This window comes from Sceloporus occidentalis, unplaced genomic scaffold (genome assembly GCF_023333645.1).
Source record: "Sceloporus occidentalis isolate IW3139 unplaced genomic scaffold, rSceOcc1.0.p SCAF_14, whole genome shotgun sequence".
Taxonomy (NCBI): Eukaryota; Metazoa; Chordata; class Lepidosauria; order Squamata; family Phrynosomatidae; genus Sceloporus; species Sceloporus occidentalis.
This window is the reverse complement of record NW_028316994.1, coordinates 7,907,424-8,022,297: the sequence shown is the minus strand read 5'-3', so window position 1 is coordinate 8,022,297 and position 114,874 is coordinate 7,907,424. Positions and strand designations below refer to the sequence as shown.

The following is a 114,874-nucleotide window of genomic DNA, read 5'->3' as shown; positions in this document are numbered from 1 at the left end:
GAAGCGTAACTTGCCCAAAGTCACCCAGCAAGTTATATTCCATGGCTGAGCCGATATTTGAACCCTGGGCTCCCTGTGTCATGCAGTCTTTCTCTGTCACACACACACACACACATGGAGTTGTGCGTGTGTGTGTATCTATATAGTTGTGTGCCTTTAAGTCCTTTCTTTACTTCTGGCGACCATATCAAGGGGCTTTCTTGGTAAGTTTCTTCAGAGGGGGTTTACCATTGCCATCCTCTGAGGCTGAGAGTGTGATTTGCCCAAGGTCACCCATAAGGTTTAGGCTTGCATAGCCAAGCCAGAATTTGAACCCTGGTCTCCAGAATCAGAGTTCAAAGCTCAGACCACTATGCCACGCTGGCACACACACAAACATACACCACCCATACATATATACACTGATATACATACATGCCTATTCACACATGTGTATGTATATATATATAGTTTATAAAATAAATTGAACTGCCATATTTAACCGTGTCCCTGTTAGTGCTCTTGGACATCTCTGCGGCCTTCGATACCATCGACCATGGTATCCTTCTGGATCGCCTGGGGGAGTTGGGCATCGGAGGCACTGCTTTGCAGTGGTTCCGTTCCTACCTCTCAGGCAGATTCCAGATGGTGGAGCTGGGGGACTGTCGCTCCGATAGGAGGGCCCTTACATCTGGGGTCCCTCAGGGAGCGATTTTGTCCCCTATGCTATTTAACATTTACATGAAGCCACTGGGAGAGATCATCCGGAGACACGGGGCGCGATGTTATCAATACGCTGATGACACCCAAATAGTCTTCTCTATGTCTCCGACTGATGCAGTGACTAAGGATGGCATCTCTCAGCTCAATGCCTGTCTGGAGTCGGTCATGGGCTGGATGAGGGAAAACAGACTCAGCCTGAATCCAGAGAAAACGGAAGTACTTGTGATAGGTTCTCCTGGTCCTGGGAAGGAGGTTTGTCCACCAGTCCTGAATGGGGTCACGCTCCCTGTGAAGGACTCAGTTCGCAGTTTGGGGGTGCTTCTTGACTCCTTCCTTCACCTGACTCCTCAGGTGGATGCGACAGTTAGGAGCACCTGTTATCAGCTTCGGCTGATACGCCAGCTGCGTCCCTACCTGGACCGGGGGGACCTTGAAACAGTAGTACACGCACTGGTAACCTCTCGACTCGATTTCTGTAATGCGCTCTACATGGGGCAACCCTTGTACCAAACTCGGAAGCTGCAGTTGGTTCAAAATATGGCTGCCAGACTGGTCACTGGTAGCTCCAGGGCCAGCCACATAACACCTGTACTAGCAGATCTGCACTGGCTGCCAATTCGCTTCCGGGCACAATACAAGGTGTTGGTTGTTACCTATAAAGCCCTAAATGGCTTGGGCCCAGAGTACTTGAAGGACCGACTCTCCCCATACAATCAGCCCCGCACTCTCAGATCTCGTGGGGAAAAACTTTTGAGTGTTCCCAAGACAAGATACGCAGCGACTGCGCAAAGGGCTTTTTCTGTGGTGGCCCCGTAGTCTTGGAACGCTCTCCCTGAGGAGCTCCGCTTAGCCCCCTCCCTGGAGTCATTTAAGAGAAACCTTAAGACTCATTTATTTCGTCAAGCCTTCCCTCACATGTCCTGACTGTTTTGCTCCTGCATACTATTTATTGTATTTTTATATTGTTTTATTATTTTGATTGATTAATGATGGATTTTAATGATATATAGTAGTATACGATTTTTTTTTTATGAAGGAGTTTAGCTGTTAATTTTGATTTTTAAACTCTGATTTTTATTGTATTATATTTATAACCTGTATCGTATTGTATCTTATTCTGTTTGTAAACCGCCGTGATCATAGGAACGGCGGTATATAAATAAATAAAATAAAATTTCAATATTTCACAAGGGCAAAGGTCGTCTCTGATTTATACAAGGAAGTCTGAGGAGGCGGTTGTCTTTTTGGTTTTATTCACATAATTTTTATTTTAAAAAATTCAGGCAGGAAATAGACTGGGAAAAGATAGTTTCTTATGTGTCTAGGGAGGAATGCCATATATCATTAGTAAGATCAAAAAGCCATGGGAACAAAGAGAGGATTGACGGTTTTGGAACTTTTTTTTTTCAAGCACCTCTTTAAAAAATTAAGGTAGAAGTGGTAGCATTTCTACATCACCTATAGGTTTTTAAACTCTGCTTTCTGGGAAGGGCTGTTAAGTATTTGTTCTAAGATACAGAAAGTCAACAGGTGGTTAGCAAAAAAACTTTAGTGGGGGAATCTTTTTTAAAACACATGGCTTTAAGCGCAGTTTCCACTTTGCTGGTAATCTGTTCTCAGGGGCTCTACTAAAAATCAACGTTTGCACTCACATGCTTCAGTCGGAATTGGAGGTCTGCATTATACAGTTGGCCCTCCATATCCACAGATTTTTTAAATCATAGATTCAAACAGCCACAGCTTGAAAATATTCCAAAAAAATTTTTTTTTCAAAAGCAAAGTTTGACTTTTGCCATTTTATAAACAGGACACCATTTCACTACACCACTGCTTTTAATGGGACTTGAGCATCCACAGATTTTGGTACCCACTTAGGGTCCTAAAACCCATTCCCCAGTGGATGCCAAGGGCCCACTGTAATCTCTTTGTTCTTCTTTTCACTGGATTTTAATATAACATTTGGTGTATAATTGGAGAGCTGTGTGTTGGTCCTATACCCCAAAATGCAGGACTTTTGGTGTCCTGTGTAATGCTCACCCAGCTTATAAATAAGGGACATCCTTTACAATAATGGGCACCTTAGGAGCTTTCAAGCTCCTAAATAAACTTGGCAACCCCACTCTCCATTGGCCGACTACTACCATATTGTAAGTGGGTTATTATAACTAACCATCTTAGATTATGTACTCCTGACAAGCAGAAATTAAAATTCATATTCAGCATGTTTTCCTGAGTGTGAGGATGTGACTGCCTTTCAGCCATTCATTTATATATCCTTATATATTTTTATATTTTTTTAAAGGTTAGCTGTGATTTTTCCATATTTTGATAATCTTTAAAAAGGGGAGGGTTGTATTTTACATACTAGAAAGGCTCTTCGATCTTTGCTGTAACCTCAAAAATCATAAACTGGAGCACATGTGTGTACGTGTGGCAGAAACTAAAAACTGACCTATGCAGCAGATGACAACACAAATCACATCTTCCAAAATTTTCTCTTCCACCCCATTCTTTGAAAAGTACAGGAGTTGTGATTTCTTACTGCTTCTGATCACCTTACACATGAAGGAATTGGGTTGCACATTTGGATCAAAGATTAAAAGAAATTAAGAGGCAGTATTAAAGTCTCCTTATATATCAGCTGGGAAGAATGCGGCCTATGAGGTGTGGGGCTGAATCAAGAGACAACTAGATTAAGTTTATGATATCCTGGAGCAACAATAAATGGAAAATAAGGCAGTATAACTCTGTTCAGGGAGCCACGGTCTCCATTTATAAAATATCAATTTCCTTTTGCATCCTGTTGCTTCCCCTTCAAAAACACATGACTAGCCCTTTCATTTTGTAACAAAACAAAGTTTATTGATGCAAAAGAACATGAAGATTCTGTCTGCATTCAGGAATGATCATTTAATCCCACTTTTAAAGATATAACTATTTTCCCTACAGTCAGCAGTGCAACTTGTTCTCTAAGAGGTAACATGCATTTTTCAAAAACATTGTAAAGTATTAACACAGATCAAGGGTTTCCAAGGGTTTCAATGACTGCATGTTTAGTAATACTATGCACATGCTTTCCCATCTTAGAAAAAGTACGTTTCAATGAGACACTGAATATTTGTGCATCCCCAGACCATTAAAAAGAAAAGGAAAATTCTAAACCACAGGTGCCCAGTACACCAAGGAGTTACCATAGATATAATTTGAAGGTAGAAAAGTTTTGAAAACCCCCCCTCCCCCCCCAATTTCCTGCGTCCACTCCCTTGTTCTTGTTACTGAATATTTGGTCCTTAGGTTTTGTGAGAAATCGTGCTGTGTTGTAAAAAAAATGTTGGCCAAAGTCTTTTAAAACAAAGATCCTCAGCTCTCATTACTGTCCAAGCCAATTCTTCACAGTATTTAGGATTTCACGAGCTAAGAGCAACACATCCTGCTCTTTGCACACTTGGAAGGCCTCATTGGGAATGGTTGGCAAATCATGAAAGCTGGGGTACTGGGTTGTCTTGTCATCTACACCAAGCTTTTGGAGCTCAGCTATCTGGTCAGGGAGCTGTGCTAGCTCAGCACCCCAGGATGCTGCCTTTCTAGCCAGCATTGCAAGAGACTGGCTCTTGTCAAAGTGTCCTCCCTCACTGTATACAACTGCTGTCAGGGCTTTCTCCACTGCCCTGTATGTCATGTAGAACAGCCATTCGGTGCTGCCATTCCCAGCTATACCAGCTGCTGCCCGCAGATCACACTCGGCTTGCCGTAGCCAGCGCTTGGCTTCTTCTCCACAAAGGCGTCTTGACTGATACTTTGAATAATTTGTTCCCCTCTGATGGAATGACCAGAAGTCATAGTTGCAGTGTCCTCCTCCTCCTCCTCCTCCTCCTCTTCTTCCCCATCTCTGCCTGGTGAATTCCTGACGTCTGTGGTGATGGCTATGAGCTTGTTCATCCCATTCAGCCCAAAATTTTGAAAAGTTCCAGTTGTTTTTCTTGTAGGAATTACTACTACTACTTAGCTTACCCTTGTTCTCCATCTCCTGGATCCTTTCCTTAAGATATTTGAATATTTCATTGGCCAAATCCTCCTGACCTATATTTTTGTCAGGGTGGTAGCAGAGATAGAGTCTTCTTACAGCCTTCTTCCTCTCTTCCTCTGACAGACACCAAATTTCAGCTAGATGGGCATCCACCTCTTTTTTCACCTCCATCAAAGGCCGTTGGTACCAATCACTACATGCAGATGGGCTTGCAGAGCTGTCAGCACTAGGGGAAATTTCTGCCAAGACCAAAGATTTATTCAATTCAGCAACTCGGCCGTTCCTTCGGAAATGATAAAGGTCGTGGGCACTGACATCTGCTTTCCTCCCTCCTCCCAAATCAACACGGTACATGGAGACTTGGCCACCACCGCTCTGCTGTGGACCAAGAGCTTCAAGGACCACAGCATACAGGTAACACTCTTTCAGCTGGGAAGAGTCTAGATAACCCACATAATCTCCTGGCACAAAGATATGGAGGATGTTCATGTCCAAGCTGTCATGCCATTCCTCAGGGATTTCCTCTCCAGCAGGTGGCAGGCTATAAGCATTTCGGTGGGTGGGCTGATGCAAAGGCACTTGGTTTCTCTTCAGCACTCCAGCAATCTTCTGAGGCCCCTGGCAAACCAGAATTTGCATGAGGATCATCATAGCATCCTGATGGAGTCTTTCTCCCAGACGCCTATTCACTTCTTTGGCTAGGATGCCAGAGACATGCACAGCCTCATCTTGATCCATTTTCTCCTGGTGTGCAAGATAAACCTGACACTTGTCACCTGGTAGCATCGCAACATGCACCAGCTTGGCACGCTGAGTTCCCTCAAGAGGCTGTGAGTTGTGCACTGTTATGGTGCACACCTTTTCATAACAAACCACCTCTAGTCGCTCTGGTGAGAAGAATTCATCCCATATGCGCTCCATCTTCTCTGTTTCTACTGGCTTCGCTGTGTCCTGCCATTTCAGCAGTGCAATAAAGGCCCACTGGAACTCAAGAGAAATGAGAAGTTCTTTCAGGCAGTTTCGGGACTCACAGTGTTCCCTATAGGGACAAAGTTTCAGGGAAGTCTCCTCTAGCTGCTCTTGAGTGATGTCAGAAAAGTTCTTGGGGCGCAATGCCTCAGGGAGCCGACGCAAAAGCCTCCACTGCTCATTCTTGTCATGGGCTAAAGAGCATTCAGAAAGATCCAGAAGAAAGTGAAAAGTCCTCTGCAAGTTCTCGGACTCTTTTCCAGACCAGTCGCAACTGAAGACGAGGGTGTTTGATGGGTACAGCTTCCCATCAATACAAGGCAGGTGCAGTTCTTTCAGCGCTGAGAAATCCACTGGCTTCTCTGCTTCTTCTAAGAGCTGGAAGAGGAATTGAGTAGCCCTAAGCACTGTTTTAGTGAGATTGGGATGCAGCTGGTTTCGTTCTACCGTCTCCTCATGAATTTGGGCCAGAACACTGGCATAATGACAGATGCTTGGCTCGGTCTGAACACCAAATTTCTCCAGGAGATCCAGATAGGCAGTCAGCTTTGCAGGCAGCTTGTAAAGGTAAGGCCGGAAGTCATGTGGGTATTTTAATGAGACCACCACCTTTTGGGCCTCGGCTATTTCTTTGTTATCCACCAGTATCACAGGGAGTCCCTTTAGACAGGTGGTGTCTATTTCTTTCTGTTCAGACAAGAATACATACATCCGCGTTAGGACTTGTGCCCGAGTTTCTGTGGCTTTAGGGGTAACACATGACGCCTGACATACATTGCTCAGATTTTTCAAGACCAACTGGACAGGCAATGTGGACAACACCCCAAGTCGTTTCAGAATGTCAATTCTACCTATAATAATATAGACAGGACAAGACAGAGCAGCTGCTGAAGTCCAGAACAATTCTACACTGTCTGAAAGGCACAGAGAACCTCGGGGTGCCAGTGGGGCATTGCAGGGGACATAGGGTGGGTGCAGGCAACACAGTTCATCGGAGATGGAACGTTGCCTTAGGAAACGGATCTTGGACACTTTTTCCATAAAAGCATCTGACAGAGTGTCTTTTGGTGTGGAAAGTAAATGGTTCAAAAGTGCTGTCCTTTTTCGGGGTAGCTCATGGAATATGGGATCATACGTCAGTGCATCCCTTTCAATTTGGGCAGCACACTTCAGTAAGTCATCTTCAGAGATTACCTTCTGCAAGCCCACATCACATAAGAAATGTTTCACCCTCCATTTATCACCTGTTGACACTGATTCGTAGAATTCGTTTGGTACAAACCGAGAACTCATTCCCAGCTCCAAGAAAAGTGGTTCATCTTCATCATAGAAGTAGGATGCATGACGCAACTCATTCTCCTTGTCCCGGATAAAAGCAAAAGACTGAAACTTTGATACTATGACTTTTTTCTTAGCCTCATACTCTTGAGGATAATGTGCCGTGATGGTGAGGAGTAACTTCACAGCCTCTAGAACACGGGCCTCAGGAAGCCTGGGCAACAGAGGCAGAAGCTGCTGTACGAACTGCTGCAAATCATTCATGACACCAATACCCAAGCATTTACTGAGATGGCGGTTAATCCAACTGTCCCTCAGCAAAACAGTCTTCTTATCTACTTCGTAAAGCTCCTTGAAGTTTATGGACTCCTTTGAAATCTTTGACTCCAGGCAATATACAATTTCAAAGAAAGCTAGTGAAACACGCTTTTTTTGATGAGTCTCAAATACAGGCAAGGCTTTCAACTTGTTAAGTAATTCATAGTCTCTTTCTAACTCCTTCAGATTGCTGCTCAGGAATTCCAAGAGTCTGTCAAATCTGAATGGTTGTAACTTATCCCAAGAAAGGCTACTACTAGCAGACAATTGTGCCAGCACAACAGCAGGATTCTTTACTTCTAATAGACGTGGCTGGATACAGTATACAGTGAGTTGTGGAGGTAGCAGGGAGGAATTTAGCATGGCAAAACCCAGTTTCTGAAGGATTTCAGAAACTTCACTTGAGTCATCATATAGAATAGTATTGAGGCCTTCAAGGGGAATGAGGGACGTACTACAGCCACGCACTGGAAGTAAAGCACAGCCTTTGAAGAGGGTAACTAGCACTGCAAATGCCTGGTTCATTTTGTCTTTATCCACAGACTTGCAGATTTCTGTCTCAAAATATTCCCACATCTTACGCAGCCATTTCTGGCACTCAACATCACTGGCCCAGTTGTCCAGTTTCAGCATTTCCTGGATGTAGTGCACCGATTCAGAGAGAGTGAAATCCTTCAAGAACCCCATCTTTACTAACTTCTGCGTGGCCTTTACACTGAGGTAGGCAGAGAAGTGATCCTGGTGGTGTGGGAAAAGATGGGAAACCCTACTCTGGTATACAGGCTTCTCCTGATTGAAGCACCTCAGCATGTCATCCTGTGTCACCAGTAAAGGGAGACCTTCCACAAAGCTACCCTCCTCAGGAAGAAGCCCACTGAGGCAGAAATTCAGGAGAGTAGAGCAATTGTAACTTGTCTTCATCAGTGTTTGTTTAAGGGGGTATGGCAAAGAGAAGTCAGGTAGATTCTTCAGGAAGTGGCAGAGGGAAGGAGGATCAAGGGTTAGGACATCAATTTTTGCCTTGAGAAATTCATTGTGGATTTTCTGCAGACTCAGGAAGGCAGGGACTAAATGCATGCCCAGATTCTGGAGAGCCTTCTCAAGGAAATAATCTTCTATCTCAGACTGCAAAAAATAGGGATCTCTGGTTGGGTTGCCCAGTTTGGGCATACTCCAGTACACACTCACTACTTCTGTTCTAGCTGGATGCACATCATTAATCTGCTTTTGGTATAGTGGTACCAATGGAAGCTTCTTCCCATATGCAAATTCATACACATGGGACACCAGCTCTTGCCAGAGTGGGGGGACATCTTTGGTTACACATGGAAAATACCTCAAATAGCTGGAATCAAGATGTTGCTGACATGCCCGTAGGGAGTGAAATGTCAAGGGCACTTTCCCCAATGCCCGCCGCAGCTCCTCAAGCAGCTGGCAATACAAAGGAGCTACAAGAAACCGCATCAGGAAGCAATTCCATGCCACATTGACATTGTCTTTGCCATCATCCTTCCTCAAGTCACGTCGAGACGAATCTACTGCAAAGTTGCCATTGATGTGGATTGGGAGTCCCGTATTCACTGGCAGAGGAAGTGTACAGAAGGCCCTACCCGATGGTTGTCCATTAAGACAAGCAGCCACACCACCATGTGGCAGCAACATGCCCTCTACGATGTCTGTGTTCTCCACACCAATCTGCCTACCAACCAACCAGTTGCTAGAAGCACCGGAGAAACTATTATCCACCTTCATTTTGTAAAAGACCCTTTTGGGCCTGCCCTCTTCTGTGCCTCCTGCTGCAGCTACCTGCTGCAGATGTTTTTGGTACTCCAGCCTTTCATCTTCACCACCTTCTGTCTTTACCCATAGCACTTTCTTCGGTTCCATTCCTGTCTTGCTTATCACAGAGAACACCACAGAGCGAACATGGTTCAGGAACATCACAAGGCATTCTGCTTCTTCTCTGAGAGCCAACACCATATTTTCCATGTCTTCTTCAGACACAGGGGTCTTCCAGATGGGAGAGGTGACAGCATCAGCAGGAGTGCGCAGGGGTAACCTGAAAACCGTGCCACATTCCAGGTCAAACACATCAGGCAAAAAGGCATTATAAACATCTCGAAAGGCATCTTTAAAATCTTTAGTGAGGCTATACTTTCCACCAGGGGAGATATCATCCGAGTCAGGGAGGTAGCGTAACGTAGGGTCGAAGACACAGAGAGCACTGTCCCCCGTTATAAAAGCAGGGCAGTCAGTCAAGTGGAAAACCGTGTTGAAGCCTAGCCCATATTTGCCTGTAGCATCCCGCCTTTCCCCTTTCCCCCCAGAGCCTAAGCGTTGGATCCCTTCAATGTCACTGATCTGGAAGGTGCGATCATTATAGATGCAAAGTGCCGGGCCTTGAAGAACATTCCACTCATCACTGAAGGTGCGCTCAGTCAGGTGCTGACGCTGGTCCCAAAGGAAGTGGACAACACTTGCACCAGCATCATCTGCATTCTGCAGCAACTCCTTCAACACATCTCGGGAAGAAGAGTAGTCACAGAGGATGTTGGTCAAACGAGTGCAGAGATCTTCTTTGGCCCCAAAATCTGTGACCCAGCGAGAGAGACCCTGGATCCGCCGGCGTGACAAGATGCAGTGCTTTGTGGTAGGGACACCACACCGTGTGGCAATATCTCGTGGAATCCTGGTATGGCAGAGCAGTATCCCGTTCTCACGTGGCAGCCATGGCGTATCATCAAAGTGCAGCTTGGGCAGTGGATGTAGGACTTTCTTTTGGTCTGGGAAAAAGATGCTTTGGGCCTGATAAGAATCTAGCTGTTGACCCTCTGGCAAGGCTTCCACTAACCCTACAGTGATCAATCTAAACACGAGATCCAGTTGCTCTTTGGGAAGAGACTGTCCACCTGCATTCTTGGCCAAGGTTTGTAGCACAGTAGCATAGTCCTCCACTTGAAAAACATTCTTCAGCCCCACACACTTCCACAGCTGCTTTTGCTGCTGGTACTCCTCAGGCAGACGGAAGAGATATGGAGCACCATCAAAGCTCAGGTTGCAGGCCACCCTACACACAGATACAAAATCAGCACCCACCAGGACAAAGGGGAATGTTTGTGCCTTTTGAGACACCTCTATCTGGCATGAGGGGTTTTCTTCAATTGCTTTGTTCAGGAATGCATAGCAGTATTTTGCTGTCCTGCTTAGCATGGCTCTGGGGAGTGCATTAGAGCAAAGTGATGCGGTCTCCAGTTGTCTTAGCACTGTAGCTACTGGTGGCTGGCGATTTAGTCCTAAGAACTCCTTTAGCTCACTCAAGAACTTAAAATCTTTATCAAGAGCCTCCTTGTCCAGGACTGGTTCAGTCAAGCCCACCACTGGATGCAGTTTGTGATGGTAAATCTCTCTGGGACAGCAGAGTTTGTGGCAGTTACCAGGAAGTACTGCTGGCAAGAAGGGAATTTCTCTAAAAATGACCTGAGTTGTATTGCTGCAGCTTTCCTGGAGGTGGTCATTAAGGAGGTTCAAGATACTGTGAACTCGCCTACGGGCCTTGTGTTGGTCATGATGCCACAAGGATGCCACAGTTCTGGCTCGATCTATCAGTTCCTCAATAGCCACCCTGTGTTTGATCATACCAAGACGTTCCAAGCGCAACAGTCTATGTGGCTCCAGAAACTTTTCACCCATGGGGAAACAGCCATCTTCCAGGGTGTAAAGAGGTGCCACACGGCCCTTTGGGTGTACAAGTTCCTTAATATTTTTCAGCAGTGCTTTGGGAGTGGTGGGAATGCAAGGCAGGGAGATCAGTATCTTATCCACAGTGGCATCATTCATATCCAGGGCATGAACAATCAGGGCATCACGATCTGACACTTCTATCTGAGCAAGGTTGGGTAAAACAAGCTCCCGGAGGAATCGTGCCCAGTTGTAAGTGTTTGACAAGAGGACATCTGCTTGGGTGCATGCTTTCAAATTCATCTCCACCCAGTCTGGAAGAGTCACTGCCATCTGAGGTTGTGGCAACAGTGAAGAGAAGTTCCTGGCAGCTATAGGACTCAATTGCTTCTCAGAGATGATGTCAGCAGCCAGAATACAGGCATGCCGGGCTGGGCACCATTTCTGCCCATCAGAAAACAGAACTGGCTGCTCCCCATCAACACCATTAACTAAGGCTTGGTAGAAGGCCTTGGCTGTTTCACTGAAAGGATGCTTGGCACTGCGGACATCAGGCCAGAAGATGTAGTACTTGTAGTCCTCCAGCAATCCTTCTTTGTTCATATCCCGGAGTTGAGACAATGCCCCGAGCCAGGCACCCACCACTGAATCCCGCAAGAGTGCTCTGTTCCATTTGCCCTTCTCTGTGGCATCCCAGAGTCCTTTGCGATTGCTAAGTACAGCGAAGGCTGCTGTGAGGTGCAGTGGGAGCCCACTTTCAATAGGAAGAGGGAGAAAACAGAAGACACGGCCCTTAAAGCCATGCAAACCTGGGACCCATCGTCCAGCTGCAGTGGCAGGGCAGAGAGGCAAGGCCACAGCAGCAACAGGAGGTGAGAAATGGAGTCCCTTTTTTTCTCCCTGTTCAAAGAGCTCTTGGGCTTCTCCCTTAGCTGAACAAAAGTGTAACAAGTAATGGCTAATAATCACATCTGACCCCCATGTTGCTGTCAATAGCACAATATTGGGAGTTCCTACATCATGAAGCCCTTCCTTCTTCACTGTGGCCAGTGGCTGGGCAAATTCTGGAGAACTGAAACCATCAGGGAGGTAAGTCAATGACACCTCCTGCACTTTGTGCAGGAAAATCAGGAGGTACTGGTACATCTCCTGAAAGCCAGCTTGCAGTGCTCTTATTTGACTGGGTCCAAAGGGCTCAGGGCAGATCTGAGAATCTTTTGCCTCCTGCTCAGTGCGGAAGGGGAGGCGGATGAGTGTGCCTGGGTAATCCTCCCCAACTTTGCAGCCAAAGATGCCTATGAAGGGCCGAAATTGTTCAGGGAACATTGTGACAACATGAGGGGTCAAAGTCAAACGAATGCCTGGATTAGCAGGGCTGTGGATATGCTTCCGAAGGTGGGTGACATTAGGGTCAAAGATGAGCATGGTATGACCACTGAGGAGAGAAGGGACATCTGTCATGTGGTAGACCGTGCAGAAGCCTAGCCCAAAGCGGCCGATTTTGTCATCCTGGCTTTCCTTGGTGGCAGCACCTAATCGGATGATGTTGGTAAAGTCTTCATTGCTGAACAATGCATCGTTGTGGGCCCAAAGTGCTGGGCCCTGGCAGACAGCCATGCCAGGGTCCAGGAGTCCACCTGTGGTGCCATTATGTTGACGGAGATCCATTAAGAAGTGGCAAGTCTGGGCACCAGCATCTTCCGCATTCTGCAAGAGTTCTTGGAAAACATCAGCATCCTGGCTGTACTCGCGAAGGATGTTACGGATCCGGAGGGTGACGGGCTCTGAAGGACCCCAGGCTTCAAACAACTCTAAGCCCGACAACCGTGTACTTAGCATCTCTAAGCCCAGGAAAGCAGCTGTGGCGGAGGAGACCAGCTCGTGCACCAAAACAGGTGGGTCGCCATCCAGTTCAGCAAGCCGAGCCCGATTCATATCACAGTACAGCACTGAACTAGCAGGACGAAGAGCAAAAACAGCCAGTCCTGGAATCCGAACTGGCACAGGCATTTCTTGCTCTCCCTGGTGACCACAACCACAGAGCCAATCCAAGACAGCTGTCACAAGGAGTAGTTCAGCTTGTGTGCCCCCTTGTGGTCGGAAATTGATCTGATCAGCCAAGTCAAGCAGAGCCTGGCATACATCTTCTGATGTGGGTGACTGATGGACCCCCCACATCACAAATAACTGGCTGTACTGCTGAAAGTCCTGCGGTACTCGTGCTATCAAAGTTGTGAGGTCCAAGTCATCGGGGTAGGAAAGCACTACTTCCTTGGGCAATGAAAAACCCTTGCCATTCCACACTGTGGGGCCCGCAGGTGGCTTCTTGAAATCATTCAGGTGCTGCTGCATATGCCGATAGATGCTGTGCAATGTTGCTGTTAACTCTTGAGTATTTTGGGGGCAATAGGCTTGGGTGAGGCAAGCTAGATTCTCCATCACTTTCTCAGGTGGAGGCAGGTGCTCCAGACCCAATTTTGATGCAGCTTGTGAGCCAAAAGCATTTGTCAGTCCCATGACCAGCCCAACAAGAGAAGAATATTTATCTGAGCAGAGCAATTTAGGTGCCCAGAAGTATCCAGCTGGCACAAGCCTGGAGGAGTTGGTGGCTGGCACCCAAGCCAGAGACTGCAGCTGCTTCAGCTCCTGAGAAGACAAACGTGATAGCAGAGTGGTCTCATTGCAGATCTGAATCAGTGCCTGTGATTTGGCATTGGCAACTGCTTCCTCTTGCAGCTGATTCACTTCCTTTGCAGCTACTAATGCATCAGCTGGAGAGACAGCACTGAGATCAGATTTCAGTCCCAGGGTACGAAGGGTTCGTAATACTTCTGGCTCCTGAAAAGGTCCTGTGGGGAACTGGCAAGGTCTTAATAAGGCCCGCAAAGTGGGGTTCTGAGGATCATAAAGATCAATTGGCCGACTCAACTCTCCTGATTTGCAATCCAGAAAGGGAAGGTCACGACATAAAGCTTGTAGTTCTCGACTCTGGCTGAAGAGAGAGTCCCCATTCTGTAGCACCCACAGCATGAGCCTCTTGGCATCCTGTGCCCGATTGACATATGCCCCCTTCCCCATCGCTTTGACACATAACAAACATAGTTCTGGTGTTCCCAGCAGACTACCTCGAATTTGAATGAGCAGTCGGCGTTCAGCTTCATTACAACACAATAGCACGGGCTCTGGTGTCAACAAATCTATGGGTACTGATGGGACCAGGTGTTTTTCTAAAGCCAAGTAGCACTGGGCTGGCACCAAGCCAGGAGAGGAAGGTGGAAGGAGGGAAGGCATCTTGAAAAACAGGGGCAATTCCATTAGGATTTCCATTTCTTTTTGGGAGAGCATTGCAGCGGTTGCAAGAAAAACAGTCAGGCTCTGAATCTGCCATTCAGGGAGGGATGCCAAATGGCTGGCTGCAGATGCCATCCCCAAATGGGCAAAAACCTGCAGGACACTGCCAGGCGTGGGTTCTAGGATGTATTCTCTCAGCTGGTGGTGGCACCAGTCTGGCTCCCAGCTCTTGATCAGAGTGCATCCCAGTGTCTCCAAGATCCCAGACACGTCATCTGGCAAGCAGTGCCCATTGTGACTCTGAAACAGTAGAGTAGTTTTAGGCAAAAGCCGTGCCAGCTTGACAGCATTGAGGGAACTGTGCACAGGAGTCAGTGGTATCAGCGGGCACCCCCTGAAGGGTGCCAGGGAAGGTGCATGGCGATTCAGGAAAGTCCAGAAAGCAGTAAGCCACTCCAGAGGGGGTTGTTGTGGATATTTCTTTGGGCACCAGTTTACTGGAACTGATGTGCTGTTGAACCAGTGTTTGGGAAGAGAATCATGAAAGTTCTGTTCAATGATATTTTGATTTAAAAACAGCAGGTTCTTGAATAACCCTGGAGATGTGAGATATAGAGAAAAAGAAAGAGGGAGGGAGAAAATTAGATCAGGAAATAGTTGGAAGTTTTGACTGTAGAACAATGTCCACTGCAAAACATTCTGATAATACAGCATATCTGGTACAACAAAATCAAATACTACTGACACACTTACTACAGGGCCAGATTAAGACTTTTAGAGGCCCTAAGCACTTAAAAGTTTTTGGTGGCCCCATATATATCTAATTCCAAACATAAACAATAAACTCTAAAATAAAAAATTATTTTTTCCAAATGAACCAAAACCTACAGTAAAATGTAAAATATTGTTTATTTTTATATACTTCCACTTTATTTATATTTGAAAAGTTTTCTCCTATTTTTTCTAATTGCAAAGTCTTTGATCAGATCCTAAAAACTAATTTTATGTAACACATCTGCTCCTATACTTAGTAGAGATAAGGCATCCAGCCTGCCTTGTTGCATCATTGTTCTGTTCTGATTTTAAATATACTTTAACAGAAAATGAATGCTCAGTTGAGCAATTCGTGACCATGGATGATAAAAAAATATATATGATAGTGAATGTCTACATTTGGAAAGGCACACTCAATATTATATTGTACAATTATTTTTTAAAGTTCAGCATGTCTCGTTTTTTCATTTTTCTGTGGTGCCTCCATTCCCTTGATGCCTTAAATTCATGTGTTTGTTTTGTTTTGTTTAATGATTAATCTAGCCCTGACTTATTCACACATGACAAAGGAATCACAAAGAAGTTCAGAAATGAAAGAAACCCAGAAGTTACTGGTTAAAATGCACCGTCAATGACTGATGCCTTTAGGAATTTGCAGTAGATTTTTCGGGCTGCTATGGCAGAAGGTGGAAACCTCGAGTATAAGTGATTAAGAATGATATGCCAAAAGGTCACAGATAATGCCATGCTATATCCATCTTGCTCTTGCTCTCAAGAGGTCTCCCAATAAACTCATATTGGGGGGGGGGGGTGATTTTATCATGGTCATAGTAATAAATAATGAACTTTGTCTTCCATCTCCCAGAGTCACAAATACATAGCCTCTTGGTATGGGGAAATCCTTGCATACCTTGCCTTCAAGGGAGCAGATGGCATTGTTTAAAAATGTTGGGTTGTGAAGGCTTTTCTAAGGGCAACAAAGGTTAAATCTTGGAAATTCTGCTGAAAATATTGTTCTGTCTATAAAAGACCGCACCGAGGCAAAAACACTTGCTTATATCAGCAACTATATAGAAATAGAAATAGAAATGCTTATAGAAATAATTCTTTGCCTGGCAATAAAGGCTGATTCCTATACATGTGTATAGCAACTTCAATATGTACAGCAAAGCTTGGAAAAGGTACTTTTTAGACAATGGCCAGAACCTAGGAGACTTCCCAAGCAATGGTATATAGTTGTGAATGTGTGACACTCCAGTATTGCTGCAAGAAAGTGAGCCTACATCCAAGCCAATCAGAGCACTAACTAAATATAGTGGTTAGAGCAGCTTTTAACAACTTGGTGCTCCTCAAGTGGCCATGCTGGCTAGAAATGATGGGAGTTGCAGTTCCATACATGGAAGGTACCAGGTTGGAGAAGTCTGGGCTAATGGAGACTATGGTTCAAATTACCACTTGATTATGAAGCTTACCTGTTGACTCTGGGCAAGGCTTTCTTGAGTTACAGTTACTGTCTTTCAACCTAACTTAATTCACAGGGTTGTTGGGAAGATAACATGGAGTATGTGCATGGGAAGAACTATGGACAAGATAAAACAAGACAGGGGCACTATACCTCTCGCCTCTCCAGGTTTTTCCTTTATCTTCTTCCTTTCCTGTTGCCCCAGTCTGAACCCTAAGTCGGTACCAGTTCTGGGGTAGTCTTGACCAGCATTCAACACACACAGCAAACAATCAAGACTCACCTTTTTTTGCAATTGCCTCTAGGTGATCCAGCAATTCTGGATTTAGATTCTCAGGGAGAAACTGATGAGCCAGACCAGGTAACAGGATCCTTCAAAAAATAAGAAAACACTAATAAGCAAGGAAAGACACAGCAGGACAATAAAGAAATGAGGCACATGACAGGACCACTTCACCTTTAAGGCAACAGCTTCCTTTATGGGGCTAAACATATTAAGGAGACAAAGAAGAAATACATGGGCTCTTTAGACCAGTGTCTGCCAATATAGTGCCCATTCATATATATCGTCCCATCATCTCAGCCACCAAAGTTTGCTGGCTGGGTAAGATGAGAGTCATATTTCAACATAACAGATAGCAAAGGAAAGCCTGTTGTCTCCCAGTATTTCTCAAAGTGTAAAACTTGCCTTCTTAAAAAAAACATAAGCTATTACTAGGAGACCAGGTCAGACTGTGTATTACTGACAAAAGCTTCATGAAAGTATCTGGTTCTTCTCTTTTGAATAGCACCTACACTAGAAGGATAGGAGAGAAAATGGATCAGGATCATAGGGTAGGGGAAGGGAATTAATTCTCCTTCATGCAGTTTTCCTGACCACACCCCATGGCTGTTATTTTAAGAAATTTGAAATGGCATCTATCTATCTATCTGTGTGTGTGTGTGCGCGCGCATGAATTTCTTTTTTAACTCCTAACTTGGCCTGCTAGAGAGCAACAGCTGTCTGAGTCCTTTTAGCTCAAAATGCCACATAGCTTATAAAGGGTTACAGTTACTGCTTAAAACACACCTTGGCATTTACAGTTCAGGCTTAGTCTCCAGCAGTAAAGTCCCATTGTAAACTACAGTCAGCCCTCCACGTTTGGCTTTTGTGGATTTGACTATTTACGGATTTAATTATTATGTTCTCTCTAGGAATCTCTAGGTCCTCCAGTGCAACTCTGCTGAAAGTTAAATTGCTCTGGAGGACCTAAAGATTACTAGAGAAAACACTTCTCTACCCGTTTGTAGGTCCTCCAGTCTGATTCTATGGTCAACAGAGTTGTGCTGGAAGACCTAGAGATTCCTAGAGAGGTGTTCTCTCAGGTTAAAAAAAAGAGTGATCTTCTCTTTTATTTGCAGGTTTCCCACATTTACGGAGATCTTGTGCCCCCAACCCCAACGAACATGGAGGGCCCACTGTACTCAGCAAACTGAGTTAGTGAAGTTTGATGGGAACAAGGGAGAGGGCCAAGTTTTTGGAACTCCCTCCCTGGAAAAGTTAGAATAGTTTCCTCCTTGCTGTCCTTCCACTGACAAGTGAAAAATTGCCTGACAGTCTTTTAGGAACTGACTGCAATGAGGTTTTAATGATGGGCTGCTTTATTGGTTTTTATAATCTGTCTTTAATGTATTTTAAATGGTTTTGATTTTACAAGTTTGCTCAATTCTTTTTAAAAATAATGTTCATGTGTATTTTACTAACATTTTTGTATGGTTTTAATCTGTATTGGTATTTTTATTTTGCAAGTTGCTTTGTGTTCCAGTATTCAGGGAAAGGCAGGATATAAATGAAGAGAGCAAAGACTAAACATTAAATAAATAAAGTCCCAATGTAAATCAAATAGATTGTTATTAGACTCTGGAGAGTGAAAAACAAAGCCTGGAAAAGTATTGCTGGCTGTAGGATTCTAGGAACGGTAGGTCAAAAAAGGATTTTTTTCCCCCCAAACCTCAATTGGGACAATGCTGAATCAGCTTGAGGTTCCATTATGGGAAAGCTGCTCACCTAGGGAAACTCTGGTTCTCAACAAAGACAGTGTCTCCAGAATCTCCAAAGCAGGTGAAATGCCCATTGGCCATTGGCAGCAGTGGCAGATCCTTCAGCTCCTGGTAGCACCCATCTCCAGCCACATACTCCAACAGCAGCTGTTTCTCTGACAGGGAGAGCCCACTCCAGATGTTGGTCACCCTTCGCAGAGTCTCTCTCACAAACTTTGTGGTGGCTTCCTGTACTGTTGGCCCACTTCCAGCACCCAAGGCAAGGGCTCGGCGGACATGGAAAGGAACATCTGCCAGCAACGTTCCTGCCAAAGTGAGGGCCTTCTCCAGTGCCAGCCCCACTGGCTTCTCTCTCACCTTCTCTGGCAAGATGACAGCTTCACGGGGATAGAGAAGGCAAGGACTTCCACCTCCAACCCGCACCAACAGTTTCAGGTCCATCAACCTCTGGCAGATTTGAGCTATCAAAGGCTTGTAGCGGAGTTGCTGACTTTGGTCTGGATCTGGCCATGCCCCATAGGGGTCACTGGAATGGCCAGAGGCCAGCAACACCATTTGGCAACAAGAGACAGGCAACATCTCTTCCATAAGCAAGTGGTTCCAACGGCCGTCAGCTCCTCGTGCCTGGGATCCCTCTTCAGACCACTGTACATGCCTCCGGTCATCTGTCAACTGGAAAGGGCCACTGATGTGCAGTGGCAAACCTGTCAGGTTTTCCTCTGTGGCAGGAAGTGGTAAGACACAACTGAGTCGCCCAGTACACCCGCCTTGCAAACAGTAAGCCAAAGACAATGTTGGCCTAGAACTCACATTGTCAGCAAGAACCCACAACTCTGGGAAGGCATCCTTTTTGGCTTCAGCTGTCAACACCAGCCACTCATAGCTGGTAGCTTGTCCTCCAATTGTAGTACCACCAAGAGCAAGCTTTCTGATGTGGGCAGCAGTGTCCAATTTGGCATTGGTGGCATCTTCAATATGGCCTGGTCCATTGAGTGGGCATGTGGTGGCCTCAGCTCTCAGTAGCTCACTGATGGCACCATCTGACCCAACTAGGCCCAATGTCACTTTCCGGACGTTCCTGAGGAAAAGCAAGCTAATGGGAGCATCATTCAAGAAAGCAAGAAGCAGCTCCCGCACCCGTTCTGTACTGTACAAATTTTCTGATATCTTTGAAGGACTGTATCGCAGTGGAAAGCGGAAAAGGGTCCCAGGGAAGTAGCCCTCAGCAGTTGGGCAAGGCTTGCCAAGCGATGCCAGTGCTGCCCAGAATGGCTGGAACTGGTCAGATGCCTCTTCCCATTCATCCACTTCCCAGCGTTCACCACCATCTTCTAACGCTATATTTTGTGTGTCCAGCACAAGCAAATACTGACCAGACAATATAGATGGAAAGTCTAGGAGGGAAAAAGAAAATAATTTCACTTTTTTGGATACTTTTCTGTTTTTGGTAGTGTGAGAGATGTAGTAAGCACTGTCATTCTTTAAAAGATGGAATTCTTCAGAGGAACTTTTTCCATCATTGTGCATATCTCCTTCCCACAACATATCTTTTTTCCAGTTTACTGTGGGCTTCTGTCAGTTTCCAGTTCCTGAGCATCCAGGCCTCATTGCTACTTGTATTGTTTTAGTCACAGCCAGGTCTTGGAATTGTTTTTCCCTCATCATATTCTCACAGGAAATGTACGTTCAAAGAGCACTAGAACATTCTGGGCACTAGGCCTCAGCTAGAACCATCATGGTTGCTACAGATTATGGACAAAAAAGGAGAATTAGCCCCTTGCTTATTTGCCCCAGCTTTTGCTTCATGCTTTCATAGCATGTGTATCTTGATAGCATTAGGCTCACCTTAATGTTGAGAATTTTGTATTCCATTTATGTTTTTGTTCCTATCCTCCATCCTATGTAGTGAGAAGATTCTGATATATCTATAGTTAGCTTAGTTCTACTATTGTTCATTTTGTTCTGCTCTCTTATACATCTCACAGAGTTACTCTGATATATATTGCTAACACATCCACCAACCTACTCCTACCACTTAGGACCTTATCACATGTGAAATTGGAACTTCAATACAAAACCATTCCAAAGGGAAAAGGAAGCAGAGTGAATTCAAATCCAAGGTAATTCAAGCGATTATCTCACATGAAGAACGAAATTGTGGTCATTCCTGAGGCAAAGCGGAGCGAGTGCAAAATAAATTACCACACCAGATGGATTCAACAATTCGAATTGGCACCCTTGCGCATGCTCAGTGGGGCTCTGAACGCTGCCATCCTTCCCTGCTTCTTCCATTTGCCCCCTCCTTAGCTGTCAATCCTTCCTTGCTTCCTCTGCTTGCCCCCTCCTTAGCACCAGGATGCAGGGGGCCAGTAGAGGCAAGATCGGGGTGAAGGAGGAGGAAGAGGTGGTGGAAGCAAAGTAGTCTTCCGTGCCAGACCAATTCGGATTGTTACCGAATTCTGGAGTGACCTTGGATTGATTTAGGATTGGCCTCGGAATGACCCCCCATAGAAAGCAATCATGTGTGATAATCCATCACATTATAACGTGAATTTGCATGGTTGGACCCAGAGTGGCTTCGGATTGGAGTTGCAAAACCCGACGTGTGATAAGGGTCTTAGAAACAAAGTTAACTCCTTAAATTACTTGTGTATGCCTTACTCGTTTTGGGTTGGGATTTTTTTTTTGGGGGGGGGGTCACATTCATTGAAGGTTTTTCAAATTTATTTTATTACAGTTCAGGAATTGTATAAATTCTCAACATATAAAAATAGCAATGATGGTCTAACAATTATTAATAGCAAAATAACAAATCAATAACAATATGGATATAATGTAGCATATGTCTTACTTTTGAGCTTGCCAAGTTGGCAATGAATCCAAGTCCTGATCTCTTACGTCCAAGATACACTGCAGAAATAACAGTTTGAGACTACCCTGGCTCAGTGCTATGCAATCCTGGGAATTGCAGTTTATTGTGGCACCTGATCTCTTTGATAGAGAAGGCTAAATGTCTCACAAAACTACATGTCCCAGAAGTCTGCAGCACTGAGTCAAGGCCTTTAAAGAGATTTCAAACTGGGATTTTTTCTGCAATGTGTTTTGGACTGTGGTTACTGTTTTTGTTTAAATGGTTTCACCTCATCCTCTAGATCTGAGAGGTTTGCTGACCTCCTTGGCTCTCAGTCTCTTAAGCATATCCAGAAATGTTTGGCTTCCTACTGACCCAGTTGACTGCAATGGGGTGGTGTCAGATCCTACCCTGCTTGGCTGGTGTTGGCCCAGAATTCTGGAGGGTTTGTCCCCTTGCTCACCTGCTCAGTGTGCCTTCTGACTTTGAAGAGGAGCTATCTCCTAAATCAAGACATGCTGAGCTTCTCACCTGTCATGTGGTAGACTGAATTGAAGCCCAAACCAAAGCGTCCAACAGTAGTGGGGTCTTTCTTCTTGTGACTGATGCCTGGGCTTTCAATCCCTTTCCAGTCAGCCTCAGAAAATACACCATTATTATAAGCCAGAAGTGCAGGGCCTAAGAGAGAAAAATGTAAGCCTGTAAGACGACTCTGTTTAGGAGGCAACATTCTTTTTCACATTTGTTTGCCTTTCTCAATAAAAATTATCAGTTGCATTTCAATAAAAGTGAACAATTTGCCTTTCTCAATAAATGTGAACAGCTGACAGAACTAGGACTTAGGAAAGTAATGTACTGTACCCAAATTTCCCAAAGCTCTTAATGGTTTTGTGCCGTGTTTCAGGAACTGTAGTCCAAACAACACTTTTTCCAAGCCATAATTCAAAGAAAGAAAGAAAGAAAGAAAGAAAGAAGCTTTTCCCCCAGCCACATGAAATGCAACCTTTCATCTTTGAATTATTTGCATTGCTCTCTTGGAACTAAAGCAAAAGATTCAACAGATTTGACAAGCTGAAGCTACACTTACTTGCTCAGAAGCAAACCAAAAGTTAGTTTAGTGGTGCTTACTCGCAAACAAGTATACATAGGATGTCAGTCTTATACTCCCAGTGAACAAATAAAAACAATTGGAAGCTCTGAGTATTTAATAATACAGCTGATTTCTTTCATCTGCTGGTCTCAAGAAGTAACTACTCTAACTTGGAAAATTTACCATCTTGGACTACAACTCTCAGCATCTCCCAGCCAACATGACCAAAATCCACACTAGTCACAGAAGTCCAAAAAGTATTCTATGCTCTACTACAACTTTTTTTTAAAGATAAGCATCTCAGCAAAGGCATATATGGACAATCTGTCCTCTTGCTTCCAAAAATGTAGAGCCAATATTGGTGGGTATAATAATGTTCAACTGTGTTTGAAGAGATTCAGTTTCAAGTCCACACTGAAAACATCCATGACCCTCACTGGGTGATGTTGGGCCAAGGCACTCCCTATCATCTTGACCAACATCACACATGGTTGCTGTGACGATAAAGGCATGCACACCAACACTCCACAGAGGAAAACTGGGATACGTGTGGCCAAACAACACTGGAGTATGGTCATGATGGCAAATGATTAATGAGGAAGAACACAAGTTAGGAGAGTTTGTTTTTGTCTGAGTCTACTGGGAAAGGCACATCCTCTCCTCCTGCTCAGTTAACTTAGTTCAAACTACTATTGTACTTTGAACTCAAGTTTGCATCAGCTGAAGATGAGGACAAAGGAAAAGAGGAGGCAAGAGAAACTGGGACATTTTAAAGGCAGCTGAGAAAGTGGGACAACAGGGGATTCACTGGGACTCTTTCTGCCAAATCAGAACACTGGGAGAGTATGTAAATAGGGAAGAATTCATTGGAGGAAAAGACAAGGCTATGGATGTACTGTAATTCAGAATAACATCCTAGCAAAAGCCAGAAGTGGAACATGGAAGCAATTGTGCAGACTGCAAAGGCCCATAAACCATCTCTGTGGACCAGCTAGAGTACAGAGAAACTGAGGGATAGACAGAGAGAAGTGCTGTTCGGTTGGCTTTACTTTGCGCTGGCCTGCACAACTTGTCTTTAATGCAAGCATTCCCAGGAAATCCAAATGTTCCAGCTCCTTGACACCAAGGCTGCACTAACTGGCTAGGCCACATTTCCCCCCTTCAGGAAACTCATCCTTCTGGTGCAGTGCAAAGACTGTGTTTGGGAGACAAGTTCCATCCTCACTCAGTCATGAACAACTTAGAATTTTCTGCTGGAAAGCTGTAATGCAGTGGTTCTCATTTGGTCCACCAGATGTTTTGGACTTCACTTTCCAGAATCCCTGACCAAGCTGGATGGACTTCTGGGAGTTGGAATCCAAAACACCTCAAGACCAAATATAACCACAGCTCTGGAGCACTTCCCTCAACTGCAGCTCCAGAGTTTTCTAGGAGAGTATTTGAAGGACCTCACCAAAGTACAAAGTACAAAGCCCAGAAATGCATAAGCTGGAGCTAAGCCATGACATTTAAAGTGATATCAAACTACTACAGCGGTGTAGAGTTGGCACTCTCAGTGAAACAGGAACCAGAGCCCTCCCTATACCTAACATCAACTCATGAATTACCAATACAAGACCAACAGGATTCAGCTGTATGGTCAGAAGACAATTTCATATGTATGCCCACACCAACCAAAAATGTCCTTTTGTGGCCTATATGAGACAAATAAGCTGGACATACACTGTATGCACAGCAGTATTCAGAAACCCTTGGAAAGAACAATTCAGTCTTTGGGGACTAGACTTGCTACACTGAATGAGCTGCTACTGTGAAAAGTTCCACCTTTTCCCCAGACTAGGAGCTACAGAGGTTGTTGTGAATTGTCCTGAGAACAGGATGCTGAACCTGGCCCATTTTATGGACCTGTGGTCAGAAACAGGGTCGAAGGTGGCATGGCTGCTGTATTGCCCACACCAAGGCCAGGCAAAACCACCTACTTGACCAGTGTTTCCTAGTCTAGGACGCCAAAGTGAACCAGAGAGGGAGAGTGTTCTTGGTTAAGTGATGGCCAAAGATGGCTAGGAAGTGAAAACATTACTTTTTAAAACTACAATTCCCAACCAGCACGGCCAGTGACAAGAGAAAGAGCAGGCAAAAATAACCAGGACAATGGCCAGCCCTAAATGATCAGTTCCTATCAATGGCATTCTGTTCGCTAATGCCAGGCATCATCTTCCTTGAGGAAAGGAACTCTTTTAAAGAGAGATTCCAGAACCAAATACAATTCATCAGCATGTTTATTTAAGACTCAGAATCAAAATACTTCATCTCACCTAGTGGTATTACACTGGCATTGTAAAGCAAGGAGATGGCTGAGACTCGCTAGAAGATTGTGGGAAGTTGTTGCCTGAGTAGGTCATTTTACTGAGCTCTGAGATTCATTAACATCTTATAAAAATGCCAGCCAATTTCACATGACACAACAAGTTAAGGAAATGAGGGAACTCTGGTTTGACTCATGCCCAGGCCACTTGCAATGGGAGCTTCTAAACAAACTATAAATATTTGCTCTGTGGTTTCATTTACAGAGTCTTCTGGATGTGTGTTCTCTCTCATCTCTGGCTTATTTGTTCTCCCAACAAACGAGAAAAACAAACTTAAAGCAAACCCTGTGTTCTTTTTCTGGTTGGTTGGCAGAGAAACAAACCAGAAAAGAGTGTGTGCAAAAATTCCTCTGAATGCTTGTAACCAATAAGCCAGGTTTATCCTGTTGGCCGAACTAGCCTACTGTTGGCTCACACTGTGAACCTCCATTTTTTCAATTAAAAGGTAGCCTATGGTTATTAGTGGCAGGATTTCGCATATTAAGTGATACAATACAGGCTTCTTACAATCACCCCCACAACTACCATTTATGTGGAGAGTCCAACAGTCTCTGCACTTTGACAATGTCTGCTCTGTACCTTGGGTGCTCTCCAGCCCCTCGGAAAAAAGGGTCTGCGTTCCAAAACTCCGCTCATCATAGAGTAAGATCACTTCCTCTGCCCCTGCGTCATCTGCATTTTGGATCAGCTCCTTTGGGAAGACATAGGATGAGTAAGTAAGAATCCAAAGCAACTCTCCGCAAAAAAATAAAAAATCCACTTCACAGAATCCTGTTTCCCTTGCTATACACTGTTAGACATCATTTCCCCATTTGATTCATCCTGGAAAGAGAGATGAAGGAGTTACTCTTCTAGAACCCCCTACCCAGCCTGACGACTGGAGGATCATGGGAAAGGTTGTAAAAAAAAAACCTTTCACACCTCTGTCTTCATCCAAAGAGCCTGCTGCTCTTTCAGAAACCCAAAACACAAAAACACTTAAGTACCCTTACCTTTAAGATCTGGCCCCCATCTGGGTATTTGCGAAGGATACCCTGCAAGTATTCAAGGACAGGCGGTGATCTCTGTCGAAAGCTCTTCCTGCAAAAAAGGAAAGAGGGAGAAAACCTAATGGTTGCACAGGTGTGCCCAAGAAACAAGGAGCATTAAAAATCCTCACTTCGACAGTTAGATTTTTGGCTTGTGTCTGCTGTCCTTTGCAGTGAGTTAGTGAACTGCATGGGCCAGTATCTTCCTGCCCTTGGCAGTCTAGTACAGGCATACTTCTGTTAACAAAGCTTCTGACAAATAAACCTTTTTTTAAACAAAGTCTTTTTATGCCACCCCAGAGCTTTTCTTCTTTGTCCTCTACTTGTTTGTGTGTGTGTGTATGCTAATATCAAAAATTAGAGTAATGCTAAAGAAGAACACTAAATCAACCATTGTGCTAACATACAACCTGAAGAACATCCCTGTAGAATTTAAAAATAATATAAAAATAGATGTGCACTATGAAGCCTAATTGACCAGGAGCCAGAAAATTCTAGACTGAAACCAGAAACATTAGTCCAAAACACACTGCAGAAATAACCCAGTTTAAGACCGCTTTAACTCCCTGGCTCAGTGCTAGGGAATCCTGGGAATTAGAGTTTATTGTGGTACCAGAGCTCTCTGGCAGAGGAAGTAAAATGTCTCACAAAACTACAGTTCCCAGAATTCTCTACCATTGAGCCAGGGCAGTTAAAGCAGTTGCAAACTGGGTTATTTCTGCAGTTTGTTTTGAACCACTGTTAAGGTGGAATGCAAAAAGACACTATGTGCAGACTCAGGCCCCATTCCCACTGGCCCAGTTAACGTGGGTGAAACTGGGTAGATCCGGATGCCCCTCCCCCCCCATATCTCCGTGAGTGAGTGCCCACTATGATTGAGGGGCATTTTAACCCGAATGCCTTATCGGGTTTAACTTGAGGGCGGCTGCTGTCAATCAAGCAATCATCATAGGTGACCTTTGCAGGGGCATTGGAAGTGTGCTTCCCCCCTCCTTTTTTTAAAAGATCCATGCACAAAATGCCCCAAAGTGCGCACATTTGTCAAAATTTAAAACCTCTTTTGTGTGTGTGTGTGTGTGGGCGCAGGGTATGATCTGCCCTTGGCCCCATTTTCAGCCCCAAAATGCAAGTTAATGCATCCTGTATCCCCCACTCCTTGCCACCCCAGAATGCCTCTTACACATGTAATAATAATAACAATAATAATAATAAATTCCTCACCTCAGAAATGCCAGAAAAGGATGTGATTGCCATGCATTCTTTTTTGCTTTTAAAAGTAATTCAGGGCTGCCCCTGAATTCCTTGCAAAAGCATGTATCGTTTTGCCAATTGCCTAATTGACAAGAGCAACAAATGTAACATTCGCATTTTTGGATTGATTCGCAAAGGAAAAAAGTCTAGCCTATTTGCAACATTTCCCCTTTGCTGGAAGCCAGCAAATGAAAGGGAAAGGGAACAAGCTGCCAGCCACGTTCTATCTATCTATCTATCTATCTATCTATCTATCTATCTATCTATCTGCCTCAAGAAAAAGCAAAACAAAATATGCGCACATTTTGTCAAAATTAATTTTAAAAAAATAACAAAGGGAGGAAAGTGCCTGATGGGAGCTCCATTCGTGCCCTGTCTTTGACCTCACCTGACCCCTTTCCTCTTGCTTACACTTTGCCATTGCCTTCCACTGAGGCTGAGAGAGAGTGACCTGTCAGTTCCAACTGACCCATGGAATCAATTAGGAATAAAAGGGAAATGCAGTGCAGGCATTCTGACTGTAGCATCTGCATATAACACAAATAATAATAATCCAGGAGCAAGAGGAAATGAAAGTAGAACAAGCAAACACCCAAAAAATCATGTGCATGAATTGTCAAGAGACTGTTTCTGCTGCATCCATTTCCCTACATCCCCCAGCTTGGCCCCACAGCCCTATTTCCCTGGGCAATCCTCCTCCTCCTCCTCCTCCTCCTCCTCCTCCCTTCCGACCCTCACCTCCCTCTGAGCTGCCCTAGCTCCCTCACCCTCCTCCTCCTGCTCCATTATAGGATGCCCTCCATGGCTCTCTTCTTCCCACGGCTCCTTCCTCCTCCTCCATCATCACTTTCTCCATCTCCCCCCCCCCCCGCCAGCCCTTTGCAGCCCTCGTCACCCTGATTTCCCCTTTTGCCTCCTGTCACCCTTTGCATCCAGATTCCCCTTTTTCCTTCGGCTCTTTCCTCCTCCCCCTCCCCTCCGATGAGAGGAAGGAATGCTCTGACCTCTGCCTGCCCTCTGACCTTAAACCCTCATGATCGAGGGCAAGTTCACATTTAGCAGAACCCGGGTCTTTTGAGAAAAGACGGATTTTAGCCCGATTTTGGATACACCGGGGTAAGGGGCATTTCCTTGTGCAAGCCTCGACATGGATTGTGACAGAATCGGGCCCAATATGAACTTCACGTGGAAGAATCAATTTCAAAACCAGTGTAAAAGGTAATGTGACTGGCCCCAAAAAGAAAGAGAAGCCTCGATGGACAACAGATAAAATGCTTAAAGCAGTTAAAGACTGATCAGAAGAAAAGGGAGACAGAAATACAGGACAGAATCCTGAATGCAACTGTTTAGTGATTTGTGTGCAGGGACAAGGAGAACTAGTATAATAGTCAATGCAGAGAAATAGAAGATATCAAAACAACAACAACAACAAAAAGAATAGACCTTTCCCACAAGATCTGAGAAATCAAAGGGAAATTCAAACCAAGAGTGGAGATGCTATATGAGCAGCGAGTAAACACATTACATGACCTAGAACAAATAAAAAGATGAAACAATATACTGAAGAACTATATAAAAGAGATGAAAGGATAACAGATTAATTGAAGGAAGAACCATTTGAAGATGAACCTACAATTTTAGAAAGTGAAGTGGAAGCTACACTCAGAGCAAATATATAGTAAACAAAATGTTATTAAACCTCAGATTGTTTTGGTCAGCACATCATTTCACTAATACTTTGTCACCCTTCACAATCTCATTTTTGGCTTCTCCTACCCAGCCACACCCAGTCCTTACCTCTTCTTCTTCCCTTGAGACATTCTCAAACCTGCAAAAAGGGAGAGATAATTACAGAAAATTAAAAGGGAGGAAAAAAGAAATTCAATATGTAAGTATACCAATATAATTTGCACATGATATGATTTCCTTATTGTATACTAGGCAACTTAGCCTGGAGACAAACATTAATTTTTAAGAAAAGTGTAAGTGGTTTGAAAGAAGGCATTACTTCCTAGGGAGCGTAGGCACATGTTTGTTTGTTTTAGTTTAACAATGCCTCTGGTCAAAGAGGGTATGTGGGAACAAAACCACAAAGCCCTGCTACACCTGCATATGAGCAATGAAACATATACCACAACAAGGAATGAGTCACCTTTCAAACCACTACTCAAAGAAAATGGTTATCTGCCTCCAGCAGCTCTGCAAATTATGGTCCAAAACACACTGCAGAAATAATCCAGTTCAAGGCCACTTTAACTGCCCTGGCTCAGTACTAGGGAATGCCGGGAACTGTAGTTGTGCCACCAGAGCTGACAGAGAAGGCTAAATGTTTCACAAAATCCAGTCCCCAAAATCCCCTAGCATTGAGCCAGGGCAGTTAAAGTGGTCTCAAGATGGATTATTTTTGAAGTGTGATTTGGACCTATGTTATTGTTTGGCATTTGCACACCGCTGGGTGCTTCTCTGACACCCCTGGTCTCTATTAGTCACTAATGGCCATAGAAAGATGTTTCCTGCAGCTAAACCATAGAGTTTGGGGAGAATTTTGGTCCATTGCACAAAGTTGGTAGAGAATTCTAGCCTCTGCAATGGCTAAAAACTTACGATAGCTACCACAGATTCTGCTTTCCCTCTTTTCTCCCAGCTGAATGGACTAGACAGAATATTTGTAATGTCTTTTAGTTTTACAAAGAAGGGAGTTCAAGAATCTTGTAAGTTTTAGTCATGTTGGCAAAAAGAGAACCATAAGCAAGGAAAGGAAAGGAAAATATCATTTTCAAGGGGAAATTACACAGAAATACATAAACAGATACAAAAAAAAAAACTCTTAATAAGAAGCAGAGCCCTCCCTCCAGTCCATCTGCCTTGGTCCAGGCCTCAGAGGGAGAGAAGAAATGCTGGACCTGATCCATTTCCCCACCACCATTCCCTTTTCCTTTTATGTCCTAGTCTTTTTAGATTGTAAGCCTGAGAGAAGGGAACCGTCTTATTAAAAAGATTCTATGTACAGCGCTATGTACATTTACAGCGCTATATAAATAATGCTGAATAATAATAATAATGCTTTGACTTGCAACCAGAATTTGAAAACAGTTCAGGTTGTCTGAGTGAAAACTAGAGAAGGCACACAATTGTTAAAAATTCTGCATAAAATTACCTTCAAGTTATGTGTATAAATGAAGTACTATCTCAAGGATGTAAACACAGACATTCTGAAACACAGACACCCCAGTCTAAAATCCAAAATACTTCTTACCCCAAACATTTTGGATAAGGGAAACTAAACTTGTATTTCAAGTGCTGTCAGAGGAATTGTCTGTCTATTATTCATTTTTGTACACTTGCTGCAATATTTTTTAGCCATACTCAACCATGAGAATGATCAAGTTTTAGTTAATCAGATCTAGGAGGCCCAGGTTGCGGCATACGACAAGCAAGCTAACAGCAGCATCAACAAAACATTCATCTGACTAACGTTTTTCCATTTCCAGTTAGAAAAAAAATCATTTCGAATATCTTTTCCATGTACAGAAGATCCTAGATTGGGACAGGAGATCTGCAGTGACATAAATTATATTTCATTCAGCACAATTTAGTCTAAACATCAGGACTATTGGTGTTAGAATCAAAAACAATTTGGATTGATTCCAACTTCAGCTGCAGCATAAACATCTACTGTATAACATTATAACAATATATGGCCAACATATCATTTTGTACTTAATATTTTGTACTCTCAGTCTAAGTAGACAGATAATTCACGTGGTGGCGATGAAATGCCTTGGTACTACCATTTTACTACAGTGTATCAGTTGTTACTAATTAGTCTACATTTGCCATTTATGAAGAAGTTGGAGTCAGAGTCTGACAGCAGAAAAAGAGAGGAGCTGGGAATTGAAGGTTTGGCGTGCCAGCTCCACGGCCCAGCTAAACATATCTGGGGTCCAAAACACACACTGCAGAAATAATCCAGTTTGAGACTGCTTTACCTTCAGTGCTAGGGAATTCTGGGAATTGGAGTTTATTGTGGCACCAGAGCTCTCTGACACAGAATGTTCAATGTTTCACAAAATTACAGTTTCCAGAATTGCCTAGCATTGAGACAGAGCAGTTAAAATGGTCTCAGACTGGATTATTTCAGCAGTGTGTTTTGGCCCTGAGACCTGCAGATTTCTCATCCTAAACTTGGTCAACACTAGTAGCAGAAGGGGGTTAATGATTTTTTAATTGTACCACTCTGGACTGCAAATTCAGGGAGAACTTAGAATCATAGAATAACAGAGTTGGAAGAGACTCCTCTACTTTGTAAAAACAAAAGTTCCCTACACTTACAAAACAAGACGAACTGCAGGAAAGTGTCCAGATCAGACCAGAGCCAAGTTCTTCTTAAAGGCATTGAAGCCTTTAAGGCATTCAGGTGGTGAAAGTGATCCAGGATGAATCTGGGTTGAATCTCTGTTGTTCAAATGCATCCTGAATGAACCAGATTAAATTATGGGTGGGGCAGGATGGAAAAAAAGAAATAATCCACTTAACCCAGAATAATTGACGTTTCGCATCGTCGGCAGTATGAATAACCGAAAAGACCGAGGATAATTCGGGATTAAACTCTGCATGCCTTGAATGCTGTTCAAATACATTGTTGGCTCCATGTTTATTTGAGGGCTGGCATGTATGAGCAACCAGACTCCCAGAGATGTGCAGAGATGTGGTTCCAAAGTGTGAACGACAAACTCAAAATGCATGGATGAGGTTATTTATGCCGGCCATGAAAGCTTTCGACTTCACCTTGAAGGAAAGAAGTTGGCAGCAGGAGCTTTCGTGTAGACTTCAGTCCACTTCCTCAGATGCATTTGGACCGATGCATCCAAAGGCATGGGAGGAAGTAGACCGAAGTCTAGCAAAGCCCCTGCTGCACAACTTCTTTCTTTCAGTGAGTCTCAAAGGTGCTCCAAGAGCTCTCTACAAATGCTTTGGAAAAGGAGTTTCCCAAAGTTCTAGTTCAACATCTGGGAAAGCCTCAAGTTCTCCTCCCAAAGGGTCTAGGAATATTAGACTCCCTTGTGTTTCTACATGGGAGAAATAACCCGGTTTGCCACCGCTTTTGACTGTTTGTCTGACTCATGGCTATGGAATTCTGGGAGCTGGAGTTTGTTGTGGGGTCCAAAAGCCTCCCTTCCAAAAGACCCCTGATCAGTGAGGATCCCCATCCTTTTATTAGTACACTACTCACTGGCTCTGGAAGCTCCCTGCTTTTCTTCTTACTCCCAGCAGAACGAAAGGACAGACTGGAGGAGAGCTCCAGATGTTGCAGCTGTTTCCTCGCTCGCTTCTGGAAGCAAAGACTGGAGGCGAGCTGCTCCTTCCGCTGGCCTTTTATAGAGTCTGTTCGGCTCATTCATCCCTCTTTGGGAGAAATGGAAAGCGAAAGTGATTTTATGGGGGCGACTAAAAGCTAGGAAGGAGAGCCAGAAACGAAACTTATCGAGACAGGAAAGTGGGGGAGAGGCCCCATTATACACACACACACACTGTATATACACACATATAGAGAGGAAACAGCTGGAACATCTGGAGCTCTCCAGTGTGTGTATATATATGTGTATACCCACACACACACATATAAGATTAGATAGATAGATAGATAGATAGATAGATAGATATAAAACATGTTACTTACACATTGTAAACTGCTTAGGGAATGCTTAAGTGCACTAATAAGGAGTACAGAAATGTACTTGCTATTCCTACGGTTATATATATATATATATATATATATATATCACATATCTATATATCTATATATAGATATATATAAATATGCATACACAGACACACACACACACACACATATAACATTACATGTGTGTGTGTGTGTGTGTGTGTATAATGTAATGTATTTATTTATATTTATATTTCGTTTTTTATGCTGCCATTCTCCCAAAAAGGGACCCAGTGTAGCTCACAAGGCAAAAACACTTTTAAAAACAATTTTAAAAAACCACAATTAAGATAACCCAGTTAAAACAGTATAAAATTGAGATTAAAAACAGACACATCATCAGAAACACCCACCCCATATAAAAGCCAATAAATAAATATAAATAAACAGACTCTTTATATAATTTCTTTATTCTTATAAGCAGGGCTCACAATTCCAAACTAGCTTCTGCTCAAAGGATGACACTAGATCCAGTGTATAGCACAGAAGACTTCTTGTGCTTGGATGACATTGGACTAGCTTTCTTGTGGGTCAAAACAGGGTTGGGGTGTGGGGGATCCAAGAATTGCAGGGTCAAACCTCCATCATTTATTGTTTAGCAGGGACTGTGGCATTGTTTGCTACCTCCACTGGAAATGGTGAGCAATGTCTTTTATATATACAAACTGACACCACAATATGGGATTCTCCCTGTGGGTGACTATCATTATGAGACTCTCCATACTACAAGGTTCCGTCCTGGGCAAAGTGCTATTCAAAATCTTTATCAACAACTTGAATCAAAGAATAGGAGGGATGCTTATCAAATTTGCAGATGACAGCAAATTAGGAGGAGTAGCAAATACCCCAGAAGAGAGGATCAAAATTCAAAATGACCTTAAAAAATGAAAAAGCTGGACCAAAACTAACAAAATGAATTTCAACATGGAGAAATGTAAAACACTGCACTGTCTTAGACAGAAAAAATGAAATGCATAAATATAGGATGGGGGAGGAACACTTGACTTAACAAGATTACATGTAGAAGGGTTCTAGGAGTCCTAGTAGACCAAAGTTGAACATGAGTCAACAGTGTGATGTGGCAGGTAAGAAGGCCAATGCGATTCTAGGCTGCATCAATAGGAGTTTAGTGTCTAGATCAAGGGAAGTATTAGGGTCACTCTATTCTGCTTTGGTCAGGACTTGCCTGTAATACTGTGTCCAGTTTTGGGCACCACAATTCAAAAAGGATGTTGACAAGTTGCAGCGTGTCCAGGGGAGAGTGAGTAAAATGGTGAAGGGTCGGTCTACAAACCATGCCTTATGAGGAAAGATTTAGGGAGCTGGGTATGTTTAGCCTGCAGAAGAGATGGTTAAGAGATGATATGATAGCCTACTTTAAATATTTGAAGGAATGTCATATTGAGGAGGGAGCAAGCTTGTTTTCTGCTGCTCCAGAGAATAGGACACGGAACAATGGATGCGAGCTACAGGAAAAGAGATTCCACCTCAACATTAGGAGGAGGGCTGTTCACAGTAGAAGACACAGTGTGGTGGAGTCTCCTTCCTTGGAGGTCTTTAAACAGAGGCTGGATGGCCATCTGTTGGGGATGCTTTGATTGAGAGTTCCTGCATGGCAGGGGTTGGACTGGATGGCCCTTGTGGTCTCTTCCAACTCTATTATTCTATGATCTCAAAATGCACTGCTACACCACAAGTAAATTGTCCTTGTTCTTTCTCTGGGTGTGTGTTGCCAGCTTCCAGTGCTCTCCGGAATGTTTGACTACAACTCCCACCATCCCCAGATGGTTTTCTCACACATCCCAGGCTGTATTACACACTTTCCAAGCCTCTCAGCACTGCAAACCCTATCTCAGTTCCACTTAGTAACACTGATAATTTGCTCAAGTTCTAGGACTCACAAAAAGTCTTCCCTGAAACTATTAAGGATTGCCTCCTCACTCAATAAAAGTACACCAAAGCCCTCATTTTGTTCATTATCTTAGAGTTTTGTTCTTTATCTTAGAGTATCTTTAATGTACTTTTTTCTATGTTTTTAATTATACTATTTTTAATGTTGTGAAGCTGCTCTGAGTCCTAATTCTGGGGAAAGAGCAGGATACAAATAAATATAATATTAATTAATTAATTAATTAATTAGAGTATTGAAGAAAGAATGTGACCCTGGAATGGCAGTGAGTTTGTGTAATTTCCCCTGAATCTTTTTGTTTGTGGGCTATTGCAGGAAAAGAAACTTTTCTTTTTAAGCATTTAGCAGTTTTGCGTCTCATCTTAATTTCAGGAAACAGAAACCTGAGAGCACTGTTAGCTTCGCAGGGGAAAAGGTCTGGCAGAGACACTGTCTGTGAGGCCAGAGGTTGGGTAGATTTGAAAAAAAGAAAACAGAGAATCAATCCAAGATGAATTGGGAAATGTTTAGGATCATGCATTTTGCTTTTCCTCTTATATCTTCCAAACTGAGTGCTGCTGCTCCTGGTTTTAAATAGATTTGTAGCTCACTTTTCAGAGCACAGTACAAACCCTCTAACTGGATTATAATACATAGCCAGACCCAAATAATGCATACTCTCCAATATTTCATAGAAATGGACAAGTATGACCAAGCAATACCAGAGTGTGGTCAAGATGGCCAAACTTACTAATGTGGAAGAGGAGAGGCTGCAGCAGCCTGAGCTGACTGGGAAGGGCAAGTTTCCACCCCTCCTCCCCCCCCCCCCGCCCCATGGAGATGATTCAATGCAAATTGTTTTTGCACTTTGATCTCAATTTGCAGCAACCGAGGAGAGACAAACTGGGACTTTTTAAAAGCAGCTGAAAAAGTGAGACAGCAGGGGATTACTTGAGGCTGTCCCTGCCAAATCGGGACATTTGGAGAGCACGATAAATATATTAAATAGGGACATCATGAAAATAAAGCAATAACATATAAGAGCAAAGATAAACAATGTGCTAAAGTTAGAAATGTACATGCATTGTATTCCCATTATACAGATGTGAGAGCTAGACATGAAAATGAATGAAAAGAAAATACATTTATTAGAGATGTGGTGCAGGAAAAGAGTGCTGAGGATACCATTGACATCCAAGAAAACAAACAAATGGGTCCTATAACAGATGAAGTCTGAAATCTCGCTGGAAGCCAAGGTGACCAAATTGAGGCCATCGTACTTTGGTCACAAAATGCATGACTTATTGGAAACGACAATAATGCTAGGAAAGATAGAGGGATGTAGAAAGAAAGGAAGAACCCATGCTAGATTGATGGTCACTATTAAGGAGGTCACGGATATGAATCTGCAGGAACTAAACAGGGCAGTGGAGGACAGGGTCGCCATGAGTCAACATCAACTTAAGGTGGTTAACTGCAACAACAAACATATACTGATAAGATATAGCAAATAAAAGGGAAGCACTAATTATTTAAAATTAACTAACCCAAAGGCAGACTGTAATAAACACATCTCTAAAAGCCTCCTAAATTACAGGAAAGAGTTATATATGCGGCCTAAAGGAAGGCATGCCAAAGATGTGGACCCACTGCAGAAAGGGCCCTGTCCCTTGCTGAGAGTAGAAAAAATATTTTTTTGGACTGCTGCTTGGATCCAAGCTGTTAAGGGACTGCACTGTCACATACAAGCCTTTCTGGGCTTTGTGCCAGGACACAATATGGATTTACAGAACATCGGTAAGAGGGTTCAGCAAAACTGCATTTTATGTTATTCTGGAGTTTATCAGACAAGAGAAATTGGAAGTATAATCCAATGGCAATCCGAACACAATCATAGGGTTTAACGTTATTGTGTGATAACCCAGTACACACAAATTCAGGCAATGGGAAGTCAGTCAGAGCGCAATCATGGGGTTTCACGTTATTGCATGATAGACTGCCACATGCAAATTTGGGCAATGGCATGCATGCTATTTTTGAGCAATGAGGAGCCAGTTTGAATGCAATGAGCATTCACTTAATTTCGCTAAACTAACGACTTTATGTGAATGCGTTCTGGCCCCACTTTCTTTTCATTCGAAATTAAGAGAAATTCCTCCTGTGTGATAAACTCCTCTGTCTGTTTCTATCTGCATTTCTATCTGTTTATATGGAGAAAACATCTTACTGAAAGCCAGGGTAGACTCAGAGTAAGCAGCATGAAAATTGGGGAAGAGAAAAATATCAAGAATTTATATATGCAGATGATACTTGCAGATGTGATGCTGGAGAATTGTTCTGTGGATGCTATGGACTGCTAAAATGACAAATAAATGGGTCTAGAGCAAATCAGACTTGAACTCTCACTACAAGGAAAGATGATGAAACTGAGACTGTCGTACTTTGAATATATCATGAAACAAGAATGTGATTCACTGAAAAGATGATAACGCTTGGTAAAGTGGAAGGCAGTAAGAAAAGAGGGAGACCACAGTACAGATGGAGTGATTAAATCAAATAAGGCTGAATCTGCAAGCCTTGAGCAGGGCAGTTGACAATCAGAGATCTCTCTCATTTATAGGGCCACCATAAATTGAACTGTACTTGATGGCAAATAACAACGATCAACAGAAGAACCCCATTGAGCTAGGATATACCGTATATATTTTCTGCCATTCTCCCCATCAATATTAGGAAATGGAGACAAGGATATTTTTAAAGCTTGAGAAGGTGTTGTGCTGAAATTAGATCTGGTGTGCAGCCCCATAAAGTTTGCATCAAACAGAACCTCTCATCTGCAGTCAGAGTTTTGCATGTAATGGAAGCTCTTGTTTGTAGGCTGGCAAAGTTTGGATTGCCTGAAAGTTGTTGCACTGTGGAAACATACAAGATTTATGTCTTAACCTGCCCATGTTGCTTTGGCCTAGCTTTAAACTTGCCCATTACTGGAATTAGTCCCTGGGCCCTTTCCCAAATTGAACTTTGGCCCCTGGAAGGCATTCCCTTCCCCCAGTCCAAAATACAAGGACGACCCTGCTGCATCTTCCTAACTTCTGTTAATCCCTCATCCAATAGAAAAGAGAAACATATCCAAAGGGAGCACCAGGCATAAGGACCTTGTGAAAGAGGGCCAGAGGGGCACTTGTCCAAAAAAGTACTGTCCATGAAAAAAGGGGTTTAGGAAGTTTGTCCACAACACTAACCCACAAAGTATTCTTGGGATATTTCCTTGGCATCATTATTTGATGCTGCTAATTCAAAAGATAAAGGGGAATATTTCCCAGTTCATAACATGTGTATGCACAAGTGCAAGGGGGTTCACCCTTTTGCTACTGTCTGGGGAAAAAAGCCTACTTAAACCAGTCCGGGGGCGGGGGGGGGGAGACTAGGGGTTACAGTACAAGGCCTATAGCAAGAAAAGATGCTCAGCAGGAGTGGGGTGCCTTCAACAGCTCTACAACTCCAGACATCTTGGATTGCATTAATGATCTTGTCTGGGAGTGGAGAATGTGTGGCACTGGATGTTCTTGTATTGCAATTTCCTGCAGCTCCAACCAGCATAGCCAGTGGTAAGGATTATGGGAGTTAAAGTCCAACAACATTTGAAGAGTCACTTGTTCCCCACTCCTGATACAGAATAATTTCAGCAAGAGTTTCAGTCCAGGTTCACTACTAGGATCACCTTAGCTGCTCTTCTGGATGACCAGCACTGCTGGAAAGGCAGGACAATGAGAGTAAGTTCCCGTCAGTTTCCCTCGATTGCCTAGAAGCTGATGATATCACCGGCTGCGTTCACTTACTCTGGACTGATTGGCTGGACAAGATGTGAGCTGCAGCCACTATGCTTTTTTGCAAAATTATTTTATTTTATTATTTATTCCCAGAAGGTGGTGCTGGAGGACTTCTGTTCAATCCCTTGATGCTTGTGTTGAATGTCTTCATTCTGTTGTCACTCCCTATATTATTCTTTCTCCTCTTCACAATTTTTGTGTTGTTCAAGGCAGCCAGTGTAGTGCGTGGTTTGAGGATTGGGATGAGATTCTGAGAGACCAGGGTTCGAATCCCCACTCAACCATGGAAAGCCACTAGGTGACCTTGGGCAACTCGCATAGTCTCAGCCTCCTCTTGCCAAGAAAACCTTATGATAGGTCACTATCATTCAGTCAACTAAAGACACATAAAGACAGGTTTTTTTCAAAGCCTTGATGGCATCACTTGAATTATACAGCTCAACCAATGATATGTGGTAAATTGTTCTCAGTACACTGATGTTATCCAATTAGCTTTCCTATTTCATGAAACTCAGATGAAGTGCTAGAGTGGATACATTATCTGAGGCCTATCTTTGCTATTAGAGTTCCTGGCAAAAGTGTTTAATTTTGGCAGGACAGAGGGAAGGACCTGTCTCTAGCATCTTAAAACCTACAAAGGCTCAGGAGAAGTTAACAGAATAAAAACTGGAGGGGGCTCCTGCACCATTAATGGTTGTGTAGAAAAATGAATTTCAGCAGGTGTTACTGGTCATGCAAAACTACAAATTCCAGCTTTCTGTAGGCTGGAGCCATGGCAGTTAAAGTGCATTATCAAATTGCATTACTTCTACAGTGTAGATGCAAGAAGTGTCTCAAAGGTAGTGTAGGATCCCTGTTTATATCATCAGTTTAGTAATTTGGACTTCTAGGGAGATCTCTGGCTTGGTTTGCTCTAGAGCCCATTCATACAGTGTATGACTGTCATACCTCAGCGGCCAGCAATGAGAAGAAAATCTGTGAATGACAATAAAGAGTCTTGTGGTATCTTAAAGTCCATAAAATTTATTGGGGCATAAGCCTCCATGGGCTCAGTGACTTTGGGCAAGTCAGACCCTCTGAACCTCCTTTAAAGAAACTAGTCAAGAAAACCCTATTATAAATTCCCCTTAGGGTCACCATAAGTAAAAAATGGCTTGCAGGCACACAACAATAAACAGCAAAGATTTCATGGACTAGAGCTCACACCTGATCAGATTGGTGAATGATCATGGCCCCATACAGACTGCCAAAATAAAGCTGCTTTTGGTCACTTTGGAGGTATGCTGTTTAAATTATGCATGCATCCTAAGAGTCCGGAAGCTGCGTCAAAGCTGCGCTCCAGTCCTTAGGACTGGATCGTGACTGTTGTGTGGCTTCTGGACTCTTAGGACGCATGTATCAATTAAACAGCATACCTCCAAAGTGACCCAAAGCAGCTTTATTTTGACCTGTCTGTACAGGGCCCATGTTATTCAGAAAAAGGACGGTAACTACTGATGGTGGTTCCTGTGTGTTCCAAGTCATTGTTGACATACAGCCAAAGGGTTTTCTTGGCAAGTTTCTTCAGAGGGAATTTGCCATTGCTATCCTCTGAGGCCAAGAGAGTGTGATTCTTGTTCTTAACTGCTCTTGAGTTGACTCATGACAACCCTGTGAATGAAAAATCTCCAAGATCCTCTGTCCTCTAATGGTCTGCTCAGGTCCTGCAGGTTCAGGCCCATAGCCTGACTTAGTCTAGCCATCTGGCTTTATGTCTTCTCTTTCTTCAGCCTTTCCAGCATCATTGTCTTTTCTAGTGAGCCGTGCCTTTTCATCATATGACCAAAGTACAAGAGCCTCAATTTGATCATCTTTGCTTCCAAGGAGAGTTCTGTCTTGATCTATTCTAGGACCCATTTGTTTGTCTTTTTGGTCATTCATGGTATTTCACTCTTCTCCAGCACTACATCGCCAAACAAGCTGATTTTCTTTCTATCAGTTTTCTTGACTGTCCAGGCCTCACATCTGTACATGATCATGGGGAATACAGTGGCTTGGACTATGCCGTCTCTTCTCTGGTGCCACAACAATTCCCAGAATGCCATAATATTGAGCCATGGCTGTTAAAGCAGTGTCAACCCGGATTATTTCTACTGTGTAGATGGACTCTCTGACTGTATTCACACTACAGAAATAACCTAGTTTGACACCACTTTAACTACCATGGCTCAGTGGTATAGAATTTTGGGAATTGTAGTTTGTTGTGGAACTAGGATTGCCATAAGTCAGGACCTCCAAACCAGGACAAATGTAGGACAAAATTTTCAAATGTAGGACACTTTTATTAAAAATGGAGGACACAAAAATTGCTGGATTTTTAAAAAATATATAGGGTTAGATAGAAGGGGGGTTCAATAAGGGGGTTTGAGAAAGAGGGGCTATAGAAGGAGGGCTAGATGGGGTACCTAGAGGGGGTTAGGGTTAGATAAAGAGGAGTAAGATAGAGAGGGGTTAGAGGGGGGCTTAGAAGAGACTTAAATAAGGGAGTTAGGGGGTTAGAGAGGGCTTAGACAGAGGGGGGTTAGATGGGCTTAAATTCTAAAGCACCAGAGTTTTTCTCTCTGCAGGGCTCTCAGACTACATACACACTGCAGAAATAACCCAGTCTGACAGTACTTTAACTGCCCTGGCTCAATGCTATGGAATTCTGGGAAATGTAGTTCAAGCTCTGCTTGTTCAGTGCCAGGAGCTGATCTGCCTGTGTAGTTTGGCTATCTGTGAATTTCACAAACCGCTCGGATTCCCAGTGATTGGGCAGTATATAAATAAATCCTATTATTATTATTATTATTAAATAAGGGGGTTAGAGCAGTGGTTCCCAAACTGTGTCCTTTAAGAGATTTTGGACTTCAACTCCCAGAAGCCTCAGACATGTTACTCAATAGTCTAAGATTCTGGGAGCTGAAGTCCAAAATTACTTAAAGAGCACAGTTTGGGGATCACTGGGTTAGAGAGAGGGGGGAGTAGATAGAGAGGGGTTGGAGGGGGGTTGAGATGGAGAGAAGGAGGTAGATAGAAGGGGGTTAGAGAGGGCTCAGTTAAAGTGGGGTAACAGGGGGAGAGGGAGTCCGAGAGAGGGTTAGAAAGGAGAGGGGTGTGTGTTTGGGGGGCCTTGGGGAGGGGGCTTCCAATGTCCGATGGGGGCGATCCTGGGGGGAGCCTGGGGCCCAGGAGGGGGCTGGAAGGTGCCCTCTTGCCTCTCCCAGGTGCCAGCCCCTTCCTCCTCTTCTGAGCCTTGCCGAGGCTCTTCCTCTCCGACAGCTGGGTCCTTGAGGCGCCCCTCCCCTTTAGTGAGGCAGCTCTCCCGGTGCTTCAGAGCCCCTTCCTTGCAAGAGCAGGAGGAGGAGGAGGAGGGCTGGGGGGCAGGGGTTCCAGGAAAGGGCCCTTTCCTCCCCTCTCCCAGCGGCCTGCCTGGATGGGCAGGGTCCACTACTGCTGCCTGCCTGGCCCTGCTCCTCCTCGTGGCGCCTTGTTGCCCTGCCTGACTAAGCCTGCACCTTGGGAGGGCTGGCCAAGAGGGGCAAGGCAGAGCAGCAGAGCCCTCCCCTCCCCTGCCAGCTCCAGCCCTGGCTCTTACGCTCATCACAAGATAGGGATGCAGCAGGGCCAGGAGCCGTGCAGCCACCTGAGGGCGTGAGGGGACCGGGAATGCCCCCTAGAAAGCGGGGGAGTCACGCCTCCCACCGGTTATGGCAACCCTATGTGGAACCAGACTTCTCTGACAGAGAAGGCTTCATGTCCCACAAAACTACCATTCCTAGAATGCCATTGCATTGAGCCATGGCAGCAGTGGTATCACTTGGGGGGGGGGGGTGCGGACTACACCAAGTGGCATTACTGCCCCTCAAACATCTGCCTTTTGGCAGAAAGGAGCTGTGGCATTTGCCTGTATCACTTTAAAATGCTGAAACGATGGTGTCAGTTGAGTGAGGCTCAGGGGCAGGAAAAAGGAGAGGCCCTAGTGCTTTTTTGTTTTTTTAAAATAAAGTTTCAAATTTCCAAATTAATTTTAAAAATTATTTTTAATTTTAAAAAAGGAAAAAATTATTTAAAAACATGACACTTTACCAAACTTTCACCTTCAGTGATAGATGAGAATTACGATTTATGAGTAACACACACATATATACACATACACACACACACACACACACACACTTGTTCCTCCATATTAAGACCCCTGTGAATATGGAAAAATTGCCAATAACAAACCCACCATGTTTTTAGCTGAGAGGACACCTCTCTAGGAATCTAGGCCTTTCAGTGCCACCTTTAGTTAAAGTTGACCATAGAGTTCCACTGAAGGACCTAAATATTCCTAGAGAGAACATATTAATCCAATCCATGAATAATCCACAAATATCAAAGCTGCAAATATGGAGGAATGAGTGTGTGTGTGTGTGTGTGTGAATATATATACAGTGGTACCCCGGGATACGAATTGATCGCGTTACGAAATTTCCGGGGTACGAAAAAGTTAGATTGGAAAAAACTGTTCCGGGTAACGAAAGATTTTTCGGGTTACGAAATTCATTTCAGCGCGTTTCAGCGCGAAATTCAAATGCGAAGCGCGGCTAGCGGCTTTCCAGCGCTAACGGAAAGCCTTTTCGGGTTGCGAAATGTATCGGGTTACGAACGGCACCGCGGAATGAATTAATTTCGTAACCCGAGGTAGCACTGTATATATATATACACACCCACACACCCACACACACATTACGAAGGATTCTGTGGCATGGAAGGAGGTCAATTGGGGGGAGGTGTGTGTGACACCATGAGTAAGCACTCCAGGTGACACCAATGGTGTCAATAAGGGGATATGGAGGGTGCGGACCATACCAGCTGACATCCTAAGGGGGGGGGGTTTACATCACTGTTCTTCAAACAGATACCTTTTGGCAGAAATGGCCTGTGGCATTCACCTGCTTCCTTTTAAATGCTTTAAGAGATGGTGGGAGTGGTGCAGGTGAAGCTCAGTGGGAGCAGAAAGGAGAGGCCTCAGGATTTTTTTAAATTAAAATTTCAAATTTCAAAATTTTAATTTTACCAAAAAAATTATTTTAAAAAAAATCCAATTTAAACTCACTGTTCACTATGTATATGTGAATACATTTAGGTTGTGTGCATATGATGGAAATTACCCTTAACCTTCCATCAGTTCAATTTAAAGCAATTGTATTCTGCACCAGAGCTGCCAAATCCAGCTCTTTTTGCACTTTTCTAAACAAACAAAAACTATGAAGTACAACAGCATCCACTACTGGAAATGTTTGGTGGCTGTGTCTAGAAATGAAAGGCGAGAGACACATTAAAATATCCCAAGCAACTGGAATTGGGGAAAGAGACTAACTCCATCACCATCAATTAAAAAAAAGACCTTTTAACCAAATGTGCACTATGTATATGTAATTACATTAAGGTTGTACATATGATATTGTAATTTGAAGATATCTTTTTAAATTTTGCTAGGTGCTTATGTCACAACTAGTAGTATGACATTCAGCGGTACATGTGGGAATTATGATTTATGAGTAACATTAGTGTGTATACAGTATACACTTGGCCCTCCACATTTGCGGCTTTGGCTTTTGTGGCTTTGATTATTCACAGATTTTATTAATATGTTCTCTCTAGGAATATCTAGACCCGTGTGAATATGGAAAAGCCGCAAATAATAAAAACACCATGTTTTTACTGAGAGGACACCTCTCTAGAAATCGCTAGGTCCTCCAGCGATCAACATCCGACAGACACTGACCATAGAACTGCACTGGAGAAGCTACAAATGGCTAGTAGAGTATTCTCTCTAGGATTCTCTAGGTCTTTCAGTGCAACTTTTAGTTAAAGCTGACCATAGAGTTGCACTGGAAGACCTAGATATTCCTAGAGAGAACATATTAACAAAATTCATGAATAATCAAATTTGCAAATATCAAAGCCACGTGTGTGTGTATATATATATATATATATGTAGTCAACCCTTCTCATATACGGATTTCTTATACACGGATTCAAGCATCCACGGTTTGAAAATGGTCAAAAAAAGTATACATTTCAAATATCAAAACTTGATTTTCCATTTTTTATAAGGGACACCATTTTGCTTTGTCATTATATTTAATGGGACTTGAGCATCCATGGATTTTGTTATACATGGGGGAACTTGGAACCAGACCCCAGTGGATAAGAAGGGTCCACTGTGTGTGTGTGTGTGTGTATATACACACACACACACAAAGTATATACAGCAGGGGTAGGCAACTTTTTTGAGCCGGGGGCCGGGTTGCTGTCCCTCAGACAACTGGGGGACCGAAACCAAAAAATAAATAATTAAATATTTTTTAAAAAATTTAAATAAATAAATAAACCGGGACAAATGTAGGACAACATTTTCAAATTGTGGACACTTTTTTAAAAAAAATAGAGGACACGCAAAAAAAATTGCTGATTTTTTAAAAAAATGTTAATATAAATGCATGTTTCTGAGGCGTCTATAGACAATTGCTCCCCTTGCTCGCCCCTGCGCGCGAGAGGCCAAAGGCCACGGCAGCAATCGGTGGCAGGACCGGGCTGGGGCTGGTCCCAAGGCCTCGCCGGGCCGCAGGTTGCCTACCCCTGATATACAGTACAGTATATATATATACTAAGTGTGTGTGTGTGTGATATATATATACACATACATACACACTATATATATATATATATATATATATACACACACACACACATATATATATACACACACACACACACACATATACACACTATATATACACACACACACACACAGATACATAAACACACTAAGGATTCTGTGGCATGGGAGGTCAATGGGGTCTGTTTGTGTGACACCCTGAGTTACCACTCCAGGTGACACCATCCCTAGGGACGCCGCCGCTGCGTGACAGTCTAAAGCGGTGTCAACGCGGATGCTTCCTGCAGTGTGGATGGCCTCTCTGCCTGGGAGCCCCGGCGCTAGGACCCCGGAGGCGCTCCTGCCGGTCGGGAGGTCCATCTGCTGGGTCCGAGCGCCTCCCTCTAGATGCCCAGCTCAGACCAGGCGAGCTCTTTTGTTCTGCAGCGGCGGCGGCAGCGGGCGAGCAAGGGTTCCCCATCCTCGGAACAGGCTCCTTCCCATTCCTCTCCCCAGCCAGCCTCCGCCGGACCCCATTGAAACCCTGGGCTGCAGCAGATCACGATGCAAAACAGGTAATGCCAGCTGCTGCCTCTCTCTCTCTCTGTCTGCCTTCTGCCTTGGGTGGGTAGCCTGCCTCCCTTCCTCGCCTCCCCTGCCTCCACCGCTTCCAGGGCAGCCTGGGGCAGGAATGGGGTCCAGTCTGGGATGCTGATCCCTAGCTAGGCTGGGGAGGCTGCTCCAATGGGAGAGAAGGAAGGAGAAGGAGGAATGGCATTGCTTTGGATGCTCAAAGCCTTCCTTCTTCAGCTGCCTGCCTTGAAAGGAGGCTAGATCAAGCCAGGCAGTTTGGAAGGCTCCCAAGCAAATTGGTCACTATATATATAGTGACCAATTATATATAGTGACCTATAGTGACCAGTTTGCCTGGGTGCCTTCCAAACTGCCTGGCTTGATCTAGTCTCCTTCCAAGGCAGGCAGCTGAAGAAGGCTAGTATAACTGCCTGAGAAGGATCCAGGTTGCCTAGAAAACCTTTTTGCTTTTGCAAAAGCAAAGCTGTTTGTCCCATTTGGAGATGGCCAGGGCCCTCCATGGCTTGAGAGGAAGGGAGGGCACTCAGCACATGCCCAGAGGTGCCCCTCTCCTGCTGTCACCGAAGGAAAATGGGTCCCCAACCCAAGCCTCTGGAGAAGCCTCCAGATATTTCTAGAAGCTGTCACTTCATCCTGGGGGGTTGCCTTGGCCCAGCACTGCCCAGGTCTCCCCTCAGATCCAGCCCAGAGATGTGACAGGGAGCTGGTCACATGGATTTCAGCTGGGCTGCAAGCCCTGGGTGCATTTGCCTCCATTCCTCTTCCCCCCCCCCCCCCAACTCTTGGAAACATGCAGCACTGTTAGATTGTGGAACTGAAAATGAATTTGGTGGTGCCAGACTTAGTCTCTTTCCCCAATTCCAGTTGCTTGGGATATTTTAATGTGTCTCTCGCCTTTCATATCTAGACACAGCCACCAACATTTCTAGTAGTGGATGCTGTTGTACTTCATAGTTTTTGTTTGTTTAGAAAAGTGCAAAAAGAGCTGGATCTGGCAGCTCTGGTGCAGAATACAATTGCTTTAAATTGAACTGATGGAAGGTTAAGGTTAAGGGCAATTTTGTGGTTGTTTATAAGTATCTCTCACGGCGAATTTTCAACCGTGACTTTTGAAAATGTTCAGGGTTCAACTATAAATTCAATAGACCGTCACCATATTTCAAATGTATGCATAATTCAGTTGCAGTTGTGGTTGGTTCTGTTCTGTATCTCAGCATATTGTGGTAGGACTGGAATAACAGAGTTTGGAGAAAATACTTGTAGAGGATGGCAGACCATTCTTTATCAAGAGATACCAGTAAAAACATGATAATACTGAGCTTGGCATTTTCTAGGGCTATTTCAAAATGGGTTCCAGAGGAGAACCTATTCTCATTTTAAGCCCTACATTCTAACCCTTCACTCTGGTACCTAGATGTACCTACTATGTTTGTTTCTAAGGAGATGCAAATTATTTCTAAGCTGGCAGTATGAAATCTTTAGCTCTGCAGATGTTTAAACTATGATTCCCATACCCCTTTACCATTGGCGAAAACATCTGCACACTTAAATCCAGAACTTCAGAAGGGCCCAATGTTGCCCACAGCTTTTCTAAGGAATGCCAAGAGCTACTTTTCAACTGATAATAAGCAAATGGATTTTTGTTTGTGAGATCCTATGTACTTTGGGATAGATGGTAATCCCCAAGGAACCCTGGGAAATAAGAGTTTTTGAGAATTATGTTGAAGATGCATATTGAAATGCCCAAGTCTTTTTTCCTTGACATTTATAAATGATGCAGCTCTAATTCCAAAGGTGCGATAAATATTCCAGAATTGTTTTTAGTGTAAAAGATGTATGTTAGGGTAACACACACACAATTGTTTTATCTTCCCCCCCCCCCTTTGAATCAGTGTTGCACTCGCGATGCACAATCCAGCCTGTACTTCCTCTCACTTAATCTGGAATAAATATCAATTCAGTCTCCTTACTGACAATTGCTAAGACTATTCAGGATCTTAACTTCAGTGAAAAATTAATTGAAAGTTAGAGAAATATATTGAACATACCTGATGTTGAGTTGGTAGAATACTTCATCTAGGTCATAAGTAGATGCAAACTCTCTTGTGGATGTAGACCGCATCACATATTTGTTAATATGCTCCCATGTGAAAATATTATGTACATGTTGCATGCACAGTGTGCTATTTATATATGGATGTTTCTGCTCTCAATTTTGTTGCAAAAAGATGGGTGCATGTGTATCTGCATCCACATCGGAAGATATATGCATGAATTGCTAAGACAAAATTGCACAAGAGTAACTGAGCACAGTTCCATTTTCATGGGGGCATAAGCACACCTACAGTTCAGTGTATATTTTAAAACTAAGTGTACACACAGGGAGAGATTCAAACATCTCTGTGGTTTTCTGCACACACACACACACACACACACACACACACTTCTGAACTTGCTTTGAAGTAAATATTAAACAGAAAATGCGGGAGAATTGAATTTTATGATTTTACTATATACAGCCAAGGCCTGCACATATTTACTTGAAAGTCAGCCCCAGTGCCTTCAGCAGGACTTGCTTCCAAGTAAATGTCCCACCCTCAGTCTCTAAGGTGCCTCTATGCTTTTTGCTACTGTAATTCAAATAAGCAACTCTCCCATAATGAATACTTGCCATGTATTCACATGGCTTTACAGCCAAATATCATAGTGGTTATATGCTCAAGGTGACAGGATGAGTTTCTGGGGTGGGAATACTTCCTAGTGGATTGCTCTGAGCTTGTCACTGTTCTCCCGTCTCCACAGCGATGTCCCTGTAGCTGAACGCACTCTTGTTCCTGGTGCCCAATGGAGCCATCTCACAGGTGGCATGTCGACAGGGGTGATGGGCATCCAGCGGAGCTTCAGGCAAAGGCCCGGGTGCTGGTGCCAGGCGGGAGTGATTGGTCAAGAGCGGACAACCATGGCAGCATCGGGTTTGAGGACCAGGTGATAGAAACCGGCCCCCCAGTTCCTTGGTCCCACTATATGCATCAGCCACTGACCAATGATATCCCCCCGAACCATATGGCTATAGAAGACAGGCCTTCACACCCAGAGATCTACAGCATTGCCCTGTGGGGCCCAAAGTTGCATTCAGCACTGACCAGAAACAGAGGAGGAAGATCCAATGCGCAGGCCTCCACCCCTAACTCCAAGCAACGTGGTCAGCAGGGAGAAGGAGATGCCAATGACGAGGGGTCCCTAGTATTGATTGATGCTGAAGGGGTGCCCCACACAGTCTCCAAACAGGAGGCAGAGCTGGCTGGGCAGATGCAATCCTCAGAGCCAGAGCTTCTAGCATCAGCCCCACCACCGCGACAGCTATACTTCTGTCCCATTTGCCTACGGACGTTCCTATACCAGTCAGACTTGGAGCGCCATAGCATCACCCACTCAGAGAGCAAGCCGTATGTGTGCCGTGAGTGCGGCAAGGCTTTCAAGCGCTCCTCACACCTGCAGCGGCACAAGCACATCCACACTGGTGAACGGCCCTTCAGCTGCCCGGTCTGCCGCAAAGGCTTCCGGGAATCGGGTGAGCTCTTGCGCCACCAGCGAGTCCACACAGGGGAGAAGCCCTACCAGTGCCAGATCTGCCGGTTGCGTTTCACAGAACGCAACACCCTCCGCCGGCACGCCAAGCGGAAGCACGCCCGTGAGACCTACTACCAACGCTCAGTCGAGGAAGGAGGTGGCAGCTGGACTACCACAGGGGACTGGGAATCAGAAATGATGTCTGGAGGTGGTGACTGGGGGACAGAGGACCTTGGGAGTGGCTGGACCAATGAAGCATCAGAGGACTGTGTTGAAGATGGAAACCAGTGGGGGGGAGCTATAGAAAGTGGGACAGGAAGCAGTCCTATAACCATCTCACCCTTATCTGAGGTGGAACTCATTAAGGACAAAGACAAACCTGGGATACAACCCTCATAAATACACAAAGCCCAGGGGCACCAGGGATGAAAGTGAACTGGGACCTGGAAGTTTGCCATGCAATTTGTCTAAAAGGACTTAAACCTTTGCAATGGCATGGAGACTTTATCCCCCAAGTATGGACATGAAAGTAAGAATGCAATTCTAACTTCCAAGACTGTTCTAAAACAGTATATGTCTTGAAATATCAATGCTTTAGCATTGCCAAAGACTGGAAAATGCTGTTGGTGGACAGGGCAATCGTGTCTGTCCATTCCTGTGAACAAATATATCATGATATCAGAGCTGTTGCTCGGTTGGAGGAAGAGCCTCCTGTATTAACTCCTGTACAGGGTGGACAAAACGGAACAGGGAATTTTGTTCTGTTAAGTATCTTGTGATTTTCCAGAAGAATAAGTGCTGGGAGAGTTATGTTCCTCCCATAATTGTACCAAACAAAATGTTGATATTTGGTAATCTTCTGCAAGATAATTTGTCCCCTTCCAAGTTGTGTTTTTTTTTTAAGTTTGCCTTTTAAGATCAGCCTCCATGGAATGGGGCATTTTAAGTTTGCATACATTTCAATGAAATAATATATGCAAAAGAAAAATAGTCTTGGGGTATTGTTGTCTTTTGGGTTTTTTTTCCTCCCCCCACAACCACATTAAGGAAAGGTGATCAAAAATCAGGAAATATTATTCCTTCACTCCTTGCAATATTTTAGTTCAATGGTTTTAGAGGACAAGGGAGTGGGAAAGCGTGGGTAAGTGGGGGTTGTTGTCATGTGCCTTTAAGTCAAATATCACTTATGGCGAACATATTGTAGCAAGATTTATTCAGATAAGGTTTGCCATTGCTTTCTCCTTAGGCTGAGATAATGTGACTAGCCCAAAGTTACCCAGTGGATTTGTTTGGGGTGCTGCAAACCCTACCCTTTCAGAGTTCTAATCCAACACTGAAACCACTACAACATGGTGTATAAACGGATAATGTACCATTTTTGTGATTCTTAATGCATGTCTTGTGAAAAAGTGAAGGGAATGCAAGTTGCAGGAGAACATAAATCTGGCTTTCCCTTCTTGACTGTTCACAGGCCTCTCAGCAGTAGGAGCAAAGGTGAGGTGGCACCTCAGTCCTAAGTGCACAGACTTAAAACTAAGTTCCATACAGATCAGACAGAATGACTTATAAATAAATGTGCTAAGGGTTGATGTGTTAGGCCATCCTGTGACCAGGGTACCAAATCTGCTGCAAGACAAGATTGTGACAAAAGATGAACAAGGTAGTTGTGCCAACATTATAGCTGCATGACAAATCTTAGCTGTTTAGGCTTCTCTTGAGGACCTTTGGACAGACATTTGGCTGCACAGAAACATCTCACTTTTTCACAGAACATTATTTCCCAGGGTTCTTTGCACATTTAGTTAATTTTGTAGTAAGTGTGTACTCCATTAGCCAAGGAATTCTTTAAATTTGTAACAGTCATTTGAGGAAATAATTGTGCATTTCTCGCCATAATTTCCTGCCAACAGAAAATTTGGCTTCTAATCTACACTCTCACTGTAAAGCAAATCATTAAAAAAAAGCGGGGAAAGTTATTTTCATGGGGCCCTGGCATTCTCTTAAGATTAAGAGCCCAAAGCTGTGGGGAAAGTGCATGTTTTCATCAGCTACTGCTGATGCATGAATGTTGTTCCTCTGATTCTTGGACCAATCATGATGTATTGGGAGGGAAAAGAAGAAGGAACAAGTCTTGCCAGTGCCAGTTTACAGAATCCTAGCTCACGTTGTGAACGCTGCTTCTCTGACCATAGGGAAAGCATTCTTCACAATAAAAGGGCACATTAAGAGATCCAGTATGTGTCTCAGATGGAGGGAGACATAGAAGCTGGGCTTTGCTGACATGCAAGGCAAGGAGAAAGTGTTGTTGGATTCTTCGTTGCCTTTGTTAAAATGTGCATTTTAGACTTTTGATACAAGAAATAGTTGTAGAGTACAATAAGAGCAGTTTCTGCAAAACTGAGGAGAAAAAATAAAATACACTGTGAGTCAGGTTTGCACAATCAGTTTACACCTATTTGATAAACAATGAATATGATCTGCATCTGTTTTGTCAAATAGGGTTTTCTGTTTCCCTTTCTGCTCTTGCATTTGATGTGTGCTCAACTCAGCCCTGATGCACAGTTGCACAGCAAACATTCAGTGACCTATATTCAAGGTCAAATTCTTGTACTCTTGGTTAGTGCTCCTTTGCTTCTTCCCAATCGTAGCTGCTTCATTTCTGCCATGAATGTGTGTTTAAAAGGCTAATTTCTTGAGGTTCTTTTCTGAACCACAGTTCTTTAACACGAACAATGAGCAAGTAGTAGCAGCTTGAAATCAAACCTGGCTGTTTGGTGTTGCAATTCATGCATTGTGACTTTCTCTATGGATGTACCACTACCAAGTGTTTTTCCCATGGCATCACAGAACATTCTAGCTGATGCCTTGTAGCAGTTTAGAACAAATAGGGTGGCAGTCTGGTGTATATGGTGGGCCACTGTTCACAGATGGCTTTGGACCTAGAGCAGCTGCCACATGGATTTAGGTAGAAGTGCAGTAGTCTATTTAAAATAGGCCCAAGCTGATAGCAGTGGAGGAATATATATGGATGTCTTCACAGCATTGCAAGAAAAGAAGGTTGATTGCAATTGTTCTGTGTCCCTGATTGCAAGAGCAGATCATGGCATCAGATAAATGTAGGTGGAAAACCTCACACACATTTTTTCCAAACTATGTGTGGTTTTATGAACCATTCAGTCTGCCTGAGGAAAAGAGCTATGTGATCACTCTTGAAACCTCTTTCCTTGTTGTAGCCGGTTTCTTGCCACTCTAAAATTGCTCCTGGAGCCTGGTCTATCCAAAGTTACGCCACTTCTTGTATCAAAAGCCTAAGACACCAAATCCAAAAAAGCTTTGGCACAGTTGTGCCCTTTGTTGATGTGACTGAAGAAATATATGCATGAATGTTTGCATGAATGAGTGTGAGGAAGTGCCAGTGTTCAGCAGTCTGGCAAATTAAAATGGGCTGTAAGGCACCAATACGTATATGCACACACCAAGTCTTCTCCTTGCACTGTTAGTCATGAGGGCTTAAATCATGCCTGAAATGGGAGGCCAAGGTTTTCAGTTCTGCTTATGTCAGCTGTTCCTACCAATTGCTGTTATCAAGGCCATTTCTCATCTGTCTGTAGGATAGCAGTGTAGAGGAACTGTGTGCAAATGACTCCTATGAAAAACCACGCCCGCTTTCTCGCAGTAGGAGTTTATCACACAGAAGGCTAAGTGCCTAAATCCCGTGCAAAAACGGGATTTAAATCCAAGAAAAATCCTGCAAAAGCGGGATCATTTTCACACTTATGAGGGGCATTGAGCATTAACACAAAAATAAACCGCACAAAAAGTGGACAAAATTGGCCATTTTTTACTTTCAGGAGAATCTGGAAAATAAAAAGCAGCCAATTTTGTCCACTTTCTGTGCGGTTTATTTTTGTGTTAATGCTCAATGCCCACTACATCGTGTGTAAACGATCTTGCTTTTCCATGATTTTTTCACTTTCTGTACGTATTAATGCGTCATGTCGTGTGAAAATGATCCCACTTTTGCGGGATTTCCGTTTTAAATCCCGTTTCTGCACAGGAAAAATCCTGTGTGATGAACTCCGTAGTGGAGTGCTGTACCACTGGGATTGGCAGATAGCTTAGGTCCAAAACACACTGCAGAAATAATCTGGTTTGAGATTGCTTTAACTGCCCTGGCACAAAACTAGGGAATCCTGGGAATTGTAGTTTTGTGAGAGATTTAGTCTTCTCTGCCAGAGAGCTCTGGTGCCACGATAAAGTACAAATCCCAGGATTCCCTAACACTGCATTATGGCAGTTAAAGCAGTCTTAAACTGGATTATTTCTACAGTGTGTTTTGGACCAATGTCTGGTTTCAGTCCAGAATTATGGCTGCTGGTCAATTATGCTTAATAGTGCAAATCTATCTTTTACATTTTCTTTAGGGATGTTCTTCAGGTTGTATGCTGGCACAATGATTGATTTAGTGTTCTTCTTTAGCATTACTCTGTTTTTTGATATTAGCACACACACAAACATGTAGAGGACACATGCATGTGCAGACCCCTTGAAGCCCTTTCTCCCACTTGGCAAAAGAAAGGAAAATAATGCATTCCCCTCGACAAGGAAGCCTGGCTCTCGTGGCACAACATGGAGGCCTGTTTCACAGAAGCCATGTTGTCCACCCTGGCATTACTGCGGCTCTTTTTTCTACCAAAGGAGCTTCCTTCCTTCCTTTCCCTCAGCAGCAGACAGGCTAAGAGTGGGAGGGATGGAGCCAGGCTTTTTGCCTTGAACTACCTCCAGGGCTTCTCTTGTGCGCCCAGGCCTCCAAGTTATCTTTGTTGCCATGGAGACCACCTTGAGCGCACAGTTGGCTTGTTACAAGCAGAATCTTTGTTAAGAAGGGCCTCAAGGCCTTGGCTGCCGCGAAGGCTGCGGCCGGATTAAGCCAAAGCCCAAACGATCCACATCTCTTGCCTTTGTTTCTCCTGGAGCCACAGGGATGCCAACCTCTGGAAATCAGTAAATAAGCCAATTATTGACACTAAGTTCTGAGGTCGTCCAAAACGTATGGCAGAATTTAACTGCCTTTGTTCAGTGCTAGGGAATCCTGGGAATTATAGTTTTTATTATGGCACCAGAGCTCTCTGGCTAAGGACATTTTCACACTGCCAAAAGTGACAGGAGCATAGCAAGACGCTGCCGTCACTATCGTGCAATTGCGCAAAGATTATCAGCCGACGTCACTGGACGTCAGCATTATTTATTTATTTATTTATTTATTTATTTATTTATACAGCACTGTACATACAAATAATAAAATTGATAAAAATGAAACCTGCCACACCTGGCGTACATTTTACAAAATACATATAAAACAATAGGTAATAATACAGGATAGAATTAGATAAAATAAGCAGGCTACAATTAAAAACATCAAATCAAATATCAGATAAATAATCATTATCCAGCAATTGCATCATTATCCCTTCACTTGTCACTATCACACAATTGCGCAAAGAATATCAGACGACGGTGCCATAATTGCGTTATTTCCCCACATAATAAAGAGTAATTCTAGCACCGCTTTTCATTCACAGGACTTTCCAGTGAATGAAAACTGGCGCTAGTGTGATCGTTATTAGCGGGAAAATGACGCAATTATGGTGACGTCATCTAATAAAAATTTGCTCAATTGTGCAATAATGAAGAGAGCATCCTGATATACTCCAGTCACTTTTGGTTGTGTGAAAATCTCCAAAGAAGGCTAAATGTCTCACAAAGTTACAGCTCCCAGAATCTTTTAGTACTAAGCCAGGACAGTTAAAGCCGTCTCAAACTGGATTATTTCTGCAACGTGTTTTGGATCTGAGATGGTTTTAATACTCCATTAAGGTTCAAAACACACTGCAGCAATAATCCAGTTTGAGACTGATTTAATTGCCCTGGCTCAGTGCTAAGGAATGCTGGGAACTGTAGTTTATTTTGGCACTAAAGTTCTCTGACAGAGAGGGCTAAATGTCTCACAAAAGAACACTTCCAAGAATTCCCCATTGAGTCAGGGCAGTTAAAGCAGTCTCAAATGGAATTGTTTCTGTAGTGTGTTTTGTACCGATGTGTAATGCTTTTGCCAGCTAGATTTTGTTTCCCCTTCAAGAAAGATGGTCCCGAAGATCGGTTAAGCAGCTGGTCTCAAGTGATGGCTGCTGGTTTGGGATCTTTTAGCTTTGCTGGAGGAAAACAGGATTTCCAGGGTGTAAAATGGACAACGGTTCTTGGTTTCTAACAATTGTGTAGAAGAGGGAATTTCGGCAGGTTGCGGGACAACACCTGCCAACAAACCCTCTTCTATACAACCATTAAAGGTACAGAAGTCTTATCCAGTATTCAGTCTGGAAACCCTAAGAAGGTGGTCAATGTCATTTAAACAGTTACAAATGATTCCATGAAATTGATAGTACTGTCAGAACTGACACAACTGTTCCTGCAAACCTGTCTTTAAAATGGCAGGCTAGAGTACAGTGGGCCCTTGGTATCCACTGGGATTTGGTTTCAGGACCCCCAATGGATATCAAAATCTGTGGATATACAAGTCACATTGTATACAATGGCATAGTAAATTGGTGTCCCTTATACAAAATGGAAAAAATCAAGGTTTGCTTTTTGGAACTGATATATTTTGGGAATATTTTCAACCTGTTGATAGTTGAATAGGTGGATAAAGAATGTGTGGATATGGAGGGCCAACTGTACTTATTGGAAGAAAAGACCTGCGTGGGTAGTTGAGAAAGAGATCTCATGAACCATACTCCCCACCCTGCTATCAATTCCTGAATGGCATTGTATCTGAGGTGAAATAATACGGAAATCCATAGTGTTTGGTTAGTGAGGGGAACAAAGTCACTACTCCAGTCATCCATTGGTGACATGTACGTAAGACCTAGCCACTCAGAAAACAAGTAGAATTTCATAGATCTGATGGTAAAGTCTTTAACTCTATCTTCTCTTATCCTCAAGCATAACAAACCCCAAAGATAAATGGAGAGATTAGATCTGCTTAAAGCCTATGGAGTCTTTTCTGTCCCTGTATAATACAGTTATAACTAAATCAAACTGCTAATCCCAAGCAGAGGAGTTGCTAAATGATAAAAGTACTCAATATATATAACTGCTTCTATGGCTCCAACTTAGTTAGAACTAACAATAGGACTGAGGAATTACAATAATTTTATTCTGTAATCTTTATTTATTAAATTAAGTAAAATGACCCAAAGGTCCAATCTTCAGGCTAAAACGTAGATTAAAATAATTTTAAAATAAAATCCCTCCCAAGTTTATGGGCTGCCATATAAAACCTTTTTTTTAATTCCCCCTTTTTCATGGTGCTATGGTCTCTTCCTAGATGTCAGTTCATTGGATCTTATGGTTTACTGGCAGACAGGATTTCACTTGGCCATGTAAAATTACATCTTAATTGTTAACTCCCAGAAGCTGACAATGCGAACCTATAATTCAGCTCTATCTATCTGTGTTTCCTCTGTTTTATCTACTTTTTAAAAAGATATATTTTCAACAAGGAAGCCATTCTTCCATGTACTGATTTTTAACATTACTCTTGTCAGTTTCCACATGTTCATGTCCATGGGGACAGAATTTCTGGCCACAAAAACTGCCATACTTTCTGACTGTGTATAATGGTAACAACTGAGTAAGCAGTTATGATTTAAGGAGCAGTGATTAACCAAACTGAGAGTTATTAGTGGTTGGATGGGTAATAACATAGGAAGAGCCATGTTGATCAGACCAAAGGACACTTCGTCCAACACTGTGATCATAAAAAAGTGCACCCAGAATAAAGAACATTGCAAAAGCACCCATTCTGATGTCTCCATCCTATGTGGTGCTTAATCAATATGCAGCACATTAATATAAGACCCAGGAGCCTTTCCAGACCTCTGGAATAAAAATCCACCCCGCAGCAACCTTACTATGGTCTACAGAGTCACATCCAGGAATATGGATACCAATTCATTTCACAGAGCTAAGTGTAAACATGCCACCATCTCAGGCTTTTCCCATCGCTTTCTAGTTTACAGTTCACAGTAGCAAGTTCTGAGATAAAGCAGAATGAACTTTGCAGTTTATATGTATCTGTGTCCATACTTTGGCTTGTCTGGAGAGATGGGCACTTTGCCCCTCTTAAGGCTGTTCTTAGCAATTTGCAGTTCACATTAGCCAGTACATAGCGAGCATCAGGACTGGGTGCTTGGAGAACTGATGCTCATATAAAATAGGTGGAGTTAATGTTTTGGATGGAATGTGCATATTAGAAATAAATTAGTTTTGCATTCCTGGTATACACGTTTGGATTCATTGTGAAACACCTTGCATCTTTCCTATATTGTATCAAATGGTCATAGCAGTTTATTGTGTAATTATGAACTCCTGCAATGATGTCTGAAATCGATTTCAGGTGGTCTATATGGAGGAAACGTGTGTAGACATCAAGCATATAGCAACTTTTACTTTAGAGCCAGTCCTACATAGTCTCACATCTTTCTGTTGGTGTGATAATTGTAGGGTGTATCCACACTGCAGAATAAAAGCAGTTTGATACCACTTTCACTGCCATGACACTGTTCTACAGAATCCTGGGATTGGTAGTTTGGTGAAGTATTCAGCCTGGTCTGTCAAAGAGCTCTAGTGCTTCACCAAACTACCAATCCCAGGATTCTGCAGGACAGAGGCATGACAGTTAAAGTGGTATCAAACTGCTTTAATTCTGCAGTGTGAATCACGGATCTAGCAATCTGATTAAAGCTATAGACCATTCCCTAGAAAAATGCACTTAAAATACAATTTTCAAAATAACAGAGAGGAAATGAAAAGTGGGGGTCATTTGTACACCTGGTTCTCATGAAGCCCATCCATTGATAACTGGGGGGAGATGTTTCACGGGCCACAGGTTAAGAACCCCAATCCCTGTGTTAAATGCAAAGAAGGTAACTGACTGGGCTGCTGCAATGCCGAGAAGAGTCAGCTGTCTGTATCCATGGATTCAGCCATCCACAGTTTGAAAATATTAAATATATGTATGCAAATTCCAAACAGCAAACCTTGATTTTGCCTTTTTATATAAGTGGCACCATTTCTATGCCACTGTATTTAATAGGACTAGAGCATCCACTGCTTTTGTTATCCACAGGGGCAGGAGGGTTCTGGAACCAGGGTCTTCAAGTGTCCTAACTGCAAAGGAGGACAAGGCACTGCAAAATGAAGGACATTACAAAATAACAGCTAAAAATACTATTATAAATATACATTCATTTCCTATTGTTTATTTACTTTACAGCTATATTACATATACTATATTAAGTACTCAATCATATTTTTCTGATGAATTTATCTGCCTTAAAATACCTTGTTGGCCTGCAATCTACTTATAGAACTCTTATCAAGACAAAAGCTTGAAATTGTACTTTACTAGCAATTATCCCTTGACTGAATCTACATTTAAACTATTCCTTCATTTGTCAGTTGTGCCGAAATTAAGGAAGAAACCCTTTTAGCATTTGCATTGTGTCCCCAAGCAGACCATGGCCTGACACTTTGCTATCCTTTTCCCCTCTAAATCACTTTGCTCGGGGACTGTAGCTCCTCAAAAACGGAGCTTAATTGTGGCATCCCTCAGGACGCCATCCTGTCCCCAATGCTATTCAATATTTATATGAAGCCGCTGGGGGAAATAATCTGTAAACATGGGGCAGGGTGTTATCAGTATGCTGATGACACCCAAATATATTTTTCCATGTTTCAGTCAGCAGTCATGACGACGGATGGCATTTCTCCCCTCAATCAATGTCTTGAAGTGGTAATGGACTGGGTGAGGAAAAAACGATTCAAGCTGAATTCGGACAAAACGGAAGTACTTACAGTAGGGATCCCCAAACCAGGTATTGGGTTGCAACCTCCAGTCCTGGATGGGGTCATGCTTTCCTTTAAGGACTGTGTTCGCAGTCTGGGGGTGCTCCTAGACCCGTCAGTTCACATGATAAATCAGGTGAATGCGACAGTCAGGAGTGCCTGTTATCAGCTCCGGCTAATATGCCAGCTAAGCCCTTTCCTGGAAGCAAGGGACCTAGACACTGTAGTGCATGCGCTAGTAACCTCACAACTCCATTTCTGCAATGCACTCTACGCAGGGCTACTTAGTCCGGAAACTACAGTTAGTACAAAACATGGCAGCCAGGCTGATCACTGGTAAAACTAGAAGTGATCATATTACACCTATTCTGAAATCACTTCACTGGCTCCCTATTGGTTTCTGGATGCAGTACAAGGTGTTTGTGATTACCTTTAAAGCCCTACATGGCTTGGGTCCAACCTATATAAGGGATCGCCTACTTCCATACAATCCACCCTGCACCCTCAGGTCCTCTGGAAAGAATTTATTGCAACCCATAAAAACCAGACTAACGGCAAGCTCCCAGAGGATGTTCTCTGCCGCCGCTCCCAGACTATGGAACGCCTTGCTGCCGGAGGAGATCCGTCAAATAATCAAGCTGTCGAGACGGATCTCTTCTGACAGATCTTCCCAGAATAGTTCAATCTAATTTCTGTACCCTCCCTACTTTATGTAACCACTGCCTCTATTAGAAAATTGCTGTCATTTTAACAGGTTGAATTTTTAAACTGTAGTGTATTTAATCCTGTTTTAAAAGAAGGGGGGGGGTGTCAGTATGTATTATTCCAATATATTCTAGTCATGTAAGCCGCCTTGATTGCTGCAGTAGAAAGGCAGGGTATAAGAATAAAGTTTCTTTCTTTCTTTCTTTAGTATTTATTAAGAACCCTGAACTCTGGGCGCGAGTCTTGCCTGCTGCTGCTCCTAGGAAATAAAGTTAGAAAGATCCATCCTTTCCCTCTTTGTGCAACTACAACTTTCGTATTGTATCTTATTCTGTTTGTAAACCGCCGTGATCATAGGAACGGCGGTATATAAATAAAATTTCAATCAATCAATCAATCAAAAAAGTAGACAGACTTCTCAAAGGGGAACAGCAAACATAGTGTTACTCAATGGGCTCAAAATAGAGGGTATTTTCACATTCTTGCTGGACAGAAGGTTGAAATGTAGAACAAGTCCTGGAAAAGGAGGACATATGGTATCCTGCCAGGAACCAAACCCAGCAGCTGATACATGGATCAGTTGACTCAGAGTCAAGTCACACTTAAGTCGCTTGAACGACTTGACTTGAGACTTGTATATTTTCAGTGACTGACTTGCTGGTGCCATTCACTTTGAGCAGCAGCCAAGACTCAACCCCAAAGTGCTCAGAGGGGAACAGCAAATCTATTAGGCCAGTTGTTCTCAAACCTTGGTCCTCCTCCAGATGTTTTGGACTTCATTTCCCATTACTGCCGACTGCTGGCTGCGCTGGCCAGGGCTTCTGGGGAGCTGAAGCCCAAAATACCTGGAGGACCAAAGTTCGGGAATCGTTGTGTTAGCAATGGGTTTGAGGTGCAAGGATCCTCCTTTCTTTCAAATAGCCCCTGGGAGAGATCCCATCCACGAGGAATATTATAGGACAGTTAACAATAAAGGCAGCCTCCATCGTGGTTATTTTCTTCGCAAGTTTCTTGACAGGGGTAGAATTCAAAGACATAGCCGTGTTAGTCTCTAGAACCAGTTTGCAGAGAGGCCTTGTAGCACCTTCGAAAAGAAAGAAAGTGGCAGCATGAGCTTTCCAATCCTAAAGTCTAATGCAGTGGTCCTCCCCAAACTCTGCCCTTTAAGAGACTTTGGACTTCAGCTCCCAGAATCCCAGACTATTGGCCATCATGGCTGAGGCTTCTGGGAACTGAAGTCCAAAATCTCTTAAAGGGCACAGTTTGGGGGAAGCCATTGCTCTCCAATACTGATCCTTCAGGCAAAGGTTTTGCTTCCTCTGAGTGGACAGAGGTGGGATTCGAACCCGGGTCTCCAGAGCCAAGGCTCCAACCGCGGCGCCACTCTGGCTCTCTCTCTCTCTGTTTCCTCGCGGCTGGCACGAACTATACTGGGTTAAACGCATGGATTGCGAGGGAGGGGGCAAACACGTGACCCAGGAGAGGAGGAGGAGGAACAGCAGCAGCCACTGCCGCAAAGGCCCATGGGTAATGGGCGAGGCTAGTAGCCGCCGCGCAAAGGACTCTGGGAAAGAAGAGGCTTCTGGGCGCGAAGTGGGGAGGGCCGGAAGCGGGGAGGGAGGCTGGCTTCCGGTTCCGGCCGGGCCTGTGCGAATTGCAGCCTGGCGGTGGCCCCTTACAGAGAGCCCTCTTCCTCATCGGAGAGGGACCAGGGTCGGCCCCCGGGGGCTTCGGGAAGGTCCTCCAGGGGGCTTCGGGGGCTTCCCCCTCACACCCATCTCGCCAGGCAAGGACCAGCCCTGACCGGGGCGCGGAGGAGGCTGGGGCAGCGCCAACCACCGGTGAGTCCCGCCCCGAAGGCTAGAGAAGGGGGGGACCTCCCCGAATCTCCCTTTCTTTGGACGGGAGGAATAACCCGGTTTGGCAGCGCTTTCACGCTTTGTCTGGCTCTTTGCTATGGAATTCTGGGAGTTGGAGTTTGGTTACAGCGGAGCGGAGCCCTGGTCCGATCAGTTCAGGAACACGTTTGTTTGTCTCCTTAGCTATTTAGTCATTATATTGATTTATCTCCCTCCCTTTACATCCCAGGAGCGGGACTCAGGGCAGCTTACAGCGTTACAAACAATGCAATTGGAAAGATAGGAAAATAATACATTGGAATAATATTAAACTACTGCAGTAAAATAAAAAAAGATAAAACCGTTTTATGTATTTGGAGGGATGTCAGATTGAGGAGGGAGCAAGCTTGTTTTCTGCTGCTCCAGAGACTAGAACACAGAACAATGGATGCAAGGCCCAGGAAGAGAGATTCCAGCTCAGCCTGAGGAGGAACTTCCTGACAGGAAAGTGATGGAGTCTCCTCCTTCGGAGGTCTTCAAGCAGAGGCTGGATGGCCATCTGTTGGGAATGCTTGGATTGTGATTTCCTGCCTGGCAGAGAGGGTTGGACTGGATGCCTTTGGGGTCTCTTTCAACTCTGTGGCTCTGTGAAAATGTCTAAAATACATTAAAACAATATAGAGGCGTTATTTAAAGGTTTTCTGTTTAGAAGCTTGTTTGAAAAGGAAGGTTTAGGGGCAGCCACAGAAAAGGCCCTTTCTTGTGTCCCCCCAACTGTGCTTCTGATGGTGGCGGGACGGAGAGAAGGGCCTCCCCTGCAGATCTCAGAATCCCAGCCAGCGCATAGAGGCCGATACGGTCTGCCAAATATCCTGGACCTGAACCATACAGAGCATTAAAGGTCATCACCAGCACTTTGAATTGTGCCCAGAAACAAAGTGGCAGCCAGTGGAGCTGTATGATCTCTAACCTGCCCCTGTAAGCAGCCTGGCTGCAGCCCTTTAAACCAGCTGAAGTTTCCGAACACTCTTCAAAGGCTTCCCCAAGTAGAGTGCATTATAGCAGTCCAAACGGGACGTAACCAAGACATGTGTCACTGTGTCAGAGATCTGATGTCTCAAGGACATCCATACATTGTAATTGGGAATACAGTGGCCTGAACAATTCCGACTAAATGACAGACCCCAGAATGCCACAGAAGGCAGCCATAGCAGTTAAAAGTGGCATAACAGAGCTATAACTTTATAGTATGGTGATTCTCAAACTCTGACCTTTTGGTTTTTTGGACTTCAACTCCCAGAATCCCAGACCACTGGCCAAAATGGCTGAGGCTTCTGTGAGCTGAAGTCCAAAACAGCTAGAGATGAGATGTTGGTGTTTGGGAGTCACTGGTGCAGTGTGGTAATCTCCATCTGACCGTAGGCAGTCAGAGGCCTGGATGAGGTAACTCTGCTTACTCCCTCCCCCAATTATTTAACCTGCACATCCCCTCCAAGTCCCCCCAAATCTGCCTGTTATTGTTGTGAAAGAACCACTGGAGATAAAATCCTAAAATGCAAAGATATGCAGCTGAACACTAAAGTTAGCATTGTTCAACCCATTGTATTCCCTGTTACTACGTATGTGATGGGAAAGCTGGACAGTGAAGAAAGCTGATAGGAAGATTAATTTGTTTGAGATGTGATGCTGGAGAAGAGGGCTGAGGTTACCATGGACAGCCAAAAAGACAAATGCGTCCTTGAACAGACCAAGCCTCTCTCCTGTCACTGAATCTCGGCTCTTCCCACACAAGTTTAAGGTTCTCCCCATTCATATTTCAGCTAAAGCTGAATTTGTGAAATACATTCAGCTAAAGCTGAAATGTGCCACTGCTCCCTCTCTCATTTGATGCTTAGAGTTATGTATCTCTCTAAGCTCATTAGCCCTAATAATGCCCATTTAGTGGGCCTGCAGGTGTTAGACAACGTCATTCTCTGTCCTGGTACCTCATATCTGTCTGTTACAGGAGATGATATAACATTATGTTAAATCTCCATAGACAGATGTGTATTTATTCATTTATAAATGTATTTCACAAATTCCTACATCTTTGGGCCTCTAAGAATTAAACAGAAAGTATTAGTGCATGCTTTTTATTTTGGCTCACTATTTTCTGCTTGTCATGAGGAGGATAGATAAGGAACTGAACAATGTATTGCATTCTTAACCTCTACATTTTTCCCCATCTTCTCTTTGGTTACTGATTCATGAATGGGTATTACCTGTTTGCTGGACAGTTTCCCCCTGATATGCGTGTTTCCAAAGCAATTTTTATCTGGGACTACTGCCAGTCAAGTACTTTTCCCCTGCCTCTCCTATCCCCATCCCAAAACTCTGAGGTGTTTACATTCCTGCAGCATGGCTTCATTGCCTCTGTTACGTATTTTTGAATTCACCTTTATTAGAAATTTAGTGAGTAATTTTCTGACTGAGAAAGGTGTATGCTGGAAAGATAAAAGGCAGCCTCTGTGTGTTTGTGTTTATAGGTATAACTGGTGCTTCTTAAAGGTATCCTCCCTGGGTAGAGCTTTCTGGACATTCCTGCCCATGAATGAAGTATAGCATCAGGCATAACAGGGAGATAACAAAGCACATTGCTTCATTGCCGGTTTTCAATACATATGCACAAATGTGCAGTCTGAGGGGTAAAATCAAGAACTCCTGTCTTGCAAGCTCTGTCCTTGCATTAATTCAAAAGATATGAGGAACTCTTCTTTAAAGACTTCTCACCCATAGTGCTACTCTCCTTGGGTCCTTATCCTGCTCTGTCCCACCACCATTCCCCATCTAGGCTCCCTCAGCCTTTTTCTATACTAATGGGCCTGTTACAGACTGCCAAAATAAAGCTGCTTTGGGTCTCTTTGGAGGCATGCTGTTTAAATGATGCATACATCCTAAGAATTCGGAAGCTGCACCAAAGCTGCACTCCGGTGCTTAGGAATGGAGTGTGGCTTTGGTGCGATCTCTGGACTCTTAGGACCCATCCATCATTTAAATAGCATACCTCCAAAGAGACCCGAAGCAGCTTTATTTTTGCAGTCTGTAACAGGTCATGGTTCTCAAGATTTTGTCCTCTGGGTTTTTGTACTTCAGCTCCCAGAAGCTACAGCCAATATGGTCAGTGTTCAGGGATTCTGGGAGCTGCAGTTCAAAACATCTGGAGAGGCAAAGCTTGAGAACTGCTGTTGTAGATCAGCCTGGTCTAAACTCATTGGCATCTCACATTTACTCAGAATCATCTAATGCAGATTTTATTTTTTTCTAGTAAGGCCCTATGCTATTTGCAGTATCTTGTATTTTTTCCATATGCCTATAGTTAGGCATTTTGCCACTTCTATGGTCCCTACATTTCCTAGCATGTGGTTAGCATTAAGTAAAAGAATCTGTAGTAGATGAATGCAAACCTTTCAGAAAATCTTGCTTCCACGATTCTTACTAGAATAGATTCTACTCTTCTCTGTCTAAGAAACCTGAATGCCTGATTCCCAAGCCATCACCTATTGTATTACGGTATAACCAAGCACATTTTAATTTGTTGAATTAGGGCAAAATTATTGGCATAATTTGTAGAATTAGGGAGGGAATATTTGTAATCACAAGACCTCATTAAAGTCACTTAGGAAAAATGTTGATGTCAAAGTAGTGTTGACAGTAACTTCAGCAAGGGAAGTGAATTAATTTTTTTTAACACCCAGTCTTCTCCAAGCTACAAATCTCAATTGTAATCTGCCTCTGTTATATTGCTGACTTCTGACCCTCCCCTTTTTTGGTAAGGGTCTCCAATCTAACAATCACCTGAGGTTTTTCTTGTGTAGAAAGCACTTTGGTATCCCAGTGAAGCACACATGCAGATTATTGCATGCAATGACCATGTTATTCAAATGCAGCATCTCATTGGATGCACATGAATGAAACACAAGTGTAGGTCATCATTACAGTAGAGTTTATGAAGTCTGGATACGTGCATATGGATGTTCAATTAACATACACTATGCGTGGCTTGATCTCAGCAGTCCTGAGAGGCCAACAGCTTTTCTATATCTCTTTGTTATTCCTAGCTTCGACAGAGGGGAATATGGATGATGATGGTTTACCACATAGTAACTTAACTGCAGTGGGTGTGGTGTCCATCTGTAGCATCCGCCCACATGGTGAGGCAAGTCTTTCATGACACATCTGTGCTGGATCAAAAATGCAGGAAAAATGGTAAAATATTCTTCTGAGTATGGGTGAATGCTGCAGAGCACTAGCTCCCATCCCTACCCAAGCTCTGATGTGACACCACTTGGTAAAATGGTAGTTTGCATCTCTCATAAATGTGCTTTCACATTTCCCTACTATGCACTGTGCTATACCATTATGAAACTCCCTTCCCTTATATTCTTACCAGGGCCCTAAGATTAGCCTACATTGAAAACTCTGCAAGACTTTTTTGTTTGGCAGATTGCAGTGAGGCAATACAATGCTTTATTGTCAGTAAATACTGATACCTAACAGAAGAGGCTGGCATTAGGACTGGAAAAAGCTACAGTTTAAAGCAGGGGTAGGCAACCTGCGGCCCGTGGGCCGAATCCGGCCCGGCAAGGCCTTGGGGCCGGCCCCAGCCCGGTCCTGCCACCGATTGCCACCGGAGCCTTTGGGAGGCAATTGTCTATAGAAGCCCCAGAAACATGTATTTATATTAACATTTTTTAAAAGATCAGCAAATTTTTTCACATGTCCTCCATGGTTTTAAACAAAGTGTCCTCCATTTGAAAATTTGTCCTACATTTGTCCCAGTTTATTTATATATTTAATTTTTTAAAAAAATTATTTAATTATTTATTTTTTGACTTCAGCCCCCATGTTGTCTGAGGGACAGCAACCTGGCCCCCGGCTCAAAAATGTTGCCTACCCCTGGTTTAAAGAAACATGATACAGCAACCTTGCTGAAGCTAAGGAAGCCTAGATCCAGTTAGTGCTTGAATGAAAGACCTCTTGGAGACCCCTGCATTCCTGATGTATGAGTTGAGTGTTGTTGAAAAGACATGAGGGCATAAATAAAATAAATAAGTAATATATGTGCAAATAAGTTGAATTAATTAAGCTGTGGGTGGGAAACACACAGTCTTCCAGATGTTGGAACCACGCCTTTCATCATTCCTCACCATTGGGGCTCCTGGGAATTGTTCTTATCTCCTGGTTTAAGGCATTGTGGCCACATAGCATGCATTGCTTTCTTCACTTTTCCAGGAACCTCAAAGAGGCAAACTATGTTACTTTGCCTGAGTTTCTTCAAGACTACCATAGTCTCATATTGTTATAGGTTAACTTTCTCCCAACTTATTCTTTGATCCGTTTCTGTCCTTATACATTTCATTATGTTAGGCAGGAGCCAGACAAATCTTGGCCAAATCCTCTCTGGAAAGTTCTTGGTACTGTTGAAGTGGTCAGTGCTATTGAAGGGAGGCCCAAACATTTCTAAAGAGACATGCTGGTGCTGAATGTCTTTGGTCCAGTACAGACAGGCCCTTTGCGGCGCACCCATGATGTGCTAGGGTTGCACATGCCCTGCAACCCTAGCACGTCATGGGTGTGCCGCAGCTGCGCGCTACCATCCAGATGGTGCGCGTAGCGATGACGTGCCAGTAGTGCAACGTCCAAACGGGGCTGCGCCGCTGGCACATCATCGCCCGTTGCTGGTGCTTTGCCATGCTTCTTTCTTGCTGCGCAGCAGCGCTGCACAATTTGGTTGCTATGACGCTGCTGCGGAGCAAGGAAAGGCGCCTCCCCGGTGCCTCTTTTTGGCACTTGGTACCGCGCCTTAGTCCTGATTATAGTTTTCAGTGTAGCTTTGGCTTTCATCTGATGCAGACTGCCCCTAAGGGGCGGCCTGTAGCTGCCTTCAGTTGCGCTGGATCGAGGCTACAACAACCAGACACAACATCCCCAATCTGGCCTTTCCAGGGTGCAAAAACGATCTGCAAAAAGTGGCTCCTTTTTGCGCCCTGGAAAGGGCACAATAGCCATGGTGCTGTGGCTTTAAGGCGCTCCTCTGGTGCTGTGTTGTGTGGACGCAGCGCCAGAGGAGCACACCATGTGGAGCAGCATCCCGGCACCCTAGGGACAGAGTTGGATGTGTGTCATATGGACGCCACACCCGACTCTGCCCCCAGGCTGGCCTTAATGGCCGGTCTGCACAGGGTGTTAAAAATCTATAACTTTACACCAGGAATCAGGATTCAGTGGCCAGCCAAGTATGACTAGACCCAGGGATGCTAGAAGTTGTAGTCCTACAGAATCGGGATGGCCATATGCTCTAGTCTGTTTACCCCTACCTGCCCTCTCCATCCAAGGCTTCTCTAGATTCCAAGTTGCCTTAGTGATGTGGAAAACAGAGCTTGGAAACACTACTCTTTTGCACTGCAGCTTCCAGAATCCCACATCTATCATGTCTAGCAGCCATGCTGGCAGGTTTTTTTTAAAAGCCATAGGTTTTTAAAAAACTTTTCTAAGCTCTGATCAAAGCTTTGTTAAGGATGAGAAAATACTTCTGATGTCTCTGATTTTTCTAATGTTGGAAAATATGTGGAAAGTCTTACCATCTTAATGTAAAAAACAAACACTTGGCTTGTTCTAACAGATCCCTCTAGCACAGGGGTAGGCAATCTTTTTGAGCCAGGGGCCGGGTTGCTGTCCCTCAGACAACTGGGGGGCCGAAGCCAAAAAATAAAAAATTAAATAATTTTTTTTAAAAATTTAAATAAATAAATAAACCGGAACAAATGTAGGACAAAATTTTCAAATAGTGGACACTTTTTTAAAAAAAGTGGAGGACACGCAAAAAAAATTTGCTGATTTTTTAAAAAATGTTAATATAAATGCATGTTTCTGAGGCTTCTATAGACAATTGCCCCTGCGCGCGAGAGGCCAAAGGCCCTGGTGGCAATCTGCGGCAGGACCGGGCTGGGGCCAGTCCCAAGGCCTCACCGGGCCGCATCCGGCCCGCGGGCCGGAGGTTGCCTACCCCTGCTCTAGCATTAGCCAGCAAGTAACATGCAAGCAAGACATAATGGCAGCTAGCTATCATCTATTGTTTCCCTCAAGTGTCTGGGAACTGGAGAGATACTGCCATAGAACATGAGACAAAGAATCTTGTGGTACTGTGAGTTTTATTTAGGCACCAGCTTTTGTGCATAGCTACCCATATGCTTTTAGGAAGTAGTATGCAGTCCACAAAAGCTTGTGTCAGGTTTGTTCTTGTTGTGTGCCTACAAGTCATTTTCAACTTATGGCAATCTTAAGGTGAGCCTAACACAGGGCTTTCTTGGCAGATTTCTTCAGAGACGGGTTGCCATTGCCATCCTCTGAGGCTGAGAGTGTGTGACTTGCTCTAGGTCACTTAATGGGTTTCCATGGCTTAGCTGGGGTTCAGATCCTGGTTTTCCTGTGTCCTAGTCCAGTGCTCAAACCAGTACACCATGCTGGCCCTTAAGATAAAACATGTTAATCTTTAAAGTACTGCTAGACTTTAGGATTTGCTGCAACAAACTAACATGGCTACATCCCTGAAAATTTCAGAATATACTGGTCCAGAAAATACTGTGGCTGATAGCCTTGTAGAAACACTGAGAGCTTTGCTCATCCCTTAGTAATATAGCAAACAGGGCAGCTTCACATGTTACAGCAAAAACAGTGACAGAAAGTGTGCAATTGGCTGTGCTGCCTTGTATTGTCTTTACATTGTAATTGTAAGGTAGGCAACCTGATGCTCTCCAGATATTTTGGATTACAATTCCCATAAATCTCAGCCAGCATCGCCAATGGACATGAATAATGGAATTTGTAGTTGAGAATACCTGGAGTGTGCCAGGTAGCCTACCCTAGCTGAACTTTATGCAAAGAAATTGTACACAGCTCACTCAGATCTCGAAGTGCACTTCTGGTAAACCATGATAAGAGTGCAACACAACTGAGAGTTCACAGTAGGGCCTCCATAGGAATTCCAGTGTGTGTGTGTGAGTTTCGAACTGTGCAATAGTTATTATAATGGTTAATCAATCTAATCAAAACAGAACAGTGTCCTGCAAAATAAAATAGATACAACCAGATTAATTCACATAATTGATTCCAGCTTCAGGATTCAATGTTTCTGGGTACAGAAAGCTGGGGTAAATGGAGTGCAGGATAATTTTGATTGTATTAAAACTCATACTGTTCTATTGAAATCTAGAAGAAATAGAACATATAATGTATAGGTCTACATCATTTTATAATGGCCCCATAAGGTGGATTAGACTAAGAGAAACCAGCTTTCTTCAGGCATTGAGAAAGTTTTATAAATGAATACAGAGTTGAACTGAAGCTTTCTGTGTTTGTACCCAACATCCTTTTGGTTTATTTACTTACATTGATATTTAGCAAGCTACAGGGGACTACATACATAAGTGTCAAGCATGGTCTTCTGAACTGCCTGAAATGTACCTGGTTTCAAATTGCTTGTACCAAGGACATCTAATTCATAATTTAGGCTTTCATCCCTTAAATATCTCCATTATAACTATTTCTAGAACTTCATAGAATGAGTGCTGTGAATTAAGAGTGCCCAATTAGTACAGAGCCAATATGAATATTTTCTGACAATCCAAAAGCAGGGTTTGCAAGTCTCAGTAACACAAGGAGAACGAATCATATACACTTATATAGACAGGAGGGCCTGTCAATTAGTGGTAGAGCAAAATGCTTTGCATGAAGAAGGTTCCATGGTCAACCCCAGATATTTCTGGTTAAAGGGCTCAGGTAACAACTCTGCTAAATGTAAAAATAAGATCTCTGAGAAAAGCAAGTCCTGTATTACTTTGCACAGCACATAGTTAAACTATGTAATTCAGCATCATAGGATTCAGTGATTACCACTAACTTCAAAAATATTAGGAAGGGGTTAGATAAATTCATGTCTCAATGTCTGATCCCAACTATTGATGGTCATTAACCATGATTATTGTCTGTTACCTCTGTTATCAGAGGCTGTATTCCTCTGCATATCCTTTGCAAGGGATGGTCTTGCAGTTGTGCCCTACAGGTGGGCTTCTCAGAGGCATCTGAGTAGCAATTGTTGAAACTCTCTATTCGAACAGATAGGCCTTGTGATCTAGCGTAGTTTTCTCTTTGTTCTTAGAACTAGAAAACTACTTGCTGCCACTCTAAGTAGAGTGTACAGGCCTAGATGGACAGACAACCTGATATGATAGCTTCCTGCTGACCTTAGAGAAAGAGAAGTTTTTCAAGCAAATCTTAACTCCTTGCCTACAACCTTTTAATTTCATATTTAAATGATTTTGATTATTTTAAGATCACCTAATTTATGGATAGAATAGGATTGTGTATACATTTTCCCCATGGAGTGGGGGGGGGGGAACCCTACAGGTATTCTGTTTGGCAATCTGATTCTTATCTCATTCTTGCCTTAAAATTAGGACATTTATAATAAAAATAATAAATTAAACTTTTATTTCTACCCCACTTTTCTGTAATAAAACAATGAAAGCAGCTAACAATTAAAATATCCTCACACAAAATTATATCAATATTACAAGATCCTGCCCTTAAAAAGAATTAAACATATTACAATTAAAATTTAGAGTTTTAAATCTCTAATTAAAATGAACAGAACATGGACAGCATGACAGTATAGTACCTGGTGAGAGGGGGTAATCATTCTGTGGCTGAGCAGATTTATTCAGGAAAGTCCTGACAGAAGAGATCCATCTTGACAGCTTTTTTAAAGCTGTCTAAGCTGGTAATTTGATTGATCTCGTCCGGCAGGCCATTCCATAGTCTGGGAGTAGTAGAAGAATAAGGAGCAGTAGCAGAATGTTTGTCCCTCAGTGTCTGATCCCAAAGCTGCAACCTGAGAGAGCCTGTGTTTAGTAAAAGCAAGAATTAAACAAGAAAATTCCGAGCCTGTTCATTTATTGAGCATAGATATTGATGCTGATCTGAGTGCTGATGTATTTGATATATGCAGGGCATATACATTGCTATCCTATTTCTCCCCTTTCTCTAGGCAGTGCCCCCTCCCGGGCGGAGATGGAAGCCAATGCAGCAAGCGACGAGGGTGTGCATTTCCAGAGCTACCCCTTCGACTTCTTGGAGTTCCTGAACCACCAACGCTTTGAACCTATGGAGGCCTACAACCACGAGCACGCCAAAGCAGTTGCCGCCCTACCCTGTCCACAGCCACAGTACGACTACACCCAGCAGCCAACAGCTGCTCCACCTGCCCACTTTGACCGTGTCCCCACAGCCCTTGGCACATCAAAGCCCAAAGTTGAGGCCTCTTCTTCCTCTACATCTGTTTCCTCAGCTAACATCCAAGTCAAGAAGGTTGAACCAGGAGGCCCTGCACCCGCACCTCCTCCTCCACAGCAGCAACAACAGCAGCAGCAGCCACAACAACAACAACCTTACAGCACTCCAGCAGTGGTACCTGCAACCAGTCAGCCTCTCTTTGATAGCACAGCTGCCGCTGCTGCTGCCGCAGCTGCTTACAACACTCCTCAGTGGGGCATTGTGGATCTCTCCGGCCATCAGCACCTCTTCAGCAGCCTAAAACGTGGCCAGGCTCCACCCCCAGCCACTTCTGCCGGTGTTGTAGGTGCCGACAGCCAGGCAGGCAAGGACGACAAGAACTACTTCCGGCGTTTGAAATACTTCATTGACCGGCGCTTCCCTTGTGGGGTGTGCCAGAAATCTTTCAAGCAATCATCTCATCTGGTGCAACACATGTTGGTCCATACAGGTGAGAGGCCCTATGAGTGCACCACCTGTGGGCGCACCTACAACCACATTTCCAGTCTCATCCGACACCGCCGCTGTCATAAGGACACAGAGGATGCAACGGCGGCTGCCAATGCAGCAGCTGCTAATGCAGCTGCAGCAGTGGCAGCAGCAGCTGTTGCTGCTGCCAACACAGCTACTGCTCCAGGTGCTGAAGGAACTGCCCAGCCTCCTGCCCAAAGTGGCAACCCTCAAGTGGTACCCGCGCCAGCTGGGGGGACAGCGACATCTGCTCTCAGTGTTGCCATAGCTCAGGCTGAAGGCCCCTTCACTTGTTCTCTTTGCTGGAAGGTGTTCAAAAAGCCAAGCCACCTGCACCAACATCAGATTATCCACACAGGTGAAAAGCCATTCTCATGCTCTGTCTGCCAGAAGAGCTTCAACCGCCGGGAGAGCTTGAAGCGGCATGTGAGGACCCACTCAGACTTGTTGCGAGTGCAGTGTGGCGTCTGCGGCAAGGAATTCCGAGATGCTTCGTACTTGCTTAAGCACCAAGCAACCCATGCACCTCCTGGCACCTTACCACCACGTCCTGAGTACAAGTGTGACATCTGTGGCAAGGGCTATGTGGCACCCCAGAACCTACTGCGCCATCGGCAGCTACAACACGAGGGAGCCCAACTGCCCAAGGATGGCACAGGTGCCCTGTCCTATCTGCCTCCAGGGGCCTACCTCCTTCCGCAAGACCCACAGGCCACCAGTTCTGATGGTGATACCAAGCCAGCATCGTATGGGCTTTTGGGTGCTCATCCATTGCTGGTGGGAACAGCAGCTGGTAAGAATTTCTGTTGTGGAATCTGTGGCCGTGGTTTTGGGCGCCGGGAGACACTCAAGCGACATGAACGAATCCACACGGGTGAAAAGCCTCACCAGTGTGCCGTATGTGGGAAGCGTTTCCGTGAATCTTTCCACCTCAGCAAACACCATGTAGTGCACACACGGGAGAGACCCTACAAGTGTGAGATATGCGGGAAAGTTTTTGGTTACCCACAAAGCTTAACCCGTCACAAACAAATCCACCGGCTGCAACTGCCTTGCTCTTTGCCACCAATGGGGCCCTCCTTGACGCCCATGGGGCCTTCATTACCTCCGCCTCCAGAGGGACTAACTTACGGCTGCTCGGACTGTGGAGAACGCTTTCCTGACCTCTTTCATGTCATGAGCCACAAGGAGGTCCATGTGGCTGAGAAGCCATACCCATGTGATGTCTGTGGCAAGTGTTTTGGCTTCATTGAGAACCTCATGTGGCACAAGCTGGTCCACCAGGCTGCTCCTGAGCGGCTCTTGCCACCAGATGAAACAGCAGCGGCAGTCGCCCCTCTGGAGAATGGAATGGCTAGTGGCGACAACTTGACATCTTTTGAGGATCACCACCCCACCTTGCCAAGTGGCGAGCGTTTTTCATGCTCCATTTGTGGCCAAACTTTCAAGCATTTCCTGGGGCTTGTGACCCATAAGTATGTGCACCTGGTGCGCCGCACATTGGCCTGTTCAGTCTGTGGGCAGAGTTTTGCAGGCGCCTATGACTTACTGCTGCATCGTCGTACCCACCTGCAGAAACGCCATTTCTCTTGCCCAGTCTGTGGCAAGCGTTTCTGGGAGGCTGCCCTTCTCATGCGCCACCAGCGCTGCCACACAGAGGAGCGCCCTTACCGCTGTGCTGTCTGTGGGCGTGGCTTTTTACGCTCATGGTACCTACGTCAACATAAAGTGGTGCACACTGGTGAGCGGGCCTACAAGTGTGCCCTCTGCAACAAGCGGTTTGCCCAGTCATCCAGCCTGGCTGAACATCAGCGCCTTCATGTTGTTGCTCGACCCCAGCGTTGCCCTACTTGTGGTAAGACCTTTCGCTACCGCAGCAACCTTCTAGAGCACCAGCGAGTGCACTTGGGTGAGAAGGTCTACCGCTGTGACCGTTGCTCCAAGAGTTTCTTCTACCTGTCATCTATCTTGCGCCACCAGCGCTCCCACGATGCAAAGCGTGAGTTACGATGTGGAGCCTGCCTCAAGCTCTTCAAAGACCCCAAGTATTTCAGCAAACACCTCCAGGCCCACCAGGGTGGGCGGCCATTCAAGTGCAGCACCTGTGGAGAAGCTTTCTCCAACACCTATGGCCTCAAGAAGCACCGCCACATTCACAAGATGGAGCGCTTTGCTGCTATGGGGGCTCACAAGGAACAACAAGCATAGGGCTGGGGCGATGACAGGAGAGATGGATGGTCCTTACTCTGGTACTTTAGGGTGGAAGATGAGGCTAATTCCTGGCTGTTGTGAACCTTGACAACTGGAGATTTCCAGATATAATAGACAAGATAGCCAAGCTTGTTGACATTTGAGGAGACTCATACAATCACAAAGGCACAGGTGTGACAAGCCAGGTAGAACCAGGGATTAAATGCTGGAGGGTCTTCAGTAGCAAGAGTTAGCTGCCTGGTAACAACAAATTGATATTATCCTGTCCTCCCCTGGATTCCCCAGTCTACATGTGCAGGGAGAGATGGTTGACACGGCTTGGATGCAGTGTTGGGAATGGACGTTTTTGGCTTTCTTTACAAGCAGTGAGAACCAATTTACAGAATGTTTTTGATGTAATCGCAGCATTTCTGATGGACGATACCGAAATAGAACAGAAACCACTCTGGGTTCCCACTTGCAGGAAGAGATGGTGTTTCCTGTACTCCCTTTTTCCCTGAATGGAATATTAAGAGCTAATTCACACACTGAAGACAGGACAGGAAAGAACATGGAATGTTTCTTCAAGAATGCTCGCCCCACTTTTGTGAGGACCTAGTCAGCTGCTCTATGCCATACGAGCCTTGCTTCTTTTCAGGGGGGAATATATTAATTTGTGTGCTTTCTTCACATTTATAAAAACAGTAGATTAGTTGTCATCTTTAAAGCCCTTGGGAACTAGTGGGATGTGGCTGCTAACTGATTACAGTTTAACATATGGCCTAAATAGCAAATTAGAGAAGTCTTTATGAATTATGATCTGACATATGGTGCCATATGGCATAGATGCCTCTGCACCATCAAATCTCTACCTAATGTTCTGTCTCCAAAGACAATACAGGTTCACAGTGCAGTTGGGAATCAAAAAATTGAATGTTTCTTCAGAGGAAAAAAGATAAGAAAACTCTCCCTGCTCATAGAGAGGAAGCAACTCTGGAGGTCTGGTTCCAGCCTTGCTTTCTTGCTGACATACCACTTTCCCACATAGAGGAGTATTGAATATGGGGAGAGCTTTGTGAGATGCCATTCTCCCATACACATTCTAAAGTGGTACACTCACAGGAGAATTGTAGCTTGTGCTGTTAGTAACTAAATGAATTGGCCCTAAGGTGGTAGGCAGGAAGTACAAAAGTATATTGCCTGCTCTCTGTCTTGGGTTGATGCATGGTGGGTGTGTTGTTTTTTTTGCCCCAGAATGCTACTATTCTTGCATAACCCAGGACATCATGACACCTCACGTAAATAAGGACCCTTCTGTATACGCATATCTTCTCTTGAGCTAGGAGTGGAGTGGTTTTGGGAAGGATTTCCATTTGCTTGTCTTGTTGCTTTGTCTCCTTCATTTTTTGTGAAGTTGAGAAAGACAACAGAAAACCCAACTAGTGATTTTGCAGGCCAGGCCTGTGTGTTGCATTGGGTACCCAGCACACCTAGCAAGTATTCTTTCATTTGAGCCCTGAGGTCATTCCCCTTCTTTGCAAGACATGTGATACTCTTTCACTACATTAAGTGGTGATTGACTGATGCTAGAATACCCTATGGTAGCATTCTCATCTGCAGCCTTATGTTGAGGCCCTCTACCACAACCTCTCCAAGTGGAAAGGAAGTGAATGGATAATGCATGGGCACAAGATCCTTGTAGACCTTCTAGCTTCCCTGTGTGCATCTCCCCTCCCTACCCCTTCATCACGTTGCATAGAATACTATGCAAATCTAAAGAGGCAGGAGAGGAAGGTGGCAACCAAAGAGTTCTGAAGGTATTCCCTCTTCTGGACACCATGCAGCTGACTCTCTGCCTCACATGCATGGCGATTGAAGTTAACCTTCTGAAGAAAGTTATGTCGGAGATGTTGCTTTTCCATTTTGGCAAAGGCAGAGCATGCTGATTTCTTCCAGGTGGCAGTACCAAAGGTGTCTCCCTGCTGTTCCTGATCTAGCATACCCAGGTCCCCCCATCCATGGTTCCTGCCTTGGTGAGAGCCAGCCAAGGATATAAGGAGACTAAGATGCATTTTGATTCCAGTGTGTTTGCCTATCCACTCCAGTGCCTCGAAAAGGAGAGAAAGGAAGGGGGATGTTGCCAAAGCTGCAGGATGGTTTGTGGGAGAGACAATTGTGATAGAAATGGACTCCAATAGATCAGGGTATTCCTTAAAAGAAACCTTACAGAATTTGGTTAGAAAATATACTGACTAAATATGTAATGAACCGAGTGAAGAACAGAAAAGAAATGGGAAGGGGGCTATATATAAAGCCTTCCGGCCTTCATTTAATCACAGTTCTTCTGTTGGGTCAACTCTAGGACAACTCAATATGCTCACGTTGAGTCAGGCCCAATTAGACTAATGTCTCTGACTGAAATACTACTGACTATTTCTTGCTTCCAAAAGTGGCTGATACTGGATATTCCTTTTCTTGTTTTATCTTGATACAAAAGTTTAAAATTCTGAACCTGTAGCTGAAATTCAGTGGATTCTTCCTGTAGTGGTGGCTGTACCTCTGCCTGCCTTATATGGAAGCTGGAGATTTTTCCGGATAGAATATTCCCTTCCTGACTTTGTAATTTGATATTAGATTCCTTTGCCCATTATGAATACATCACACTTTGTTTATACAACTTGCTTTGTAGTGTCAGCTGCTTCTACATTTAGTTGAGCATCACTTCCTCAAAAAAACCCTACTGAAAAGTGGGAGCCTCAGAACTAGTAATCTGTTCCTACACAAAATAATATTGTTTATGCTATCCACCTTTTTACCTTGAGGAGAAAATGTGATCACAACAACTAACCCAATATATGGTGTGTCTGTTGAATTGCTTAACTGTAGCTTCCCAAATGGACAATGAAACACAAGAGAGTGGAGAAAAAAAGTTTCTTCTTTCTCAGGTGGCCTAAGAAAAAACATTAAATTCCAAAACAACAGAATGCCTGCCTTTGGTACAGACAGGAGGGGTTGCAAAGGATGCTTTTAAAGAACAAATTCCTGGAGTTTGGGAGATTCATTTTGTGATTGGTTATAACTCTGAAACAACTGTTTCAACTGCAAAACTGACACTCAGCCAGGCCTTCTCAGTTCAGAATGGTGACCTGTTTCCAATAGATGAGAAATATGGTATGATTCTCCTCCTTTTTTCTTTTTTTTTTTAATTTCTCAGACCTCACTTAAGATGAATTATTTAGCTATCACTTTGAACTTAGCTTTCTTTACTCCAAACTAAGATGTTTAGAAAGTGGCAAAACAGGAGATCCCTCTCATTCATAAATACTCCTCAGTAAATACTTGCAGATTAAGAGTTGTGAATAAAAAATGGCTACCTTTTCTAGTAAAATATTTAATGGAAGAGAACAGACATAGTGTTTACTAGGCATAGGCTTATCTGATCATTAGTACTTGTTGAATAACAGCTTCTTATGTGAAGTTTTTACCCACTCCTTATTAGGAGCAGTTTAGTTTATCAAAGTACACTTTTTCTGTCCTCTGTTATGGTTGGGCTTTGCTAGCTGGTGTGATGTGAAATTACCATGCACCCAACAAAACATAACATGGTCATGTGGAAGATACTGGAAAAGAAGCAAATTAGGACATCCATTCCCATTTATCTGAGGGAGTCTAATGGATTTGAGAAAAAGAGGTAAAGGGAGGAAGCATTATTTGACTTGAGCTCTATGGGAAGGATATGTAGAAGATAAGTGGGTTGAAGCGATGGTCTGGTTTTTAATGCTGGTTGGTCAGTTCTTTGGAAGACCCAGTTGGTTTGGAAATTGCAACCAGGAGCTAACAACCATCCTTCCCATTAAACTACCCTGCCTTCTGTACTTTTGGATAGTTTTTCACCCCTGAAGTGTGCATGACTGAAACGCTGGATGTCCCATAGATCCTCATCAATTCCAAATGCCTTGTGTGCTGTGCAATGGGACTTCATGCAGGCTGGGAACGTTATATTTTCCTAGCATCAGAACTTTTTAAGATGGCTCAAGATGCACAACCATATTTGAGGATTTCTTCAGCCCTCCAGTTCTTTGGAAAATATGGATTCTCTGGTTCTAACTGCAAGTGATGTTTGCCTTGATTCTCTTAACCCCAGACTGGGAGATCGGCATTTTGAGAGAGGACTCAGACCAGTGACCATTGTATAACCTCTGAAGGAAGAGTCATGCCACTAATAGGACCCAACCCATTGCGATCATGTTAGCAGATGACTTTTTATATTAATATAGATATATACATACATTTATATATAAATACTTCTTTTCTAACTACCCTTTCCTCCCATTGGCCACAGAGTGCAGGAAGTGCAGTTCTTTTGTGCCAAGATTCAAGTCCCTACAATAATGTGTACTAAACTATGTATAGGACCCTGTCATTGTCCATGCAGTTAATGGGCCTGGACCGATAACCTGTCCCCCTCCTACTTCGTTGTACCCCTCGGGAATTGTACAGCGTGTGTTTTTCTCAATCGGGTGGGGGAATGGGAGTGTGTTTGTGTTTTAAACCAAGCAATTGTTTTAAAAGTGTTTGATTTATGATGTACAGACTAAACAAACATTAAAAAGAATTGGAGAACATATGTGCCATGCTTTGAAAGGGAGCCAGGTTTTCCTATTTCTTTCAATGATGGAGTAAGAGAGCATTTCCATTTAAAGAATTCAAATGGCTGGAATGGCTGAACAAGGCTTCTTGAGGAGTTAAGACCATGTGGGTTTACTGACAGGTTGGTAACTAGCCACAAACACAGGAAGGGGTGTGATTCTTCGCTGAAAAAGTGCAGGAATCTTTTGAGTGCCTTCCAAGTTGTTTCTAACATATTGTGACTAAGACTAACCTATCACATGGTTTTGTTGGCAAGATTTGTTCAGAGGGGTTTTGCCACTGCCTTGAGGCTTGGAGAGGCCCAAGGCCACCCAGTGGCCTTTCATGGGTTAAGTAGAGATCTGAACCCTTGTCTCAGCCTCGGAGGAAGGAAAAGGCAAACCTCTTCTGAAGAAACTTGCCAAGAAAACCCTGTGTTAAGGTTGCCATAAGTCGCAAATGACTTGAAGGCAACCAATACATACACAATCCCAGTGTCAGTCCAACACAGTCAACCACACCTTACTGGATCTTAGGGGAAACATGTCCCCATGATAATAGATAGGGTATCTGAGTAGAAAGTTTTGCATCCTGCTGGTCTGTCTAGAAGAAAAAAAGGCTCCAACACTTAGTCTTGAAGAAGACCAAGGTGGGTCTAGTAAAAATCTACTGCTGTTCAGTGAGAAGAGAGTATTTATTGGTCGCCCAAAGCCCTGCCTTTCTTCAGGCAGTCAGCAGTCAGAACACGGGCATTTGGTTTAAAGTACTTTAAACACTTGTACAATTCACTGCCCAGCTCAAGAGGCTCTGGTGGGCCTGGTTGGACTATCCTGACCAGGTAGATATGAAGAAGTGAAAAGGTTGGAGGAGACATGGGAGAATATTTCTACTCTTTTTGGAGAAGGAAAATCTGTGTGCAACCATGAGGAAATATATTACAATCCAGTTTCAATTCACACAAAATGTTGACATTTTGAGGAAATGGAATAAGACTTGTCTTTCCATGGAATATGTTGGTGTTTTTTTGCCATTTAGGAAAAAAGGGAAGCATGAACACAATCCAGTAGCATCTATACATTTGATGAATTTAAAGTAAATTGGGATGTAAATAAATGCAATGTCAAGTTAGGCACATTTGTGTGATAAATCTGATTCTTCCTCCACAGACATAGGGGTTTACTATATACCAGGCCTGGTTATTTTTCTGTCTAGCTGAATATTGTCTACCTGACTGGCAGGACTTCCTTGACATCCCTTTAACTGGAGATGCCTGGGATAGAAATTGGGACTTTCTACATGTAAAGCATGCATTCTTGTCACTGAGCCATTTTTTCCTCTGGGGTTCTTCCTGGCAGTTGAAGATGTAAGATTACATCATGCAGAACAGTTGCATTTGGCGTTCTCTTAACTTGTTCAAGTCCCTTCTCTGTGTGAAGGCATGATTAATACCTAGAAAATTTACATGACGTAGTAAGAGTTCCTTTACGCTTACACATTTTTAGCCCTTATAAACATCTCTTAATTTTGAGGGAATTGCCTTTTTAAAAATGTGCATGATCTTTCTTTACAGACCATAAGTACAGATAATAAAGTACTCTTTGGGGGGGGAGGGAGTTCAGTGTACAGGTTGAAACTAGAGATGTGGAATTCTGGGTAGGTTATGAATAATGAGACCAGTGAAACGCACACAGCTCTGCTAATACTATCAATTTGTTTTGCATATTGCAAAAAGGCCATAAAAGGCCAATCTTAGAAAAGACCACAGAGATCTTGAAGGGCTTATATTTCATGATGAGGAAAGGAGAAATTGGAATGTAAATATCTTTCAAAAACATGTAGTATAATAGCAAGTAGTGTAAGAAATGTTTTGGATGGCCCATGCCATGCTCCTCCTACCTATTTTTTCCATTAGGATTATATGAAAATTTACCAGCATTTGGCATGAAACTTTAAAAAAAATATTTGGGTTTGAAAGACACAATGTCAAGAATCATTTGCTCGTAAACAGTGAATTTTGAAAACATTTTATTTCTGACTTTGGATATTTGCTGCAAATATTTACAAGATTCTCTGAAGCCTCTTTTCTGTAGTCCTTTCCTTTTAACTTGCTCTATTGCTAACATAACATTAACACTTTTTCTTTACTTGCTTCTTTCATCAAATACATTTTTAAAATATCAGGTTAAATTTATCCTCCTGAGGGTGGGGCCATGTTTAAAAACTTATGTATATTGGTTGCTATGAGTCAAACCATCTGTATTCTGTTTTTTGTTGGGGATGTGTGTGTTAAGACTTAATTGTCTGCCAACACAGGCAAAAGTTGGTGTCAATAGCACAATCTTATACATGTCCAACCAACTAATTCCTACTCGGTTCAGTAGGCATGTAACCTCATTCATGTTAGAGTACAATCCACCTAAATTACACACATTAAGCAAATTTGCCCATGAAATTCATTTCATATATTTTTCTTCTGCTAGCGATGGGAAGGGGGCACATACCCATACAAGGCACTGACTACTAGAAAGTCTGCACAGCTTCTCCATCTGCTGCAGAAATCTCACCAGGCATTAGCCACACAGCTGCAGTCTTCCCTTTATTGACTCTGTCCAGTTCTAACACCTACCCAGAAGAAAGAGATTTGGTTCAGCGATAACTCTAAAGCAACATCCTAGCAACCATAAACCATAACTCAGTCCAGAACATAATGCCAAGCCATGGTTTAGTGTTACATAAATGGTTGAGGTTTACATATTCCCTCATCTCACTGCCTGTTGCCAATGTCTCCTATATTTCCTGGTTCTTTGCAAAGTATGGTTTGGACAAACCTTTGTTTATTCGCCAACTATAATTTGAAATAATGGTTTGATTGCTGTCTCCAGGGATGGTTTTTCAAATAATCTCCCATTTGCCAAGAATGAAGAAATGCTGAGGGACTGTAATGTCTCTTTAAAACCAATTTTTATTACAGCTGTAGTGTATTTAGCTGTAGAGAGTATTCACTATGCTCTTACTGGTATTTGTGAAGCAGTACATTTATCATCTTGAGCCTTATCAGCACATGATTCTGCTTTATAGTAACCTTCACAACTGGCATTACAGGAAGGAGCGCACAAGCCTATGGTTTGCTCATGAAATGCCAAACCATAGCTTGGCATTACATCAAAACCACACCATAGGAGTTAGCAACTAACTCTTTTCAAAAATGAGAAATATTGTCAGGATACTGATATTGTCAGCAGTAGTAACAGAAGTACCCCCAGTTGCACTGTTCCATTTCCCAATGGAAGACTTGTTCCTTTGAAAATATCAGTGTGGCTTGGCGCTCCATAGATCTTTCACTATTGCTTTATTACTGTGTCTTGTACCCTCCTGCCCATGAAGCCGGCGATGCTTGGCAAAATTAGAAGAATTATTGAAACGTCTGAAGCAAACAGCACACTCAAAGGGTTTCTCTCCAGTGTGCAGTCGCCTGTGAGTAACCAGGGCTGAGCTCTGAGTGAACCGCTTGCCACAGACACTGCAACCGAAAGGCCGTTCGCCTGTGTGCACCCGAAGATGCTCTTTCAGATCTGTGGCCCGACGAAACTGCTTGGGGCATGCAAAGCACATGAAGGGTTTGGAATCTAATGCTGACATGGAGTGCTGATCATAGGTCTCAGGGTCTTGAAAAGGAAAGCTAGGGGCTGAACCATCTTCCCAATGCTGAAAGGTGCTTCTAAACTGGTGGTGTGAATGGTTACTGGGGGATATAGAAATATTGCATGGCAAGGAATATGGTTCGGGGCTGTCAGGTTGCCAGGGAGATGTGGTGATAGGTATGTCTAAGGCAGAACATTCCTCAAATTCATCCTTTTCTTTCATTATCCTAATATTTGGTTCTTCCCAGGCCAAAACATTGCTCCCAGTGGGGCAAGTCCAGGAAGACACTTTTGGTATGTCAGCATTAATCTTCCCTGGGCTGCCTACTTGGAAGTCCATCCATTTCTCTTTGTTGGTGCCACCACCTTGTGTTAGCTCTCCAGACTGACCAGGTTTTTTTTGTTTTCGGCCATTGGCAGCATCTCCACAACTGCCATTTTGCCTCATCTCCAAGATACTGACATCCCTGTTTGGATTCGGTCCACTGAGATGGCTCTCCTGTGTACCATTTTGCCTCAGGTTTGCACTAATACCCTCTCCTCTGCTATGCTTCAGTCCTTTGAGGTAGCCTCCATTTGGCCTCCTTACTAAATAGCCCCTGATTTGGCTTTCTTGACCCTGTTTGTCGCCATCAACTAACAAAAGTCCATTTCCCCAACTGCTACCATGTAGCTGTAATTTATCATTGTAGCTCTCGGCTAGTTGCTTCTGTTCTCCTTGAGTGTGGCTTCCACCTGCTTTATTTTGCCTCATGACTTTAGTGTGATTTTCACTACTAACGTCCCTCAGTGGTTGGAAGCTGTGGCCATTTTCAGTCACCCCTGAGCCAGGGCTACAGTTCCCATTTTCTCCCAGGCAACTAACATGCCTTTTGCCATCTCCTGTCTGACTCAGACTCTTAAAACCAATACATTCATAGTTATTTTGCCTCATTTGATGGCTACTATCATCTTGCTTTAGTCCTATTCCTTTGAAATGGCCCACACTGTCATTAGGTTGCCTTAAGCCACTACCACAGCTGCTATTTGGGCTTATCCTGTTATTGCAATGACTATCTTGCCTCCCCTTGGGGTCTTGTTTCCTCTTGTTCTCACTATGCCTCACTTCTTTGACCATCTGACAGCCATTTTGTCCTTCCACCAGCTGGCTCTGCTTCTTCCCAAGAAGGAGGTCACGATCTTTCTCATCATCCCCTTTATTATTGTAACCAAACAGTTGGCCGTGGATGCGCTGATGCTTCCGGAAGTTAGAGCCATTGTTGAAAGACTTGAAGCAGACACCACAGCAGAAGGGCCGCTCGCCAGTGTGAATGCGCATGTGGCCAGAAAGCACTGAGCTCTGAGTAAAACGTTTGCCACAAATGCCACATCCATACGGCCTTTCACCTGTATGGACGCGCTCATGGTCACGCCGGTCTGAGGCCCTCTTGAAGCGCTTGGGGCAGAAGGAGCAGCTGTAGGGCCTCTCTGCGGGGAGGGCCAGGACCTCTGGGGTGCCAAGCAACCAACTCCGAGGCTCTAAAACAAAGCTTTTGCACCCTTGGCATTGTGGAAGTTGTCCCTTGGATTCAGTAAGGGTTGGCAAGTCCTCCTGGCAAAAGGGGCAGACGGAAGGTATTATTGGCCCTGTCTCTTCTTTCACTTTAACCAGTTCTATCTCCATCAGTAGGTCCACACCAGCAAGGTGCAACCTCGCAGTATCTGCCCCTGGAGAAAACAGAAAAAAGAAACATGTAAATAGAGGGGGAAAGGGTGGATTTAATAGAACAAAATCCAGTAAGCAGTGCTCCAGTTATAGAGGGAATCAGGAAGCCACAAACCTCTCTTACATAGTAGTTTTGCAAGGCACCTTTGAGACTAACTAAAAAAAAGAAACTCATAGCATGAGCTTTTGTAGACTTCATTGTTACAAGAGTCCGAGATTCCGCCTTCAGAGTCTGAGAGCTCTGGTGCCACAACAAACTACAAATCCCAGGATGCCATAAAATGGAACCATGACAGTTAAAGTGGTGTCAAACTGGATTATTTCTGCAGTGCGGATGCAGTCTTGGTGAAAGAGACGTCATAGGATAAATTTTCATAGACTTGGTCTATTTCCTCCGATGCATGGATGTGGTACCTGGCATCTAAGGGCCAAAACACATTGCAGAAATAATCCAATTTGACACCACTTTAACTGCCCTGGCTCAATGCTAGGGAATTCTGGGAACTGCAGTTTTGTGAGACATTTAGCCTTCTCTGTCACGCAAAGTGGGAAGACACTGAACTCTTATGGAATCAGAGGGTATCAAAGAGATTCCACCTGAACATTAGGAGGAACTTCCTGACAGTAAGGGCTGTTCGACAGTGGAATGCACTTCCTCGGAAGGTGATAGAGTCTCCTTCCTTGGAGGTCTTTAAACAGAGGCTGGATGGCCATCTGTCAGGGATGCTTTGATTTGGATTTCCTGCATGGCAGGGGGTTGGACTGGATGGCCCTAGTGGTCTCTTCCAACTCTACGATTCTATGATTCTATGATTCTATGGTGATATGTGAATTTTAGGTCATTTGCCCTCCCATAATTCAAGTACCCATGTTGTTTTTAAAGCATTTCTATTGAATTATATCATGCCTTTCCATCCAAAAACAACCAAGGTGGCCAACAGTAAAACACAAGAACAATATCACTTTAGCCAAATTGCTAGGGTCGGTCAAGAACAACCCCCAGAAGGGAAACGCAGCAGTTAAGATCAGTCAGGCAAATGCTTGGTGGAACAGGTATGTCTTTAAGCCGGTATATGCCTTTTCTGACCCAGTAGTTCCGATTCACCTTAGGGATAGCATAAGAAATGGCTGGAAGGCACACAACAACAAACTTCTATCCAGTGCCAATAACAACACTGGGGGTTAGGGGACTGTTTCCAGTGGTGAAGGATGTGGAGGGATGAAATCAAACTAGATCGATAAAACATCTGAATGAAATTGCCACAGACAGGATCACAGTTGCACCATTACAAAAAGTAACACTCTTAGAATATGTATGTCACCTGGTTATACACCACTGATATCTAATTGCTGGATATAAAATGAATTACTAATGGCTCGCAATTCTAATCAGTAACACTTGGTTAAACTTGAGATAATTATAGCAGCTATTGCTACCTAAATTGTTATAGAGGATCACAATAGCAAAACTATATTAAAAAAGTCTCACATTATCATACCACATTCATGGACAGATTCCTAGATTCTTACACAGAATTCAAATCACTGAGGAGGTCAAAACTCCTGTCAGAAACATCCACTAAACTGGAAAGCCATCAATAATAGCTACTACCATCTAGACTTTGCCAACTTGCTCCCCAGGCAATCCAAACTAACCGAGCTTCCAGTCACAGAAGCAGTATATATTAAAATGTGACTCAGGACAAAATACAAGCTAAGGACCATCATCCTAAAGCCTGGGGTAGAATTCAGATACATAACCATGTTAGTCTGGAATATCAGTATGCAGGAAAGGGATGTTGTGGCACCTTTGGCTGCATTGTGTTGCACAGAGAGGCGGGATATAAATAATAATAATAATAATAATAATAATAATTATTATTATTATTATTATTATTATTATTATCTGCACTGCAGAAATAATCCAATTTGACACCAAATGTGAAGTTGAAGGCTTTCACGGCCGGCATCCATAGTTTTTTGTGGGTTTCTCAGGCTTTGTGGCCATGTTCTAGAAGAGTTTATTCCTGATGTTTCGCCAACATCTGTGGCTGGCATCTTTAGAGAATTTCTCTGAAGATGCCAGCCACAGATGTCGGCGAAATGTCAGGAATAAACTCTTCTAGAACATGGCCACAAAGCCTGACACCAAATGTTTAGCTTTAACTGACATGGCTCAATGCTATGGAATTCTGGGATTTGTAGTTTTATGAGACATTTCACTTTCAATGTCCAAGAGCTCTGGTGTCAGAACAAACTACAGATCCCAGGATACCATAAGATGGAATCATGACAGTTAAGATGTGTCAAACTGGATTATTTCTGCAGTGTGGATGCAGCCTCAGTGAGAGACAGAAGTTGCAGCATAAGCATTCACAGACTTGGGTTTATTTCCTCAGATGCTTGGTTTGAATTGGTACCTGACATCTAAGGAAGTAGACCAAGTCTACAAAAGCTTATGTTACAACGTCTTTCACTCATTTAGGAGATTATTGCACTGCCCTTTTTCATCCTTCCCTCCTGACCTACCCATGGGCTGAAACCTCTTAACCACAGGTTTTATTGCACACCTCTGTGCCTGGGTCAGAGGTGCTCCTTACCCGATCTGGATTTCTCTGGCACTTTTTGAAAGAACAGGAATTTCCTGTTCTTTGAAAAGTACAGGAGAAGTCTGGATCAGGTACAGGGTGCCATGATTGGGTACAGGATGCCTGTGAACAGCATCCACTTGTCTAGATGGGTTTTCTGTATGGTCCAGCAAGGCTATACCCACTCTTCTGCCTTATATCAGGCCTCACCTTTGAGCCGTCCCTCCCACTAAGAGATCACTGGTCCACCAGTCCCTTAGTCTACTCCATCTAAGCTCTGCATACTGGTTTTTCAGTTCCCATCGCAAGTTCCTAAACGCCTCCCCATAACCTAGCCAGCTCCCAACTCTGCATACCCTGACTTCATTGGGGACCCTCCCTTCCCTCTATGGGCATCAAAGATTTGAACCCTGTTTCCTTCCACCAAACAACTGGCCCAGTTTATCAATCCCAGGGGCATCACTAGAGCGTGTGTGAACCACACCAGGTGACACCACTGTTCCCAATGGAAACAGGCTGTAGCATTCACCTGTGTCCCTTTAAAACGCTGGAGCTTAGCAGAAAAGTCGTTGTGAGTGGGGCAAGGCTCAGTGGAAGGAGAAAGAAGAGAGAGACCTTGGGTTGTTTTTGTTTTAATTTTAAATTAAAATTAATGTTTACATTTTAATTTTTTAAATATTAAAAATTGTTATACAATTTTCTTTTAAAACGCCATGCCTTACCAAATTTTCACTTCAACCACATGAAACTATGTACACATAAATACATTTAGACTGTACAGTTGATATGGTAGTCGAAAGGTCTAATTTTAATTTTGCTAGCTGTTTATGTCACAACTATTACCACTACATTCAGAAACATAAGGGAATAATGATTTATGTAGGGGCATCACTAGGAGGGTGCAATGGATGCAGAACACACCAGGTGAAACCCTAAGGAGGGGGGATGACACCACTGCTCCCCAGAACACTTACCTTTTGGCAGCAATGGACTATGGCGTTCACCTGCATTCACTGGATGGCTCTTGTGGTCTCTTCCAACTCTATGATTTTAAGAGATGGTATGAGTGGGGGAAATGCTCAGTGGGAGGAGAAAGGAGAGGCCCCGGGTTTTTTTTAATTAAAATTTAATTTAAAAAAAATTAAAACTTTTTCCAGCATAGAGTAGTGGTTTGAGCATTGGACTATGACTGGAAACTAGGGCTTGAATCCCACCTCGGCCATGTAAACCCACTGGGTGACCCTGGGCAAGTCATACTCTCTCAGCCTCAAAGGATGGCAATGGCAAACCCCCTCTGAAGAAACTTATCAAGAAAACCCCATGATAAGTTAGCCTTAGGTTTGTCATATGTCAGAAGTGACTTGAAGGCATACAACAACAACAATTCAAAACTCTTTTAAATTTTTCTTTAAAAACCTTACCTCTTACCAAATTTTCACTATCATTACACGAAATCACGCACACATAAATACATTTAGGCTGTGCATGAAACCCACTGGTTGGCTTTGGACAAGTCACACTCTCTCAACCTCAGAGGATGGCAATGGGAAACCCTCTCTGAAAGAACGTGCCAAGAATACCCCATGATAGGTTCACCTTAGGGTCGGAAATGGCATGAAGGCACACAGCAACAATAGGGTAGTTTAAAGGTCTAATTCTAACGGTGCCAGTGCTTTATGTCACAACAATTGCCCCGACATTCAGTGATATAAGGGAATTATGATTTATAGGAGTGAATACAAAAAAGACATGATGGGAGGAGGATGTAGGGATGAAACCATGAATTATTCCACCAGGTGACACCAACCCTAGTGATGCCACAGATCAATCCCACAAAGATCTGCTTGTCCTGCCCAGAATCCAGGGTGACCAGATGTCCTCACCACCAAGGAACACAAGGCGCCTCAAAATGTAGGGCATCCCAGACAAAATGGAGGACACTACCATATTAAAGCCAGAAACACTCATATAAATGTAAATCCATGCTTCTTCGACCTGCTCTGAATGGGAGAGCCTTTTGGAATCCCTCCTGGACAGAAGGCTGAAATGGAGGACATGTCCTGGAAACAGTCCAGAAAAAATGTAGAGCACTGCAATATAAAAGCCCAAGATACTCAGGTCCAAAACACATTGCAGAAATAACCCAGTCTGGAGATTACTTGAGCCTCCCTGGCTCAATGGGAATTCTGGCAACTGTAGCTTTGTGAGCCATTGAGCCTTCCTGGCCAGAGAGCCCTGGGGCCACAATACAATTCCCAGGATTCCCTAGCAGTACTGAGCCAGGGCAAGGATTCTTGCTGCAGTGTGTTTTGGACTTCATATAAATGTGAATCCCTGCTTCTCAGTTCAAAATGGGAGGACCTTTGGGCATTCCTCCTGGGCAGAAGGCTGCAATGGAGGCCAGGTCCTGGAAAAGGAGGACGTGTCTGGCCACCCTGAGCAGAGGGAGAACAATAGCCCGAAGCCAGGCAAGCCTTGCAAAACGAGAAAGCTCTAGCCTGGGAGCAAAAGAAAAAGCACTGGAGAGGGAGGGATGGGTGGTCTCCTTCTATTTGGGATCCCCAATGCAAGCCCAGCCAATGCTGCTCCTGATCCACTTCTCTTTGTTGCCTTGTCCGTCACCCTTGCCATGCGAGCCCCTGGTTCAATGCACTGCACCCAACCCTTCTCCCTTTCCCCAGATCCTCATCCCGAGTGGATCCCCACCTGGATCTGTTCCTGGATCCAGTCCGGCACCGAGATCTCCTCCTTTCCAACTTCCTTCAAAGGGAGACGATGCAGTTGGAGCAAACTCCCTTCCTCCTCCTCCTCTCCATTCTCCTCCCTGATGCCAGCCTCCCCTTTAAGTGCATCCCAAAAAGGGCATTAAAGGCAACCGAGAAGCGGCTGCCTCTCTCCTGTTTTTGTCTGCCGTCAAAAAGGCGAGCTAAACAACTTTTCTTCCCCCCCCCCCCCCAGATTAAAGATACAGCCAGCCCTGTAAAGTTGGGAAAGTCAAAGAGAAACAAGGGGGGTTGGATGCCAGAGAGGAGGATGCTGTGATTGAATTGAGTTGAAATGGTTTTTAGTGGAGCAATCCATCAGGATAAGTGAGATCAAAAGAATGCTTTCTGCAGTTCAAAAAAGAGCTAAAGGGAAGGCTGGTTTGATTTTTTAAAATGGTACTTGCATCAGTATCCCTAAAGACCTGTTTCTGTCTCATCTATCTATCTAGACTTGTATCTATCTCATCTATTTACCTATCTATCTGGACCTGTATCTATCTATTATCTATCTAGAACAGTATGTATCACTCATCTATGTATCTTTCTAGACCTGCATCTATCTCATCTATTTATCTATCTAGACCTGTATATGTCTCACATCTCTCTCTCTCTCTCTCTCTCATCTACCTAATCTCATCTCATCTGAGTGTATTTTAATGGCTTTATAGTATTGTACTGTAACTGTTGGTTTTATGTCTTTTCTTGTTGAATTGTGTTTTGTTTTTTAACATGTTGTACCCTGCCTTGAGGAGAGGCAGTAAAGAACTAAAAATTAATTATTATTATTATTATTATTATTATTATTATTATCATCATCATTATTATTTTGTCCTTGAATGGAGTGTTCTTTTTAAGGATATCATTTCCATCTTTGCTGCACATTGTGTGTGCGTTGTGTGCTTTCAAGTTGTTTCTGACTTACAGCAAGCCTAAGACAAAATTCTTACAAGGTTTCCTTTCAGAGGGGGCTTGCCCTTGCCTTGTTCTGAAGCTGAGAGTGTGTGACTCACCCAGTGGGTTTTCATAGCCAAGTGGGGATTCATACACTGCTCTCCAGAGCCATAGTCTAATGTTCAAACTGCTGGTTCTCACAGTGCCACCATCTAAAGTTGATGGCTGTTGTGCCTAAGTAGCTGAGGAAGTGGCTATACAGTCAGCACTCCATATCCAGGATGTCTTATCCATGGATTTAAGCATCCATGGCTTAAACATATTTTTAAAAATATAAATTCCAAAAAGCAAACCTTGATTTTGCCATTTTATATAATGGACACCATTTTACTATGCCAGGGTATCTAATGGGACTTGAGCATCCACAGATTTTGTTATCCATGGCGGGTCCTGGAAACAAACCCCAGTGGATACCAAAGGCCCACTGTAGATGCTAAATAGGGGTATTTTGCTGAAGAATGGAAAACAACCTATAAGGGAGAAAAATTGCAACAACAACATTTTTATGCACTGAGTAGTTCTCATTCTATGAACATACAGAATAAAGATTCCAATTTTGCACCTGTCAGAATAATGACAGCAATGGAGACAATATGCTTTTAAAAAAGGCAGGGCTTGGAAAGTTATTTTTTTAAGTAATTAAATCATGTTACATATGAATGTGCTTGAAAAGTTACTCACTGTGGCACTGAAACCCACAGCAATGAATCTCAGTTGATGTCCCTACACCAATTGATCTTTCCTAACTTATCCTACTTCGCAGGGTTTTTCTGAAGATAAAATGGAGAGAAGAACCCAGAGCTCCTTGGCAAACAGAAAGGGATTTTTTAAAAAGTAAGACACAAGTTAAATCAAACACTCTGTTCTTTCTCCTTCTATTATTGTTGTTGTTTACCAAATGAGAGGGGAGGATTTATTTCCTCCCCTTGACTGATCCTCAAACTGAAAAAAATCAGGGTGATTGTAGGTACCTTTATTCAGCTGTGTCCCAAATGTGCTCAATAAAGCTTCTTCCATGCTCAGCGTGGTTAGGATTGCAGTCACCAATTTCCCGTTTTATCAATATGGAGAAAACAATGAAAAGAGGCAAAAACAGGTCTTTTGAATTTTCTCTGCAATTAAATGCTTAAAAAGAGTGGTGCGGGAGAGCTGTACAATGCCATCCACTCGCCTTCGTTTGAATACTCATTTTCCAAGGTTCATAGGTTGTCGTCAAATTTTAAGTTTTATTCTGTAAAAATTAAATAATGAGAAATATATGTAATAACAGTAAAATTATCAGTTTCAATAAAAATATCCCCCCCCCCAAAAAAAAAAACCAAATTTAAAAGAATAAGTACAACTTGATCAAAATTACTCTCTTCCACAAGAGAGAGTAACAACCCAAACTTCCCAGGTAAAATAAGGAACTAGGGCTCTCATTTTATGTTCCTGGAAAATGTTCCCTGTCGTCACCAGATGCACAGAGTGACTTGGTTAGTGATCAAAAGGAAAGCAGATCCTAGGTTCAGAGGTCCTGCCTTTAGTCATCTTGCAGAGGAATTAACAAGATGAAATTCATGAGGCCACTCAAGAACAGTTCCATGCGTTATGCAGCAGGTACCACATGTCCTCAAGCACCAATATATATGCCAGAATTTCATCTGTGTATATACCAAAAGACCCCCTCCCACCTGCTAGAGCAAGGTCATAAATCCATTAACATTTAACCCATTAGATTAAAATGCTTTAGATTACATAAAGCCCATCTATTGGCAATACTGGCTAGGATTCAAGGGAGCTGTAGTTCAAAGCATCTCAAAGGCAACAGGTTGCCTATCCCACAGTCGCATCTGTAATCATTTGTCTCTCTGGAATAGAGAAGCATGGTGTCTTTTGACTCAACAGCTGTATGCAGTTTTTGACTCAACAATGTATGCAGTTTTTCAAGAGGCAGAATCTAGCAATTCCAAAACTGTCGGCATTCATCCCAACAACTCATCCCCAGATGTTTCTAGACCTCAGGGTTGAACAGTTGTTTACAAACGTATAAGCAGATCTTGGGGCGTAGGGAACCATGGTCAGATCTATGATCTGTATAACCTTCCTAAATGCTCCACTTGTGTTGATGTACCGCTACAACCTTGTGGATTGTTCTACCCCATGTTAAAAAAATAAAAATACATTATTATTTTCCCCCCTAAAAATCTGTATGTTAGGCTTCAGCAAAGGGCATGTGACTGATAGTGCTGATGCAAAATTAATGCAATACACATACATTGCTAATGTGCATGTTTTGACTGTTAAATAATCTGATACTGTATATATCTGTCTGGATTATTCTGGTGCATAAAAGTAATTTAATCGATGTCCTTAACTTTTTCCTTCAATGACGCCTTTCTGTAGGAAGCTACATTATACCAGGCCATACCATTGATTCATACCACTGTATATTATCAACACTCATTGGCTCTGTCTCCATAGTTTCAGGTAGGAGTGTTTCACAGACTTAATCTGGGACATACAGAATTCAAACTGTGACCTTTTATCACTGAGCTTCAACTCTTCTTTTTTCCTTTTTCCTCCCAATAATCAAAGCAATCAATTGACATCCAGTATCTACTGTAAAGTCCTTGCACCCTCCAACTGTCCAGATTTGTCAGGGAGGGGACCACTTAATCCTTTGCCATCCCATTTTCAGCTGCTTTTAAAACTTTCTCTCTCCTCCTATCACATTCCCCTTTGTTATCAGCTTACTTCAGTTGCTGCAAACTGAGTTCAAAGTGCAAAAGTGGTTTGCACTCAGTTAACTCAGGAGGGGGAAAGGAGGGGATGGAATAAAATCTTGCTCTTCTCAAATAGGCTCAGGCAGAAGCAAACTGCTGCAGCCTCTCCTAGCTTGTGTGTTTTTCCTCAGTATTGTTTGCCATCTTGACAACACTCTGATGTTGCTTGGTCCTACGTGTCCCAGTTTTAATCTGTGAAAAGTTGGAAGGGTATACCCATGCTGCATATTTTAGATACTCAAAAGACTGTTCTCAGTGCAAAGAACTCACTTTGAATCAATGGCTTTCCATCCTCTCAAGAGATCTACAAGATGGCAGTAACACAGCATCACTTTATTTGTGTAGTACACAAAGATGAACCAAATCTCCAGAGAATGGTTTTTAGTTTAAAAAAGAAAAAGAAGATTCACATAGATCAGCGTCCGCACTAAATATGAAGTAGAGGAAACATGATCCTGGGATCTCCCTAGCAAGCTTTGGAGGTACCAGTCTATCTGGCCCCTTGGAACACATGCCTGTATATCAGTTTCTCCTGCTTCTTTTCCTTCATCCAACCCATTATTTCCCAGCTGTAAACAGAGACATCTGATGCTTGTTCAATATTGTAGGAAACCACATTGTCCCATCATCTATTTTACTCCCATAGCTAAAAGGGAGGGATGAAGGCAAAGGTATTTGAGGGTGGTTTGGTTTGGTTTGCAATAGAGCTGAGGTTTTAATACTCCTCCTCCCTATTCCCCTTTGTTCTCTCACAAGCACACAGATGATGGCCAACAATTACTTGGAAAGCTGTCTGAATAAACAAGACCTGATAACAAGACAGATGCACCTAGGTACAGATCTTGTTTGGAGACTGGAGTAGCGTCAGAGGTAGCAGCAGCATCTTTCTGAAGGAATGTAGAATCACATTTTTTTCACTGGAAAAGTAAATGATTTCAAATTAAGACAGTTAAGATCTAAGAGTTGGGAAATATCCCTATCCCATCTTTAAGTGCCCCCACTCTTCACCCAATAATTTATGTTTTTTAATCAGGAAAAGGTGCTAAACCACAGATACAAATCAGCTATAACCAGCATAACCAATTGTGTGGAATGCCATGAATTACAGACCATGAACACTGGGGTGAGGAGGACAGTACATCCCACCCCATCATATATTTCAGCCAATATATTTCATGTAGCCTTTATATTACCACTTTTGCAAAAGGCTGTCACGTTGTTTATTTTACAGAGACAATAATTTAGGGACAAACTATTGCTGAGGTGGGATCAGTGGATTTAAAGTTGGAGGTCCCATTCTGTATCAGGCTAGCATACTCAGCGCTACCAACTAAGACAACTGCAGCACACGGAAAATGATGGATCAATATCTGCCAAATCCAGTTGGGAATTTTAAATAAAATACTATGCCAAAATAAAGAGAGTCATCCTCATTTTCCCCCCAGTGTAATAACCCTTTGCCTCCGAATCAACTGCAACATAATCCATAGAGCACATTTTTCTACAATGGGTACACTCAAGTTTTCTATCAAGCCAATGTCCCCCATGCTGTGTTTGTGGGTCAGTGTGTATATGAAAGAAATGGAAGCTTCTAGATAGATATCAAAGCTAGGTCTACCAATGAGAAAGAGGGTTATTAATAACAGGCAGTGGAGGAGTATGTCCATGCCATACATGCCGGGTCTAGGCAAGGTCTGTTGGATTCTCCCTACCAATCATCATGAAACGAGACAAGAGGTTTCCCCCAGTATATTGTGGCAAAGTTAGATGCTAGTAGGTTCTGCTCTCTGGGAAATGATGGGAAATGACAGGCCAATGTATTCATGCTAGATCTGTGTGGCCTTCAGGGGTAGTGATAACAGGGGACAAAGCAGGAGGGAACAGATCTTCCTACCAGGCAATGAGGAGCATAGGCAGGCAGGATAGACTAAGCATTTCTATAAAAGGGTGGTAAACCAGTCTTCATGCCAGGTTCAACTTGGCATGAGAAGACAAGAGGTGTCCATGTTAGGACATAGCAAGCTGGCCCTTGCATGGCAGATATTTTGTGGTATAGCTGGGTGTGAGTTTCTCCATTCCACATTTTGTTTTTCATGGAACCTGTCAATCACTGGTCTGAGAGATGTGGGAGTATCAGATTCATTAGTGACGGGCAGAAACATGAAGGCTAGGATTACCGCAGAATGCATGCATGTTAGCAGGGCCTGGACAGCAGATTTCTATGGCCTGGGTAGGTTTTTACACCAGTTTTTTGTAGCACAAGTTATGTCCCGCAAAAGATCAGTCTCTATGCTGTGGGAAGCAGCTGCAGGCGGTGCTTCCGGCGAATGTGCCTCTGGAGGGTGTTGCGTTCGCCAAAGCGCATGTGGCATGCCTCACACTGGTAAGGCCTCTCGCCTGTGTGGACCCGTTGGTGATGCGAGAGCTCCCCAGAATCCCGGAAGCTGCGTTGGCAGATAGGGCACTGGTGGGGCTTCCGGCCCGAATGGGTATACTTGTGGCGCTCCAGGTGGGACGTGCGCTTGAAGGCTTTGCCACATGCCCGACAGACGTGGGGCTTACTTTCCGAGTGAGTGATGCTGTGTCGCTGCAGATAAGACAGGTATTCAAATGTCCGCGAACACACAGGGCAGCTGTACACCTTCCGCAAGGAGCTCCCACTCCCTCCTTCATTGCCTCCTGCCGCTCCCACCCCCTCTTCCACCAGCACAGTGTAGGGAAGCCCTTGACTGTCAATCAACAAGTAGCGCCCCAGTCGAGAGGATTCTCCTTGTTCCACCCCCACCGACCCTCCAGAAATGTGGGCTCTCTTGCCTGCTCCTGGCAGCCCATTCAAACCCTGAATGAGGGCACTTCCAGGAGAAGGAACTGGTGGGCGAGAGAGTTTAGGAGGCAACATTTGGACATCCTCTCCTTCATCTCCTATCTCCAACTTGATGGGCTGACCCACATCGCTAGCAGGTTCTTGCAGACAGGGGCGTCCCACAGTTTCTGGTGTTCTATGTAGATCTCCGACAGACTTGGAATGTCTCTGCAGCTCCATGAGTTTCTTCTTATTCCCTCAGGGTGGAATCCTGAGTCTGCAATTTGAACACAAAGTACATTCGTTGGCCAGAAGAAAACAACAGTTCAGTAGGTATATCCAGACAAACTTTTAAAGCCATAATTAAGTTGGGCTCCCAGCTAATTAAAGAACTATATCTAATTAATCACCTGCTTTTTAATCATTCAGTTAATCAGTGTAAGAAAAATTAGCATTTTACCAACACCCAACATAATTGGCCTTTTGAGGTGTTGAAGATAGTCCTAACATAACTTGTAATTAAATGCAGGAAAGCTAACACTTCTTATGAGAAGGAAAGTAATTTTGAATATTTTCTTGTTTTAGTAATACATAAGTGGCAAAACGTGTGTCTTCAAGTCATTTATGACTTATGCTGACCCTATCACAGGGTTTTCTGGGACTGAGAGTATGTGATTCACCCAAGATTACCCAGTAATTTTCCATGGCTGAGCAGGGAATTGAACCCTGATCTCCAAAGTTGTAGTCCAATGCTCAAACCACTGCACCACGTGGCAAAATGTGTGTATTGTGTCCATTCAAATAGTTTCCCATTTATGGTGACCCTAAGGCAAATCTATCATGGGGTTTTCTTGGCAAGATTTGTTCAGAGTAGGTTTGCCACTGCCTTCCCCAGAGAACAGCATGTGACTTGTCCAAGATCACCCAGAATCAAACTCTGACCCACACAATATAAACAGCTGAATCCCTGTCTGTCAACTCTACCAATTATGAATGGCTCCACTGATGTATCAAGAGGCAGTGTGATCTTATGCCTTTTTGCTTGAAAGTAAGACCTGCTCTTTTCAATTTAGTTTTCTAAACACACTTATTTGGCAATGATTGATATTTTTTGAAAAATCAATTACTTTTCTACCCTACCTCTTCTCCAGTGAGTTCTAGATAGTGTACATGGCTGTCCTTCTTCCACTTTAACCTAATAAAGTAGATTAGGTTATGAAAGAATTACTGACTCCAGGGATCCCTGTAAATGAGTTCCATCACTCAATGTGGACTAGAACCTGGATTGCCCAAATTACAGTTCAACACTCTAACCAAAATCCAACTGAGCAATCATAGGACTGGTCTGCAAAAATGTAGCTGATTAATTTACAAATGCAGCTAATTTGCAGTCTCAAATTAGCTGCAGTTCTCGGCTCAGTTAATAAAGAACAGGCCCTGTTGGACACAGTAGAATTGACTTCTGAGTCAGCACACACTGCTTTAGAAATAATGTACGTTACCTAAACGTGGAGAATTCACACATGGTGAGCTCCAGATAAGAAAGTATCTCAACCACCATGAAATTATCAATTTGCCCTTGTTCCCCTTCCTTTTGCAGTGTGGTTCAGCAGAACTCTGAGAATGGTTCAGTAACTGCAGGAAATGCAGCACTCAGCAGTTAAGTTGCTGAGTGGGATGGTTTAACAAGTGCATCTTATAGGCTTGCTGAAAGGACTGCAGTTGCTACCAGGCCAGGTTTGAGAAAAGGCTATTAATATATAAGATCCTTTGCAACCTGGAACCTGATTCTCGGAAGGGACATTTTCTCTGCTATAAACCTGCCTGTTCACTGTAATGTATAGGTTAACTGGACATGCAGATTTGGTGGCCACCAGGGCAAGGGCCTTCTATGTTGTAACATCTTACCTTTGGAATTCAGTAAGATATGTACCAGTCCTGATGTTGTTTTAGCACCTGTTAAGTTTTTATTTGTTTAATCAAACATTTGCTGATTTTAATATCTAGATCAGTGAGATACTCATTTTTATTGTGGATTTTTGTACTTGCCTTTTAATTTAAGTGTTATTCAAGGAAGGCTGTACACTGCCCTAGGATTTTGTTAATGGAGAGCAGTGCATATGCATTTTAAATTAAATAATAAATGAAATCTGTATAGGCATTACCTATGACAGGGAGTAAAAATGTTTTATGTTCCCAACCAAAGCGAAGACTCCTGGCAAAACTTCTAAAGACCTCCACAAATTTTCTGTTGTCTTTGATCTTGGAAATGCAACCTTAGTCGTCATCATCTTTTTGAATGACAGCCCAATTTGTTAAACAGAAATTGCCCTCTGTAGCAGTCTGTAATACAGAAGCCAGCAATAACAGAAGAGAAGGAAAGCAAAGGATCTGGAAGAAAATAAGCTAGGAGGCCAGAGCATGCTAACATCGTGAAACTTCATCTGTAGAGTAGGGGTCAGGAACTTTGGACCTCCAGGTGTTTGATCTACAACTCCCATCACCTCCAACCGCAATGGCTAAAGGTAAAAGGTCAAGGGATTTGTAGTCCAAAACATGTGGAGATCAAAATGTCCCCTACCCATGCTCTGCAGAAAGGGACACGTGACTTTAATGTGTAGCAGAATCTCAAAAGCAAGGGTGGGACAGACTGAGAAAACAAGTAAAATATTATGCTGAAATCTAGGGATATGGTATCTATAGAGTTGTTGCATAGGTTAATACCAAAAAGTTGACCTAAGATTATTTCCAGGTGATGCCTTTGGGAGGTTTACTAAGCAAAGCTTGAGGGCCATTGTGCTCCTCCTATTGTTTTTCCCTACAAATCTGATGTGCAGGGATACATTGCTCCAGAACATGAAAGTTATAGAATCATAGAATCATAGAATCACAGAATCATAGAGTTGGAAGAGACCGCAAGGGCCATCCAGTCCAACCCCCTGCCATGCAGGAAATACAAATCAAAGTATCCCCGACAGATGGCCATCCAGCCTCCGTTTGAAGACCTCCAAGGAGGGAGACTCCACTACACTCCAAGTTAAATTTAGCTATGTCGTTACAAGGAAGGGATTGCATAGGCACAATTGGGATGGAAAAGCTTTGGATGAATGGAACTAAGAAAAGGTAAATAATCTTGGTACGGTGCACAAGTGTGTCTGAGAGGACCCCCACTTTTGGAATGCACCCACTGCCCCATGTATGATCTAACATCTCTCCCAACTGAGTGTGGAGAAGGTACTGACATGCCAGATATGGCATCCCTTTCATGAATGTATGCAACACCTTTTCAACATTCCTAGAGACTTACACATAGCCTGAGGGACTGGCACTGAAATTCTCCAGAAAGATCTTGGCACATGCCCATGCCACTGCCTCTAACAATTCACATCATCTCTCACATGCAGAACCGATTCACCCCGGCCCCAAACTTACCCAGCTTGGGCAGCGTTCCAATGTCTCAGCTCTCATTCCGGCACCAAAGGCGAGTCGTTACCCAGAATGTGCCCTTTGCTACCATCTTGGGAGTGAAGTATACAGGAATGTCCAGGTCAAGGTCCTCTGGCCAGCAATCCAAGGTAGCAGCTCAACTGGCAGAAGGTGGCAAGAATCCAAGCGAAGCACTCAGTGGTGCCAATCTGGGGCGCATGTCGGAGTATGAATGGCAGCATGTGGCCCAAGTCCAAAGTTACCATGAAGAAGGAAAAGGAAGAGGAGGAAGGGATTGAGCAACGCCACCTTGGCATCCATGTGTGTGGCAAGCAGGCGCAGGCTGACCTCAAACTGTCAATCCAAGGAGCAGCAAAGTTGCCCAAGGCACAACTAGGGATGGTGCTCTTCCTGAAGACATGGCAGGGGAGAAGTGATGGCACCTACCCAGCAGGCAGAGCTGACAGCATGCAGTGCCAAGGCATCCTGGCAAAGGTAAACAGAAAGATTTAAAAAACACAATGATTATTTGCCTTAAGGTCTGGAGCAAACTGGCTCAGATTAGAAGAAGCCACCCCTGCCTTTTAAGAATAGTTGTTGTTGTTTTTATGATGGGAGAGAACTAAGTCTCTCAAGGAGCCAGCTTCCAGAAGAGCAACAGTAGGGGGTCCAAATGTCTGCTCAACCCATTCCTTAGTGGTTCCTTATAGCAGCTACTACAGTGTCCCTTAAGGAGAGGAGGGGAAAGAGCAGGTAAAGGGGAAGGATAAAAGAGATGCACAAGAAGGCAAGGAAGGAAGGAGGGAAGAGCTTTATAGAAGGAGGGTTGGGGGTCTCTACCTAGCTCTTTCTGTGGATAGAGGGGGAGGTTTGGAAGTGGAGGAGGAGGAGAAAGAGGAGACAGAGGAGGAGGAGGAGGAGTCACAGTGAAAAGAGTCCGGGTGGAAACACAGCTGTGTCTCCCACCGACTGAGGGGAAAGAGGTTCCTGGGTAAACAGTCCTGTTCTGCAGACACATAGGCGACCTATAGCCTATAGGAGGGGTTTTGTTTCTCTCTCACCTCCAGAGCCTCCTCTGTAGACCTTTCCTCAGCTCCCTTCTCTCCCAGCAGCAGCAGTCCCAGAATCTCTCCTTTCCTTGCCTGTGATACCTTGGCAGAGGAAGGTCCAAAAATAGCCTGCAGAAATAGGGGTAGAATTTTAACAACAACAACAACAATTTGTTTATATGCCGCATAAAATGTATCTTATAATAATAATGATTTGTTTATATGCTGCATAAAATGTCTTTTCTTGTTATTATTATTATTATAGTTTATTTTTATAGCGCTGCAAATGTACACAGCGCTGTACATACAAATGAGCAAATCAATAAAAATGAAACCCGCTAATGACATACAACCTACAAAATACGTATAAAACAATAGGTAATAAAATAAAATAGAATAGGTCAAAGTAAGCAGACAACAGCTTAAAACAATCAACATCAACTATCCAATCAAATATCAGATAGATAATCATGCAGTGCCTGGGAACAGGATAGTCTTCAACTCAGATTTAAAAGTGGTCAATGATGGTAGTTAGACCATGCTCCAAAAAAGGGGGACGCTATCATTTGACCAATGCTAATATGATGCAATAATCCAGCCAAGGAAACTTTCATCTGCAGTTTTATCTGTCTTTTGAAGATAGGGCCATATTGACATAATTAAAATAGAAAAAACATCACACAAAATACAATATAAAAGACAATATACATTAAAATACATTCTATTGTTACCCTCCCCTCCCAACTATCTTATAATTAAAAAAATATATCATAACAAACCAATTAAAATAATCAAACAGTCAAGCCAGTTGGAAACAAGGGAATGGGCAATTTGGGTGGAATAATAAAAATAATAATAATTTACATATTTATAATTCAAAGATATATAGCCGTCTTAGTCTGTGGAATCAGTACGCAGAGAGATCTTGTAGCACCTTTGAGACTTAACTGAAAGAAAGAAATTGGCAGCACGAGCTTTCATAGATTTCAGTCTACTTCTTCAGATGCATTTGGAGAAATGCATCTGAGGAAGTAGACCGAAGTCTACGAAGGCTTGTGCTGCCAACTTCTTTCTTTCAGTCAGTCTCAAAGGTGCTACAAGATCTCACTGCAGAAATAGGTTTGTTTTTTGGGTGGTGGTGGTGGGTTTTTCCGGTTATGTGGCTGTGTTCTGGGAGAATATATTCCTGGCACTTTCAGAGAAGGGTAGCATGGAAGAGAGTGGTATACACACACACACACATACACACACACACACAGTTGCTCCTCTGTTTGCATGGACTTCATATCCGTGACCCTCGTTTACTCGTGAAGAGCAAACGGAAGGGATTGAAATGGGGTGCGTGCCCGCAGCCACTCCCGGGCACACGGACCCATTCAAACCTATGGGGCTTGAACGTGTGCGAGTTTCCATTTTCATGGGGGTATCCATAATGGATCCCCGTGAAAACAGAGGGTTGACTGTATACTGTGTGACCCTTGGTTGAGAGGAAGTGATTTACATGTTAATCTCTGTATTGGTCTGTTGATGTGAATGGCAAGGCCCCAGGCTGGAAGGATATGTGATATCAGAAGGACTGCCAGATCCAGAAAAACTCAGAGTGTATGTATTTTTTACCATACATCAGAGGAGTCACAGATGGAATAGGGAAACTGATGAGGAAACACAGCCTCCAAATGGTCTACAGACCGACCAACAAAATCCAACAAATGCTGGGCTCAGTGAAGGACAGGCAAGACCCTCTCATGGCCTCAGGAGTTTGCCACAGACCATGTGTAAAGGAGAATTGTGAGAAATCTGCAACACGTGGACATGTCTATACAGGGACCACCAAATGCAGTGTTAAAACATGAACCAAGGAACACGAGAGAACGGCAGACTGGGCCAGCCAGAAAAATCAGCAGTAGCAGAACACATTGTAACCATCCTGGGCACAAAATGCTATTTGAAAACACTGAAATTCTGGACCACGCCAACAACTATCAGGTCAGAATGCACAGGGACACCATTAAAATCCACAAGCACCTGGACAACTTCAACAGGAAAGAAAAAAGCCCTGAAAGTAGACAAGGTTTGGCTACCAGTCCTGAAAAACACCAAAATCAAAACTCAGCCCATGCAAATGAATATCACCCAGGGTCAGGGGGTTTCCCAGCAGACAATGGATCATTAATTAAATAGACACAAATCCTCCTTGTGTATTCCACACAACTCCATGCCACTGTTCTCTGAAGATGCCAGCCACAGATGCAGGCGAAACATCAGGAATAAATTCCTCCAGAACACAGCCACACAGCTTGGGACCCACCCCCCCAACAAAATAAAAGCTCTGGGGCCACAATAAACTATGGCTTCCTCCTTGTTTGGGAGATCTCATCATTAATCCATGTCAATTTGAAACCTCCTTTTAAGTGGAAAAAGACCAAACTTTGTAATATATCCGTTTTTCCTATCCTGCTGAGTTTTTCATCCAGGGATTCTTTTGGAACCTCTGAGACAGTGTGTGTGTGTGTGTGTGTGTGAGTGTACACACACACACACACACACACACACACATCGTTCCAGACCCCCCCCCCCCCCGGTGTAAGGCAAATACCTTGTAAACTTGAGTCCCATTCAATAGAATGGGGCTTGTGCTTGTGGCGGTGTGGCGCACGCACCATTCCCTGCACTGCAGTGTGGCTTCTGCATAAAGTGGAAGCCGCATATGGCGCATCCGCATATGGAGCGGGCGCACTGTATACACACTCTCTTCCAGATCACCATTGTCTGAACCGTCTAATTAAAAAGATTGTATGTACAGCGCTGCGTAAATTTACAGTGCTATAAAAATAAAGCTTAATAATAATAATAATAATAATAATAATAATATGCCAGCCACAGATGCTGGCGAAATGACAGGAATAAATTCTTCTAGAACATGGCCACAAAGCCCCAAAACTCCACAAAAAACTCTGACTAATATTTAATTTAATATTTAAGAAGAAACCAGGATGACTGAGACTGTTCACGTAACCCTTGCATTCCCCATCTCCCTTCTCAGGGCCAGACCCCTCTTCTCTGGTCCTCAAGTTGAAGGGTTTGCAGTAAAGTGGATCCCAATCGCAAACCTCTTTCCTTTGGTCCCTAAAGTAAGACCACATTTGTATGCAAAGGGGATCTTGCAGCACCTTTGAGACAAAGTGAAAGACAGAGGTTGGCAGCGTAAGGTTTCATAGACTTGAGCTTCCTCAGATGCACATTGAGGCTGTAATTACAAGTCTAATTTGAATGTTCCTAATTGTTTTATGTCACAACTATCACCATTGCATTCAGTGATACAAGAGAATTAGGATTTATTAGTACAAAAAAACATTACAAAGGCTTCTGTGGCTGCATCTGCACTGAAGAAATAATCCAGTTTGACACCACTTTCCCTGCCCTGGCTCAACGCTAGGGAATATGGGGAATTGTAGTTTTGTGAGGCATTTAGCCTTCTCTGTCAGAGAAAACTCTGGTGCCACAACAAACTACAATTCCCAGGATTCCCTAGCACTGAGCCAGGGCAGTTAAAGTGGCGTTAAACTGGAGTGTTCCTGCAGTGCGGACTCAGCCCGTGTAGAGCAGGGGCGGCGCCCCCCGTTAAGGCAGCCCTAGCGAGGCCGGCCCCTGCGCCACGTGCCGGAGCCCTAGTCCTCCCTCCTTCTCCCTGGAAGCAGCCGCTGGAGGCCGAGAGGCTGGCCCTCCTCCTCCTCCTCCGCCCCCGCATTCTGAAGGCGCTGCCAGTGCGGACGCTCCGCCCCAGATGCGCCCTCGGGAGAGAGGTAAGAAGGGCGCCCTTTGGTCCCCTGCAGCCCCGCCTCGGGCCCTTCCAGGGAGGGAGGGAGGGAGGCCCGCCGGCGGCTCTGAGGGACCCCCCCCATGAAATTTGGGAAGGAAGGAAAGAGGGGAAGGGGAAGGAAGGGAGGGAAGAATGGGAGGGAGGAAGGAGGGAGGGGGAGGAAAAGGGAAGGGAATGAAGGGGAGGGAAGAAAAGGGAAGGCAGGAAGGGAAAGGAGAAGGGAAGGGAAGGAAAATGAAGGAAGGGGAAAGGGAGGAAGGGGAAGGAAGGAAGGAAGGAAGGAAGGGTCTTTCACAGGGCAGTAGCCAGGGCCATTTTGTGTGGCCATGAGAGCAGCTGGTTCCCTTCACCAAAGGCTCCCAGAATTCCACAGCACTGAGCCAGGGCAGGTAAAGCAGACTCAAACCGGATTATTTCTCCTGGGACTGGGAAGGACGGAGGGGAGGGCTCCAGGCCTATTAACCAGCCTGGCTGCTTCCCAGTGGGAGACAGAGGGGCAGGAGGCGGGGGATGATGAGGGGCACTAGGGCTGGCCTCAACCCCCCATTGGCCTCCCCTCAGAGGGAATCTTTAGTAATGGTTTGCTCCTAATTTACTCATAAATCCCGCTTCCCATTTCTTCTTCATGGCCTCTGCGAACACACAGATGGGTTATGTCTGCGCCTGCGCAGCTAGTATCTCTTAAGCTCAGAATAAATGTATTTACATATTCATCGTTTCATGTGATTAAATGTGGTTAAGTTGGTAAAATGAAATGTTTTTAAAAAGTTGAAAAAATTGAAAAAAATTAAATGTGAAATTTTATTTAAAAAAACAAGCAAACCAAGAAACCCTGGCTCCTGTCTTCTCTCTTCCCAGTGACCCTCACCATCCCTTCTGCATCTTAAAGAGACACAGGCAAATGCCACAACCTGTTTCTTCCATAATACAGAAGTTTGAGGAGCAGCGGTGATACCTCCCTTAAGGTGTCACTTGGTGCAGTCTGCACCCTGCGCACCCCCTTAGTGATGCCACGGCTGGCCCTGATGTGTTGCCTTTTGGCCCCTGAGATGAGGCAGGAAAGGCGGATGGATGAACTGTGAATCTGTGGCCGGCCAGGTGGGTTTGGAACATCACTTTCCATCATTCCCAGTTAGGCTAAACCAACATGAGGCATGATGGGGATGGTAGTTTGTTGATGCATGGAGCGTAAGCCACAGGTTCCCATGACCAGACATCCTCCTTTTCCAGGACATGTCTTACATTTCAACCTTCTGCCCAGGAGGAATTTCAAAATGTTTTCCATTTTGAGCATGACTGAAGAAGCATGATTTTATATTCATATTGGTGTTTTTAGCTTTTATTTTGTCATGTCCTTCATTTTTCTTGAATGTCTTATATTTTGCAGTGCCTTGCCCTCCTCTGTGGTTAGGACATCCGATCACCCTGGGTCAGTGGGGGGGTGAGGGAAGCGGTTGGCCAAGAAGGAGAATGGGTTGAGATGAAAGAAGGAAAGGTTTGCATTCCTGTTAGAAGAGGGTTCTGGACAGGCTGTTTAGGGCTTAAACGTACTGTAGTTGTTGATGTGTGTCTTCCAAGTAGTTCTAACGTATGGCGGCCATAAGAGGTTCCCTTGGCAAGATTTAGTCAGAGAGGGTTTGCCTTTGCCTTGAGGCTGAGAGAGTGTAACTTGCCCACAGTCACCCATTACAGCCACCCTGACCTATCGATTTGCTTCTATTGCATAGATCCAGGTGGAAAATTATTTGTGGAGGGATCATCAAGTGTGTGGAGGTGCTGGACACTTAAGTATCATCCTGACTCAGGTAGATACCCATTTGGAGCTATGAACCCATTGGAAGAACAGTCTAATTGAAATGAAATAAAAATCTGGCTCCCTAAAAGAACTTGGTTGGTGGCTCAGCCCCCAGGATCTCATGTGAAGAGATAACAAAAGTGCCTCTGAGCATGTACTGAGTGACTTCCCTTTTTCTTCCATAGTACTCCCCCAAAGACCTATACTGTGTTACAACAGTCTCAGAATTCATGGAAGATTTCCAAAGCAGATGATGTGGATTCCAGGTTAGCTCGAAACCACATACTTCTCTTTGGTGCAGGGATGCTCCCATTAATGAGTGTCAGTGACCACTATCTCCACTATTGGCCATGCTGGCTGGGGTTTGGAATCACATAACATCTAGGATGACCTCCCTCAAACTAGTGCCTTCCAGATTAATCCCCAGCACTGTGCATGTTAGGGATGATAGGATTTGAACCAGAATCAACACCCTTCTCCATGGCTGCCCTTAGGCTCTGAAACTCCATTCTCAAGGATGCCAGAATGGTCCTCTCCTTGTTGCCCTTCTTAGTTGTGTGACAAGCGGTACCTGCCAAAATGCCCTCTTCTGCCCATACATTCAAAGGAACAGAAACTGCTGACAGTTTTCAATTGGACAACCCTATCTGTGACTGACTGCATATCTGCAAATGTACTCAGTGTTTCCTGAATCCCATTGAATCAAGTAATACATTGGAGGCTCTGATGAATAGCTGTGCATTATCCATACATGCACAACTAAATGTGCAGTTGTTCCACTTGTACTCCACTTACACAAGTGTGAACTGAATATGAACATGGTCAAAAAGTTCAAATTGCATGTACAAGGGAATTTACGTGTGTGTATAACATCAATAGGATGATAGCCTTGGACTCTGGTGCCTCTGGAGGGCACAAGTATGAGGAAGTCTGATCTGGAGGGACACAGGTCCCCATCCCATTTTCGGAAACTCAGCTGTGGTCAAGGTTGTTGTTATTATTATTAAGCTTTATTTATATAGCGCTGTAGATTTACACAGCGCTGTACATACAATCTTTTTAATTAGAAGGTTGAAGGAGATGCAGAAGTAAATAGCCAAGAGCATACAGAAGGAAAGTGTGAGCCCTATTTACTTTCAGGAATGCCATTTGCAATTTCCTGCCTTTTCTGGAAAGGACTGTCGTGCTGCGTTGCATCTTGCTCTACACTCAAGTGTGCAGACCTGCTGTTATAAATTTGGAAGTGAGAGTAGCAGACATGAACGTGAATACACTTGTCCATCCATATTTGCTAGGATTAGGGGCACAAGACCCCCGTGAATATGGAAAAACCGCAAATAACAAAAACACCATGTTTTTACCTGCGAGGACACTTCTCTAGGAATCTCTAGGTCCTCCAGCACAACTCTGTGGCCAACGTCTGACAGACACTGACCATAAAACTACACTGGAGGAGCTACAAAGGTCTAGTGGAGTATTCTCTCTAGGAATCTCTAGGTCCTTCAGTGTGACTTTTGGTTAAAGTTCACCATAGAGTTGCACTGGAGGAGCTAGAGATTCCTAAAGAGAACATATTAATCAAATCTATGAATAATCAAATCCGCAAATATCAAATCCGCAGATATGGAGGGATGAGTGTAATTTGCAATTCCCTGAAAGAGGTTGATAATTTTCAAGTTCACATGCTAGGGAAACTTAAGATGTTTCTAGGAATGGAATAACAGGTGGTTCTACAATCCATCTGCACATTTTTATTTTCTCCCTTTCTCTTCTGCAGGTTGGTAGTATCCATCCTGCCCGGACAGGGAGGACAATGAGTGAAAGTAACCAGCACCAACGGGCAAGTGCAGGTAGGGGACGTCGTGGAGTAGGAGCAAAGCAAGGTAAGTGTACGTCATTTGGGAGGCAATGTGCTGGATAGAATGTTAAGGAAAAAGCAACATGGGACATACAGTGATTGAAATAAAACATGTATGTGAGAGTCAAAGTGATTCAGCCGAAGCATATCAGAAGCCACACAGGTGTAGAAGGTAATACAATTAGTAAGTCCTGAATGCCAAGGACAGAAAAGTAAAGTGGATAATTGAAAACACCTGAGAATTGTTAAGTGGTCAAGGCTGAGATGATGAAATCATCAATTCTGGATAGAAACAAGAAAACCAATGAGAGTGGTTGTACACGCCCACTGGGTGGATACTGACAAGAGTGGGTGGTATGATCCAAGGACTATATTAATGACTATGAATCCCAATGTGTTTTGTGGGTAGTAGTTGGGAGTATTGGAGTAGTGAGGAGTATTGTTGTGTTGGATAGTTTGGAGCTGTATATAGTAGAATAAAGTAGATCTTTTATATAAGACTACTGAGTTGTCTGGTGTCTTGGGTGAAGATACAAGAGCCAGCTGAATCCTGAAGAAGTGGGAAGACTTCTGTGGAAGCAAGAGTGAGAAGGCTTGGAGAGTTTGTCAGGGTCTTCAGCCTATTCTCTGTAACTCTGCTGCTTTAGAGCAAAGCTTTATCCACTGGCCAAAACTGGTCAGCGTCGGTGCGCAACAAGGTGGTGAGTTCGAGCCAGAGGTGAAGAGCTACAACTCCCATCATCCCTGACATAGAAGATACTGGGAGTTGTAGTCCAGGGTAAGAAAGGTGCTTTGCATCATGCAAACAAAACAGATGTGCAGGTGAGCATGGTCCACATGTGATGTGGACATGTTTGTTCTTCCATAGTACAGTTTTTTCAGGCAAATATTACATTATTGTTAGTGTTCCGTAATGCAAGGATGTGGGACTTGGTGCTCCCCAAATACTCTGAACTATAACACCTATGAGCCCTAGCTAGGATAGTGAGTGCCCAGGGATTGTACTCCAAAATATTTGGAGGTACATAAGATGCCACCTCTTGCTTAACAGCATGGCTGCAAGTAGAATTGTGTCTTCCTCCACAACTATGTTTAGGGGAATTGCTGCTTTTCTTTAGCAATTAGCAAAACTCCAATAATATTTTATCTCCCTATAGGATTTCATGTCCTGAACAAGAAGACTGCTATTAGACTCCTGTATTCCCTCCTCTTATAACCACATTCCCTTGCTTTTTGTGTTTACAGTGAAAGAAAACAATGAAGTTTATGAACAATCCTTACCTTTGAATGAACCACACCACACGGAGTCTCAGACACAAACTCAGCAACACCTGTATTACGGCCTGAGCCCACCACAGAATTTTGATGGTGAGAACAGCTGCTCCCTGGATAATACTTGTACTTCCTTTAACTGCGTATTGGATCACATAGGTCATACAATATTGGATCACTTTTGGTCTTCTGCATACTACAACTCCCATAATCACTGACCATTACCCATACTGGGTGAGGTTTCTGGGAGCAGATGTGCAAAGTCATCACAAGGCCCAAAGTTTCCCCACCTCTTGATGTAAACAATTTCATGTATCAGTTCATGGGACCAATACCTCCTGCTGCTGTTTCCTGATTGGACAAGTCCAGAAACGGATACTACTGTTGCAGAGGGTGCAGCAGAAAGTGGTTGCAGAATCAGACAATAATACAGGGGTAAGCAACTGCAGGTAGAGCAGGGACCATTTTTTCACCCCATAACCCCTCTCCTGGAAGACCCACACAAGCATTTCCAGTGTGGCTGGATATGGCATCATGTTAGATGTGGTTCCAACCAATTTTGTGGCGTGGGGGGAGCCTTGGGAAGGCTGAGAAACAAACCACCATGATTTTGTTATGTTTTCAGCTGGAAAATTACCACAGAATTTTTAAAGCAAGTTTCAGTTCTGTAGGGCCTGCGGGAATACAAAATGGGGCCCATGGACCACACTTTCTCCAACCCAGTATCATACATTTCTTTTCTGTAATTCCTGGAGAGGAGAGGAAACATGAGCTTTCCACACAGCAAGTCTCAGTATAGAGCTTGAAAGAGTTTACTTTTTAAGACTAGTACTCCCAAAATCCTTCAGACAGCATAGCCACTGGATTCTATTAATTATAGCACAAAAAGGAGCTTAAACTCTGGGATTCCTAGGTGCAATCCTTAGCATATTCAGTTATAAGGATCAAGCATTGGATAAAGTGATAGATCTGTGCAGGAGACTCTGCAGAGCTACTACCATTCAGAATAATCATCCTGAGCCAGAGGAACAAATGGTCTGACCTATTAGAGGGCGGCTTCTTATTTTCTTTGTATCTGGTAATGGACAAATTAAAGGCTATCTGTGTGGGACTTCCTGTAGGATGGGGTAGGCAACCTATGCTTTGCAGCTTGCATCATTTCTCACCATTGACCACACTGGCTAGGACTGATGAGAGCTGCAGTCCAAGAATATCTGGAGGGCCCACTATTTCCAGTAATGATAGAATAGCTGGGCAGTGGGTCAGGGAAAGAAGCCATCCCACATTGCTTGGCTTCTGATCAAAGTGAATGTGCACATTCATCATTATAATACTAAGAAAATAAAAGTCAGGAAAGGGGCAGACCTTTGGTACGTCTCTGCCTCTTGGAGGACTTTGGCCTGTTACAGACTGCCAAAATAAAGCTGCTTTGGGTCTCTTTGGAGGTATGTTATTTAAATGATGCATGGGTCCTAAGAGTCCGGAGGTCGCGCCAAAGCCACATTCCATTCCTAAGCACTGGAGTGCAGCTTTGGTGCAGCTTCTGAATTCTTAGGATGCATGCATCATTTAAACAGCATACCTCCAAAGAGACCCGAAGCAGCTTTATTTTGGCAGTCTGTAACAGGCCTTAGTTAGGAAAATTTGGGGTGGGGGCAGGGTAGTGGGTGGGACTTGATGTTTTGAGGAGAACAGGAAAAGCAACTCCGAGGAACCAAGTTTCATTGTGACCTTTTCTCTCATCCATCTGAATCCCAGAGGCTCCAGAGATGCCACCTCCCTCACTGACTCTTGTGACCAGTATGAGGACTCAGCTGCATATGGCCCTTGAGAGGAATTCCTGGTTGCAAAAGCGAATTGAGGACCTTGAAGAAGAACGAGACTTCCTACGCTGCCAGCTAGACAAGTTCATCTCCTCGGCTCGCCTGGATGCTGGTAAGACATAGGAGGGCACTCAGAGTGCTTTCAACGCTGGGTGGGTGTTTGTGCTGCATTAGACAGAAATCTTTTCAATATTTTTAGAAGGAAGAACGTTCTAGAAGAGAGGAATGGCAACAAAGATACCTTTGGTTCTCATGTGAAAAAGGAGGGAGGAAAGGATTCCTTTGAGACAGAATGGAATTGAAATAAGTTAGAATCAAAGAGTGTGGTATGCCTGAGGGACAGAAGCAAAAAGCTATGATTTCTCTCCAGAGCATGGCATTTGACTCTGAATCCCATAATCACTAATTGATGGAAGTTGGAGTTTATCTACATCTGGGAAGCCATAGGTTGCCTACCCCTGTTTGGGTAAAAGGCCAGGTTCCTCTTAAATTTGTGAGTTGAGGATGTTGTACATAGTAATGTAGGAGACAGTGCCAGGCAGGCCTCTGTGTCCTCTCCATTTGATGCACCTTGCCCTTTCACTTCCCTCCCTTCCTAGATGACCACTTTCGCAGCAAGCAAGCCTCACGGCGGTCCGAAATGTCTGAGAGTCGGAATGGGGATGTGACAGATGATGACAGCATGGGCTCCTGGTTGAGTGCCAGCCCTGAAGAAGGAGGCTCCACAGAACACAAGAAGCAGAAGGGAGGGGTTAACAGAAGACGTTTTGTGAAACCTAAAGTGCGTGAGAGGCAGAGAGGTGAGTAGTAAAGTGCTGGTGCCAGGTCCCAGAGTTTCAGCCAAAGAGCTCAAGTTAACAGTCCCTTTAGTTGTTAAAAGGATGGAACGTTTAACTCACTTTTACGAAAAGATTGGCATTCCTAGATTTGATCTTTTAAAAAAATCTAAAAAAGATTTGAAGGCTAAAAATGTATCCCTCAAGTCTGCTCTCCATCCTCAAACAGGAGGATGGAGAGCAGATTTGAGGGATACATTTTTAGCTTTCAAATCTTTTTTAGATTTTTTTTTTTTTTTTTTTTTTTTTTGGTATTGCCTCACAAAAGAATGAAATCTTGTCAGAGCCTGGGAAAATTACATTTGGGGATTTCAGTTCCCAGGAAACCCTGGAGAGGCATTGCAGTAACATTGGGCCCGAACAGACAGGCTAAAATAAAACTGCCTTGGATCACTTTGGAGGTATGCTATTTAAATGACATACGCATCTTAAGAGGCCAGAAGCTGCGCCAAAGCCTTAGGAGTGGAGTATGGCTTCCGGCCTCTTAGGACACATGCATCATTTAAACAGCATACCTCCAAAGTCACACAAAGCAGCGTTTTTTTGTTTGTTTGTTTTGGTCTCTCTGTTTGGATCTTCAGTCTCTTTTTTTATTATTATTCATTTTCTTTCTTGAGCCATCCCCACATTTCTCTCCACTGTCCTATTTCCCTGTCTTAAATGTTTATTTAATCTTTCTATCTGGCCTTGCTCTTCATTATTACCCTTCCTTCTCCTTGTTACTAAATTTCATCATTTCTTCCTCTGTGTCTTTTTTTTACCTACCAATCTTCCAAGTTCTAACTTATGCTACTGATGTTTCTGATTTCTGTATATCATGACTATTTTGACCCTATTTAGTCACTTGTTTTTCCAGTTGGTCCTTTTCATTTCCTATGGTTTCTTCAACTCATCCTGGCATTTACATCCTAGGTGTGTGAGCCAGCACAGTTCTCCCTTTCATTTTACCCCCCACCCATGTCTTCCTGGTTCTCAAACTCTTGTTTTGCTCTCTCTTCCATGCCTCTTGATTCATGTGTCACTACTGGGCATGTGCTTCATCTCAACTTGAACTTGCTGTGCAGTCAAAGATGTGGATGGAGTGTTATGTCGCTATAAGAAGATACTGTACACTTTTCAAAAGCTGCAAAGCATGAGCCGGGCTTTTGAGCACCACCGAGTGGACCGGAACACTGTAGCCTTGACCACACCCATTGCTGAGCTCCTCATTGTGGCCCCGGAAAAGGTGGCTGAGGTGGGTGAATTTGACCCATCCAAGGAGCGCCTGCTGGAGTATTCCCGCCGATGCTTCATGGCACTGGATGATGAGACACTCAACAAGGTCCAGGCTCTCAAGAAGAGCAAACTCCTTTTGCCCATCACCTACCGCTTCAAGCGGAAAACAGACTCTCCCAACCCTACTGCTGGCAACCCTCTTCCCTCACCCACCACCCCACCCAAACCACTTCTGCCCATTGGTGATTGCTACAAACGATGATTTCCCTTCTTTGGCTGCTTGAACCCACTTTGCAAGCCGTTCCATCTCCATCCCTGTCCAGCCTTTGCCAAGCATCTGCTGTGCCCTCTCCCCTCAGTTTTATCTGTCCTTGACACCCACTTCCCACCCTTTCTCACATTTTCAAAGGCCAAATAAAGATGCAACTTTGCAGGCAGGGCTAGCTTGCTCATGAGGTAAGTGGGTGACTAATGCTGGTTCTTTAATGTGCATTGCCTAATCTGACTGGATGCTCCCACTGTACTATCAGGAACACATTTCACTCTTTACTTCCACCCAAGAACTGACAAAATAGCTGGCCAGAGGACAGGTGGAACGAGTCGACAGGACAGAACTTGCTGCATCCAAAGGTAAGATGCAGAAGTGGGTAGGATGCTTGGGAGTGGCTACAGTGGCAGACTGACACTGTTAAGATTGCCAGGTTGTCAGTAGGAGATGCACAGCTTGGAAAAGTTACTTTGAACTAATAATGCTCCCAGAGGCCTGTTACAGATTGCCAAAATAAAGCTGCTTCGAGTCTCTTTGGAGGTATACTATTTAAATGATGCATGGGTCCTAAGAGTCCAGAGGTCGCGCCAAAGCCACACTCCATTCCTAAGGACTGGAGTGCAGCTTTGGTGCAGCTTCCGGATTCTTAGGATGCATGCATCATTTAAACAGCATACCTCCAAAGAGACCTGAAGCAGCTTTATTTTGGCAGTCTGTAACAGGCCAGAATCTCCTGGCCAGCAAGACCTGTGGCTGGGCCCTGGTAGCACAATGGTTAAATGCCT

At 43.8% G+C, this 114,874-nt stretch overlaps 6 protein-coding genes across 17 annotated transcripts; 3 read left to right on the top strand and 3 right to left on the bottom strand.

Annotated features, from left to right (window-relative positions):
• Positions 1-3,537: 3,537 nt before the first annotated feature.
• Positions 3,538-28,945, bottom strand: LOC149303746 (sacsin-like). The gene is made up of 7 exons (XM_089481290.1): positions 28,923-28,945; positions 25,839-25,926; positions 25,426-25,537; positions 21,922-22,068; positions 18,547-19,933; positions 16,783-16,871; positions 3,538-14,859 (listed from the first exon to the last, which is right to left on the bottom strand). Exons 1-7 carry the CDS (start codon positions 28,943-28,945, stop codon positions 4,073-4,075), a joined length of 12,633 nt encoding a protein of 4,210 aa, XP_089337416.1. The 3' UTR covers positions 3,538-4,072.
• Positions 28,946-45,736: 16,791 nt separating this feature from the next.
• LOC149303745 (uncharacterized) lies at positions 45,737-50,306 on the top strand. The gene is made up of 2 exons (XM_089480633.1): positions 45,737-45,813; positions 48,635-50,306. The coding sequence occupies exon 2, from the start codon at positions 48,677-48,679 to the stop codon at positions 49,799-49,801; it is 1,125 nt and encodes a 374-aa protein (XP_089336759.1). The 5' UTR covers positions 45,737-45,813; positions 48,635-48,676; the 3' UTR covers positions 49,802-50,306.
• Positions 45,758-79,507, top strand: ZNF865 (zinc finger protein 865). 2 transcript variants are annotated; one of them, XM_089480618.1, is made up of 2 exons: positions 45,758-45,813; positions 71,936-79,507. In XM_089480618.1, exon 2 carries the CDS (start codon positions 71,959-71,961, stop codon positions 74,896-74,898), a length of 2,940 nt encoding a protein of 979 aa, XP_089336744.1. In that variant the 5' UTR covers positions 45,758-45,813; positions 71,936-71,958; the 3' UTR covers positions 74,899-79,507. The 2 variants fall into 2 exon arrangements, with proteins under 2 accessions (XP_089336744.1, XP_089336745.1); XM_089480619.1 differs by lacking the exon at positions 45,758-45,813 and adding an exon at positions 61,657-61,854.
• Positions 79,508-81,565: 2,058 nt separating this feature from the next.
• ZNF784 (zinc finger protein 784) lies at positions 81,566-94,834 on the bottom strand. Of its 3 annotated transcripts, none has more exons than XM_089480620.1 (3): positions 94,754-94,834; positions 92,131-92,390; positions 81,566-84,857 (listed from the first exon to the last, which is right to left on the bottom strand). In XM_089480620.1, the coding sequence occupies exons 2-3, from the start codon at positions 92,174-92,176 to the stop codon at positions 82,819-82,821; spliced, it is 2,085 nt and encodes a 694-aa protein (XP_089336746.1). In that variant the 5' UTR covers positions 92,177-92,390; positions 94,754-94,834; the 3' UTR covers positions 81,566-82,818. The 3 variants fall into 3 exon arrangements, with proteins under 3 accessions (XP_089336746.1, XP_089336748.1, XP_089336749.1); XM_089480622.1 differs by lacking the exon at positions 94,754-94,834 and adding an exon at positions 88,418-88,485 and having other exon boundaries at positions 92,131-92,159; XM_089480623.1 differs by lacking the exons at positions 92,131-92,390; positions 94,754-94,834 and adding an exon at positions 90,150-90,233.
• ZNF581 (zinc finger protein 581) lies at positions 94,237-100,380 on the bottom strand. The gene is made up of 2 exons (XM_089480634.1): positions 100,160-100,380; positions 94,237-97,004 (listed from the first exon to the last, which is right to left on the bottom strand). The coding sequence occupies exon 2, from the start codon at positions 96,965-96,967 to the stop codon at positions 96,212-96,214; it is 756 nt and encodes a 251-aa protein (XP_089336760.1). The 5' UTR covers positions 96,968-97,004; positions 100,160-100,380; the 3' UTR covers positions 94,237-96,211.
• Positions 100,381-100,581: 201 nt separating this feature from the next.
• Positions 100,582-114,625, top strand: CCDC106 (coiled-coil domain containing 106). Of its 9 annotated transcripts, none has more exons than XM_089480626.1 (8): positions 100,582-100,648; positions 105,881-106,120; positions 106,750-106,827; positions 108,595-108,700; positions 109,921-110,043; positions 111,706-111,882; positions 112,370-112,570; positions 113,671-114,625. In XM_089480626.1, exons 2-8 carry the CDS (start codon positions 106,094-106,096, stop codon positions 114,081-114,083), a joined length of 1,125 nt encoding a protein of 374 aa, XP_089336752.1. In that variant the 5' UTR covers positions 100,582-100,648; positions 105,881-106,093; the 3' UTR covers positions 114,084-114,625. The 9 variants fall into 9 exon arrangements, with proteins under 9 accessions (XP_089336752.1, XP_089336758.1, XP_089336756.1 ...); XM_089480630.1 differs by lacking the exons at positions 100,582-100,648; positions 106,750-106,827 and adding exons at positions 104,924-105,005; positions 107,003-107,083; XM_089480627.1 differs by lacking the exon at positions 100,582-100,648 and adding an exon at positions 104,924-105,005 and having other exon boundaries at positions 108,595-108,667.
• The last annotated feature ends 249 nt before the right edge of the window (positions 114,626-114,874 follow it).

Bases quoted from the DNA above. Each gene is read 5' to 3' on its own strand.
- LOC149303746 (XM_089481290.1), bottom strand. From the start codon at position 28,945: ATGTCTCAAGGGAAGAAGAAGAG. The intron at 25,538-25,838 runs GTAAGGGTACTT...GTCTTCCCAAAG, and splicing joins ATGGGGGCCAGATCTTAAAG to GAGCTGATCCAAAATGCAGA. The intron at 14,860-16,782 runs GTGAGTCTTGAT...TCACATCTCCAG, and splicing joins AGAGGCAATTGCAAAAAAAG to GGTTATTCAAGAACCTGCTG.
- LOC149303745 (XM_089480633.1), top strand. From the start codon at position 48,677: ATGGAGCCATCTCACAGGTGGCATGTCGACAGGGGTGATGGGCATCCA.
- ZNF865 (XM_089480618.1), top strand. From the start codon at position 71,959: ATGGAAGCCAATGCAGCAAGCGACGAGGGTGTGCATTTCCAGAGCTAC.
- ZNF784 (XM_089480620.1), bottom strand. From the start codon at position 92,176: ATGGAAGAAGCTTTATTGAGCACATTTGGGACACAGCTGAATAAAG. The intron at 84,858-92,130 runs GTACCTACAATC...TGTTTTCTCCAG, and splicing joins TGGGACACAGCTGAATAAAG to GGGCAGATACTGCGAGGTTG.
- ZNF581 (XM_089480634.1), bottom strand. From the start codon at position 96,967: ATGGAGCTGCAGAGACATTCCAAGTCTGTCGGAGATCTACATAGAACA.
- CCDC106 (XM_089480626.1), top strand. From the start codon at position 106,094: ATGAACTGTGAATCTGTGGCCGGCCAG. The intron at 108,701-109,920 runs GTAAGTGTACGT...TTGTGTTTACAG, and splicing joins TGGAGTAGGAGCAAAGCAAG to TGAAAGAAAACAATGAAGTT. The intron at 110,044-111,705 runs GTGAGAACAGCT...TCTGAATCCCAG, and splicing joins CCCACCACAGAATTTTGATG to AGGCTCCAGAGATGCCACCT.